The following is a 144,179-nucleotide window of genomic DNA, read 5'->3' as shown; positions in this document are numbered from 1 at the left end:
CAGAGGTGGGATATATGGTGTTAGTTAGATCACAGATCAGCCCTGATCTCATTGAATGCTGGAACAGGGTTGAGGGGTTAAATTGCCTCCTCCTCTTCCTATGTCCGATGTTAAACATCCTTGTTTCTCTCTCAGACACTCTGTCTGTCTGTGTCTCCCTGTTTCTCTCTCTCTCTTTCTATCTCTCTCTCTGTCGGTTTCGGACAGTGTCGAGTGAGATTCTCTCTGTATCCACCCCATGATGTTCCTGCCCTGGTACTGTTGGATGGGACAGTGTAGAAGGAGCATTACTCTGTATCTAATCCATGCTGTACCTGTCTGGGGAATTTTGATGGGAGAGTGGAAACAGAGAGGTCTGGGACCAGGGTCCTCATGGGGAGGACTTAATGGTGCCTCCTAATTGACCAGTTAGCAATATTGGTGCTCCATGGATGAAAGAGGCAGTGGCTGACTGGATACGTCATTGGCTGAGAGAGTGGACAATGGTTGTTTCAGACTGGAGGGAGGTATACAGTGGAGGTTTATATTAGGACCACTGCTCTTTTTGATATATACTAATGACTTGGACTTGGGTTTACAGGGCATAACTTCAATGTTTGCCAGTGTTTGTGACATCTGCAACGTAATAAACAGGGAAGGGACTAGTAGCAGACTTCAGGAGGATAGAGGCAGTCTGGTGAAATGGAACACACAAGAACACATGAATTAGGAGCAGGAGTAGGCCATTCGGCCGCTCGACCTGCTGTGCCATTCAATGGCTGATCTGATTGTGAACTCAACTCCACTTTCGTGTCTGCTTCCCATAACCCTAGACTCCCTGGTTGATAATAAATTATCTAACTCAGCCTTGAATATATTCAATGATCCAGCCTCCACTGCTCTCTGGGGAAGAGAATTCCACAGACTAACCACCCTCTGAGAGAAAAACATTTCTCCTCATCTCAGTCTTAAATGGGAGAGCCCTCATTTTAAGCTGTGTCCCCTCGTTCTAGTCTCCCCAACAAGGGAAACACCCTCTCAGCATCCACCCTGTCCAGTCCCCTCAGGACCTGAGATGTTTCAATAAGATCACCTCTCATTCTTCTAAACTCCAGTGGGTATCGGCCTGACCTGTTCAACCTTTCCTCATAAGATAACCCCTTCATCCCAGGAATCAGTCAAGTGAACCTTCTCTGAACTGCTTCTAATGCAGTTATATCCTTGATTAAGTAAGGAGACCAAAACAGTCCACATTACTCCAGATGTGCTCTAACTAAGGTCCTGTACAGCTGTAGCTGCACTTCCCTACTTTTATATATTCTATTCCCCTTGTAATAAACAACACTGTTCCATTTGCCTTCTAATCACTCGCTGTACCTGCATAGTAACATTTAGTGATTCATGTACCAGGACCCCCAGATCCCTCTGTCCCATAGAGTTCTGCAGTCTCTCTCCATTTCAATAATATACTGCTATTTATTCTTCCTGACACATTCTACTCCATCTGCCAAATGTTTGTCCACTCTCTTAACCTATGGAAATCTCTTTGTAGACTCTTTATGTCCTCTTGACAGATTACTTTGCAACCTATCATTGGACAGACACAGGGCAGGTTAACTTCAATGCTGAGAAATGTGAAGTGATGGATTTTGGAAGGAAGACTGTGGGATAGGCAATCTAAACTAAATGGTACAATGTTAAAATGGGTGCAGGAACAGAGAACCCTTACACATACAGGAGCTGACAGTGTCTCTCTCTCTCTCTTCCCCCCCCCCCCCGCCCCCACCACCACCCTTTTTGCTGTTTCTCTTTCTCTTTCAGTACCAATCCTGACTTTTCTCGGAATCCATCTTGGTTGAATAGTACCCTGAAATGTTTCAGTCTCACTGTTACAAGGAACAAGTCACATTTCTGTGGTATTTTCTATATCTTAATGATTCAATTTGGAGCTTGGATTGTGTCAGGTAAATGTGGTTTCTCATTCAGACACTCCTGCATTGTGGAACTGTCAGTTATCTGTGCAGGGACAGGATATCGGGGTGTTTGAATGGAGTTGAAGATTTTGGTTGATTGAATAGGGTGTGAATTAGATTGTGGATTGTGTCCCTGAAGGTCTTTAAACCGATGTCCTGAGAGAATGAAGTGGTTTACCAATGTCTGAATAACATCAAAGTCTTTAGACACATGAAAGAACAAGATTGGGGACAATATACAAAAGCTGAGACAGTCAGGCAACAACAGGAGGAAGGTGAATGTCTTTTACAGTTTGTAATCTGAAAGCCTGAGCTAATGACTGAAAAAGCAGGAGTTCAAATCCCACATTGGGCTCTTGTGTATTTGAATTTCTCTGAAAATAAAAAATAACTCTGGAATAATAAATCCTCCAGGATGAAATGATTCCCTCTCACTGCTCTGACACTGATTTACCTTCAAGTAGTTTTCTCCAGTCCACTTTTTCTAAATCGCCTTCCACTGGCCCAGCTTCATTCCCTAAAACTAAGTGTCAAACTGACCCATCTCTTGTTGACCTTGCTATGTACTGGCCTAAAAAAGTTCCCCTGAATGTATATTTAGAATTCTGCATCCTCGATATATTTTACACTAGTCTCAGTTTTCAATATACTGGTTAGGTCTGCACTAGACCCCGTCTCTGTTTATATTACACATGGCCCTGTCTCTGCTATAAAAATGGCTTCAAAAGTGGAGAGAAAACCCTCCATGTTATACAGGAGATCATAAGAATTAGGAGCAGGAGTAGGCCATTCAGCCCATCGAGCCTGCTCAACCATTCAATACTATCATGACTGATCTGATAGTGACCATAACACCACTTTCCTGTCTGCCCCCCCATAACTCTTGACTCCCTTGTCGATCATAAATCTGTCCAACTCAGCCTTGAATATATTCAATGACCCAACCTCCACTGCTCTCTGGGGAAGAGAATTCCAAAGTCTAGCCAACCACTGAGAGAAAAAATATTCCTCCTCATCTTTGTCATAAATGGGAGAGCCTTTATTTTTAAACTGTGCCCCCTCGTTCTAGAGTCCCCCACAAGGGGAACATCCTCCCAGCATCCGCCCTGTAAAGTCCCCTCAGAATCTTGTATGTTTCAGTTCCATTAGACATGAATCCATGAGTCGTTCCAAGGCTGGCGGGAGGGTTTAGGGGAGACCAGAGAGAACCCCCGATCTGGTCGTCTCTTTTCAAACAGGAAACCATCAGTACATTGGCAGTGATATTCCTGAAGCCCTGAGGAAGACAGGAGGAGGCCATTCGGCCCCTCGAGCCTGTCCTGCCCATTCACTCAGGTCATGGCTGATTTGCTCCTTATCCACATCGAGCTGTCTCGGCTCCGTAAACATTAATACCCTTTCCTAACAAATCTCTACCGATAATCAGGAATTAATGTCACTGCCTGTTAACACTGGGGAATTCCTTCTCTCAACCTCTCCGTCTCTCTATCTCTCATTCCTGCTAAAGCCATTCCTTAAAACTAACCTCTTTGACCAAGCTTTTGGTCATCAGCCTTAATCTCAACTTCTGTGGGTTTGGGGTCAGATTTTATTTTATAATGCATCCTGTGTAGCACCTTTGGGACTTTTTATTCCTCATCTTCTCCCTTACCCTGTCTCTCTCTCTCTCTCCCCCTTACCCCATCTCTATCTCTCCTCCTCACCTCGAAGACAAGTATATCCTTCCTTCAGTACCGAGACAAGGACTGTACACAGTACTCCAGGTGTGGGCTCACCAAACCCTGTACCATTACAGCAAGACTTCCTCACTCTTGTACTCTAACCCCCTTGCAATAAAGGCCAACACTCCATTTGCTGTACCTGCATGTTAACTTTCTGTGATTTGTGTACAAGGATACCCAAATCCCTCTGAACACCAACATTTAATAGTTTCTCACCAATTTAAAAATGTTCTGTGTTTCTATTCTTCCTGCCAAAGTGAAGAACCTCACATCTCTCCACATGATATTCCAGCTGCCACTTTCTTGCCCACTCACTTAACCTGTCAATCTCCCTTTGCAGTCTCTTTGTGCCCTCCTCACAGCTCACAGTACCACCTAACTTTGTATCATCAGCCCATATTAACCTAAAATAGGCCGTGTTTGAGAGAGGCACTTTTGTCCTGACAAGTATTAAGATACAACTGCTTGATATTTTGTGGAGGATATTTCTGTATATTCGTCAGAGTTGTTAAGTTAGAAGATCTTTAATAAGAGATTAGAGAGTGTCCTTCTGTGTCCTCTCCCACCCTCACATCCAGAATTGAAAACACAAACACAGAGAGACACAAACCCACACACAGACACAAAGACAGCCACGTAAACACAGACAGACTAACACGTCCAGATAAACACACACACACGCACACATAGAAATCCACACCCAGGCACATCCATTCCCACTGACTGAGAGAGAGAAAGAGAAAGCCACACAGAGACACATATATTCACATTGACCAACTTAGACAGATAAACACAAACACTTCCCTCTGTGTAAATAATGTTTTTACAAACATCAAAATCTCTCTTTTCTCCTTTTATATTTCACTCTCGGGGTTTAAATTTATTGTGAATCTGATTTCACAGGGACCAGGAGAATTTTTGCTTTACTTTTCTTGTCTTTGGGGGACAGTGGGTCATGGGTCAATCCCAGTGTCTGTGCAGTCTGTGACCCCTGACCCAGTACTGTGACCCCGAGGGAGGTGAGGGTGGGGGAGAGGGGAGAGGGTCAGTCCCAACCTCTTAAAGGGATCCCGCACTGTTAGAACTGCTCCTTCGGTTTAAACCTTCGAGTGAGTCAGTAGGAATTTGAACAAGGATGGGAACAAAGTGACATTGAATCTTCCAATATTTATTTATTCAATGATGTTAATAAACGGCAAATTATCTGTCAACCCAAATTCACACAAGTAATTTTGTGAATTCGGATTCATAATTTTAAAGGAAAACCTGTTGTTATTAATTCCATTTCATTTGCAAAAAATTATCATCACGATCTTGTTTATTTCAGGATGGAATATTAATAAAGCCCTTAGGAAGACAGGAGGAGGCCGTTTGGCCCCTCGAGCCCGTCCTACCTCTTTGAGACATTTTCTTCCTCACCCTCTCCCTTACGGTGCCTCTCTCTCTCTCTCTCTTCCTCAGCCAGACTCTCTCTCTCCTCCTTACCCGTCTCTCTCCCTCCCTCACCCTGTCTTTACCTATCTCTCTCTCACCGCATCTCTCTCTCTCTTCCTCACCCCATCTCTGTATCTTTCATTCTCTCTCTCTCCCTCATCCATCTCTCTCTCTCTCTCTCTCTCTCTCTGCCTCTCACCCCATTTCTCTCCCTCCCTCAGCCCATCCGTCTCTCTCTCCCTCTCACCCCATCTCTGTATCTTTCTCTCTCTCTCTCTCCCTCAGCCCATCTCTCTCTCTCTCCCTCACCCCATCTCTCTCTTTCTCTCTCAGAAGAGGATCATCGAATCAAAGAGTACTATAACACATTAGGAGGTGATAGGATCAGTAATCTAAAAGGAGAAACTATTGTTCATTAATTCCATTTTATTTTCTCAAAATTATCATCACGACTTTGTTTATTTCGGTGTGTAATATTTATAAAGCCCTCAGGAAGACAGGAGGAGGCCGATCAGCTCGTCGAGCCTGTTCCTTGGCTTGGCAGCATTTGAAGGGACAGTTTAGACAGAGCTTTACTCTGTATCCCTGGAATTTCGAAGGGTAAGGGGTGAATTGATCAAAGTTTACAAGACAATACTGGAAACTGATGGGATAGATAGAGAGAAACTCTTCTCACTAGTTGGAGGAGTCTTGGACGAGGGGCAAAGTTGAAAAATCGAACCTTAGTCGAAGACCCTTTCAAGGCTGAAATTTATTAACACTTCTACAGACAAAGGATGGTGGAATTTTGGAATTGTCTTCCACAATTGACCCCTCCCTATCTCTGCAATCTTCTCCAGCTCCACAATCCACCGATATCTGCGATCCTCTAATTATGGCCTCTTGAACATCCCCAATTTGAATCGTTCCACCATTGGTGGCCGTGCCTTCAAGCTGCCAAGTCCCTAACTCTGGAATTCCTTTCCTAAACTTCTCCATCTCACTAACTCTCTTTCCTCTTTGAAGATTCTCCCTCAAACCAAACTCTGAGCAAGTTTTTTGTCATCTGGTCTAATATCTCCTGAAGTGACTCGGTGTCAATTTTTTATTTTCTTGATTCATTTGTTGGATGTGTGCGTTAGTGGCCAGGGCAGCATTTATTGCCCATTCATAATTGCCCTTGAGAAGGTGGTGTTGAACCTCCTTCTTGAAAAGCTGCAGTCCATGTGGGGTAGGTACACCCACAGTGCTGTTAGGAAGGGAGATCCAGGATTTTGACCCAGTCACAGTGAAGGAGCAGCGATATAGTTCCAAGTCAGGATGGTGTGTGACTTAAGGGAAACTTGCAGGTGGTGGTGTTCCCTTACGTGTTTCCTGTTTGTTTGCTCTCTCTCCCCCTCCTTCTTTCTAGACTTCCCTGTCCTCCTGTCCCTCTCTGTCATGAGAACCTAAGAACAGAAGGAAGTGGGTGCAGGAACAGAGAGACCTGGGGATGTCTGTGCACAAATTGAAGGTGGCAGGGCTAGTTGAGAAAGTGGTTAAAAGGCATATGGGATCCCAGGCTTTGTAAATAGAGGCTTAGAGTATAAAAGCAAGGAGGTTATGATGAAGTTTTATAAAACACTGCTTCATCCTCAACTAGTATTATGTCCAATTCTGGACACCGTACTTTCGGAAGGATGTGGGGGCAATAGAGAGGATGCAGAATAGATTCACGAGCAAGGTTCCAGGGATGAGGGACTTCAGTTACGTGAATAGATTGGAGAAACTGGGGTTGTTCTCCATAAAGAAGAGAAACTTGAGATTAGATTTGATAGAGGTGTTCAAAATCATGAGGGGTCCTGACAGAGTAGATGTAGGAGTAGGAATGCAGCACGTAGGACATTCCAGACCCATTTCTGTTGAGTGTTTACTTAAACAAGTGAATTGACCATTTAATATTTTTAACTTACTTAACCCTTGTGTTCCCACAAAGATCAAGCTAGCAAATTCAACAGTGTCCACTTTGACTTCATCCCATCATGTCTTCTGTACATTCTCACAGGATAGCAGGTATAACTGTAGTCATAAAATTCAGCTGAAAATTGATCAGTTACATTGTTATTTCAGTCCATATTTACAGTACACACGGTACCTTACTGTTGTAATAAAGTCAAATAGTATCTATTCATCCCACTGGGGCAAAGTTTCACCAAATACTAAAGCATTCCACAATGCAAGACTCACAAATTCAACACAAGTTTCCTTTTCTGAGTCTCACTGGTCTGTTCTGATTCTCTGAGGGATTACTGATGCTTATCCTCCATATGAGCAGTCGTCCTAATCCCGTGTGCCTGTCCTGCTCCCAAACCCAGCATCCACTTATATTAAGGCAAGTGATCCAGGAGCGTCTCAGTGACTGAGGCAGGTGAGTCTTGAGGCTGAGCCGGGCACAGTGAGTGACCCGGGTTAATCCGACACTCCAGGGACAGTTTAAACGGAGCTTTACTCTGTATCTAAGCCATGCTGTACCTTCTCTGAGAGTGTTCGATGGGGCAGTGCAGACGAGGAGAGCTATTCCTTACCCATTTTAAACATGGAGAAGTGAATATCCAAGAGATTGTTTGAAATGTGATGGGGGTTTCTGCCTCTACCACCCTTTCAGGCAGTGAGTTCCAGACACCCACCAGCCACTGGGTGAAGAAACTATTGATGTGTTTCGTTCAGTTAAATTTGATGTCAATGTTTCCCCAGGATTTTGATGCTGGGGGATTCAGCGATGGGATAATTTTTTGGTTTCTCTCTTGTTGCAGATAGTCATTGCCTGGCACTTGTGTGACGTGAATGTTACTTGCCACTGGTCGGCCCAAGCCTGAATGTTGTCCGGGTCTTGGTGCATGTGGCTCTGGATTGCTTCATTATCTGAGGCAAAATACTGTGGATACTGGAAATCTGGAAAGCATCGAGCTGAATCACTAACTCTGTTTTTCTCTCCACAGATGCTGCTTGACCTGCTCAGTATTTCCAGTATTTACTCCTGGGATCTCAGCTGAAGATGGTTGAGCCTCGGACACTACCCTGAGGAACTCCGACAGTGATGTCCTGGGACTGAGATGATTGACCTCCAACAACCACAACCATCTGCCTTTGTGCTCAGTATGACTCCAACCAGCGGATTCCCACTGACTTCAGTTTCACTCTGGCCCCTCGATGTCACACTCGGTCAAAGGCTCCCTTGATGTTAAGGTCAGTCACTCTTCCTAGTAGCAGACAGGAGTGAATCGTTCCCTTTGACCCGTTGTTCACTGAACAAGCTGTGCTTCTTCACAGCCTGATACAGGACTGTACACGGCCGATTAATGTAGCCCATCAAACATTCCCAGAGCAGGTTCAGCACAGCTTAGGAACAGAGTCTAGTTCCTTCAACATTCTCTCTCTGTCTTCCGCTCTCTGTCTCTCCCTTTTGCTATCTCTGACACGAGAAGAGAGATAGAGGGAGAGAGGGTTAGATATGCAGACAGAGAGAGTGCTGTAGAGAGGGACAAGGTTGGAGAGAGAGAGATTTTGGGGTCGATTGAAAGGGAGAATGTAAGAAATTAATTTGATGTAATCCTTCACTGCTGTGTGCACAAACATTTAAGAGATAGGTATGGAGACAGAAACATCGGGAGAGATCTCTGTTTCTCTCTCTGTCTCTCCATCTGTCTTTCCCTCTCTGTCTCTCCCTCTCTCTCCTTCTATCTGTCTCTCCATCTGTCTTTCCCTCTCTGTCTCTCCTTCTATCTCTGTCTCTCTCTCTCTGTCTCTCCATCTGCCTTTCCCTCTCTGCCTCTTCCTCTCTCTACTTCTCTTTCTGTCTCTGCCTCTCTCTCTATCTCTCTCTCTATCCCTCCATCTGTCCTTCCCTCCCTGTCACTCCATCTCTCTCCTTCTCTCTCTGTCCCTCACTTTGTCCCTCCATCTGTCTTTCCCTTCCTGACACTCCCTCTCTCTGCTTCTCTCTCTGTCTGTCTCTCTGTCTTTCCATCTGTCTTTCCCTCCCTGTCACTCCCTCTCCTTCCCTCGCCTCCTCTCCTTCCCTCGCCCCCTCTCTCTCTGCCTCGCCCCCTCTCTCTCTGCCTCGCCCCCCCTCTCTCTGCCTCGCCCCCTCTCTCTCTCCCTCGCCCCCTCTCTCTCTCCCTCGCCCCCTCTCTCTCTCCCTCTCCCCCCCTATCTCTCTCCCTCTCCCCCCCTATCTCTCTCCCACTCCCCCCTATCTCTCTCCCTCTCCCCCTCTATCTATCTCCCTCTCCCCCTCTATCTATCTCTCTCTCTCCCCCTCTATCTATCTCTCTCTCTCCCCTCTATCTATCTCTCTCTCTCCCCTCTATCTATCTCTCTCTCTCCCCTCTATCTATCTTTCTCTCTCCTTCTATCTCTGTCTCGCTCTCTGTTCCTCCATTTCTCCTTCCCTCTCTGTCACTCCCCCTCTCTCCTTCTATCTCTGTCTCTGCCACTCTCTCTATCTCTCTCTCTGTCCCTCCATCCATCTTTCCCTCTCTGTCTCTCCGTCCCTCTCCTTCTATCTCTGTCTCTGCCTCTCTCTATGTCTCTCGCTCTCTGTCCCTCCACCTGTCTCTCCCTCTCTGTCACTCCCCCACTCCCCTTCTATCTCTGCCTCTCTCTCTGTCTCTCTCTCTGTCCCTCCATCTGTCTTTCCCTGTCTGTTTCTCCCTCTCTCTCCTTCCATCTCTGTCTCTCTCTCTCTCTGTCCCTCCATCTGTCTTTCCCTCTCGGTTTCTCCTTCTCTCTGTGTCTCTCTCTCTGTCTTTCAATCTGTTGTTCCCTCTCTGTCTCTCCCTCTCTCTCCTTCTCTCTCTGTCTCTCTCTCTCTGTCTCTGCATCTATCTTCCCCACCCCCGTCACTCCCTCTCTCTCCTTCTATCTCTGTCTCTGCCACTCTCTCTGTCTATCTCTCTGTCCCTCCATCTGTCTTTCCCTCTCTGTCACTCCATCTCTCTCCTCTCTCTGTCTCTCACTTTGGCCCTCCATCTGTCTTTCCCTTCCTGACACTCCCTCTCTCTGCTTCTCTCTCTGTCTGTCTCTGTCTTTCCATCTGTCTTTCCCTCCCTGTCACTCCCTCTCCTTCCCTCGCCTCCTCTCCTTCCCTCGCCTCCTCTCCTTCCCTCGTCCCCTCTCTCTCTCCCTCGCCCCCTCTCTCTCTCCCTCGCCCCCTCTCTCTCTCCCTCGCCCCCTCTCTCCCTCCCACGCCCCCTCTCTCTCTCCCACGCCCCCTCCCTCTATCTCTCTCCCTCTCCCCCTCTATCTCTCTCTCTCACCCCCCTCTATCTCTCTCTCTCACCCCCCTCTATCTCTCTCTCTCACCCCCCTCTATCTCTCTCTCTCACCCCCCTCTATCTCTCTCTCTCACCCCCCTCTATCTCTCTCTCTCTCCCCCTCTATCTCTCTCTCTCTCCCCCTCTCTCTCTCTCTCCCCCCTCTATCTCTCTCTCTCTCTCCCCCCTCTATCTCTCTCTCTCTCTCTCTCCCCCTCTATCTCTCTCTCTCTCCCCCTGTATCTTTCCCTCCCACCTCTCGCTCTCTCTTTCTTTCCCCCCGACAACTCTCTCTCCCCCATCTCACTCTCTCGTTGTGTTTCTCTATCACTGTCTCTGTCTCTCTCTCTCACTGCCACTCCCTCTCTCTCTGTTTCCCTCTCTGTGTCTCTATCTCTCTATTTCTGCCTCTTCCTCTCTGTCTCTCTCACTGTCCCTCCATCTGTCTTTCCCTCCGTCACTCCATCTCTCTCCTTCTCTCAGTCCCTCCATCTGTCTTTCCCTCTCTTTCACTCCCTCTCTCTGCTTCTATCTCTGTCTCTCCCTCTCTTTCTTTGTCTCTGTCCATAACTCTGTCTGTGTCTCTATGACACCATTTCTCCCTTTCTCTTTCCCCCACTCTCTTTCTTTTCATCTCACCCTTCCTCCCTCGATCCCAGGACAACAATGGCTTCAAACATTTCTCCTTCTTTCTTTATCCCTCCCTCTCTGTCCCACTCTCTCCTTCTATCTCAGTCTCTGCCTCTCTCTCTGTCTCTCTCTGTCCCTCCACCTGTCGTTCCCTCTCTGTAACTCCCTCTCCCTCCTTCAATCTCTGTCTCTCTCTCTATCCCTCCATCTGTCTTTCCCTCCCTGTCACTCCCTCTCTCTCCTATCTCTGTCTCTCTCTCTGTCCGTCCATCTATCTTTCCCTCCCTGTCACTCCCTCTCTCTCCTTCTATCTCAGCCTCTCTCTCGCTCTCTGTCCCTCCGTCTGTCTTTCCCTCCCTGACACTCACTCTCTCTCCTTCCATCTCTGACTCCCTCTCTCTCTGTCTCTCCATCTGTCTTTCTGTCTCTGTCTCTCCCACTCTCTCCTTCTCTCTCTGTCTTTCTCTCTCTGTCTCTCCGTCAGTCTCCACCCCCCCCAACCCCCGTCACTCCCTCTCTCTCTTTCTGGCTCTGTCGCTCTCTCTCTATCCCTCCATCTGTTCTTCCCTCCCGGTCACTCCATCTCTCACTCTGCCCATCCATCTGTCTTTCCCTCTCTGTCACACCCTCTCCCTCCTTCTCTCTCTGTCTCTCACTCTGTCCCTCCATCTGTCTTTCCCTCTCTGTCACACTCTCTCTCTCCTTCTCTCTCTGTCTCTACCTCTCTGTCCGTCCATCTGTCTTTCCCTCTCTGTCACACCCTCTCCCTCCTTCTCTCTCTGTCTCTCACTCTGTCCCTCCATCTGTCTTTCCCTCTCTGTCACACTCTCTCTCTCCTTCTCTCTCTGTCTCTACCTCTCTGTCCGTCCATCTGTCTTTCCCTCCCTGACACTCCCTCTCTCTCCCTCTATCTCTGCCTCTCTCGCTGTCTCTCCATCTGTCTTTCCCTCCCTGTCACTCCCTCGCTCCCCTTCTATCTCTGCCTCTCTCTCTGTCTCTCTCTCTCTCTCTGTCTCTCTCTCCGTCCCTCCATCTGTCTTTCCCTCTCTGTCTCTCCGTCTTTCTCCTTCTATCTCTGTCTCTTCATCTGTCGTTCCCTCTCTGTCTCTCGCTCTCTCTCTGCCTCTCTCTCTCTGTCCCTCTCTCTGTCCCTCCATCTGTCTTTCCATCTCTGTCTCTCCGTCTTTCTCCTTCTATCTCTGTCTCTCCATCTGTCGCTCTCTCTCTGTCTCTGGCTCTCTCTCTGTCTCTCGCTCTCTCTCTAAATCTGCCTCTCTCTCTGTCCCTCCATCTGTCTTTCCCTCTCTGTCTCTCCCTCTCTCTCCTTCTATCTCTGTCTCTCTCTCTCTCTGTCCCTCCATCTGTCTTTCCATCTCTGTCTCTCCGTCTTTCTCCTTCTATCTCTGTCTCTCCATCTGTCGCTCTCTCTCTGTCTCTGGCTCTCTCTCTGTCTCTGACTCTCTCTCTGTCTCTGGCTCTCTCTCTGTCTCTGGCTCTCTCTCTGTCTCTCGCTCTCTCTCTAAATCTGCCTCTCTCTGACTCTGCCTCTCTCTCTGTCCCTCCATCTGTCTTTCCCTCTCTGTCTCTCCCTCTCTCTCCTTCTATCTCTGTCTCTCTCTCTCTTTGTCCCTCCATCTGTCTTTCTCTCTCTTTCACTCCCTCTCTCTCCTTCTATCTCTGTCTCTGCCACTCTCTCTATCTATCTCTCTGTCCCTCCATCTGTCTTTCCCTCTCTGCCACTTCCTCTCTCTCCTTCTATCTCTGTCTCTCTCTCTGTTCCTCCATCTGTCTTTCCCTCTCTGTCACTCCCGCTCTCTCCTTCTATCTCTGTCTCTCCATCAGTCGTTCCCTCTCTGTCTCTCGCTCTCTCTCTGCCTCTCTCTCTCTGTCCCTCTCTCTGTCCCTCTCTCTGTCCCTCTCTCTGTCCCTCTCTCTGTCCCTCCATCTGTCTTTCCATCTCTGTCTCTCCGTCTTTCTCCTTCTATCTCTGTCTCTCCATCTGTCGCTCTCTCTCTGTCTCTGGCTCTCTCTCTGTCTCTGACTCTCTCTCTGTCTCTGACTCTCTCTCTGTCTCTGGCTCTCTCTCTGTCTCTCGCTCTCTCTCTAAATCTGCCTCTCTCTGACTCTGCCTCTCTCTCTGTCCCTCCATCTGTCTTTCCCTCTCTGTCTCTCCCTCTCTCTCCTTCTATCTCTGTCTCTCTCTCTCTCTGTCCCTTCATCTGTCTTTCTCTCTCTTTCACTCCCTCTCTCTCCTTCTTTCTCTGTCTCTGCCACTCTCTCTATCTATCTCTCTGTCCCTCCATCTGTCTTTCCCTCTCTGCCACTTCCTCTCTCTCCTTCTATCTCTGTCTCTCTCTCTGTTCCTCCATCTGTCTTTCCCTCTCTGTCACTCCCGCTCTCTCCTTCTATCTCGGTCTCTCCATCTGTCTCTCCCTGTCTCTCTGTCTCTCCCTCTCTCTCTGTCTCTCCCTCTCTCTCTGTCTCTCCCTCTCTCTGAATCTGCCTCTCTCTCTGTCCCTCCATCTGTCATTCCCTCTCTGGCACTTCCGCTCTCTCCTTCTATCTCTGTCTCTCTCTCTGTTCCTCCATCTGTCTTTCCCTCTCTGTCACTCCCGCTCTCTCCTTCTATCTCGGTCTCTCTCTCTCTGTCCCTCCATCTGTCTTCCCCACCGTGACTCCCTCTCGCTCCTTCTATCTGTCTCTCCTTCTCCCTCTGCCTCTCTCTCTGTCCCTCCACCTGTCATTCCCTCTCTGGCACTTCCTCTCTCTCCTTCTATCTCTGTCTCTCTCTCTGTTCCTCCATCTGTCTTTCCCTCTCTGTCACTCCCGCTCTCTCCTTCTATCTCGGTCTCTCTCTCTCTGTCCCTCCATCTGTCTTCCCCACCGTGACTCCCTCTCGCTCCTTCTATCTGTCTCTCCTTCTCCCTCTGTCTCTCTCTCTGTCCCTCCATCTGTCTTTCCCTCTCTGTGTCTCCCTCTCTCTCCTTCTATCTCTGTCTCTCTCTCTCTGTCCCTCCATCTGTCTTTCCCTCTCTGTCACTCCCTCTCTCTCCTTCTATCTCTGTCTCTCTCTCGGTTCTTCCATTTTTCCTTCCCTCCCTGTCACTCCCTCTCTCTCCTTCTATCTCTGTCTCTGCCTCTCTCTCTGTCCCTCCATCTGTCTTTCCATCTCTGTCTCTCTGTCTTTCTCCTTCTGTCTCTGTCTCTGACTCTCTCTCTGTCTCTCTCTCTGTCCCTCCATCCGTCTTTCCCTCTCTGTCTCTCCCTCTCTCTTCTTCTATCTCTGTCTCTCTCTCTCTGTCCCTCCATCTCTTTCCCTCTCTGTCACTCCCTCTCTCTCCTTCTATCTCTGTCTCTGCCACTCTCTCTGTCCCTCTCTCTGTCCCTCCATCTGTCTTTCCCTCTCTGTCTCTCCCTCTCTTCTTCTCTCTCTGTCTCTCTCTCTCTGTCCCTCCATCTGTCTTTCCCTCTCTATCTCTCCGTCGCTCTCCTTCTATCTCTGTCTTTCTCCCTGTCTCTCCATCTGCCTTTCCATCCCTATCATTCTCTCTCTCTCTCCTTCCATCTCTGCCTCACTCTCTCTGTCTCTCCATCTGTCTTTCCCTCTCTGTGTCTCCCTCTCTCTCCTTCTATCTCTGTCTCTCTCTCTCTGTCCCTCCATCTGTCTTTCCCTCTCTGTCACTCCCTCTCTCTCCTTCTATCTCTGTCTCTCTCTCTCTCTGTCTCTCCATCTGTCTTTCCCTCTCTGTCTCTCCATCTCTCTCCTTCTATCTCTGTCTCTCTCTCTCTGTCTCTCCCTTTCTCTCCTTCTATCTCTGTCTCTGCCTCTCTCTCAGTCTCTCCCTCTGTCCCTCCATCTGTCTTTCCCTCTCTGTCACTCCCTCTCTCTCTTTCTATCTCTGTCTCTCTCTATCCCTCCATCGGTCCTTCCCTCCCTGTTACTCCATTTCTCTCCTTCTATCTCTGTCTCTCTCTCTCTCTCTGTCCCTCCACCTGTCTTTCCCTCTCTGTCTCTCCCTCTCTCTTCTTCCATCTCTGTCTTTCTCCCTGTCTCTCCATCTGTCTTTCCATCCCTATCATTCTCTCTCTCTCTCCTTCCTCCCTCTCTCTGTCTCTCCATCTGTCTTTCCCTCTCTGTCTCCCTCTCTCTACGTCTCTCACTCTCTGTCTCTCCATCTGTCTTGCCCCGCCGCCCTCACCCCCCGTCACTCCCTATCTCTCCTTCTATCTCTGTCTCTGCCTCTCTCTCAGTCTCTCCCTCTCTCCCTCCATCTGTCTTTCCCTCTCTGTCTCTCCCTGTCTCTCCTTCTATCTCTGTCTCTCTCTCTCTCTGTCTCTCCATCTGTCTTTCCCTCTCTGTCTCTCCATCTCTCCTTCTATCTCTGTCTCTCTCTCTCTCTGTCTCTCCATCTGTCTTTCCCTCTCTGTCTCTCCATCTCTCTCCTTCTATCTCTGTCTCTCTCTCTCTGTGTCTCCCTTTCTCTCCTTCTATCTCTGTCTCTCTTTCTGTCTTGCCCCGCCCCCCGTCACTCCCTATCTCTCCTTCTATCTCTGTCTCTGCCTCTCTCTCAGTCTCTCCCTCTGTCCCTCCATCTGTCTTTCCCTCTCTGTCACTCCCTCTCTCTCTTTCTATCTCTGTCTCTCTCTATCCCTCCATCGGTCCTTCCCTCCCTGTTACTCCATCTCTCTCCTTCTATCTCTGTCTCTCTCTCTGCTATCACTGACACTAGGAGAGCGACAGAGGGAGGCTGGGTTCGATATGAAGTCATAGAGAGGGCTGTAGAGAGGGACAAAGTTGGAGAGAGAGATTGTTGAGGTGGATGAAGAGGAGAACATAAGATATATTAATTTGATGTAATCCTTCACTGCTGTGTACACAAACATATAAGAGATAGGGATGGAGAGAAAAAAAACATTGGGAGATGGGGAAATGTAGATGAGGTTGGGGCCCAGGCGGACACTTTTCATGATCCAGAAGGAATAGCCTCCATTTTAAATATTCAGCAAGCTATTCCACTGTGGGAGCCATCACGCCCTCACGATATTGGTTGTGGAAATTTCATGCTGGCATATTGGTTAATTTCTAATCCTGTGATTGATAGATTCTTGTTTACCAAAGGTATTAAGAGATAAGGGGCAAAGGCAGGATATATGGTGGAAGTTACATCACAGATCAGCCAAGATCTCATTTGATGCTGGAACAGAGTTGTGGGGTGAAATTGCATCCTCCTCTTCCAACATCCCCTGTTAAATATCATTCTTTCTCTTTCAGTCACCCTGTCAGTCTGTGTCTCTCTGTTTCTCTCTTTCTGTCTCTCTCACTGTGTCTGTTTCGGACAGTGTAGAGTGAGATTCACTCTGTATCCACCCCATGATGTTCCTGTCCTGGGAGTGTTGGATGGGACAGTGTAGAAGGAGCATTACTCTGTATCTAATCCATGCTGTACCTGTCTGGGGAATGTTAATGGGAGAGTGGAAACAGAGAGGTCTGGGACCAGGGTCCTCATGGGGAGGACTTAATGTTGCCTCATAATTGACCAGTTCGCAATATCGGTGCTCCATGGATGAAAGGGGCAGTGGCTGAGTGGATACGACATTGGCTGAGAGAGTGGACAATGGTTGTTTCAGACTGGAGGGAGGTATACAGTGGAGGTTTATATTAGGACCACTGCTCTTTTTGATATATACTAATGACTTGGACTTGTGTTTACAGGGCATAACTTCAATGTTTGCCAATGTTTGTGACATCTGCAATGTAATAAACAGGGAAGGGACTAGTAGCAGACTTCAGGAGGAGAGGCGCAATCTGGTGAAATGGAACACACAAGAACACATGAATTAGGAGCAGGTGTAGGCCATTCGGCCCCTCGAGCCGGCTCTGCCATTCAATGGCTGATCTGATTGTGAACTCAATTCCACTTTCCTGTCTGCGTCCCATAGCCCTTGACTCCCTAATTGATCAAAAATCTATCTAACTCAGCCTTGAATATATTCAATGATCCAGCCTCCACTGGTCTCTGTGGAAGAGAATTCCACAGAATGACCCGCCTCTGAGAGAAACACATTTCTCCTCAGCTCAGTTTTAAATGGAACGTCCCTAATTTTTAAACTGTGTCCCCTAGTTCTAGTCTCCCCAACAAGTGGAAACATCCTCTCAGCATCCACCCTGTCCAGTCCCCTCGGGACCTGAGATGTTTCACTCAGATCACCTCTCATTCTTCTAAACTCCAGTGGGTATAGACCCAACCTGTTCAACCTTTCCTCATAAGATCACCCCTTCATCCCCGGAATCAGCCCAGTGAACCTTCTCTGAACTACTTCGAATGCAATGATATAATTTCTTCAGTAAGGAGACCAAAAGTGTCCACAATCCTGCAGACGTCGTCTAACTTATGCCATGTACAGCTGTAGCTACACTTCCCTACTTTTATATTCTATTCACCTTGCAATAAACAACAACATTCCATTTGCCTTCCTAATCACTCGCTGTAGCTGCATGGTAACATTTTGTGATTCATGTACCAGGACACCCAGATCCCTCTGTACTGCACAGTTCTGCAGCCTCTCTCCATTTCAATAATATACTGATTTTTATTCTTCCTGCGAAAGTGGACAAGCTCACATTTTCCCACATTGTACTCCATCTCCCAATGTTTTCCTCACTCACTTAACCTTTGGAAATCTCTTTGTAGACACTTTATGGCCTCTTGACAGCCTACTATCCAACCTATTATTGGACAGACACAGGGCAGTTTAACTTCAATGCTGAGAAATGTGAAGTGATGCATTTTGGAAGGAAGACTGAGTGATATAAACTAAATGGTACAATGTTAGAATGGGTGACAGGACAGAGAGATCTGGGATTTCATCAATGTTAACTGTTCTACCCAAAAGCTCAATTTGGGGCTTGGAATCTGTGAGTTGAATTTAGCTTCATCCTGAAAAGTGTCAGCAAACGTGTTGGGAAATGTGTCAAAAGCTGTTTCCATTCAGACATTCCTGCATGGTGGAAGTGTGAGCTATCTTTGCAGAGACAGGAAATAGAGGTGATTGAATGGACCTGCAGGTTTTAGTTGAAGCAAAAAGGTGAGAATTTGAATTGTGTCCCTTCCAGATACACAGAATTGAAGGTATTTACAGAACACCACATGAAGTAGTTTACCAATGTCTGACAAACTTCAAAGACTTCAAACACATGGAAGAAGAGGAGAAGGGAACAATATACAAAACCTCAGTCAGTCAGACAACAGCAGTAGGAAAATGAATCTCTTTTTCTGGGTTTTAATTTGAAGGCCTGAGCTGATGATTGAAAAAGTAGGAGTTCAAATCCCACACTGGGCTGTTGTGAATTTGAATTTTGTTTTTTCTAACAATAAACATAAATCTGGAATTAAAAAACCTCTAGGATGGAATGATTGACTCCTGTCTACTAGTGCAAAGCCCGTGTGTTTCTCAGTTTTGCTGTATTTATCAACGATTTAAGATGATGTGGTAGAATGCAACATACCCAAGTTTACCAATGACACAAACATAGGCAGCATTGTAAGCAGTGTAGCTGGAAGCATAACATTGCAAAGAGATATCGGAAGTGAATGGGCAAAACTGTGGTAGATAGATTTCAATGTCACCAAAAGAAGACCAGAACAGAGAACTGTATAAATGGTGAAAAGATAGAAACACTGGAGGTTCAAAGAGACTTGAGGGGTTTGTGTCCATTTGAGTGCAGTGTAGATTTACCAGAATGATAACTGGACTCCAAGGGTTAAATTACAAGGAGCTATTACACAACCTAGGGATTTATTCCCTGGAATTTAGGTGGATCAAGGTGATTTCATCAAAGTTGTTGAGATATTAAGGGGAACTGATGGGGTAGTTTGGGAGAAACTATTTCGGCAGCTTTGGAATATAGGAACAGGAGTAGGCCATTCAGCCCATCGAGCCTGCTCCGCCATTCAATACTATCATGGCTGATCATCCACTTCAAAGTGTTTTTCCCAGACTATCCTCATACCCTTTATGTCATTGGTATTTAGAAATCTGTCAATCTCTGCTTTAAACATACTCAATGACTGAGCTTCCACAGCCCTCTGGGGTAGAGAATTCCTAAGATTCACAACCCTCTGAGTAATGAAATTTCTCCTCATCTCTGTCCGAAGTGGCTTCCGCCTTATTTTGAAATTGTGTCCCCTGGTTCCAGACTCCCCAACCAGGAGAAACATCTTACCTACATCTACCCTGTCTATCTGTAATGTTACCCCAGGGTCCCCACACAGCCTGTCTTCCCGTCCCCCTGCTTCTAAAGTGTCTCAGGGTCTCCTGGCACTTTCTATCTCTCTGTTCTCTCTCCATTTCTATCTCTCCCTATCTCTCTGTTACTCTACCTCTGTTCCTCTCTCTCTGTCTATCACTCTCTCCCACCATGTTGGTTATCATTGGGGGTCGAGTTAAATCACAGACAAAATAAACACTTCACTTGTCTGCCCCGAAATAAACAGCAAAATTTGTGGCTATTTTATGTCTGTATTCAGACAAGATAGACAGGAGTGTATATTATATGATGGGATGCTGCAAATCGATTTACACTCGTATTGTCGGAAAAACAATTTAAAAAGAATTATTCACGAGTCTAGTCCAACTTAACGACAGATTTGACCCGATAAGGTAATAAATGCCAAAAGTCTTGAGTTTGTTGGAGTACGTTAAGCTTTACTCTGTCTGGCTTTCAGAAATTAAACATTACACATGCACTGCTAGATTAAAGATTATACATAGGTTAGGTTACATAGAATTTTGGAAGGACTAACAAGGCTAGGGAATATCCAATGAATGGTAGGACCAAAGGAAGTACAGAGTGTCACAGGGAACTTGGTGTACTTATCCGTAGATCACTGAAGGCTGCAGTGCAGGTAGATAAGGTGATTAGGAAGGTATATAGGATACTTGCCTTTATTAGTTGAGGCATAGAATATAAGAGCAGGGAGGTTATGATGGAGCTGTATAAAACACTGGTTAGGCCACAGCTGGAGTACTGTGTATAGTTCTGGGCACCACACTATAGGAAGGATGTGATTGCACTGGAGAGGATGCAGAGGAGATTCACCAGGATGTTGCCTGGGCTGGAGCATTTCAGCTATGAAGAGAGACTGAAAAGGCTGGAGTTGTTTTCCTTGGAGCAGAGAAGGCTGAGGGGGGACCTGATTGAGGTATACAAAATTATGAGGGGCATTGATAGGTTAGAAAGGAAGAAACTTTTTCCCTTAGCGGAGGGGTCAATAACCAGGGGGCATTGATTGAAGGTAAGGGGCAGGAGGTTTAGAGGGGATTTGAGGAAAAGATTTTTCACCCAGAGGGTGGTTGGAATCTGGAACGCTCTGCCTGAAGAGGTGGAAGAGGCAGGAACCCTCACAACATTTAAGAAGTATTTAGAGGAGCACTTGAAATGCCGTAGCATACAAGGCTACGGGCCAAGTGCTGGAAAATGGGACTAGAATAGGGAGGTGCTTGATGGTGGGCACAGACAAGATGGGCCGAAGGGCCTGTTTCTGTGCTGTATTACTCTATGACTCTAACTGTCGTCATAGAATTCAGCTGAAAATTGATCACTTACATTCTCATTTCAGTCATTTCAGTCCATATTTACAGTACTCAGGGTACCTTACTGTTGTAATAAAGTCATAGAGGATCTATTCATCCCACTAGGGCAACATTTCACTGGCTCAACATTCTCAACAAATACTAAAGCATTCCACAATACAAGCCTCTCAATTTCAACACAAGTTTCCTTTTCTGAGTCTCACTGGTCTGTTCTGATTCTCTGAGGGATTACTGATGCTTATCCTCCATATGAGCAGTCGTCCTCATCCCGTGTGCCTGTCCCGCTCCCAAACCCGGCATCCGCTTACATTAAGGCAAGTGATGCAGGAGTGTCTCAGTGACTGAGGCAGGTGAGTCTTGAGGCTGAGCCGGGCACAGTGAGTGACCCGGGTTAATCCGACACTCCAGCGACAGTTTAAACGGAGCTTTACTCTGTATCTAACCCGTGCTGTACCTTCTCTGAGAGTGTTCGATGGGGCAGTGCAGACGAGGAGAGTTATTCCTTACCCATTTTAAATATGGAGAAGTGAATATCCAAGAGATTGTTTTAAATGTGGTGAGGGTTTCTGCCTCTCCCATCCTTGAGAGTCATACAGAGATACAGCACTTATACAGGCCCTTCGGCCCGCCCAGTCTGTGCCAGCCATCAAGCACCCATTTTATACTAATCCTTTCAGGCAGTGAGTTCCAGACACCCACCAGCCACTGGGTGAAGAAACTATTGATGTGTTTCGTTCAGTTAAGTTTGATGTCAATGTTTCCCCAGGATGTTGATGCTGGGGGATTCAGCGATGGGATAATGCTTTGAATGCCAAGGGGAGGTGGTTGGATTCTCTCTTGTTGCAGATGGTCATTGCCTGGCACTAGTGTGACGTGAATGTTACTTGCCACTGGTCGGCCCAAACCTGAATGTTGTCTGGGTCTTGGTGCATGTGGCTCTGGATTGCTTCATTATCTGAGGCAAAATACTGTGGATACTGGAAATCTGGAAAGCATCGAGCTGAATCACTAACTCTGTTTTTCTCTCCGCAGATGCTGCTTGACCTGCTCAGTATTTCCAGTATTTTCTCCTGGGATCTCAGCTGAAGATGGTTGAGCCTCGGACACTACCCTGAGGAACTCCTGCAGTGATGTCCTGGGACTGAGATGATTGACCTCCAACAACCACAACCATCTTCCTTTGTGCTCAGTATGACTCCAACCAGCGGATTCCCACTGACTTCAGTTTCACTCTGGCCCCTCGATGTCACACTCGGTCAAAAGCTCCCTTGATGTTAAGGTCAGTCACTCTTCCTAGTAGCAGACAGGAGTGAATCGTTCCCTTTGACCCCGTTGTTCACTGAACAAGCTGTGCTTCTTCACAGCCTGATACAGGACTGTACACGACCGATTAATGTAGCCCATCAAACATTCCCAGAGCAGGTTCAGCACAGCTTAGGAATAGAGTCTAGTTCCTTCAACATTCTCTCTCTGTCTTCCGCTCTCTGTCTCTCCCTTTTGCTATCTCTGACACGAGGAGAGAGACAGAGGGAGAGCGGGTTAGATATGCAGACAGAGAGAGTGCTGTAGAGAGGGACAAGGTTGGAGAGAGAGAGATTGTGGGTTCGATTGAAAGGGAGAATGTAAGAAATTAATTGGATGTAATCCTTCACTGCTGTGTGCACAAACATTTAAGAGATAGGTATGGAGACAGAAACATCGGGAGAGATCTCTGTCTCTCTCTCTCTGTCTCTCCATCTGTCTTTCCCTCTCTGTCTCTCCCTCTCTCTTCTTCTCTTATCTGTCTCTCTCTCTCTGTCCCTCCATCTGTCTTTCCCTCCCTGACACTCCCTCTCTCTCCTTCTATCTCTGTCTCTCTCTCTGTCCCTCCATCTGTCTTTCCCTCCCTGTCACTCCCTCTCTCTCCTTCCATATCTGCCTCTCTCTCTCTCTGTCCCTCCATCTGTCCTTCCCTGTCTGTTTCTCCCTCTCTCTCCTTCCATCTCTGCCTCTCTCTCTCTCTCTCCATCTGTCTATCCCTCTCTGTCACTCCCTCTCTCTTCTTCTCTCTCTGTCTCTCTCTCTCTGTCCCTCCATCTGTCTTTCCCTCCCTGACACTCCCTCTCTCTCCTTCTATCTCTGTCTCTCTCTCTGTCCCTCCTTCTGTCTTTCCCTCCCTGTCACTCCCTCTTTCTCCTTCCATCTGTGCCTCTCTCTCTCTCTCCATCTGTCTTTCCCTCTCTGCCTCTCCCTCTCTCTCCTTCTCTCTCTGTCTGTCTCTCTCTGTCTTTCCATCTCTGTCCCTCCCTCTCTCTCCTTTTCTCTCTGTCTCTCCATCTATCTTCCCCACCCCCTGTCACTCCCTCTCTCTTCTTCTATCTCTGCCTCTCTCTCTGTCCCTCCATCTGTCTTTCCCTCTCTGTCTCTCCCTCTCTTTCCTTCTATCTCTGTCTCTCTCTCTGTCCCTCCTCCTGTCTTTCCCTCCCTGTCGCTCGGTCTCTCTCCTTCCAAAACTGCCTCTCTCTCTCTGTCCCTCCATCTGTCTTTCCCTCCCTGACACACCCTCTCTCTCCTTCTATCTCTGTCTCTCTCTCTGTCCCTCCATCTGTCTTTCCCTCCCAGTCACTTCCTCTCTCTCTTCTATCTCTGTCTCCCTCTCTCTGTCCCTCCATCTGTCTTTCCCTCCCTGTCACTCCATCTCTGTCCTTCCATCTCTGCCTCTCTCTCTCTGTCTCTCCATCAGTCTCTCTCCAAACCCCCCGCCCCCGTCACTCCCTCTCTCTCCTTCTATCTCTGTCTCTCTCTCTATCCTTCCATCTGTCCTTCCTTCCCTGTCACTCCCTCTATCGACTTCTATCTCTGTCTCCCACTCTGTCCCTCCATCTGTCTTTCCCTCTCTGTCAAAACCTCTCTCTCCTTCTCTCTCTGTCTCTCCATCTATCTTCCCCACCCCCTGTCACTCCCTCTCTCTCCTTCTATCTCTGTCTGTGCTTCTCTCTCTGTCACTCTCTCTGTCCCTGCATTTGTCTTTCTCTCCCTGTCACTCCCTCTCTATCCTTCCAACTCTCCGTCTCGCTCTCCGTCTCACCATTTGTCTTTCGCTCTCTGTCTCTCCATCTCTCTCCTTCTCTCTCTCTCTGTCCTCCATCTGTCTTCCCCCCCGCCTCACTCCCTCTCCCTCCTTCTATCTCTGTCTCTCTCTCTCTATCCCTCCATCAGTCCTTCCCTCCCTGTCACTCCATCTCTCTCCTTCTATCTCTGTCTCTCTCTCTCTATTCCTCCATCTGTCGTTCCCTCTCTGTCTCTCCCTCTCTCTCCTTCTATCTGTGTCTCTCCATCTGTCTCTCCCTCTCTCTCTGTCTCTGCTACTCTCTCTCTCTCTGCCTCTCTCTCTCTGCCTCTCTCTCTGTCTCTCCATCTGTCTTTCTCTCCCTCTCTCTCCCTCTCTCTCCCTCTCTCTCCCTCTCTCCCCCTCTCTCTCCCTCTCTCTCCCTCTCTCTCCCTCTCTCTCTCCCTCTCTCTCTCCCTCTCTCTCCCTCTCTCTCTCCCTCTCTCTCTCCCTCTCTCTCTCCCTCTCTCTCTCCCCGTCTCTCTCCCCGTCTCTCTCCCCGTCTCTCACTCTGTCTCTCTCTCTGTTCCTCCATCTGTCTTTCCCTCTCTGTCACTCCCTCTCTCTCCTTCTATCTCTGTCTCCCTCTCTGTTCCTCCATCTGTCTTTCCCTCTCTGTCACTCCAGCTCTCTCCTTCTATCTCGGTCTCTCTCTCTCTCTCCGTCCCTCCATCTCTCTCCTTCTGTCTCTGTCTCTCCTTCTCCCTCTGTTTCTCACTGTGTCCCTCCATCTGTCTTTCCTTTCCTGACACTCCCTGTCTCTGCTTCTATCTCTGTATCTCTCTCTGTCTCTCTCTGTCTCTCTCTCTGTCTCTCTCTCTGTCTCACCATCTGTCTTTCCCTCCCAGTCTCTCCCTCTCTCTCCTTCTCTCTCCCTCTCTCTCCTTCTCTCTCTCTCCGTCTCTCTCCGTCTCTCTCTCCGTCTCTCTCTCCGTCTCTCTCTCTCCGTCTCTCTCTCTGTCTCACCATCTGTCTTTCCCTCCCAGTCTCTCCCTCTCTCTCCTTCTCTCTCTGTCTCTGCCTCTCTCTCTGACCCTCCATCTGTCTTTCCCTTTCTGTCACTCCCTGCCTCTCCTTCTATCTCTGTATCTCTCTCTGTCCCTCCATCTGTCTTTCCCTCTCTGTCTCTCCCTCTCTCTCCTTCTATATCTGTCTCTCTCTCTGTCTCTCCATCTGTCTTTCCCTCCCTGTCTCTCCCTCTCTCTCCTTCTCTCTCTGTCTCTGCCTCTCTCTCTGACCCTCCATCTGTCTTTCCATCTCTGTCACTCCCTGCCTCTCCTATCTCTGCTATCACTGACACTGGGAGAGAGACAGAGGGACGGAGGGTTAGATATGAAGGCATAGAGAGGGCTGTAGAGAGGGACAAACTTGGAGAGAGAGAGAGAGATTGTTGAGTTGGATGAAGAGGATAATGTAAGATATATTAATTTGATTCAATCCTTCACTGCTGTGTGCACAAACATATTTGTGATAGGTATGGAGAGAAAAAAAACATCGGGAGAGGGAGGAATGTAGATGAAGTTGGGGCCCAGGCGGACACTTTTGATGATCCAGAAGGAATTGCCTCCACTTTAAATATTCCGCCAGCTATTCCACTGTGGGAACCATCACAACCTCATGATATTGTTTGTGGAAATTTCATGCTGGCTTATTGGTTAATTTTTAAACCTGTGATTGATAGATTCTTGTGAACCAAAGGTATTAAGAGATAAGGGGCAAAGGCAGGATATATGGTGTAAGTTTGATCACAGATCAGCCATGATCTCATTGAATGCAGGAACAGAGTTGTGGGGTTAAATTGCATCCTCCTCTTCCAATATCCCCTGTTAAATATCCTTCTTTCTCTGTCAGTCACCCTGTCAGTCTATGTCTCTCTGTTTCTCTCTTTCTGTCTGTCTGTCTGTCTCTGTTTCGGACAGTGTCTCGTGCGATTCACTCTGTACCCACCCCATGATGTTCCTGCCCTCGGAATGTGTGATGTGACAGCATCAAGGGAAATTTACTCTGTGTCAAACCCAACATTGTGCTTGTCTTGGAAATGTTTAATGGGACAGTGTAGCTGGAGCTTTACTGTGTATCCCTGGAATTTAGAAGGTTATGGGGTGATTTGATGAAGGTTTACAAAATAATAAGGGAAACTGAGAGGGTGGACGTGGAGTAAATATTCCCACTGGCTGCGGAGTCAGGAACTTGGGGCATAGTCTAAAAATATAAACAGTGGCCACATTGACTTCATCCCATCGTGTCGTATGTACATTCTGACATATAGCAGGTATAGCAGCACATATATAACAGGATAGCAGGTATAACTGTAGTCATAGTATTCAGCTGCAATTTTTTACCATTCAAGTAATAATCCTTTTTACTGTTACTCCTACCAAAATGAATGACTTCACATTTATTTCCATTGTCTTCCATCTGCCAGACCTTTGCCCACTCACTCAATGTATCTATGTTCCTCTGCAAAGTTTCAGTCATCTGCACACTTTGCTCTGCCACTCATCTTAGTGTCATCTGCAAACTTTGACACCCGACAAGTGGTCCCCAACTCCAAATCATCTATATAAATTGTAAATAATTGCGGTCCCAACACCGATCCCTGAGGCACACCACTAGTGACTGATTGCCAACCAGAATAGCATTCATTTATCCCCACTCTCTGCTTCCTGTTCGTCTGTGTGCGTGTGTGTGTCTCTGTGTGCGTGTGTGTGTCTCTGTGTGCGTGTGTGTTTCTGTGTGCGTGTGTGTGTCTGTGTGCGTGTGTGTGTCTCTGTGTGCGTGTGTGTGTCTGTGTGCGTGTGTGTTTCTCTGTGTGTGGTTGTGTGTCTGGCTGTCTGTGTCTATGCCTGTTTCTCGCTCCTCTCTCAGAACCTCAGTAAAACTCCACATACATCCAATTTGCTATTTTAATTTGGCTGCTTTTGGTGATACCACAACTGCAGAGGGTGCACTTCCTTCTGCAGGCTGGTAGGAAACCCATATCCCGCTCTTTAACGGCATATTCTGTCTGCTTTGTATACTAAATTGATTAATCCCTAATAATTGATCAAATCTGACATTGATTACTGTTTGAAAGTCTCAAGGTTTACTTTCCTCCCAGGGCTGATTAAAAGTTAGAGTTTACCTCAGTGTTTTGGAAATATCAAACCCTGATCCGAAACCCAGCAAAGTATTTTATATGATGGGACGTTGCAAATGTTGTTCTACTCAGTACGCACGGTACCTTCATGTTGTAATAAGATGTTATAATCTCTATTCAGATAACTCTCATGCCACAGGGGCAAAATTTCACTGGGTCAACATTCTGACCAAACACTAAAACATTACAGAAAGCGAGGCTCACAAATTCAACACACGTTTCCTATTCTGAGTCTCGCTGGTCTGTTCTGATTTTCTGTTGGGTGACATCAGCCTAGATTTTGTGTTCAGACCTGAACCCACAAACATATAACTCAGAGGCAGGATTATTACCCACTGAGCTACAGCTTGCTCCAATGTTCCCAGAAAATTTAGTTGTTGTGCACGGCAAGTTTATTTTGTCCCATGTGCAGTCCCTTTAAATTTTTAAGAATCTTGGAAGACGTGTGTTATTTATCACGGAACAGGACCTGCGTGGCACCTTCCAGGCTGCTGCACACAGCTTTGCAGGAACACTGACCGACACTCTCCATCCCAATCTCTTCTTCTCTGGTAATCTCTCCCCATTGCTATCCTTCCCTCTCCCTGTTCTTCCCTCTCTATATCTATCCCTGTCTTTCTCACTGTTACTCTCTCCATCTGGATGGAGGAGGAGAAAGAGAGGCATATATAGAGGCAGCTTTACTCGGTATCTAACCCCACACTGTACCTGTCCTGCGAGTGTTTTATAGAACAGAGAGGACAGAGATTTGCTCTGTAGATAACTCCATTCTGTACTTGGCTTGGCAGCATTTGAAGGGACAGTTTAGATGGAGCTTTACTCTGTATCCCTGGAATTTTGAAGCGTAAGGGGTGTTTAGTTTAGTTTAGAGATACAGCACTGAAACAGGCCCTTCGACCCACCAAGTCTGTGCCGACCATCAACCACCCATTTATACTATTCCTGCACTAATTCCATATTCCTACCACATCCCCACCTGTCCCCATATTTCCCTACCACCTACCTATACTAGGGGCAATTGCTAATGGCCAATTTACCTATCAACCTGCAAGTCTTTGGCATGTGGGACGAAACCGGAACACCCGGAGGAAACCCACGCAGACACAGGGAGAACTTGCAAACTCCACACAGGCAGTACCCAGAATTGAACCCGGGTCACTGGAGTTGTGAGGTTGCAGTGCTAACCACTGCACCACTGTGCCGGGTGAATTGATCAAAGTTTACAAGATAATACTGGAAACTGATGGGGTGGATAGAGAGAAACTCTTCTCACTGGTTGGAGCAGTCTCGGATGAGGGGCACAGTTGAAAAATCGAACATTAGTCCAAGACCCTTTCAAGGGTGAAATTTATTGACACTTGTACACACAAAGGATGGTAGAATTTTGGAATTGTCTTCCACAAATGACCCCTTCCTATCTCTGCAATCTCCTCCAGCTCCACAATCCACCAATATCTGCGATCCTCTAATTATGGCCTCTTGAACATCCCCAATTTGAATCGTTCCACCATTGGTGGCCGTGCCTTCAAGCTGCCAAGGCCCTAACTCTGGAATTCCTTTCCCAAACTTCTCCATCTCACTAACTCTCTTTCCTCTTTGAAGATTCTCCCTCAAACCAACCTCTGAGCAAGTTTTTGGTCATCTGGTCTAATATCTCCTGAAGTGACTCGGTGTCAAATTTTTATTTTCTTGATTCATTTGTTGGATGTGTGCGTTAGTGGCCAGGAAAGCATTTATTGCCCATTCATAATTGCCCTTGAGAAGGTGGTGTTGAACCTCCTTCTTGAACCGCTGCAGTCCATGTGGGGTAGGTACACCCACAGTGCTGTTGGGAAGGGAGATCCAGGATTTTGACCCAGTCACAGTGAAGGAGCAGCGATATAGTTCCAAGTCAGGATGGTGTGTGACTTAAGGGAAACTTGCAGGTGGTGGTGTTTCCATACGTGTTTCCTGTTTCTTTGCTCTCTCTCCCCCTCCTTCTTTCTAGACCTCCCTGTCCTCCTGTCCCTCTGTGTTATGAGAACCTAAGAACAGAAGGAAGTGGGTGCAGGAACAGAGAGACCTGGGGATGTCTGTGCACAAATTGAAGGTGGCAGAGCTAGTTGAGAAAGTGGAAATTTCATGCTGGCTTATCGGTTAATTTTTAAATCTGGGATTGATATAGTCTTGTTAACCAAAGGTTTAAAGAGATAAGGGGCAAAGGCAGGGTATATGGTGTAAGTTAGATCACAGATCAGCCATGATCTCATTGAATGCTGGAACAGGGTTGAGGGGTTAAATTGCCTCCTCCTCTTCCTATGTCCGATGTTAAATATCCTTATTTCTTTCACTCTCAGTCACTCTGTCTGTCTGTGTCTCCCTGTTTCTCTCTCTCTCTTTCTATCTCTCTCTCTGTCGGTTTCGGACAGTGTCGAGTGAGATTCTCTCTGTATCCACCCCATGATGTTTCTGACTGTTGGATGGGACAGTGTAGAAGGAGCATTACTCCGTATCTAATCCATGCTGTACCTGTCTGGGGAATTTTGATGGGAGAGTGCAAACAGAGAGGTCTGGGACCAGGGTCCTCATGGGGAGGACTTAATGGTGCCTCCTAATTGACCAGTTAGCAATATTGGTGCTCCATGGATGAAAGGGGCAGTGGCTGAGTGGATACGACATTGGCTGAGAGAGTGGACAATGGTTGTTTGAGACTGGAGGGAGGTATACAGTGGAGGATCATATTAGGACCACTGCTCTTTTAGATATATACTGATGACTTGGACTTGTGTTTACAGGGCATTACTTCAATGTTTGCCAATGTTTGTGACATCTGCAAAGTAATAAACAGGGAAGGGACTAGTAGCAGACTTCAGGAGGAGAGGCGCAATCTGGTGAAATGGAACACACAAGAATACGAAACCCCCAACACCGGATTGGACAGAACATGGGAATATTTTATGAAGGGTCTGTTGGTTGATTTTTACTGATGTGTAGATTGTGCAGTCTCTGTGTGTCGGTTTGTGTGTGTATCAGTGTCTGTATCTGTGTGTGTGTCTCTGCTTCTGCTGCGTTTCACCCGGTCTCAGTTTGTACTGCACAAGACCACTTCTCTGTTTATATACAATAGGCCCTGTCTTTACTCTGTATCTAACGCCATGCTGCGCCTGCCCTGGGAGTGTGTGATGGGACAGTGCAGAGGGAAATTTACTCTGTGTCTAACCGCACACTGTTCTTGGCTTGAGATTGTTTAATGGGACAGTGTAGATGGAGCTTTACTCTGTATCCCTGGAATTTAGAAGATTAAGGGGTGATTTGATGATAATTTTCAGAAAAATAAGGGAAACTGATCGGGTAGACAGAGAGAAACGATTCCCACTGGCCGCGGAGTCTAGAACTTGTGGACATAGTCTAAAAATCTAAACATAGTCTAAAACCATTCAGGAGTGAAATGAAGAAACACCTCAACACACCATGTGTGGTATCAGTTTGGAACTCTCTTCCACAAAGAGCAATTGATGCTGAGACACTTGTTAATTTTTAAATCTGAGTTTGATAGATTTTTACTAACAAAAGGTATTAAGTGATATGGGGCAAAGACGGGTATATGGAGTTAGATCACAGAAATGTGAAGTGATTAATTTTGGTAGGAAGAACATGGAGAGACAACATAGAATAGAGGTTGCAATTCAAAAGGGGGTGCAGGAGCAGAGAGACCTGGGTGTATATGTGCATAAGTCATTGAAGATGGCAGGACAGGTTGAGAGAGTGGTTCATAAAGTATACAGTATCCTGGGCTTTATTAATAGGGGCATAGATTACAAGAGCAAGGAAGTTATGTTGAACTTGTATGAGACACTAGTTTGGATTGTAACCAGAGAGGATTGGAAAATGATGGTCAGAGCCTCCTCTATTTCCTCCCTTACACCTCTTAACAATCTGGTGAAATCTCAGCTTTCAAAGATGTTAAACCCCTTAATATTTCCTCTCAATATGTTTATCCCATTCAATATTTCAAACTCCTCCTCCTTGACTACAATGTCTATATCGTCCCCTCTTTTGTGAAGACAGATGCAATGTATTCATTCTGTACCATGCCCACATCTTCCACATCCACAGACAGGAAGGAGGAGGAGAGGCAATTTAAACTAAAGAATACAATTCTAACAGGGGCTGCAGAACAGACAGATGGAGAGACAGAGAGAGAGACAGAGAGAGAGACAGATCTGGGGGGCATTTGTGAACCAATCACTGAAGGTGGCAGGGCAGGTTGAGAAAGTGGTTAAAAGGCAAAAGGGGTCAGTCCTGGGATTTCTAAATAGAGACATAGAATACAAATCAAGGAAGATATGATGGACCTTTGTAAAACACTGGTTTTACTTCAACTGGAGTATTGTCCAATTCTGGACACTACACTTCAGGAAGGATGTGGGGGCATGAGAGAGGGTGCAGAAAAGATTCACGAGCAAGGTTCCAGGGATGAGGGACTTCAGTTACGTGGATAGATTGGAGAAGCTGGGGTTGTTGTCTGTGTCTCTCTCTGTCCTCTAGACTTGCAGGCAGAGAGAGGGCTGTAGAGAGAGACAAGGTTGGAGAGAGAGAGATTGTTGTGGTGGATTGAAAGGGTGAATGTAAGATATAGTAATTTGATGTAATCCTTCTCTGCTGTGTGCACAAACATATAAGAGATAGACATGGAGAGAGAAAGATGGGGAGAGATCCAGAGGGTATATTGTCCATTTTGAACATCCAGCAAGCTATTCCACTGTGGGAGCCATCACACCATCATGATATTGGTTGTGGAAATTTTGAAATCGAAATCCCCGCTTATGAACCTCTGTGCTAAGGGAAATAGGTCCTTCCTATCCACTCTTCGAGGCCCCTCATAATTTTATACACCTCAACTCAATCTCCCCTCAGCCTCCTCTGTTCCAAAGAAAACAACCCCAGCCTGTCCAATCATTCCTTTGGATTTCTTTGTAATTTTGGAACTCTCGTCTGCAAACAGGAATTCATGCTGGTTTAATTGTTAATTTTTAAATCTGGGATTGATAGATTCTTGTTAACCAAAGCTTTTAAGAGATAAGGGTCAGAGGTGGGATATATGGTGTTAGTTAGATCACAGATCAGCCCTGATCTCATTGAATGCTGGAACAGGGTTGAGGGGTTAAATTGCCTCCTCCTCTTCCTATGTCCGATGTTAAACATCCTTGTTTCTCTCTCAGACACTCTGTCTGTCTGTGTCTCCCTGTTTCTCTCTCTCTCTTTCTATCTCTCTCTCTGTCGGTTTCGGACAGTGTCGAGTGAGATTCACTCTGTATCTACCCCATGATGTTCCTGCCCTGGTACTGTTGGATGGGACAGTGTAGAAGGAGCATTACTCTGTATCTAATCCATGCTGTACCTGTCTGGGGAATTTTGATGGGAGAGTGGAAACAGAGAGGTCTGGGACCAGGGTCCTCATGGGGAGGACTTAATGGTGCCTCCTAATTGACCAGTTAGCAATATTGGTGTTCCATGGATGAAAGAGGCAGTGGCTGACTGGATACGTCATTGGCTGAGAGAGTGGACGATGGTTGTTTCAGACTGGAGGGAGGTATACAGTGGAGGTTTATATTAGGACCACTGCTCTTTTTGATATATACTAATGACTTGGACTTGGGTTTACAGGGCATAACTTCAATGTTTGCCAGTGTTTGTGACATCTGCAACGTAATAAACAGGGAAGGGACTAGTAGCAGACTTCAGGAGGATAGAGGCAGTCTGGTGAAATGGAACACACAAGAACACATGAATTAGGAGCAGGAGTAGGCCATTCGGCCGCTCGACCTGCTGTGCCATTCAATGGCTGATCTGATTGTGAACTCAACTCCACTTTCGTGTCTGCTTCCCAGAACCCTAGACTCCCTGGTTGATAATAAATTATCCAACTCAGCCTTGAATATATTCAATGATCCAGCCTCCACTGCTTTCTGGGGAAGAGAATTCCACAGACTAACCACCCTCTGAGAGAAAAACATTTCTCCTCATCTCAGTCTTAAATGGGAGAGCCCTCATTTTAAGCTGTGTCCCCTCGTTCTAGAATCCCCAACAAGGGAAACACCCTCTCAGCATCCACCCTGTCCAGTCCCCTCAGGACCTGAGATGTTTCAATAAGATCACCTCTCATTCTTCTAAACTCCAGTGGGTATCGGCCTGACCTGTTCAACCTTTCCTCATAAGATAACCCCTTCATCCCAGGAATCAGTCAAGTGAACCTTCTCTGAACTGCTTCTAATGCAGTTATATCCTTGATTAAGTAAGGAGACCAAAACAGTCCACATTACTCCAGATGTGCTCTAACTAAGGTCCTGTACAGCTGTAGCTACACTTCCCTACTTTTATATATTCTATTCCCCTTGTAATAAACAACACTGTTCCATTTGCCTTCTAATCACTCGCTGTACCTGCATAGTAACATTTAGTGATTCATGTACCAGGACCCCCAGATCCCTCTGTCCCATAGAGTTCTGCAGTCTCTCTCCATTTCAATAATATACTGCTATTTATTCTTCCTGACACATTCTACTCCATCTGCCAAATGTTTGTCCACTCTCTTAACCTATGGAAATCTCTTTGTAGACTCTTTATGTCCTCTTGACAGATTACTTTGCAACCTATCATTGGACAGACACAGGGCAGGTTAACTTCAATGCTGAGAAATGTGAAGTGATGGATTTTGGAAGGAAGACTGTGGGATAGGCAATCTAAACTAAATGGTACAATGTTAAAATGGGTGCAGGAACAGAGAACCCTTACACATACAGGAGCTGACAGTGTCTCTCTCTCTCTCTTCCCCCCCCCCGCCCCCACCACCGCCCTTTTTGCTGTTTCTCTTTCTCTTTCAATACCAATCCTGACTTTTCTCGGAATCCATCTTGGTTGAATAGTACCCTGAAATGTTTCAGTCTCACTGTTACAAGGAACAAGTCACATTTCTGTGGTATTTTCTATATCTTAATGATTCAATTTGGAGCTTGGATTGTGTCAGGTAAATGTGGTTTCTCATTCAGACATTCCTGCATTGTGGAACTGTCAGTTATCTGTGCAGGGACAGGATATCGGGGTGTTTGAATGGAGTTGAAGATTTTGGTTGATTGAATAGGGTGTGAATTAGATTGTGGATTGTGTCCCTGAAGGTCTTTAAACCGATGTCCTGAGAGAATGAAGTGGTTTACCAATGTCTGAATAACATCAAAGTCTTTAGACACATGAAAGAACAAGATTGGGGACAATATACAAAAGCTGAGACAGTCAGGCAACAACAGGAGGAAGGTGAATGTCTTTTACAGTTTGTAATCTGAAAGCCTGAGCTAATGACTGAAAAAGCAGGAGTTCAAATCCCACATTGGGCTCTTGTGTATTTGAATTTCTCTGAAAATAAAAAATAACTCTGGAAAAATAAATCCTCCAGGATGAAATGATTCCCTCTCACTGCTCTGACACTGATTTACCTTCAAGTAGTTTTCTCCAGTCCACTTTTTCTAAATCGCCTTCCACTGGCCCAGCTTCATTCCCTAAAACTAAGTGTCAAACTGACCCATCTCTTGTTGACCTTGCTATGTACTGGCCTAAAAAAGTTCCCCTGAATGTATATTTAGAATTCTGCATCCTCGATATATTTTACACTAGTCTCAGTTTTCAATATACTGGTTAGGTCTGCACTAGACCCCGTCTCTGTTTATATTACACATGGCCCTGTCTCTGCTATAAAAATGGCTTCAAAAGTGGAGAGAAAACCCTCCATGTTATACAGGAGATCATAAGAATTAGGAGCAGGAGTAGGCCATTCAGCCCATCGAGCCTGCTCAACCATTCAATACTATCATGACTGATCTGACAGTGACCATAACACCACTTTCCTGTCTGCCCCCCCATAACTCTTGACTCCCTTGTCGATCATAAATCTGTCCAACTCAGCCTTGAATATATTCAATGACCCAACCTCCACTGCTCTCTGGGGAAGAGAATTCCAAAGTCTAGCCAACCACTGAGAGAAAAAAAATTCCTCCTCATCTTTGTCATAAATGGGAGAGCCTTTATTTTTAAACTGTGCCCCCTCGTTCTAGAGTCCCCCACAAGGGGAACATCCTCCCAGCATCCGCCCTGTAAAGTCCCCTCAGAATCTTGTATGTTTCAGTTCCATTAGACATGAATCCATGAGTCGTTCCAAGGCTGGCGGGAGGGTTTAGGGGAGACCAGAGAGAACCCCCGATCTGGTCGTCTCTTTTCAAACAGGAAACCATCAGTACATTGGCAGTGATATTCCTGAAGCCCTGAGGAAGACAGGAGGAGGCCATTCGGCCCCTCGAGCCTGTCCTGCCCATTCACTCAGGTCATGGCTGATTTGCTCCTTATCCACATCGAGCTGTCTCGGCTCCGTAAACATTAATACCCTTTCCTAACAAATCTCTACCGATAATCAGGAATTAATGTCACTGCCTGTTAACACTGGGGAATTCCTTCTCTCAACCTCTCCGTCTCTCTATCTCTCATTCCTGCTAAAGCCATTCCTTAAAACTAACCTCTTTGACCAAGCTTTTGGTCATCAGCCTTAATCTCAACTTCTGTGGGTTTGGGGTCAGATTTTATTTTATAATGCATCCTGTGTAGCACCTTTGGGACTTTTTATTCCTCATCTTCTCCCTTACCCTGTCTCTCTCTCTCTCTCCCCCTTACCCCATCTCTATCTCTCCTCCTCACCTCGAAGACAAGTATATCCTTCCTTCAGTACCGAGACAAGGACTGTACACAGTACTCCAGGTGTGGGCTCACCAAACCCTGTACCATTACAGCAAGACTTCCTCACTCTTGTACTCTAACCCCCTTGCAATAAAGGCCAACACTCCATTTGCTGTACCTGCATGTTAACTTTCTGTGATTTGTGTACAAGGATACCCAAATCCCTCTGAACACCAACATTTAATAGTTTCTCACCAATTTAAAAATGTTCTGTGTTTCTATTCTTCCTGCCAAAGTGAAGAACCTCACATCTCTCCACATGATATTCCAGCTACCACTTTCTTGCCCACTCACTTAACCTGTCAATCTCCCTTTGCAGTCTCTTTGTGCCCTCCTCACAGCTCACAGTACCACCTAACTTTGTATCATCAGCCCATATTAACCTAAAATAGGCCGTGTTTGAGAGAGGCACTTTTGTCCTGACAAGTATTATGATACAACTGCTTGATATTTTGTGGAGGATATTTCTGTATATTCGTCAGAGTTGTTAAGATGGAAGATCTTTAATAAGAGATTCGAGAGTGTCCTTCTGTGTCCTCTCCCACCCTCACATCCAGAATTGAAAACACAAACACAGAGAGACACAAACCCACACACAGACACAAAGACAGCCACGTAAACACAGACAGACTAACACGTCCAGATAAACACACACACACGCACACATAGAAATCCACACCCAGGCACATCCATTCCCACTGACTGAGAGAGAGAAAGAGAAAGCCACACAGAGACACATATATTCACATTGACCAACTTAGACAGATAAACACAAACACTTCCCTCTGTGTAAATAATGTTTTTACAAACATCAAAATCTCTCTTTTCTCCTTTTATATTTCACTCTCGGGGTTTAAATTTATTGTGAATCTGATTTCACAGGGACCAGGAGAATTTTTGCTTTACTTTTCTTGTCTTTGGGGGTCAGTGGGTCATGGGTCAATCCCAGTGTCTGTGCAGTCTGTGACCCCTGACCCAGTACTGTGACCCCGAGGGAGGTGAGGGTGGGGGAGAGGGTCAGTCCCAACCTCTTAAAGGGATCCCGCACTGTTAGAACTGCTCCTTCGGTTTAAACCTTCGAGTGAGTCAGTAGGAATTTGAACAAGGATGGGAACAAAGTGACATTGAATCTTCCAATATTTATTTATTCAATGATGTTAATAAACGGCAAATTATCTGTCAACCCAAATTCACACAAGTAATTTTGTGAATTCGGATTAATAATTTTAAAGGAAAACCTGTTGTTATTAATTCCATTTCATTTGCAAAAAATTATCATCACGATCTTGTTTATTTCAGGATGGAATATTAATAAAGCCCTTAGGAAGACAGGAGGAGGCCGTTTGGCCCCTCGAGCCCGTCCTACCTCTTTGAGACATTTTCTTCCTCACCCTCTCCCTTACGGTGCCTCTCTCTCTCTCTCTCTTCCTCAGCCAGACTCTCTCTCTCCTCCTTACCCGTCTCTCTCCCTCCCTCACCCTGTCTTTACCTATCTCTCTCTCACCGCATCTCTCTCTCTCTTCCTCACCCCATCTCTGTATCTTTCATTCTCTCTCTCTCCCTCATCCATCTCTCTCTCTCTCTCTCTCTCTCTCTGCCTCTCACCCCATTTCTCTCCCTCCCTCAGCCCATCCGTCTCTCTCTCCCTCTCACCCCATCTCTGTATCTTTCTCTCTCTCTCTCTCCCTCAGCCCATCTCTCTCTCTCTCCCTCACCCCATCTCTCTCTTTCTCTCTCAGAAGAGGATCATCGAATCAAAGAGTACTATAACACATTAGGAGGTGATAGGATCAGTAATCTAAAAGGAGAAACTATTGTTCATTAATTCCATTTTATTTTCTCAAAATTATCATCACGACTTTGTTTATTTCGGTGTGTAATATTTATAAAGCCCTCAGGAAGACAGGAGGAGGCCGATCAGCTCGTCGAGCCTGTTCCTTGGCTTGGCAGCATTTGAAGGGACAGTTTAGACAGAGCTTTACTCTGTATCCCTGGAATTTCGAAGGGTAAGGGGTGAATTGATCAAAGTTTACAAGACAATACTGGAAACTGATGGGATAGATAGAGAGAAACTCTTCTCACTAGTTGGAGGAGTCTTGGACGAGGGGCAAAGTTGAAAAATCGAACCTTAGTCGAAGACCCTTTCAAGGCTGAAATTTATTAACACTTCTACAGACAAAGGATGGTGGAATTTTGGAATTGTCTTCCACAATTGACCCCTCCCTATCTCTGCAATCTTCTCCAGCTCCACAATCCACCGATATCTGCGATCCTCTAATTATGGCCTCTTGAACATCCCCAATTTGAATCGTTCCACCATTGGTGGCCGTGCCTTCAAGCTGCCAAGTCCCTAACTCTGGAATTCCTTTCCTAAACTTCTCCATCTCACTAACTCTCTTTCCTCTTTGAAGATTCTCCCTCAAACCAAACTCTGAGCAAGTTTTTTGTCATCTGGTCTAATATCTCCTGAAGTGACTCGGTGTCAAATTTTTATTTTCTTGATTCATTTGTTGGATGTGTGCGTTAGTGGCCAGGGCAGCATTTATTGCCCATTCATAATTGCCCTTGAGAAGGTGGTGTTGAACCTCCTTCTTGAAACGCTGCAGTCCATGTGGGGTAGGTACACCCACAGTGCTGTTGGGAAGGGAGATCCAGGATTTTGACCCAGTCACAGTGAAGGAGCAGCGATATAGTTCCAAGTCAGGATGGTGTGTGACTTAAGGGAAACTTGCAGGTGGTGGTGTTCCCTTACGTGTTTCCTGTTTGTTTGCTCTCTCTCCCCCTCCTTCTTTCTAGACTTCCCTGTCCTCCTGTCCCTCTCTGTCATGAGAACCTAAGAACAGAAGGAAGTGGGTGCAGGAACAGAGAGACCTGGGGATGTCTGTGCACAAATTGAAGGTGGCAGGGCTAGTTGAGAAAGTGGTTAAAAGGCATATGGGATCCCAGGCTTTGTAAATAGAGGCTTAGAGTATAAAAGCAAGGAGGTTATGATAAAGCTTTATAAAACACTGCTTCATCCTCAACTAGCATTATGTCCAATTCTGGACACCGTACTTTCGGAAGGATGTGGGGGCAATAGAGAGGATGCAGAAAAGATTCACGAGCAAGGTTCCAGGGATGAGGGACTTCAGTTACGTGAATAGATTGGAGAAACTGGGGTTGTTCTCCATAAAGAAGAGAAACTTGAGATTAGATTTGATAGAGGTGTTCAAAATCATGAGGGGTCCTGACAGAGTAGATGTAGGAGTAGGAATGCAGCACGTAGGACATTCCAGACCCATTTCTGTTGAGTGTTTACTTAAACAAGTGAATTGACCATTTAATATTTTTAACTTACTTAACCCTTGTGTTCCCACAAAGATCAAGCTAGCAAATTCAACAGTGTCCACTTTGACTTGATCCCATCGTGTCTTCTGTACATTCTCACAGGATAGCAGGTATAACTGTAGTCATAAAATTCAGCTGAAAATTGATCAGTTACATTGTTATTTCAGTCCATATTTACAGTACACACGGTACCTTACTGTTGTAATAAAGTCAAATAGTATCTATTCATCCCACTGGGGCAAAGTTTCACCAAATACTAAAGCATTCCACAATGCAAGACTCACAAATTCAACACAAGTTTCCTTTTCTGAGTCTCACTGGTCTGTTCTGATTCTCTGAGGGATTACTGATGCTTATCCTCCATATGAGCAGTTGTCCTAATCCCGTGTGCCTGTCCTGCTCCCAAACCCAGCATCCACTTATGTTAAGGCAAGTGATCCAGGAGCGTCTCAGTGACTGAGGCAGGTGAGTCTTGAGGCTGAGCCGGGCACAGTGAGTGACCCGGGTTAATCCGACACTCCAGGGACAGTTTAAACGGAGCTTTACTCTGTATCTAAGCCATGCTGTACCTTCTCTGAGAGTGTTCGATGGGGCAGTGCAGACGAGGAGAGTTATTCCTTACCCATTTTAAACATGGAGAAGTGAATATCCAAGAGATTGTTTGAAATGTGATGGGGGTTTCTGCCTCTACCACCCTTTCAGGCAGTGAGTTCCAGACACCCACCAGCCACTGGGTGAAGAAACTATTGATGTGATTTGTTCAGTTAAATTTGATGTCAATGTTTCCCCAGGATTTTGATGCTGGGGGATTCAGCGATGGGATAATTTTTTGGTTTCTCTCTTGTTGCAGATAGTCATTGCCTGGCACTAGTGTGACGTGAATGTTACTTGCCACTGGTCGGCCCAAGCCTGAATGTTGTCTGGGTCTTGGTGCATGTGGCTCTGGATTGCTTCATTATCTGAGGCAAAATACTGTGGATACTGGAAATCTGGAAAGCATCGAGCTGAATCACTAACTCTGTTTTTCTCTCTCCGCAGATGCTGCTTGACCTGCTCAGTATTTCCAGTATTTTCTCCTGGGATCTCAGCTGAAGATGGTTGAGCCTCGGATACTACCCTGAGGAACTCCGACAGTGATGTCCTGGGACTGAGATGATTGACCTCCAACAACCACAACCATCTTCCTTTGTGCTCAGTATGACTCCAACCAGCGGATTCCCACTGACTTCAGTTTCACTCTGGCCCCTCGATGTCACACACGGTCAAAAGCTCCCTTGATGTTAAGGTCAGTCACTCTTCCTAGTAGCAGACAGGAGTGAATCGTTCCCTTTGACCCCGTTGTTCACTGAACAAGCTGTGCTTCTTCACAGCCTGATACAGGACTGTACACGGCCGATTAATGTAGCCCATCAAACACTCCCAGAGCAGGTTCAGCACAGCTTAGGAATAGAGTCTAGTTCCTTCAACATTCTCTCTCTGTCTTCCGCTCTCTGTCTCTCCCTTTTGCTATCTCTGACACGAGAAGAGAGATAGAGGGAGAGAGGGTTAGATATGCAGACAGAGAGAGTGCTGTAGAGAGGGACAAGGTTGGAGAGAGAGAGATTTTGGGGTCGATTGAAAGGGAGAATGTAAGAGAAATTAATTTGATGTAATCCTTCACTGCTGTGTGCACAAACATTTAAGAGATAGGTATGGAGACAGAAACATCGGGAGAGATCTCTGTTTCTCTCTCTGTCTCTCCATCTGTCTTTCCCTCTCTGTCTCTCCCTCTCTCTCCTTCTATCTGTCTCTCCATCTGTCTTTCCCTCTCTGTCTCTCCCTCTCACTCTGTCTCTTCCTCTCTCTGAATCTGCCTCTCTCTCTGTCCCTCCATCTGTCATTCCCTCTCTGTCACTTACTCTCTCCTTCTATCTGTCTCTCTCTCTGTTCCTCCATCTGTCTTTCACTCCCTGTCACTGCATCTCTCTCCTTCTCTCACTGTCTCTCACTTTGTCCCTCCATCTGTCTTTCCCTTCCTGACACTCCCTCTCTCTCCTTCTATCTCTGTCTGCCACTCTCTCTGTCTCTCTCTCTGTCCCTCCACCTGTCTCTCCCTCTCTGTCACTCCCTCTCTCTCCTTCTATCTCTGTCTGTCTCTCTCCATCCCTCCATCTGTCCTTCCCTCCGTGACACTCCCTCTCTCTCCTTTTCTGTCTTTCCCTCCTTGACACTCCCTCTCTCTCCTTCCATCTCTGTCTCTGCCACTCTCTCTGTCTTTCTCTCTGTCCCTCCATCTGTCTTTCCCTCTCTGTCTCTCCGTCTCTCTCCTTCTATCTCTCTCTCTGCCTCTCTCTCTGTCCCTCCATCTGTCGTTCCCCCTCTGTCTCTCCCTCTCTCTCCTTCTATCTCTGTCTCTCCATCTGTCTTTCCATCTCTGTCTCTCCCTCTCTCTCCTTCTATCTCTGTCCCTCCATCTGTCTTTCCCTCACTGTCACTTCCTCTCTCTCCTTCTATCTCTGTCTCTCTCTCTGTTCCTCCATCTGTCTTTCCCTCTCTGTCACACCCGCGCTCTCTTTCTATCTCGGTCTCTCTCTCTCTATCCCTCCATCTGTCCTTCCCTCCCTGACACTCCCTCTCTCTCCTTCTCTCTCTGTCTCTCCCTTTGTCCCTCCATCTGTCTTTCCCTCTCTGTCTCTCCGTCTCTCTCCTTCTATCTCTCTCTCTGCCTCTCTCTCTGCCTCTCTCTCTGTCCCTCCATCTGTCTTTCCCTCTCTGTCTCTCCCTCTCTCTCCTTCTATCTCTTTCTCTCTCTGTCTCCCGCTCTCTCTCTGTCTCCCGCTCTCTCTCTGTCTCCCGCTCTCTCTCTGTCTCTCGCTCTCTCTCTGTCTCTCGCTTTCTCTCTGTCTCTCGCTCTCTCTCTGAATCTGCCTTTCTTTGCATCTGCCGCTCTCTGCATCTGCCTCTCTCGATGCCTCTCTCTCTGTTCCTCTATCTGTCTTTCCCTCTCTGTCACTCCCGCTCTCTCCTTCTATCTCGGTCTCTCACTCTCTGTCCCTCCATCTGTCTTTCCCTCTCTGTCTCTCGCTCTCTCTCTGTCTCTCGCTCTCTCTCTGTCTCTCGCTCTCTCTCTGAATCTGCCTCTCTCTGAATCTGCCTCTCTCTATGCCTCTCTCTCTGTCCCTCCATCTGTCTTCCCCTCATTGTCACTTCCTCTCTCTCCTTCTCCCTCTGTCTCTCACTCTGTCCCTCCAACTGTCTTTCCTTTCCTGACACTCCCTCTCTCTCCTTCTATCTCTGTCTCTGCCACTCTCTCTGTCCCTCTTTCTGTCCCTCCATCTGTCTTTCCATCTCTGTCTCTCCGTCTTTCTCCTTCTATCACTGTCTCTGCCTCTCTCTCTCTCTGTCTCTCTCTCTGTCTCTCGCTCTCTCTCTGAATCTGCCTCTCTCTCTGTCTCTCTCTCTGTCCCTCCATCTGTCTTTCCCTCTCTTTCACTCCCTCTCTCTCCTTCTATCTCTGTCTCTCTCTCTGTTCCTCCATTTCTTCTTCCCTCCCTGTCACTCCCTCTCTCTCCTTCTATCTCTGTCTCTGCCACTCTCTCTATCCATTTCTCTGTCCCTCCATCTGTCTTTCCCTCTGTCTCTCCTTCTCTCTCTCCTTCTATCTCTCTCTCTGCCTCTCTCTCTGCTTCTCTCTCTGTCCCTCCATCTGTCTTTCCCTCTCTGTCTCTCCCTCTCTCTCCTTCTATCTCTGTCTCTCCATCTGTCTTTCCCTCTCTGTCTCTCCCTCTCTCTCTGTCTCTTCCTCTCTCTCTGTCTCTCCTTCTCTCTCTGTCTCTTGCTCTCTCCCTGTCTCTGCCTCTCTCTGAATCTGCCTCTCTCTGAATCTGCCTCTCTCTGAATCTGCCTCTCTCTATGCCTCTCTCTCTGTCCCTCCATCTGTCATTCCTTCTCTGTCACTTCCTCTCTCTCCTTCTATCTCTGTCTCTCTCTCTGTTCCTCCATCTGTCTTTCCCTCTCTGTCACTCCCGCTCTCTCCTTCTAGCTCTGTCTCTCTCTCTCTCTGTCCCTCCATCTGTCTTCCCCACCGTCACTCCCTTTCTCTCCTTCTATCTGTCTCTCCTTATATCTCTGTCTCTGCCTCTCTCTCTGTCTCTCTCTCTGTCCCTCCATCCGTCTTTCCCTCTCTGTCTCTATCTCTCTCTTCTTCTATCTCTGTCTCTCTCTCTGTCCCTCCATCTGTCTTTCCATCCCTATCACTCTCTCACTCTCCTTCCATCTCTGCCTCACTCTCTCTGTCTCTCCATCTGTCTTTCCCTCTCTGTCTCTCCCTCACTCTACTTCTCTCACTCTCTGTCTCTTCATCTGTCTTGCCCCCCCCCCCGCCCCCGTCACTCCCTATCTCTCCTTCTATCTCTGTCTCTGCCTCTCTCTCAGTCTCTCCCTCTGTCCCTCCATCTGTCTTTCCCTCTCTTTCACTCCCTCTCTCTCTTTCTATCTCTCTCTCTCTCTATCCCTCCATCGGTCCTTCCCTCCCTGTTACTCCATTTCTCTCCTTCCATCTCTGTCTCTCTCTCTCTCTGTCTCTCCATCTGTTTTGCCCGCCCTGTCACTCCCTCTCTCTCCCCCATCTCTGTCTCTCTCTCTCTCTCTCCCTTTCTCTCCTTCTATCTCTGTCTCTCTCTCTGCTATCACTGACACTAGGAGAGCGACAGAGGGAGGCTGGGTTCGATATGAAGTCATAGAGAGGGCTGTAGAGAGGGACAAAGTTGGAGAGAGAGATTGTTGAGGTGGATGAAGAGGAGAACATAAGATCTATTAATTTGATGTAATCCTTCACTGCTGTGTACACAAACATATAAGAGAAAGGTATGGAGAGAAAAAAAACATTGGGAGAGGGGGAAATGTAGATGAAGTTGGGGCCCAGGCGGACACTTTTCATGATCCAGAAGGAATAGCCTCCATTTTAAATATTCAGCAAGCTATTCCACTGTGGGAGCCATCACGCCCTCACGATATTGGTTGTGGAAATTTCATGCTGGCATATTGGTTAATTTCTAATCCTGTGATTGTTAGATTCTTGTTTACCAAAGGTATTAAGAGATAAGGGGCAAAGGCAGGATATATGGTGGAAGTTACATCACAGATCAGCCAAGATCTCATTTGATGCCGGAACAGAGTTGTGGGGTTAAATTGCATCCTCCTCTTCCAACATCCCCTGTTAAATATCATTCTTTCTCTTTCAGTCACCCTGTCTGTCTGTGTCTCTCTGTTTCTCTCTTTCTGTCTCTCACTCTGTGTCGGTTTCGGACAGTGTAGAGTGAGATTCACTCTGTATCCACCCCATGATGTTCCTGTCCTGGGAGTGTTGGATGGGACAGTGTAGAAGGAGCATTACTCTGTATCTAATCCATGCTGTACCTGTCTGGGGAATGTTAATGGGAGAGTGGAAACAGAGAGGTCTGGGACCAGGGTCCTCATGGGGAGGACATAATGGTGCCTCATAATTGACCAGTTCGCAATATCGGTGCTCCATGGATGAAAGGGGCAGTGGCTGAGTGGATACGACATTGGCTGAGAGAGTGGACAATGGTTGTTTCAGACTGGAGGGAGGTATACAGTGGAGGTTTATATTAGGACCACTGCTCTTTTTGATATATACTAATGACTTGGACTTGTGTTTACAGGGCATAACTTCAATGTTTGCCAATGTTTGTGACATCTGCAATGTAATAAACAGGGAAGGGACTAGTAGCAGACTTCAGGAGGAGAGGCGCAATCTGGTGAAATGGAACACACAAGAACAAATGAATTAGGAGCAGGTGTAGGCCATTCGGCCCCTCGAGCCGGCTCTGCCATTCAATGGCTGATCTGATTGTGAACTCAATTCCACTTTCCTGTCTGCGTCCCATAGCCCTTGACTCCCTAATTGATCAAAAATCTATCTAACTCAGCCTTGAATATATTCAATGATCCAGCCTCCACTGGTCTCTGTGGAAGAGAATTCCACAGAATGACCCGCCTCTGAGAGAAACACATTTCTCCTCAGCTCAGTTTTAAATGGAACGTCCCTAATTTTTAAACTGTGTCCCCTAGTTCTAGTCTCCCCAACAAGTGGAAACATCCTCTCAGCATCCACCCTGTCCAGTCCCCTCGGGACCTGAGATGTTTCACTCAGATCACCTCTCATTCTTCTAAACTCCAGTGGGTATAGACCCAACCTGTTCAACCTTTCCTCATAAGATCACCCCTTCATCCCCGGAATCAGCCCAGTGAACCTTCTCTGAACTACTTCGAATGCAATGATATAATTTCTTCAGTAAGGAGACCAAAAGTGTCCACAATCCTGCAGACGTCGTCTAACTTATGCCATGTACAGCTGTAGCTACACTTCCCTACTTTTATATTCTATTCACCTTGCAATAAACAACAACATTCCATTTGCCTTCCTAATCACTCGCTGTAGCTGCATGGTAACATTTTGTGATTCATGTACCAGGACACCCAGATCCCTCTGTACTGCACAGTTCTGCAGCCTCTCTCCATTTCAATAATATACTGATTTTTATTCTTCCTGCGAAAGTGGACAAGCTCACATTTTCCCACATTGTACTCCATCTCCCAATGTTTTCCTCACTCACTTAACCTTTGGAAATCTCTTTGTAGACACTTTATGGCCTCTTGACAGCTTACTATCCAACCTATTATTGGACAGACACAGGGCAGTTTAACTTCAATGCTGAGAAATGTGAAGTGATGCATTTTGGAAGGAAGACTGAGTGATATAAACTAAATGGTACAATGTTAGAATGGGTGACAGGACAGAGAGATCTGGGATTTCATCAATGTTAACTGTTCTACCCAAAAGCTCAATTTGGGGCTTGGAATCTGTGAGTTGAATTTAGCTTCATCCTGAAAAGTGTCAGCAAACGTGTTGGGAAATGTGTCAAAAGCTGTTTCCATTCAGACATTCCTGCATGGTGGAAGTGCGAGCTATCTTTGCAGAGACAGGAAATAGAGGTGATTGAATGGACCTGCAGGTTTTAGTTGAAGCAAAAAGGTGAGAATTTGAATTGTGTCCCTTCCAGATACACAGAATTGAAGGTATTTACACAACACCACATGAAGTAGTTTACCAATGTCTGACAAACTTCAAAGACTTCAAACACATGGAAGAAGAGGAGAAGGGAACAATATACAAAACCTCAGTCAGTCAGACAACAGCAGTAGGAAAATGAATCTCTTTTTCTGGGTTTTAATTTGAAGGCCTGAGCTGATGATTGAAAAAGTAGGAGTTCAAATCCCACACTGGGCTGTTGTGAATTTGAATTTTGTTTTTTCTAACAATAAACATAAATCTGGAATTAAAAAACCTCTAGGATGGAATGATTGACTCCTGTCTACTAGTGCAAAGCCCGTGTGTTTCTCAGTTTTGCTGTATTTATCAATGATTTAAGATGATGTGGTAGAATGCAACATACCCAAGTTTACCAATGACACAAACATAGGCAGCATTGTAAGCAGTGTAGCTGGAAGCATAACATTGCAAAGAGATATCGGAAGTGAATGGGCAAAACTGTGGTAGATAGATTTCAATGTCACTAAAAGAAGACCAGAACAGAGTACTGTATAAATGGTGAAAAGATAGAAACACTGGAGGTTCAAAGAGACTTGAGGGGTTTGTGTCCATTTGAGTGCAGTGTAGATTTACCAGAATGATAACTGGACTCCAAGGGTTAAATTACGAGGAGATATTACACAAACTAGGGATTTATTCCCTGGAATTTAGGTGGATCAAGGTGATTTGATCAAAGTTGTTGAGATATTAAGGGGAACTGATGGGGTAGTTTGGGAGAAACTATTTCGGCAGCTTTGGAATATAGGAACAGGAGTAGGCCATTCAGCCCATCGAGCCTGCTCCGCCATTCAATACTATCATGGCTGATCATCCACTTCAAAGTGTTTTTCCCAGACTATCCTCATACCCTTTATGTCATTGGTATTTAGAAATCTGTCAATCTCTGCTTTAAACATACTCAATGACTGAGCTTCCACAGCCCTCTGGGGTAGAGAATTCCTAAGATTCACAACCCTCTGAGTAATGAAATTTCTCCTCATCTCTGTCCGAAGTGGCTTCCGCCTTATTTTGAAATTGTGTCCCCTGGTTCCAGACTCCCCAACCAGGAGAAACATCTTACCTACATCTACCCTGTCTATCTGTAATGTTACCCCAGGGTCCCCACACAGCCTGTCTTCCCGTCCCCCTGCTTCTAAAGTGTCTCAGGGTCTCCTGGCACTTTCTATCTCTCTGTTCTCTCTCCATTTCTATCTCTCCCTATCTCTCTGTTACTCTACCTCTGTTCCTCTCTCTCTGTCTATCACTCTCTCCCACCATGTTGGTTATCATTGGGGGTCGAGTTAAATCACAGACAAAATAAACACTTCACTTGTCTGCCCCGAAATAAACAGCAAAATTTGTGGCTATTTTATGTCTGTATTCAGACAAGATAGACAGGAGTGTATATTATATGATGGGATGCTGCAAATCGATTTACACTCGTATTGTCGGAAAAACAATTTAAAAAGAATTATTCACAAGTCTAGTCCAACTTAACGACAGATTTGACCCGATAAGGTAATAAATGCCAAAAGTCTTGAGTTTGTTGGAGTACGTTAAGCTTTACTCTGTCTGGCTTTCAGAAATTAAACATTACACATGCACTGCTAGATTAAAGATTATACATAGGTTAGGTTACATAGAATTTTGGAAGGACTAACAAGGCTAGGGAATATCCAATGAATGGTAGGACCAAAGGAAGTACAGAGTGTCACAGGGAACTTGGTGTACTTATCCGTAGATCACTGAAGGCTGCAGTGCAGGTAGATAAGGTGATTAGGAAGGTATATAGGATACTTGCCTTTATTAGTTGAGGCATAGAATATAAGAGCAGGGAGGTTATGATGGAGCTGTATAAAACACTGGTTAGGCCACAGCTGGAGTACTGTGTATAGTTCTGGGCACCACACTATAGGAAGGATGTGATTGCACTGGAGAGGATGCAGAGGAGATTCACCAGGATGTTGCCTGGGCTGGAGCATTTCAGCTATGAGGAGAGACTGAAAAGGCTGGAGTTGTTTTCCTTGGAGCAGAGAAGGCTGAGGGGGGACCTGATTGAGGTATACAAAATTATGAGGGGCATTGATAGGTTAGAAAGGAAGAAACTTTTTCCCTTAGCGGAGGGGTCAATAACCAGGGGGCATTGATTGAAGGTAAGGGGCAGGAGGTTTAGAGGGGATTTGAGGAAAAGATTTTTCACCCAGAGGGTGGTTGGAATCTGGAACGCTCTGCCTGAAGAGGTGGTAGAGGCAGGAACCCTCACAACATTTAAGAAGTATTTAGATGAGCACTTGAAATGCCGTAGCATACAAGGCTACGGGCCAAGTGCTGGAAAATGGGACTAGAATAGGGAGGTGCTTGATGGTGGGCACAGACAAGATGGGCCGAAGGGCCTGTTTCTGTGCTGTATTACTCTATGACTCTAACTGTCGTCATAGAATTCAGCTGAAAATTGATCACTTACATTCTTATTTCAGTCATTTCAGTCCATATTTACAGTACTCAGGGTACCTTACTGTTGTAATAAAGTCATAGAGGATCTATTCATCCCACTAGGGCAACATTTCACTGGCTCAACATTCTCAACAAATACTAAAGCATTCCACAATACAAGACTCTCAATTTCAACACAAGTTTCCTTTTCTGAGTCTCACTGGTCTGTTCTGATTCTCTGAGGGATTACTGATGCTTATCCTCCATATGAGCAGTCGTCCTCATCCCGTGTGCCTGTCCCGCTCCCAAACCCGGCATCCGCTTACATTAAGGCAAGTGATGCAGGAGTGTCTCAGTGACTGAGGCAGGTGAGTCTTGAGGCTGAGCCGGGCACAGTGAGTGACCCGGGTTAATCCGACACTCCAGCGACAGTTTAAACGGAGCTTTACTCTGTATCTAACCCGTGCTGTACCTTCTCTGAGAGTGTTCGATGGGGCAGTGCAGACGAGGAGAGTTATTCCTTACCCATTTTAAATATGGAGAAGTGAATATCCAAGAGATTGTTTTAAATGTGGTGAGGGTTTCTGCCTCTCCCATCCTTTAGAGTCATACAGAGATACAGCACTTATACAGGCCCTTCGGCCCGCCCAGTCTGTGCCAGCCATCAAGCACCCATTTTATACTAATCCTTTCAGGCAGTGAGTTCCAGACACCCACTAGCCACTGGGTGAAGAAACTATTGATGTGTTTCGTTCAGTTAAGTTTGATGTCAATGTTTCCCCAGGATGTTGACGCTGGGGGATTCAGCGATGGGATAATGCTTTGAATGCCAAGGGGAGGTGGTTGGATTCTCTCTTGTTGCAGATGGTCATTGCCTGGCACTTGTGTGACGTGAATGTTACTTGCCACTGGTCGGCCCAAGCCTGAATGTTGTCTGGGTCTTGGTGCATGTGGCTCTGGATTGCTTCATTATCTGAGGCAAAATACTGTGGATACTGGAAATCTGGAAAGCATCGAGCTGAATCACTAACTCTGTTTTTCTCTCCGCAGATGCTGCTTGACCTGCTCAGTATTTCCAGTATTTTCTCCTGGGATCTCAGCTGAAGATGGTTGAGCCTCGGACACTACCCTGAGGAACTCCTGCAGTGATGTCCTGGGACTGAGATGATTGACCTCCAACAACCACAACCATCTTCCTTTGTGCTCAGTATGACTCCAACCAGCGGATTCCCACTGACTTCAGTTTTACTCTGGCCCCTCGATGTCACACACGGTCAAAGGCTCCCTTGATGTTAAGGTCAGTCACTCTTCCTAGTAGCAGACAGGAGTGAATCGTTCCCTTTGACCCCGTTGTTCACTGAACAAGCTGTGCTTCTTCACAGCCTGATACAGGACTGTACACGGCCGATTAATGTAGCCCATCAAACACTCCCAGAGCAGGTTCAGCACAGCTTAGGAATAGAGTCTAGTTCCTTCAACATTCTCTCTCTGTCTTCCGCTCTCTGTCTCTCCCTTTTGCTATCTCTGACACGAGGAGAGAGACAGAGGGAGAGCGGGTTAAATATGCAGACAGAGAGAGTGCTGTAGAGAGGGACAAGGTTGGAGAGAGAGAGATTGTGGGTTCGATTGAAAGGGAGAATGTAAGAAATTAATTGGATGTAATCCTTCACTGCTGTGTGCACAAACATTTAAGAGATAGGTATGGAGACAGAAACATCGGGAGAGATCTCTGTCTCTCTCTCTCTGTCTCTCCATCTGTCTTTCCCTCTCTGTCTCTCCCTCTCTCTTCTTCTCTTATCTGTCTCTCTCTCTCTGTCCCTCCATCTGTCTTTCCCTCCCTGACACTCCCTCTCTCTCCTTCTATCTCTGTCTCTCTCTCTGTCCCTCCATCTGTCTTTCCCTCCCTGTCACTCCCTCTCTCTCCTTCCATATCTGCCTCTCTCTCTCTCTGTCCCTCCATCTGTCCTTCCCTGTCTGTTTCTCCCTCTCTCTCCTTCCATCTCTGCCTCTCTCTCTCTCTCCATCTGTCTATCCCTCTCTGTCACTCCCTCTCTCTTCTTCTCTCTCTGTCTCTCTCTCTCTGTCCCTCCATCTGTCTTTCCCTCCCTGACACACCCTCTCTCTCCTTCTATCTCTGTCTCTCTCTCTGTCCCTCCTTCTGTCTTTCCCTCCCTGTCACTCCCTCTTTCTCCTTCCATCTCTGCCTCTCTCTCTCTCTCTCCATCTGTCTTTCCCTCTCTGCCTCTCCCTCTCTCTCCTTCTCTCTCTGTCTGTCTCTCTCTGTCTTTCCATCTCTGTCCCTCCCTCTCTCTCCTTTTCTCTCTGTCTCTCCATCTATCTTCCCCACCCCCTGTCACTCCCTCTCTCTTCTTCTATCTCTGCCTCTCTCTCTGTCCCTCCATCTGTCTTTCCCTCTCTGTCTCTCCCTCTCTTTCCTTCTATCTCTGTCTCTCTCTCTGTCCCTCCATCTGTCTTTCCCTCCCTGTCGCTCCCTCTCTCTCCTTCCATAACTGCCTCTCTCTCTCTCTCTGTCCCTCCTCCTGTCTTTCCCTCCCTGACACACCCTCTCTCTCCTTCTATCTCTGTCTCTCTCTCTGTCCCTCCATCTGTCTTTCCCTCCCAGTCACTCCCTCTCTCTCCTTCTATCTCTGTCTCCCTCTCTCTGTCCCTCCATCTGTCTTTCCCTCCCTGTCACTCCATCTCTGTCCTTCCATCTCTGCCTCTCTCTCTCTGTCTCTCCATCAGTCTCTCTCCAAACCCCCCGCCCCCGTCACTCCCTCTCTCTCCTTCTATCTCTGTCTCTCTCTCTATCCTTCCATCTGTCCTTCCTTCCCTGTCACTCCCTCTATCTTCTTCTATCTCTGTCTCCCACTCTGTCCCTCCATCTGTCTTTCCCTCTCTGTCAAAACCTCTCTCTCCTTCTCTCTCTGTCTCTCCATCTATCTTCCCCACCCCCTGTCACTCCCTCTCTCTCCTTCTATCTCTGTCTGTGCTTCTCTCTCTGTCACTCTCTCTGTCCCTGCATTTGTCTTTCTCTCCCTGTCACTCCCTCTCTCTCCTTCCAACTCTCCCTCTCGCTCTCCGTCTCACCATTTGTCTTTCGCTCTCTGTCTCTCCATCTCTCTCCTTCTCTCTCTCTCTGTCCTCCCTCTGTCTTCCCCCCCGCCTCACTCCCTCTCCCTCCTTCTATCTCTGTCTCTCTCTCTCTATCCCTCCATCAGTCCTTCCCTCCCTGTCACTCCATCTCTCTCCTTCTATCTCTGTCTCTCTCTCTCTATTCCTCCATCTGTCGTTCCCTCTCTGTCTCTCCCTCTCTCTCCTTCTATCTGTGTCTCTCCATCTGTCTCTCCCTCTCTCTCTGTCTCTGCTACTCTCTCTCTCTCTGCCTCTCTCTCTCTGCCTCTCTCTCTGTCTCTCCATCTGTCCTTCTCTCCCTCTCTCTCCCTCTCTCTCCCTCTCTCTCCCTCTCTCTCTCCCTCTCTCTCCCTCTCTCTCTCCCTCTCTCTCTCCCTCTCTCTCCCTCTCTCTCCCTCTCTCTCCCTCTCTCTCCCTCTCTCTCTCCCTCTCTCTCTCCCTCTCTCTCCCCGTCTCTCTCCCCGTCTCTCTCCCCGTCTCTCACTCTGTCTCTCTCTCTGTTCCTCCATCTGTCTTTCCCTCTCTGTCACTCCCTCTCTCTCCTTCTATCTCTGTCTCCCTCTCTGTTCCTCCATCTGTCTTTCCCTCTCTGTCACTCCAGCTCTCTCCTTCTATCTCGGTCTCTCTCTCTCTCTCCGTCCCTCCATCTCTCTCCTTCTGTCTCTGTCTCTCCTTCTCCCTCTGTTTCTCACTCTGTCCCTCCATCTGTCTTTCCTTTCCTGACACTCCCTGTCTCTGCTTCTATCTCTGTATCTCTCTCTGTCTCTCTCTCTGTCTCTCTCTCTGTCTCTCTCTCTGTCTCTCTCTCTGTCTCACCATCTGTCTTTCCCTCCCAGTCTCTCCCTCTCTCTCCTTCTCTCTCCCTCTCTCTCCTTCTCTCTCTCTCCGTCTCTCTCTCCGTCTCTCTCTCCGTCTCTCTCTCCGTCTCTCTCTCTGTCTCACCATCTGTCTTTCCCTCCCAGTCTCTCCCTCTCTCTCCTTCTCTCTCTGTCTCTCTCCTTCTCTCTCTCTCCGTCTCTCTCCGTCTCTCTCCGTCTCTCTCTCCGTCTCTCTCTCCGTCTCTCTCTCTGACCCTCCATCTGTCTTTCCCTCTCTGTCTCTCCCTCTCTCTCCTTCTATATCTGTCTCTCTCTCTGTCTCTCTCTCTGTCTCTCCATCTGTCTTTCCCTCCCTGTCTCTCCCTCTCTCTCCTTCTCTCTCTGTCTCTGCCTCTCTCTCTGACCCTCCATCTGTCTTTCCATCTCTGTCACTCCCTGCCTCTCCTATCTCTGCTATCACTGACACTAGGAGAGAGACAGAGGGACGGAGGGTTAGATATGAAGGCATAGAGAGGGCTGTAGAGAGGGACAAACTTGGAGAGAGAGAGAGAGATTGTTGAGTTGGATGAAGAGGATAATGTAAGATATATTAATTTGATTCAATCCTTCACTGCTGTGTGCACAAACATATTTGTGATAGGTATGGAGAGAAAAAAAACATCGGGAGAGGGAGGAATGTAGATGAAGTTGGGGCCCAGGCGGACACTTTTGATGATCCAGAAGGAATTGCCTCCATTTGAAATATTCCGCCAGCTATTCCACTGTGGGAACCATCACACCCTCATGATATTGTTTGTGGAAATTTCATGCTGGCTTATTGGTTAATTTTTAAACCTGTGATTGATAGATTCTTGTGAACCAAAGGTATTAAGAGATAAGGGGCAAAGGCAGGATATATGGTGTAAGTTTGATCACAGATCAGCCATGATCTCATTGAATGCAGGAACAGAGTTGTGGGGTTAAATTGCATCCTCCTCTTCCAATATCCCCTGTTAAATATCCTTCTTTCTCTGTCAGTCACCCTGTCAGTCTATGTCTCTCTGTTTCTCTCTTTCTGTCTGTCTGTCTGTCTCTGTTTTGGACAGTGTCTCGTGAGATTCACTCTGTACCCACCCCATGATGTTCCTGCCCTCAGAATGTGTGATGTGACAGCATCAAGGGAAATTTACTCTGTGTCAAACCCAACATTGTGCTTGGCTTGGAAATGTTTAATGGGACAGTGTAGCTGGAGCTTTACTGTGTATCCCTGGAATTTAGAAGGTTATGGGGTGATTTGATGAAGGTTTACAAAATAATAAGGGAAACTGAGAGGGTGGACGTGGAGTAAATATTCCCACTGGCTGCGGAGTCAGGAACTTGGGGCATAGTCTAAAAATATAAACAGTGGCCACATTGACTTCATCCCATCGTGTCGTATGTACATTCTGACATATAGCAGGTATAGCAGCACATATATAACAGGATAGCAGGTATAACTGTAGTCATAGTATTCAGCTGCAATTTTTTACCATTCAAGTAATAATCCTTTTTACTGTTACTCCTACCAAAATGAATGACTTCACATTTATTTCCATTGTCTTCCATCTGCCAGACCTTTGCCCACTCACTCAATGTATCTATGTTCCTCTGCAAAGTTTCAGTCATCTGCACACTTTGCTCTGCCACTCATCTTAGTGTCATCTGCAAACTTTGACACCCGACAAGTGGTCCCCAACTCCAAATCATCTATATAAATTGTAAATAATTGCGGTCCCAACACCGATCCCTGAGGCACACCACTAGTGACTGATTGCCAACCAGAATAGCACTCATTTATCCCCACTCTCTGCTTCCTGTTAGTCTCTGTGTGCGTGTGTGTGTCTCTGTGTGCGTGTGTGTGTCTCTGTGTGCGTGTGTGTGTCTGTGTGCGTGTGTGTTTCTCTGTGTGTGGTTGTGTGTCTGGCTGTCTGTGTCTATGCCTGTTTCTCGCTCCTCTCTCAGAACCTCAGTAAAACTCCACATACATCCAATTTGCTATTTTAATTTGGCTGCTTTTGGTGATACCACAACTGCAGAGGGTGCACTTCCTTCTGCAGGCTGGTAGGAAACCCATATCCCGCTCTTTAACGGCATATTCTGTCTGCTTTGTATACTAAATTGATTAATCCCTAATAATTGATCAAATCTGACATTGATTACTGTTTGAAAGTCTCAAGGTTTACTTTCCTCCCAGGGCTGATTAAAAGTTAGAGTTTACCTCAGTGTTTTGGAAATATCAAACCCTGATCCGAAACCCAGTAAAGTATTTTATATGATGGGACGTTGCAAATGTTGTTCTACTCAGTACGCACGGTACCTTCATGTTGTAATAAGATGTTATAATCTCTATTCAGATAACTCTCATGCCACAGGGGCAAAATTTCACTGGGTCAACATTCTGACCAAACACTAAAACATTACAGAAAGCGAGGCTCACAAATTCAACACAAGTTTCCTATTCTGAGTCTCGCTGGTCTGTTCTGATTTTCTGTTGGGTGACATCAGCCTAGATTTTGTGTTCAGACCTGAACCCACAAACATATAACTCAGAGGCAGGATTATTACCCACTGAGCTACAGCTTGCTCCAATGTTCCCAGAAAATTTAGTTGTTGTGCACGGCAAGTTTTTTTAGTCCCATGTGCAGTCCCTTTAAATTTTTAAGAATCTTCGAAGACGTGTGTTATTTATCACGGAACAGGACCTGCGTGGCACCTTCCAGGCTGCTGCACACAGCTTTGCAGGAACACTGACCGACACTCTCCATCCCAATCTCTTCCTCTCTGGTAATCTCTCCCCATTGCTATCCTTCCCTCTCCCTGTTCTTCCCTCTCTATATCTATCCCTGTCTTTCTCACTGTTACTCTCTCCATCTGGATGGAGGAGGAGAAAGAGAGGCATATATAGAGGCAGCTTTACTCGGTATCTAACCCCACACTGTACCTGTCCTGCGAGTGTTTTATAGAACAGAGAGGACAGAGATTTGCTCTGTAGATAACTCCATTCTGTACTTGGCTTGGCAGCATTTGAAGGGACAGTTTAGATGGAGCTTTACTCTGTATCCCTGGAATTTTGAAGCGTAAGGGGTGTTTAGTTTAGTTTAGAGATACAGCACTGAAACAGACCCTTCGACCCACCGAGTCTGTGCCGACCATCAACCACCCATTTATGCTAATCCTGCACTAATTCCATATTCCTACCACATCCCCACCTGTCCCCATATTTCCCTACCACCTACCTATACTAGGGGCAATTGCTAATGGCCAATTTACCTATCAACCTGCAAGTCTTTGGCATGTGGGAGGAAACCGGAGCACCCGGAGGAAACCCACGCAGACACAGGGAGAACTTGCAAACTCCACACAGGTAGTACCCAGAATTGAACCCGGGTCGCTGGAGTTGTGAGACTGCGGTGCTAACCACTGCACCACTGTGCCGGGTGAATTGATCAAAGTTTACAAGACAATACTGGAAACTGATGGGGTGGATAGAGAGAAACTCTTCTCACTGGTTGGAGCAGTCTCGGATGAGGGGAACAGTTGAAAAATCGAACATTAGTCCAAGACCCTTTCAAGGGTGAAATTTATTGACACTTGTACACACAAAGGACGGTAGAATTTTGGAATTGTCTTCCACAAATGACCCCTTCCTATCTCTGCAATCTCCTCCAGCTCCACAATCCACCAATATCTGCGATCCTCTAATTATGGCCTCTTGAACATCCCCAATTTGAATTGTTCCACCATTGGTGGCCGTGCCTTCAAGCTGCCAAGTCCCTAACTCTGGAATTCCTTTCCTAAACTTCTCCATCTCACTAACTCTCTTTCCTCTTTGAAGATTCTCCCTCAAACCAAACTCTGAGCAAGTTTTTTGTCATCTGGTCTAATATCTCCTGAAGTGACTCGGTGTCAAATTTTTATTTTCTTGATTCATTTGTTGGATGTGTGCGTTAGTGGCCAGGAAAGCATTTATTGCCCATTCATAATTGCCCTTGAGAAGGTGGTGTTGAACCTCCTTCTTGAACCGCTGCAGTCCATGTGGGGTAGGTACACCCACAGTGCTGTTAGGAAGGGAGATCCAGGATTTTGACCCAGTCACAGTGAAGGAGCAGCGATATAGTTCCAAGTCAGGATGGTGTGTGACTTAAGGGAAACTTGCAGGTGGTGGTGTTTCCATACGTGTTTCCTGTTTCTTTGCTCTCTCTCCCCCTCCTTCTTTCTAGACCTCCCTGTCCTCCTGTCCCTCTGTGTTATGAGAACCTAAGAACAGAAGGAAGTGGGTGCAGGAACAGAGAGACCTGGGGATGTCTGTGCACAAATTGAAGGTGGCAGAGCTAGTTGAGAAAGTGGAAATTTCATGCTGGCTTATCGGTTAATTTTTAAATCTGGGATTGATATAGTCTTGTTAACCAAAGGTTTAAAGAGATAAGGGGCAAAGGCAGGGTATATGGTGTAAGTTAGATCACAGATCAGCCATGATCTCATTGAATGCTGGAACAGGGTTGAGGGGTTAAATTGCCTCCTCCTCTTCCTATGTCCGATGTTAAATATCCTTATTTCTTTCACTCTCAGTCACTCTGTCTGTCTGTGTCTCCCTGTTTCTCTCTCTCTCTTTCTATCTCTCTCTCTGTCGGTTTCGGACAGTGTCGAGTGAGATTCTCTCTGTATCCACCCCATGATGTTCCTGACTGTTGGATGGGACAGTGTAGAAGGAGCATTACTCTGTATCTAATCCATGCTGTACCTGTCTGGGGAATTTTGATGGGAGAGTGCAAACAGAGAGGTCTGGGACCAGGGTCCTCATGGGGAGGACTTAATGGTGCCTCCTAATTGACCAGTTAGCAATATTGGTGCTCCATGGATGAAAGGGGCAGTGGCTGAGTGGATACGACATTGGCTGAGAGAGTGGACAATGGTTGTTTGAGACTGGAGGGAGGTATACAGTGGAGGTTCATATTAGGACCACTGCTCTTTTAGATATATACTGATGACTTGGACTTGTGTTTACAGGGCATTACTTCAATGTTTGCCAATGTTTGTGACATCTGCAAAGTAATAAACAGGGAAGGGACTAGTAGCAGACTTCAGGAGGAGAGGCGCAATCTGGTGAAATGGAACACACAAGAATACGAAACCCCCAACACCGGATTGGACAGAACATGGGAATATTTTATGAAGGGTCTGTTGGTTGATTTTTACTGATGTGTAGATTGTGCAGTCTCTGTGTGTCGGTTTGTGTGTGTATCAGTGTCTGTATCTGTGTTTGTGTCTCTGCTTCTGCTGCGTTTCACCCGGTCTCAGTTTGTACTGCACAAGACCACTTCTCTGTTTATATACAATAGGCCCTGTCTTTACTCTGTATCTAACGCCATGCTGCGCCTGCCCTGGGAGTGTGTGATGGGACAGTGCAGAGGGAAATTTACTCTGTGTCTAACCGCACACTGTTCTTGGCTTGAGATTGTTTAATGGGACAGTGTAGATGGAGCTTTACTCTGTATCCCTGGAATTTAGAAGATTAAGGGGTGATTTGATGATAATTTTCAGAAAAATAAGGGAAACTGATCGGGTAGACAGAGAGAAACGATTCCCACTGGCCGCGGCGTCTAGAACTTGTGGACATAGTCTAAAAATCTAAACATAGTCTAAAACCATTCAGGAGTGAAATGAAGAAACACCTCAACACACCATGTGTGGTATCAGTTTGGAACTCTCTTCCACAAAGAGCAATTGATGCTGAGACACTTGTTAATTTTTAAATCTGAGTTTGATAGATTTTTACTAACAAAAGGTATTAAGTGATATGGGGCAAAGACGGGTATATGGAGTTAGATCACAGAAATGTGAAGTGATTAATTTTGGTAGGAAGAACATGGAGAGACAACATAGAATAGAGGTTGCAATTCAAAAGGGGGTGCAGGAGCAGAGAGACCTGGGTGTATATGTGCATATGTAATTGAAGATGGCAGGACAGGTTGAGAGAGTGGTTCATAAAGTATACAGTATCCTGGGCTTTATTAATAGGGGCATAGATTACAAGAGCAAGGAAGTTATGTTGAACTTGTATGAGACACTAGTTTGGATTGTAACCAGAGAGGATTGGAAAATGATGGTCAGAGCCTCCTCTATTTCCTCCCTTACACCTCTTAACAATCTGGTGAAATCTCAGCTTTCAAAGATGTTAAACCCCTTAATATTTCCTCTCAATATGTTTATCCCATTCAATATTTCAAACTCCTCCTCCTTGACTACAATGTCTATATCGTCCCCTCTTTTGTGAAGACAGATGCAATGTATTCATTCTGTACCATGCCCACATCTTCCACATCCACAGACAGGAAGGAGGAGGAGAGGCAATTTAAACTAAAGAATACAATTCTAACAGGGGCTGCAGAACAGACAGATGGAGAGACAGAGAGAGAGACAGAGAGAGAGACAGATCTGGGGGGCATTTGTGAACCAATCACTGAAGGTGGCAGGGCAGGTTGAGAAAGTGGTTAAAAGGCAAAAGGGGTCAGTCCTGGGATTTCTAAATAGAGACATAGAATACAAATCAAGGAAGATATGATGGACCTTTGTAAAACACTGGTTTCACTTCAACTGGAGTATTGTCCAATTCTGGACACTACACTTCAGGAAGGATGTGGGGGCATGAGAGAGGGTGCAGAAAAGATTCACGAGCAAGGTTCCAGGGATGAGGGACTTCAGTTACGTGGATAGATTGGAGAAGCTGGGGTTGTTGTCTGTGTCTCTCTCTGTCCTCTAGACTTGCAGGCAGAGAGAGGGCTGTAGAGAGAGACAAGGTTGGAGAGAGAGAGATTGTTGTGGTGGATTGAAAGGGTGAATGTAAGATATAGTATTTGATGTAATCCTTCTCTGCTGTGTGCACAAACATATAAGAGATAGACATGGAGAGAGAAAGATGGGGAGAGATCCAGAGGGTATATCGTCCATTTTGAACATCCAGCAAGCTATTCCACTGTGGGAGCCATCACACCATCATGATATTGGTTGTGGAAATTTTGAAATCGAAATCCCTGCTTATGAACCTCTGTGCTAAGGGAAATAGGTCCTTCCTATCCACTCTTCGAGGCCCCTCATAATTTTATACACCTCAACTCAATCTCCCCTCAGCCTCCTCTGTTCCAAAGAAAACAACCCCAGCCTGTCCAATCATTCCTTTGGATTTCTTTGTAATTTTGGAACTCTCGTCTGCAAACAGGAATTCATGCTGGTTTAATTGTTAATTTTTAAATCTGGGATTGATAGATTCTTGTTAACCAAAGCTTTTAAGAGATAAGGGTCAGAGGTGGGATATATGGTGTTAGTTAGATCACAGATCAGCCCTGATCTCATTGAATGCTGGAACAGGGTTGAGGGGTTAAATTGCCTCCTCCTCTTCCTATGTCCGATGTTAAACATCCTTGTTTCTCTCTCAGACACTCTGTCTGTCTGTGTCTCCCTGTTTCTCTCTCTCTCTTTCTATCTCTCTCTCTGTCGGTTTCGGACAGTGTCGAGTGAGATTCACTCTGTATCCACCCCATGATGTTCCTGCCCTGGGAGTGTTGGCTGGGACAGTGTAGAAGGAGCATTACTCTGTATCTAATCCATGCTGTACCTGTCTGGGGAATTTTGATGGGAGAGTGGAAACAGAGAGGTCTGGGACCAGGGTCCTCATGGGGAGGACTTAATGGTGCCTCCTAATTGACCAGTTAGCAATATTGGTGCTCCATGGATGAAAGAGGCAGTGGCTGACTGGATACGTCATTGGCTGAGAGAGTGGACAATGGTTGTTTCAGACTGGAGGGAGGTATACAGTGGAGGTTTATATTAGGACCACTGCTCTTTTTGATATATACTAATGACTTGGACTTGGGTTTACAGGGCATAACTTCAATGTTTGCCAGTGTTTGTGACATCTGCAACGTAATAAACAGGGAAGGGACTAGTAGCAGACTTCAGGAGGATAGAGGCAGTCTGGTGAAATGGAACACACAAGAACACATGAATTAGGAGCAGGAGTAGGCCATTCGGCCGCTCGACCTGCTGTGCCATTCAATGGCTGATCTGATTGTGAACTCAACTCCACTTTCGTGTCTGCTTCCCATAACCCTAGACTCCCTGGTTGATCATAAATTATCTAACTCAGCCTTGAATATATTCAATGATCCAGCCTCCACTGCTCTCTGGGGAAGAGAATTCCACAGACTAACCACCCTCTGAGAGAAAAACATTTCTCCTCATCTCAGTCTTAAATGGGAGAGCCCTCATTTTAAGCTGTGTCCCCTCGTTCTAGTCTCCCCAACAAGGGAAACACCCTCTCAGCATCCACCCTGTCCAGTCCCCTCAGGACCTGAGATGTTTCAATAAGATCACCTCTCATTCTTCTAAACTCCAGTGGGTATCGGCCTGACCTGTTCAACCTTTCCTCATAAGATAACCCCTTCATCCCAGGAATCAGTCAAGTGAACCTTCTCTGAACTGCTTCTAATGCAGTTATATCCTTGATTAAGTAAGGAGACCAAAACAGTCCACATTACTCCAGATGTGCTCTAACTAAGGTCCTGTACAGCTGTAGCTGCACTTCCCTACTTTTATATATTCTATTCCCCTTGTAATAAACAACACTGTTCCATTTGCCTTCTAATCACTCGCTGTACCTGCATAGTAACATTTAGTGATTCATGTACCAGGACCCCCAGATCCCTCTGTCCCATAGAGTTCTGCAGTCTCTCTCCATTTCAATAATATACTGCTATTTATTCTTCCTGACACATTCTACTCCATCTGCCAAATGTTTGTCCACTCTCTTAACCTATGGAAATCTCTTTGTAGACTCTTTATGTCCTCTTGACAGATTACTTTGCAACCTATCATTGGACAGACACAGGGCAGGTTAACTTCAATGCTGAGAAATGTGAAGTGATGGATTTTGGAAGGAAGACTGTGGGATAGGCAATCTAAACTAAATGGTACAATGTTAAAATGGGTGCAGGAACAGAGAACCCTTACACATACAGGAGCTGACAGTGTCTCTCTCTCTCTCTCTCCCCCCCCCCCCCCCCCCGCCCCCACCACCGCCCTTTTTGCTGTTTCTCTTTCTCTTTCAATACCAATCCTGACTTTTCTCGGAATCCATCTTGGTTGAATAGTACCCTGAAATGTTTCAGTCTCACTGTTACAAGGAACAAGTCACATTTCTGTGGTATTTTCTATATCTTAATGATTCAATTTGGAGCTTGGATTGTGTCAGGTAAATGTGGTTTCTCATTCAGACACTCCTGCATTGTGGAACTGTCAGTTATCTGTGCAGGGACAGGATATCGGGGTGTTTGAATGGAGTTGAAGATTTTGGTTGATTGAATAGGGTGTGAATTAGATTGTGGATTGTGTCCCTGAAGGTCTTTAAACCGATGTCCTGAGAGAATGAAGTGGTTTACCAATGTCTGAATAACATCAAAGTCTTTAGACACATGAAAGAACAAGATTGGGGACAATATACAAAAGCTGAGACAGTCAGGCAACAACAGGAGGAAGGTGAATGTCTTTTACAGTTTGTAATCTGAAAGCCTGAGCTAATGACTGAAAAAGCAGGAGTTCAAATCCCACATTGGGCTCTTGTGTATTTGAATTTCTCTGAAAATAAAAAATAACTCTGGAAAAATAAATCCTCCAGGATGAAATGATTCCCTCTCACTGCTCTGACACTGATTTACCTTCAAGTAGTTTTCTCCAGTCCACTTTTTCTAAATCGCCTTCCACTGGCCCAGCTTCATTCCCTAAAACTAAGTGTCAAACTGACCCATCTCTTGTTGACCTTGCTATGTACTGGCCTAAAAAAGTTCCCCTGAATATATATTTAGAATTCTGCATCCTCGATATATTTTACACTAGTCTCAGTTTTCAATATACTGGTTAGGTCTGCACTAGACCCCGTCTCTGTTTATATTACACATGGCCCTGTCTCTGCTATAAAAATGGCTTCAAAAGTGGAGAGAAAACCCTCCATGTTATACAGGAGATCATAAGAATTAGGAGCAGGAGTAGGCCATTCAGCCCATCGAGCCTGCTCAACCATTCAATACTATCATGACTGATCTGACAGTGACCATAACACCACTTTCCTGTCTGCCCCCCCATAACTCTTGACTCCCTTGTCGATCATAAATCTGTCCAACTCAGCCTTGAATATATTCAATGACCCAACCTCCACTGCTCTCTGGGGAAGAGAATTCCAAAGTCTAGCCAACCACTGAGAGAAAAAAAATTCCTCCTCATCTTTGTCATAAATGGGAGAGCCTTTATTTTTAAACTGTGCCCCCTCGTTCTAGAGTCCCCCACAAGGGGAACATCCTCCCAGCATCCGCCCTGTAAAGTCCCCTCAGAATCTTGTATGTTTCAGTTCCATTAGACATGAATCCATGAGTCGTTCCAAGGCTGGCGGGAGGGTTTAGGGGAGACCAGAGAGAACCCCCGATCTGGTCGTCTCTTTTCAAACAGGAAACCATCAGTACATTGGCAGTGATATTCCTGAAGCCCTGAGGAAGACAGGAGGAGGCCATTCGGCCCCTCGAGCCTGTCCTGCCCATTCACTCAGGTCATGGCTGATTTGCTCCTTATCCACATCGAGCTGTCTCGGCTCCGTAAACATTAATACCCTTTCCTAACAAATCTCTACCGATAATCAGGAATTAATGTCACTGCCTGTTAACACTGGGGAATTCCTTCTCTCAACCTCTCCGTCTCTCTATCTCTCATTCCTGCTAAAGCCATTCCTTAAAACTAACCTCTTTGACCAAGCTTTTGGTCATCAGCCTTAATCTCAACTTCTGTGGGTTTGGGGTCAGATTTTATTTTATAATGCATCCTGTGTAGCACCTTTGGGACTTTTTATTCCTCATCTTCTCCCTTACCCTGTCTCTCTCTCTCTCTCCCCCTTACCCCATCTCTATCTCTCCTCCTCACCTCGAAGACAAGTATATCCTTCCTTCAGTACCGAGACAAGGACTGTACACAGTACTCCAGGTGTGGGCTCACCAAACCCTGTACCATTACAGCAAGACTTCCTCACTCTTGTACTCTAACCCCCTTGCAATAAAGGCCAACACTCCATTTGCTGTACCTGCATGTTAACTTTCTGTGATTTGTGTACAAGGATACCCAAATCCCTCTGAACACCAACATTTAATAGTTTCTCACCAATTTAAAAATGTTCTGTGTTTCTATTCTTCCTGCCAAAGTGAAGAACCTCACATCTCTCCACATGATATTCCAGCTACCACTTTCTTGCCCACTCACTTAACCTGTCAATCTCCCTTTGCAGTCTCTTTGTGCCCTCCTCACAGCTCACAGTACCACCTAACTTTATATCATCAGCCCATATTAACCTAAAATAGGCCGTGTTTGAGAGAGGCACTTTTGTCCTGACAAGTATTAAGATACAACTGCTTGATATTTTGTGGAGGATATTTCTGTATATTCGTCAGAGTTGTTAAGTTAGAAGATCTTTAATAAGAGATTAGAGAGTGTCCTTCTGTGTCCTCTCCCACCCTCACATCCAGAATTGAAAACACAAACACAGAGAGACACAAACCCACACACAGACACAAAGACAGCCACGTAAACACAGACAGACTAACACGTCCAGATAAACACACACACACGCACACATAGAAATCCACACCCAGGCACATCCATTCCCACTGACTGAGAGAGAGAAAGAGAAAGCCACACAGAGACACATATATTCACATTGACCAACTTAGACAGATAAACACAAACACTTCCCTCTGTGTAAATAATGTTTTTACAAACATCAAAATCTCTCTTTTCTCCTTTTATATTTCACTCTCGGGGTTTAAATTTATTGTGAATCTGATTTCACAGGGACCAGGAGAATTTTTGCTTTACTTTTCTTGTCTTTGGGGGTCAGTGGGTCATGGGTCAATCCCAGTGTCTGTGCAGTCTGTGACCCCTGACCCAGTACTGTGACCCCGAGGGAGGTGAGGGTGGGGGAGAGGGTCAGTCCCAACCTCTTAAAGGGATCCCGCACTGTTAGAACTGCTCCTTCGGTTTAAACCTTCGAGTGAGTCAGTAGGAATTTGAACAAGGATGGGAACAAAGTGACATTGAATCTTCCAATATTTATTTATTCAATGATGTTAATAAACGGCAAATTATCTGTCAACCCAAATTCACACAAGTAATTTTGTGAATTCGGATTAATAATTTTAAAGGAAAACCTGTTGTTATTAATTCCATTTCATTTGCAAAAAATTATCATCACGATCTTGTTTATTTCAGGATGGAATATTAATAAAGCCCTTAGGAAGACAGGAGGAGGCCGTTTGGCCCCTCGAGCCCGTCCTACCTCTTTGAGACATTTTCTTCCTCACCCTCTCCCTTACGGTGCCTCTCTCTCTCTCTTCCTCAGCCAGACTCTCTCTCTCCTCCTTACCCGTCTCTCTCCCTCCCTCACCCTGTCTTTACCTATCTCTCTCTCACCGCATCTCTCTCTCTCTTCCTCACCCCATCTCTGTATCTTTCATTCTCTCTCTCTCCCTCATCCATCTCTCTCTCTCTCTCTCTCTCTCTCTGCCTCTCACCCCATTTCTCTCCCTCCCTCAGCCCATCCGTCTCTCTCTCCCTCTCACCCCATCTCTGTATCTTTCTCTCTCTCTCTCTCCCTCAGCCCATCTCTCTCTCTCTCCCTCACCCCATCTCTCTCTTTCTCTCTCAGAAGAGGATCATCGAATCAAAGAGTACTATAACACATTAGGAGGTGATAGGATCAGTAATCTAAAAGGAGAAACTATTGTTCATTAATTCCATTTTATTTTCTCAAAATTATCATCACGACTTTGTTTATTTCGGTGTGTAATATTTATAAAGCCCTCAGGAAGACAGGAGGAGGCCGATCAGCTCATCGAGCCTGTTCCTTGGCTTGGCAGCATTTGAAGGGACAGTTTAGACAGAGCTTTACTCTGTATCCCTGGAATTTCGAAGGGTAAGGGGTGAATTGATCAAAGTTTACAAGACAATACTGGAAACTGATGGGATAGATAGAGAGAAACTCTTCTCACTAGTTGGAGGAGTCTTGGACGAGGGGCAAAGTTGAAAAATCGAACCTTAGTCGAAGACCCTTTCAAGGCTGAAATTTATTAACACTTCTACAGACAAAGGATGGTGGAATTTTGGAATTGTCTTCCACAATTGACCCCTCCCTATCTCTGCAATCTTCTCCAGCTCCACAATCCACCGATATCTGCGATCCTCTAATTATGGCCTCTTGAACATCCCCAATTTGAATCGTTCCACCATTGGTGGCCGTGCCTTCAAGCTGCCAAGTCCCTAACTCTGGAATTCCTTTCCTAAACTTCTCCATCTCACTAACTCTCTTTCCTCTTTGAAGATTCTCCCTCAAACCAAACTCTGAGCAAGTTTTTTGTCATCTGGTCTAATATCTCCTGAAGTGACTCGGTGTCAAATTTTTATTTTCTTGATTCATTTGTTGGATGTGTGCGTTCGTGGCCAGGGCAGCATTTATTGCCCATTCATAATTGCCCTTGAGAAGGTGGTGTTGAACCTCCTTCTTGAAACGCTGCAGTCCATGTGGGGTAGGTACACCCACAGTGCTGTTGGGAAGGGAGATCCAGGATTTTGACCCAGTCACAGTGAAGGAGCAGCGATATAGTTCCAAGTCAGGATGGTGTGTGACTTAAGGGAAACTTGCAGGTGGTGGTGTTCCCTTACGTGTTTCCTGTTTGTTTGCTCTCTCTCCCCCTCCTTCTTTCTAGACTTCCCTGTCCTCCTGTCCCTCTCTGTCATGAGAACCTAAGAACAGAAGGAAGTGGGTGCAGGAACAGAGAGACCTGGGGATGTCTGTGCACAAATTGAAGGTGGCAGGGCTAGTTGAGAAAGTGGTTAAAAGGCATATGGGATCCCAGGCTTTGTAAATAGAGGCTTAGAGTATAAAAGCAAGGAGGTTATGATGAAGTTTTATAAAACACTGCTTCATCCTCAACTAGTATTATGTCCAATTCTGGACACCGTACTTTCGGAAGGATGTGGGGGCAATAGAGAGGATGCAGAAAAGATTCACGAGCAAGGTTCCAGGGATGAGGGACTTCAGTTACGTGAATAGATTGGAGAAACTGGGGTTGTTCTCCATAAAGAAGAGAAACTTGAGATGAGATTTGATAGAGGTGTTCAAAATCATGAGGGGTCCTGACAGAGTAGATGTAGGAGTAGGAATGCAGCACGTAGGACATTCCAGACCCATTTCTGTTGAGTGTTTACTTAAACAAGTGAATTGACCATTTAATATTTTTAACTTACTTAACCCTTGTGTTCCCACAAAGATCAAGCTAGCAAATTCAACAGTGTCCACTTTGACTTGATCCCATCGTGTCTTCTGTACATTCTCACAGGATAGCAGGTATAACTGTAGTCATAAAATTCAGCTGAAAATTGATCAGTTACATTGTTATTTCAGTCCATATTTACAGTACACACGGTACCTTACTGTTGTAATAAAGTCAAATAGTATCTATTCATCCCACTGGGGCAAAGTTTCACCAAATACTAAAGCATTCCACAATGCAAGACTCACAAATTCAACACAAGTTTCCTTTTCTGAGTCTCACTGGTCTGTTCTGATTCTCTGAGGGATTACTGATGCTTATCCTCCATATGAGCAGTCGTCCTAATCCCGTGTGCCTGTCCTGCTCCCAAACCCAGCATCCACTTATGTTAAGGCAAGTGATCCAGGAGCGTCTCAGTGACTGAGGCAGGTGAGTCTTGAGGCTGAGCCGGGCACAGTGAGTGACCCGGGTTAATCCGACACTCCAGGGACAGTTTAAACGGAGCTTTACTCTGTATCTAAGCCATGCTGTACCTTCTCTGAGAGTGTTCGATGGGGCAGTGCAGACGAGGAGAGCTATTCCTTACCCATTTTAAACATGGAGAAGTGAATATCCAAGAGATTGTTTGAAATGTGATGGGGGTTTCTGCCTCTACCACCCTTTCAGGCAGTGAGTTCCAGACACCCACCAGCCACTGGGTGAAGAAACTATTGATGTGTTTCGTTCAGTTAAATTTGATGTCAATGTTTCCCCAGGATTTTGATGCTGGGGGATTCAGCGATGGGATAATTTTTTGGTTTCTCTCTTGTTGCAGATAGTCATTGCCTGGCACTAGTGTGACGTGAATGTTACTTGCCACTGGTCGGCCCAAGCCTGAATGTTGTCCGGGTCTTGGTGCATGTGGCTCTGGATTGCTTCATTATCTGAGGCAAAATACTGTGGATACTGGAAATCTGGAAAGCATCGAGCTGAATCACTAACTCTGTTTTTCTCTCTCCGCAGATGCTGCTTGACCTGCTCAGTATTTCCAGTATTTTCTCCTGGGATCTCAGCTGAAGATGGTTGAGCCTCGGACACTACCCTGAGGAACTCCTGCAGTGATGTCCTGGGACTGAGATGATTGACCTCCAACAACCACAACCATCTGCCTTTGTGCTCAGTATGACTCCAACCAGCGGATTCCCACTGACTTCAGTTTCACTCTGGCCCCTCGATGTCACACTCTGTCAAAGGCTCCCTTGATGTTAAGGTCAGTCACTCTTCCTAGTAGCAGACAGGAGTGAATCGTTCCCTTTGACCCGTTGTTCACTGAACAAGCTGTGCTTCTTCACAGCCTGATACAGGACTGTACACGGCCGATTAATGTAGCCCATCAAACACTCCCAGAGCAGGTTCAGCACAGCTTAGGAATAGAGTCTAGTTCCTTCAACATTCTCTCTCTGTCTTCCGCTCTCTGTCTCTCCCTTTTGCTATCTCTGACACGAGAAGAGAGACAGAGGGAGAGAGGGTTAGATATGCAGACAGAGAGAGTGCTGTAGAGAGGGACAAGGTTGGAGAGAGAGAGATTTTGGGGTCGATTGAAAGGGAGAATGTAAGAGAAATTAATTTGATGTAATCCTTCACTGCTGTGTGCACAAACATTTAAGAGATAGGTATGGAGACAGAAACATCGGGAGAGATCTCTGTTTCTCTCTCTGTCTCTCCATCTGTCTTTCCCTCTCTGTCTCTCCCTCTCTCTCCTTCTATCTGTCTCTCCATCTGTCTTTCCCTCTCTGTCTCTCCCTCTCACTCTGTCTCTTCCTCTCTCTGAATCTGCCTCTCTCTCTGCCTCTCTCTCTGTCCCTCCATCTGTCATTCCCTCTCTGTCACTTACTCTCTCCTTCTATCTGTCTCTCTCTCTGTTCCTCCATCTGTCTTTCACTCCCTGTCACTGCATCTCTCTCCTTCTCTCACTGTCTCTCACTTTGTCCCTCCATCTGTCTTTCCCTTCCTGACACACCCTCTCTCTCCTTCTATCTCTGTCTGCCACTCTCTCTGTCTCTCTCTCTGTCCCTCCACCTGTCTCTCCCTCTCTGTCACTCCCTCTCTCTCCTTCTATCTCTGTCTGTCTCTCTCCATCCCTCCATCTGTCCTTCCCTCCGTGACACTCCCTCTCTCTCCTTTTCTGTCTTTCCCTCCTTGACACTCCCTCTCTCTCCTTCCATCTCTGTCTCTGCCACTCTCTCTGTCTTTCTCTCTGTCCCTCCATCTGTCTTTCCCTCTCTGTCTCTCCGTCTCTCTCCTTCTATCTCTCTCTCTGCCTCTCTCTCTGTCCCTCCATCTGTCTTTCCCCCTCTGTCTCTCCCTCTCTCTCCTTCTATCTCTGTCTCTCCATCTGTCTTTCCATCTCTGTCTCTCCCTCTCTCTCCTTCTATCTCTGTCCCTCCATCTGTCTTTCCCTCACTGTCACTTCCTCTCTCTCCTTCTATCTCTGTCTCTCTCTCTGTTCCTCCATCTGTCTTTCCCTCTCTGTCACACCCGCGCTCTCTTTCTATCTCGGTCTCTCTCTCTCTATCCCTCCATCTGTCCTTCCCTCCCTGACACTCCCTCTCTCTCCTTCTCTCTCTGTCTCTCCCTTTGTCCCTCCATCTGTCTTTCCCTCTCTGTCTCTCCGTCTCTCTCCTTCTATCTCTCTCTCTGCCTCTCTCTCTGCCTCTCTCTCTGTCCCTCTATCTGTCTTTCTCTCTCTGTCTCCCGCTCTCTCTCTGTCTCCCGCTCTCTCTCTGTCTCCCGCTCTCTCTCTGTCTCTCGCTTTCTCTCTGTCTCTCGCTCTCTCTCTGAATCTGCCTTTCTTTGCATCTGCCGCTCTCTGCATCTGCCTCTCTCGATGCCTCTCTCTCTGTTCCTCCATCTGTCTTTCCCTCTCTGTCTCTCGCTCTCTCTCTGTCTCTCGCTCTCTCTCTGAATCTGCCTCTCTCTGAATCTGCCTCTCTCTATGCCTCTCTCTCTGTCCCTCCATCTGTCTTCCCCTCATTGTCACTTCCTCTCTCTCCTTCTCCCTCTGTCTCTCACTCTGTCCCTCCAACTGTCTTTCCTTTCCTGACACTCCCTCTCTCTCCTTCTATCTCTGTCTCTGCCACTCTCTCTGTCCCTCTTTCTGTCCCTCCATCTGTCTTTCCATCTCTGTCTCTCCGTCTTTCTCCTTCTATCACTGTCTCTGCCTCTCTCTCTCTCTGTCTCTCTCTCTGTCTCTCGCTCTCTCTCTGAATCTGCCTCTCTCTCTGTCTCTCTCTCTGTCCCTCCATCTGTCTTTCCCTCTCTGTCTCTCCCTCTCGCTCCTTCTATCTCTGTCTCTCTCTCTCTCTGTCCCTCCATCTGTCTTTCCCTCTCTTTCACTCCCTCTCTCTCCTTCTATCTCTGTCTCTCTCTCTGTTCCTCCATTTCTTCTTCCCTCCCTGTCACTCCCTCTCTCTCCTTCTATCTCTGTCTCTGCCACTCTCTCTATCCATCTCTCTGTCCCTCCATCTGTCTTTCCCTCTCTGTCTCTCCCTCTCTCTCCTTCTATCTCTGTCTCTCCATCTGTCTTTCCCTCTCTGTCTCTCCCTCTCTCTCTGTCTCTCCCTCTCTCTCTGTCTCTCCTTCTCTCTCTGTCTCTTGCTCTCTCTCTGAATCTGCCTCTCTCTGAATCTGCCTCTCTCTGAATCTGCCTCTCTCTATGCCTCTCTCTCTGTCCCTCCATCTGTCATTCCTTCTCTGTCACTTCCTCTCTCTCCTTCTATCTCTGTCTCTCTCTCTGTTCCTCCATCTGTCTTTCCCTCTCTGTCACTCCCGCTCTCTCCTTCGAGCTCTGTCTCTCTCTCTCTGTCCCTCCATCTGTCTTCCCCACCGTCACTCCCTTTCTCTCCTTCTATCTGTCTCTCCTTATATCTCTGTCTCTGCCTCTCTCTCTGTCTCTCTCTCTGTCCCTCCATCCGTCTTTCCCTCTCTGTCTCTATCTCTCTCTTCTTCTATCTCTGTCTCTCTCTCTGTCCCTCCATCTGTCTTTCCATCCCTATCACTCTCTCACTCTCCTTCCATCTCTGCCTCACTCTCTCTGTCTCTCCATCTGTCTTTCCCTCTCTGTCTCTCCCTCACTCTACTTCTCTCACTCTCTGTCTCTCCATCTGTCTTGCCCCCCCCGCCCCCATCACTCCCTATCTCTCCTTCTATCTCTCTCTCTCCCACCTCTCTCTTTCTCTCTCTCCCCCCTCTCTCTATCTCTCTCTCCCCCCTCTATCTATCTCTCTCTCCCCCCCTATCTATCTCTCTCTCTCCCCCCTCTATCTATCTCTCTCTCCCCCCTCTATCTATCTCTCTCTCCCCCTCTATCTATCTCTCTCTCCCCCCTCTATCTCCCTCTCCCCCTCTATCTATCTCCCTCTCCCTCCTCTCTCTCTCTCTCTCTCTCTCCCCCTCTAACTCTCTCTCTCTCCCCTTGTATCTTTCCCTCCCCCCTCTATCTCTCTTTCTCTCCCCCATCTCTCTCTCGTTGTGTTTCTCTATCACTGTCTCTGTCTCTCTCTTTCACTGCCACTCCCTCTCTCTCTGTTTCCCTCTCTGTGTCTCTATCTCTCTTGTTCTGTCTGTCTCTCTCTCTCTCTCTGTTACTCTCTCTCTCTGTTACTCTCTCTCTCTGTCTCTCCATCTGTCTTTCCCTCTCTGTCTCTCCCACTCTCTCCTTCTCTCTGTCTTTCTCTCTCTGTCTCTCCGTCAGTCTAGCCCCCCCCCCACCCCCCATCACTCCCCCTCTCTCTTTCTGTCTCTCCCTCTCTGTCCCTCCATCTGTCTTTCCCCCCATCGTTCCCTCTCTCTCATTCTATCTCTGTCTCTGCCCCTTTCTCTGTCTCTCTCTCCGTCCCTCCATCTGTCCTTCCCACCCTGTCACTCCATCTCTCTCCTTCTCTCTCTGTCTCTCACTTTGTCCCTCCATCTGTCTTTCCCTCCCTGACACTCCCTCTCTCCTTCTATCTCTGTCTCGCTCTCTGTTCCTCCATTTCTCCTTCCCTCTCTGTCACTCCCCCTCTCTCCTTCTATCTCTGTCTCTCCCACTCTCTCCTTCTCTCTCTGTCTTTCTCTCTCTGTCTCTCCGTCAGTCTCCACACCCCCCCCCCCCAACCCCCGTCACTCCCTCTCTCTCTTTCTGGCTCTGTCGCTCTCTCTCTATCCCTCCATCTGTTCTTCCCTCCCTGTCACTCCATCTCTCACTCTGCCCATCCATCTGTCTTTCCCTCTCTGTCACACCCTCTCTCTCCTTCTCTCTCTGTCTCTCACTCTGTCCCTCCATCTGTCTTTCCCTCTCTGTCACACTCTCTCTCTCCTTCTCTCTCTGTCTCTACCTCTCTGTCCGTCCATCTGTCTTTCCCTCCCTGACACTCCCTCTCTCTCCCTCTATCTCTGCCTCTCTCGCTGTCTCTCCATCTGTCTTTCCCTCCCTGTCACTCCCTCTGTCTCCTATCTCTGCCTCTGTCTCTCTCTGACTCTCACTCTGTCCCTCCATCTGTCTTTCCCTCTCTGTCACACTCTCTCTCTCTCCTTCTCTCTCTGTCTCTCTCTCTCTGTCTCTCCATCTGTCTTTCCCTCCCTGTCACTCCCTCGCTCCCCTTCTATCTCTGCCTCTCTCTCTGTCTCTCTCTCTCTCTCTGTCTCTCTCTCCGTCCCTCCATCTGTCTTTCCCTCTCTGTCTCTTCGTCTTTCTCCTTCTATCTCTGTCTCTCCATCTGTCGTTCCCTCTCTGTCTCTCGCTCTCTCTCTGCCTCTCTCTCTCTGTCCCTCTCTCTGTCCCTCTCTCTGTCCCTCCATCTGTCTTTCCATCTCTGTCTCTCCGTCTTTCTCCTTCTATCTCTGTCTCTCCATCTGTCGCTCTCTCTCTGTCTCTGGCTCTCTCTCTGTCTCTGACTCTCTCTCTGTCTCTGGCTCTCTCTCTGTCTCTCGCTCTCTCTCTAAATCTGCCTCTCTCTGACTCTGCCTCTCTCTCTGTCCCTCCATCTGTCTTTCCCTCTCTGTCTCTCCCTCGCTCTCCTTCTATCTCTGTCTCTCTCTCTCTCTGTCCCTCCATCTGTCTTTCTCTCTCTTTCACTCCCTCTCTCTCCTTCTATCTCTGTCTCTGCCACTCTCTCTATCTATCTCTCTGTCCCTCCATCTGTCTTTCCCTCTCTGCCACTTCCTCTCTCTCCTTCTATCTCTGTCTCTCTCTCTCTGTTCCTCCATCTGTCTTTCCCTCTCTGTCGCTCCCGCTCTCTCCTTCTATCTCTGTCTCTCCATCTGTCATTCCCTCTCTGTCTCTCGCTCTCTCTCTGCCTCTCTCTCTCTGTCCCTCTCTCTGTCCCTCTCTCTGTCCCTCCATCTGTCTTTCCATCTCTGTCTCTCCGTCTTTCTCCTTCTATCTCTGTCTCTCCATCTGTCGCTCTCTCTCTGTCTCTGACTCTCTCTCTGTCTCTGGCTCTCTCTCTGTCTCTGACTCTCTCTCTGTCTCTGGCTCTCTCTCTGTCTCTCGCTCTCTCTCTAAATCTGCCTCTCTCTGACTCTGCCTCTCTCTCTATCCCTCCATCTGTCTTTCCCTCTCTGTCTCTCCCTCTCTCTCCTTCTATCTCTGTCTCTCTCTCTCTGTCCCTCCATCTGTCTTTCTCTCTCTTTCACTCCCTCTCTCTCCTTCTATCTCTGTCTCTGCCACTCTCTCTATCTATCTCTCTGTCCCTCCATCTGTCTTTCCCTCTCTGCCACTTCCTCTCTCTCCTTCTATCTCTGTCTCTCTCTCTGTTCCTCCATCTGTCTTTCCCTCTCTGTCACTCCCGCTCTCTCCTTCTATCTCGGTCTCTCCATCTGTCTCTCCCTCTCTCTCTGTCTCTCCCTCTCTTCTTCTCTCTCTGTCTCTCTCTCTCTGTCCCTCCATCTGTCTTTCCCTCTCTATCTCTCCGTCGCTCTCCTTCTATCTCTGTCTTTCTCCCTGTCTCTCCATCTGCCTTTCCATCCCTATCATTCTCTCTCTCTCTCCTTCCATCTCTGCCTCACTCTCTCTGTCTCTCCATCTGTCTTTCCCTCTCTGTGTCTCCCTCTCTCTCCTTCTATCTCTGTCTGTCTCTCTCTGTCCCTCCATCTGTCTTTCCCTCTCTGTCACTCCCTCTCTCTCCTTCTATCTCTGTCTCTCACTCTCTCTGTCTCTCCATCTGTCTTTCCCTCTCTGTCTCTCCATCTCTCTCCTTCTATCTCTGTCTCTCTCTCTCTGTCTCTCCCTTTCTCTCCTTCTATCTCTGTCTCTGCCTCTCTCTCAGTCTCTCCCTCTGTCCCTCCATCTGTCTTTCCCTCTCTGTCACTCCCTCTCTCTCTTTCTATCTCTGTCTCTCTCTATCCCTCCATCGGTCCTTCCCTCCCTGTTACTCCATTTCTCTCCTTCTATCTCTGTCTCTCTCTCTCTCTCTGTCCCTCCACCTGTCTTTCCCTCTCTGTCTCTCCCTCTCTCTTCTTCCATCTCTGTCTTTCTCCCTGTCTCTCCATCTGTCTTTCCATCCCTATCATTCTCTCTCTCTCTCCTTCCATCTCTGCCTCCCTCTCTCTGTCTCTCCATCTGTCTTTCCATCTCTGTCTCCCTCTCTCTACGTCTCTCACTCTCTGTCTCTCCATCTGTCTTGCCCCGCCGCCCTCACCCCCCGTCACTCCCTATCTCTCCTTCTATCTCTGTCTCTGCCTCTCTCTCTCTCTCAGTCTCTCCCTCTCTCCCTCCATCTGTCTTTCCCTCTCTGTCTCTCCCTGTCTCTCCTTCTATCTCTGTCTCTCTCTCTCTCTGTCTCTCCATCTGTCTTTCCCTCTCTGTCTCTCCATCTCTCCTTCTATCTCTGTCTCTCTCTCTCTCTGTCTCTCCATCTGTCTTTCCCTCTCTGTCTCTCCATCTCTCTCCTTCTATCTCTGTCTCTCTCTCTCTGTGTCTCCCTTTCTCTCCTTCTATCTCTGTCTCTCTTTCTGTCTTGCCCCGCCCCCCGTCACTCCCTATCTCTCCTTCTATCTCTGTCTCTGCCTCTCTCTCAGTCTCTCCCTCTGTCCCTCCATCTGTCTTTCCCTCTCTGTCACTCCCTCTCTCTCTTTCTATCTCTGTCTCTCTCTATCCCTCCATTGGTCCTTCCCTCCCTGTTACTCCATCTCTCTCCTTCTATCTCTGTCTCTCTCTCTCTGTCTCTCCATCTGTTTTGCCCGCCCTGTCACTCCCTCTCTCTCCCTCTATCTCTGTCTCTCTCTCTCTCTCTCTCCCTTTCTCTCCTTCTATCTCTGTCTCTCTCTCTGCTATCACTGACACTAGGAGAGCGACAGAGGGAGGCTGGGTTCGATATGAAGTCATAGAGAGGACTGTAGAGAGGGACAAAGTTGGAGAGAGAGATTGTTGAGGTGGATGAAGAGGAGAACATAAGATATATTAATTTGATGTAATCCTTCACTGCTGTGTACACAAACATATAAGAGATAGGGATGGAGAGAAAAAAAACATTGGGAGATGGGGAAATGTAGATGAGGTTGGGGCCCAGGCGGACACTTTTCATGATCCAGAAGGAATAGCCTCCATTTTAAATATTCAGCAAGCTATTCCACTGTGGGAGCCATCACGCCCTCACGATATTGGTTGTGGAAATTTCATGCTGGCATATTGGTTAATTTCTAATCCTGTGATTGTTAGATTCTTGTTTACCAAAGGTATTAAGAGATAAGGGGCAAAGGCAGGATATATGGTGGAAGTTACATCACAGATCAGCCAAGATCTCATTTGATGCTGGAACAGAGTTGTGGGGTTAAATTGCATCCTCCTCTTCCAACATCCCCTGTTAAATATCATTCTTTCTCTTTCAGTCACCCTGTCAGTCTGTGTCTCTCTGTTTCTCTCTTTCTGTCTCTCTCACTGTGTCTGTTTCGGACAGTGTAGAGTGAGATTCACTCTGTATCCACCCCATGATGTTCCTGTCCTGGGAGTGTTGGATGGGACAGTGTAGAAGGAGCATTACTCTGTATCTAATCCATGCTGTACCTGTCTGGGGAATGTTAATGGGAGAGTGGAAACAGAGAGGTCTGGGACCAGGGTCCTCATGGGGAGGACTTAATGTTGCCTCATAATTGACCAGTTCGCAATATCGGTGCTCCATGGATGAAAGGGGCAGTGGCTGAGTGGATACGACATTGGCTGAGAGAGTGGACAATGGTTGTTTCAGACTGGAGGGAGGTATACAGTGGAGGTTTATATTAGGACCACTGCTCTTTTTGATATATACTAATGACTTGGACTTGTGTTTACAGGGCATAACTTCAATGTTTGCCAATGTTTGTGACATCTGCAATGTAATAAACAGGGAAGGGACTAGTAGCAGACTTCAGGAGGAGAGGCGCAATCTGGTGAAATGGAACACACAAGAACAAATGAATTAGGAGCAGGTGTAGGCCATTCGGCCCCTCGAGCCGGCTCTGCCATTCAATGGCTGATCTGATTGTGAACTCAATTCCACTTTCCTGTCTGCGTCCCATAGCCCTTGACTCCCTAATTGATCAAAAATCTATCTAACTCAGCCTTGAATATATTCAATGATCCAGCCTCCACTGGTCTCTGTGGAAGAGAATTCCACAGAATGACCCGCCTCTGAGAGAAACACATTTCTCCTCAGCTCAGTTTTAAATGGAACGTCCCTAATTTTTAAACTGTGTCCCCTAGTTCTAGTCTCCCCAACAAGGGGAAACATCCTCTCAGCATCCACCCTGTCCAGTCCCCTCGGGACCTGAGATGTTTCACTCAGATCACCTCTCATTCTTCTAAACTCCATTGGGTATAGACCCAACCTGTTCAACCTTTCCTCATAAGATCACCCCTTCATCCCAGGAATCAGCCCTGTGAACCTTCTATGAACTACTTCGAATGCAATTATATAATTTCTTCAGTAAGGAGACCAAAAGTGTCCACAATCCTGCAGACGTCGTCTAACTTATGCCATGTACAGCTGTAGCTACACTTCCCTACTTTTATATTCTATTCACCTTGCAATAAACAACAACATTCCATTTGCCTTCCTAATCACTCGCTGTAGCTGCATGGTAACATTTTGTGATTCATGTACCAGGACACCCAGATCCCTCTGTACTGCACAGTTCTGCAGCCTCTCTCCATTTCAATAATATACTGATTTTTATTCTTCCTGCTAAAGTGGACAAGCTCACATTTTCCCACATTGTACTCCATCTCCCAATGTTTTCCTCACTCACTTAACCTTTGGAAATCTCTTTGTAGACACTTTATGGCCTCTTGACAGCTTCCTATCCAACCTATCATTGGACAGACACAGGGCAGGTTAACTTCAATGCTGAGAAATGTGAAGTGATGCATTTTGGAAGGAAGACTGAGTGATATAAACTAAATGGTCCAATGTTAGAATGGGTGACAGGACAGAGAGATCTGGGATTTCATCAATGTTAACTGTTCTACCCAAAAGCTCAATTTGGGGCTTGGAATCTGTGAGTTGAATTTAGCTTCATCCTGAAAAGTGTCAGCAAACGTGTTGGGAAATGTGTCAAAAGCTGTTTCCATTCAGACATTCCTGCATGGTGGAAGTGCGAGCTATCTTTGCAGAGACAGGAAATAGAGGTGATTGAATGGACCTGCAGGTTTTAGTTGAAGCAAAAAGGTGAGAATTTGAATTGTGTCCCTTCCAGATACACAGAATTGAAGGTATTTACACAACACCACATGAAGTAGTTTACCAATGTCTGACAAACTTCAAAGACTTCAAACACATGGAAGAAGAGGAGAAGGGAACAATATACAAAACCTCAGTCAGTCAGACAACAGCAGTAGGAAAATGAATCTCTTTTTCTGGGTTTTAATTTCAAGGCCTGAGCTGATGATTGAAAAAGTAGGAGTTCAAATCCCACACTGGGCTGTTGTGAATTTGAATTTTGTTTTTTCTAACAATAAACATAAATCTGGAATTAAAAAACCTCTAGGATGGAATGATTGACTCCTGTCTACTAGTGCAAAGCCCGTGTGTTTCTCAGTTTTGCTGTATTTATCAACGATTTAAGATGATGTGGTAGAATGCAACATACCCAAGTTTACCAATGACACAAACATCGGCAGCATTGTAAGCAGTGTAGCTGGAAGCATAACATTGCAAAGAGATATCGGAAGTGAATGGGCAAAACTGTGGTAGATAGATTTCAATGTCACCAAAAGAAGACCAGAACAGAGTACTGTATAAATGGTGAAAAGATAGAAACACTGGAGGTTCAAAGAGACTTGAGGGGTTTGTGTCCATTTGAGTGCAGTGTAGATTTACCAGAATGATAACTGGACTCCAAGGGTTAAATTACAAGGAGCTATTACACAACCTAGGGATTTATTCCCTGGAATCTAGGTGGTTCAAGGTGATTTGATCAAAGTTGTTGAGATATTAAGGGGAACTGATGGGGTAGTTTGGGAGAAACTATTTCAGCAGCTTTGGAATATAGGAACAGGAGTAGGCCATTCAGCCCATCGAGCCTGCTCCGCCATTCAATACTATCATGGCTGATCATCCACTTCAAAGTGTTTTTCCCAGACTATCCTCATACCCTTTATGTCATTGGTATTTAGAAATCTGTCAATCTCTGCTTTCAACATACTCAATGACTGAGCTTCCACAGCCCTCGGGTAGAGAATTCCTAAGATTCACAACCCTCTGAGTAATGAAATTTCTCCTCATCTCTGTCCGAAGTGGCTTCCGCCTTATTTTGAAATTGTGTCCCCTGGTTCCAGACTCCCCAACCAGGAGAAACATCTTACCTACATCTACCCTGTCTATCTGTAATGTTACCCCAGGGTCCCCACACAGCCTGTCTTCCCGTCCCCCTGCTTCTAAAGTGTCTCAGGGTCTCCTGGCACTTTCTATCTCTCTGTTCTCTCTCCATTTCTATCTCTCCCTATCTCTCTGTTACTCTACCTCTGTTCCTCTCTCTCTGTCTATCACTCTCTCCCACCATGTTGGTTATCATTGGGGGTCGAGTTAAATCACAGACAAAATAAACACTTCACTTGTCTGCCCCGAAATAAACAGCAAAATTTGTGGCTATTTTATGTCTGTATTCAGACAAGATAGACAGGAGTGTATATTATATGATGGGATGCTGCAAATCGATTTACACTCGTATTGTCGGAAAAACAATTTAAAAAGAATTATTCACAAGTCTAGTCCAACTTAACGACAGATTTGACCCGATAAGGTAATAAATGCCAAAAGTCTTGAGTTTGTTGGAGTTACTCTGTCTGGCTTTCAGAAATTAAACATTACACATGCACTGCTAGATTAAAGATTATACATAGGTTAGGTTACATAGAATTTTGGAAGGACTAACAAGGCTAGGGAATATCCAATGAATGGTAGGACCAAAGGAAGTACAGAGTGTCACAGGGAACTTGGTGTACTTATCCGTAGATCACTGAAGGCTGCAGTGCAGGTAGATAAGGTGATTAGGAAGGTATATAGGATACTTGCCTTTATTAGTTGAGGCATAGAATATAAGAGCAGGGAGGTTATGATGGAGCTGTATAAAACACTGGTTAGGCCACAGCTGGAGTACTGTGTATAGTTCTGGGCACCACACTATAGGAAGGATGTGATTGCACTGGAGAGGATGCAGAGGAGATTCACCAGGATGTTGCCTGGGCTGGAGCATTTCAGCTATGAAGAGAGACTGAAAAGGCTGGAGTTGTTTTCCTTGGAGCAGAGAAGGCTGAGGGGGGACCTGATTGAGGTATACAAAATTATGAGGGGCATTGATAGGTTAGAAAGGAAGAAACTTTTTCCCTTAGCGGAGGGGTCAATAACCAGGGGGCATTGATTGAAGGTAAGGGGCAGGAGGTTTAGAGGGGATTTGAGGAAAAGATTTTTCACCCAGAGGGTGGTTGGAATCTGGAACGCTCTGCCTGAAGAGGTGGTAGAGGCAGGAACCCTCACAACATTTAAGAAGTATTTAGATGAGCACTTGAAATGCCGTAGCATACAAGGCTACGGGCCAAGTGCTGGAAAATGGGACTAGAATAGGGAGGTGCTTGATGGTGGGCACAGACAAGATGGGCCGAAGGGCCTGTTTCTGTGCTGTATTACTCTATGACTCTAACTGTCGTCATAGAATTCAGCTGAAAATTGATCACTTACATTCTTATTTCAGTCATTTCAGTCCATATTTACAGTACTCAGGGTACCTTACTGTTGTAATAAAGTCATAGAGGATCTATTCATCCCACTAGGGCAACATTTCACTGGCTCAACATTCTCAACAAATACTAAAGCATTCCACAATACAAGACTCTCAATTTCAACACAAGTTTCCTTTTCTGAGTCTCACTGGTCTGTTCTGATTCTCTGAGGGATTACTGATGCTTATCCTCCATATGAGCAGTCGTCCTCATCCCGTGTGCCTGTCCCGCTCCCAAACCCGGCATCCGCTTACATTAAGGCAAGTGATGCAGGAGTGTCTCAGTGACTGAGGCAGGTGAGTCTTGAGGCTGAGCTGGGCACAGTGAGTGACCCGGGTTAATCCGACACTCCAGGGACAGTTGAAACGGAGCTTTACTCTGTATCTAACCCGTGCTGTACCTTCTCTGAGAGTGTTCGATGGGGCAGTGCAGACGAGGAGAGTTATTCCTTACCCATTTTAAATATGGAGAAGTGAATATCCAAGAGATTGTTTTAAATGTGGTGAGGGTTTCTGCCTCTCCCATCCTTGAGAGTCATACAGAGATACAGCACTTATACAGGCCCTTCGGCCCGCCCAGTCTGTGCCAGCCATCAAGCACCCATTTTATACTAATCCTTTCAGGCAGTGAGTTCCAGACACCCACCAGCCACTGGGTGAAGAAACTATTGATGTGTTTCGTTCAGTTAAGTTTGATGTCAATGTTTCCCCAGGATGTTGACGCTGGGGGATTCAGCGATGGGATAATGCTTTGAATGCCAAGGGGAGGTGGTTGGATTCTCTCTTGTTGCAGATGGTCATTGCCTGGCACTTGTGTGACGTGAATGTTACTTGCCACTGGTCGGCCCAAACCTGAATGTTGTCTGGGTCTTGGTGCATGTGGCTCTGGATTGCTTCATTATCTGAGGCAAAATACTGTGGATACTGGAAATCTGGAAAGCATCGAGCTGAATCACTAACTCTGTTTTTCTGTCCGCAGATGCTGCTTGACCTGCTCAGTATTTCCAGTATTTTCTCCTGGGATCTCAGCTGAAGATGGTTGAGCCTCGGACACTACCCTGAGGAACTCCTGCAGTGATGTCCTGGGACTGAGATGATTGACCTCCAACAACCACAACCATCTTCCTTTGTGCTCAGTATGACTCCAACCAGCGGATTCCCACTGACTTCAGTTTTACTCTGGCCCCTCGATGTCACACACGGTCAAAGGCTCCCTTGATGTTAAGGTCAGTCACTCTTCCTAGTAGCAGACAGGAGTGAATCGTTCCCTTTGACCCCGTTGTTCACTGAACAAGCTGTGCTTCTTCACAGCCTGATACAGGACTGTACACGGCCGATTAATGTAGCCCATCAAACACTCCCAGAGCAGGTTCAGCACAGCTTAGGAATAGAGTCTAGTTCCTTCAACATTCTCTCTCTGTCTTTCGCTCTCTGTCTCTCCCTTTTGCTATCTCTGACACGAGGAGAGAGACAGAGGGAGAGAGGGTTAGATATGCAGACAGAGAGAGTGCTGTAGAGAGGGACAAGGTTGGAGAGAGAGAGATTGTGGGTTCGATTGAAAGGGAGAATGTAAGAAATTAATTGGATGTAATCCTTCACTGCTGTGTGCACAAACATTTAAGAGATAGGTATGGAGACAGAAACATCGGGTGAGATCTCTGTCTCTCTCTCTCTGTCTCTCCATCTGTCTTTCCCTCTCTGTCTCTCCCTCTCTCTTCTTCTCTTATCTGTCTCTCTCTCTCTGTCCCTCCATCTGTCTTTCCCTCCCTGACACTCCCTCTCTCTCCTTCTATCTCTGTCTCTCTCTCTGTCCCTCCATCTGTCTTTCCCTCCCTGTCACTCCCTCTCTCTCCTTCCATATATGCCTCTCTCTCTCTCTGTCCCTCCATCTGTCCTTCCCTGTCTGTTTCTCCCTCTCTCTCCTTCCATCTCTGCCTCTCTCTCTCTCTCTCCATCTGTCTATCCCTCTCTGTCACTCCCTCTCTCTTCTTCTCTCTCTGTCTCTCTCTCTCTGTCCCTCCATCTGTCTTTCCCTCCCTGACACTCCCTCTCTCTCCTTCTATCTCTGTCTCTCTCTCTGTCCCTCCTTCTGTCTTTCCCTCCCTGTCACTCCCTCTTTCTCCTTCCATCTCTGCCTCTCTCTCTCTCTCTCCATCTGTCTTTCCCTCTCTGCCTCTCCCTCTCTCTCCTTCTCTCTCTGTCTGTCTCTCTCTGTCTTTCCATCTCTGTCCCTCCCTCTCTCTCCTTTTCTCTCTGTCTCTCCATCTATCTTCCCCACCCCCTGTCACTCCCTCTCTCTTCTTCTATCTCTGCCTCTCTCTCTGTCCCTCCATCTGTCTTTCCCTCTCTGTCTCTCCCTCTCTTTCCTTCTATCTCTGTCTCTCTCTCTGTCCCTCCTCCTGTCTTTCCCTCCCTGTCGCTCGGTCTCTCTCCTTCCAAAACTGCCTCTCTCTCTCTGTCCCTCCATCTGTCTTTCCCTCCCTGACACACCCTCTCTCTCCTTCTATCTCTGTCTCTCTCTCTGTCCCTCCATCTGTCTTTCCCTCCCAGTCACTCCCTCTCTCTCCTTCTATCTCTGTCTCCCTCTCTCTGTCCCTCCATCTGTCTTTCCCTCCCTGTCACTCCATCTCTGTCCTTCCATCTCTGCCTCTCTCTCTCTGTCTCTCCATCAGTCTCTCTCCAAACCCCCCGCCCCCGTCACTCCCTCTCTTTCCTTCTATCTCTGTCTCTCTCTCTATCCTTCCATCTGTCCTTCCTTCCCTGTCACTCCCTCTATCTTCTTCTATCTCTGTCTCCCACTCTGTCCCTCCATCTGTCTTTCCCTCTCTGTCAAAACCTCTCTCTCCTTCTCTCTCTGTCTCTCCATCTATCTTCCCCACCCCCTGTCACTCCCTCTCTCTCCTTCTATCTCTGTCTGTGCTTCTCTCTCTGTCACTCTCTCTGTCCCTGCATTTGTCTTTCTCTCCCTGTCACTCCCTCTCTCTCCTTCCAACTCTCCCTCTCGCTCTCCGTCTCACCATTTGTCTTTCGCTCTCTGTCTCTCCATCTCTCTCCTTCTCTCTCTCTCTGTCCTCCCTCTGTCTTCCCCCCCGCCTCACTCCCTCTCCCTCCTTCTATCTCTGTCTCTCTCTCTCTATCCCTCCATCAGTCCTTCCCTCCCTGTCACTCCATCTCTCTCCTTCTATCTCTGTCTCTCTCTCTCTATTCCTCCATCTGTCGTTCCCTCTCTGTCTCTCCCTCTCTCTCCTTCTATCTGTGTCTCTCCATCTGTCTCTCCCTCTCTCTCTGTCTCTGCTACTCTCTCTCTCTCTGCCTCTCTCTCTCTGCCTCTCTCTCTGTCTCTCCATCTGTCTTTCTCTCCCTCTCTCTCCCTCTCTCTCCCTCTCTCCCCCTCTCTCTCCCCCTCTCTCTCCCTCTCTCTCTCCCTCTCTCTCCCTCTCTCTCCCTCTCTCTCCCTCTCTCTCCCTCTCTCTCTCCCTCTCTCTCTCCCTCTCTCTCTCCCTCTCTCTCTCCCCGTCTCTCTCCCCGTCTCTCACTCTGTCTCTCTCTCTGTTCCTCCATCTGTCTTTCCCTCTCTGTCACTCCCTCTCTCTCCTTCTATCTCTGTCTCCCTCTCTGTTCCTCCATCTGTCTTTCCCTCTCTGTCACTCCAGCTCTCTCCTTCTATCTCGGTCTCTCTCTCTCTCTCTCCGTCCCTCCATCTCTCTCCTTCTGTCTCTGTCTCTCCTTCTCCCTCTGTTTCTCACTCTGTCCCTCCATCTGTCTTTCCTTTCCTGACACTCCCTGTCTCTGCTTCTATCTCTGTATCTCTCTCTGTCTCTCTCTCTGTCTCTCTCTCTGTCTCTCTCTCTGTCTCACCATCTGTCTTTCCCTCCCAGTCTCTCCCTCTCTCTCCTTCTCTCTCCCTCTCTCTCTCTCCGTCTCTCTCCGTCTCTCTCTCCGTCTCTCTCTCCGTCTCTCTCTCTGTCTCACCATCTGTCTTTCCCTCCCAGTCTCTCCCTCTCTCTCCTTCTCTCTCTGTCTCTCTCCTTCTCTCTCTCTCCGTCTCTCTCCGTCTCTCTCCGTCTCTCTCTCCGTCTCTCTCTCCGTCTCTCTCTCCGTCTCTCTCTCCGTCTCTCTCTCTGACCCTCCATCTGTCTTTCCCTTTCTGTCACTCCCTGCCTCTCCTTCTATCTCTGTATCTCTCTCTGTCCCTCCATCTGTCTTTCCCTCTCTGTCTCTCCCTCTCTCTCCTTCTATATCTGTCTCTCTCTCTGTCTCTCTCTCTGTCTCTCCATCTGTCTTTCCCTCCCTGTCTCTCCCTCTCTCTCCTTCTCTCTCTGTCTCTGCCTCTCTCTCTGACCCTCCATCTGTCTTTCCATCTCTGTCTCTCCCTGCCTCTCCTATCTCTGCTATCACTGACACTAGGAGAGAGAAAGAGGGACGGAGGGTTAGATATGAAGGCATAGAGAGGGCTGTAGAGAGGGACAAACTTGGAGAGAGAGAGAGAGATTGTTGAGTTGGATGAAGAGGATAATGTAAGATATATTAATTTGATTCAATCCTTCACTGCTGTGTGCACAAACATATTTGTGATAGGTATGGAGAGAAAAAAAACATCGGGAGAGGGAGGAATGTAGATGAAGTTGGGGCCCAGGCGGACACTTTTGATGATCCAGAAGGAATTGCCTCCATTTTAAATATTCCGCCAGCTATTCCACTGTGGGAACCATCACAACCTCATGATATTGTTTGTGGAAATTTCATGCTGGCTTATTGGTTAATTTTTAAACCTGTGATTGATAGATTCTTGTGAACCAAAGGTATTAAGAGATAAGGGGCAAAGGCAGGATATATGGTGTAAGTTTGATCACAGATCAGCCATGATCTCATTGAATGCAGGAACAGAGTTGTGGGGTTAAATTGCATCCTCCTCTTCCAATATCCCCTGTTAAATATCCTTCTTTCTCTGTCAGTCACCCTGTCAGTCTATGTCTCTCTGTTTCTCTCTTTCTGTCTGTCTGTCTGTCTCTGTTTCGGACAGTGTCTCGTGAGATTCACTCTGTACCCACCCCATGATGTTCCTGCCCTCAGAATGTGTGATGTGACAGCATCAAGGGAAATTTACTCTGTGTCAAACCCAACATTGTGCTTGGCTTGGAAATGTTTAATGGGACAGTGTAGCTGGAGCTTTACTGTGTATCCCTGGAATTTAGAAGGTTATGGGGTGATTTGATGAAGGTTTACAAAATAATAAGGGAAACTGAGAGGGTGGACGTGGAGTAAATATTCCCACTGGCTGCGGAGTCAGGAACTTGGGGCATAGTCTAAAAATATAAACAGTGGCCACATTGACTTCATCCCATCGTGTCGTATGTACATTCTGACATATAGCAGGTATAGCAGCACATATATAACAGGATAGCAGGTATAACTGTAGTCATAGTATTCAGCTGCAATTTTTTACCATTCAAGTAATAATCCTTTTTACTGTTACTCCTACCAAAATGAATGACTTCACATTTATTTACATTGTCTTCCATCTGCCAGACCTTTGCCCACTCACTCAATGTATCTATGTTCCTCTGCAAAGTTTCAGTCATCTGCACACTTTGCTCTGCCACTCATCTTAGTGTCATCTGCAAACTTTGACACCCGACAAGTGGTCCCCAACTCCAAATCATCTATATAAATTGTAAATAATTGCGGTCCCAACACCGATCCCTGAGGCACACCACTAGTGACTGATTGCCAACCAGAATAGCACTCATTTATCCCCACTCTCTGCTTCCTGTTAGTCTCTGTGTGCGTGTGTGTGTCTCTGTGTGCGTGTGTGTGTCTCTGTGTGCGTGTGTGTGTCTGTGTGCGTGTGTGTTTCTCTGTGTGTGGTTGTGCGTCTGGCTGTCTGTGTCTATGCCTGTTTCTCGCTCCTCTCTCAGAACCTCAGTAAAACTCCACATACATCCAATTTGCTATTTTAATTTGGCTGCTTTTGGTGATACCACAACTGCAGAGGGTGCACTTCCTTCTGCAGGCTGGTAGGAAACCCATATCCCGCTCTTTAACGGCATATTCTGTCTGCTTTGTATACTAAATTGATTAATCCCTAATAATTGATCAAATCTGACATTGATTACTGTTTGAAAGTCTCAAGGTTTACTTTCCTCCCAGGGCTGATTAAAAGTTAGAGTTTACCTCAGTGTTTTGGAAATATCAAACCCTGATCCGAAACCCAGTAAAGTATTTTATATGATGGGACGTTGCAAATGTTGTTCTACTCAGTACGCACGGTACCTTCATGTTGTAATAAGATGTTATAATCTCTATTCAGATAACTCTCATGCCACAGGGGCAAAATTTCACTGGGTCAACATTCTGACCAAACACTAAAACATTACAGAAAGCGAGGCTCACAAATTCAACACAAGTTTCCTATTCTGAGTCTCGCTGGTCTGTTCTGATTTTCTGTTGGGTGACATCAGCCTAGATTTTGTGTTCAGACCTGAACCCACAAACATATAACTCAGAGGCAGGATTATTACCCACTGAGCTACAGCTTGCTCCAATGTTCCCAGAAAATTTAGTTGTTGTGCACGGCAAGTTTTTTTAGTCCCATGTGCAGTCCCTTTAAATTTTTAAGAATCTTCGAAGACGTGTGTTATTTATCACGGAACAGGACCTGCGTGGCACCTTCCAGGCTGCTGCACACAGCTTTGCAGGAACACTGACCGACACTCTCCATCCCAATCTCTTCCTCTCTGGTAATCTCTCCCCATTGCTATCCTTCCCTCTCCCTGTTCTTCCCTCTCTATATCTATCCCTGTCTTTCTCACTGTTACTCTCTCCATCTGGATGGAGGAGGAGAAAGAGAGGCATATATAGAGGCAGCTTTACTCGGTATCTAACCCCACACTGTACCTGTCCTGCGAGTGTTTTATAGAACAGAGAGGACAGAGATTTGCTCTGTAGATAACTCCATTCTGTACTTGGCTTGGCAGCATTTGAAGGGACAGTTTAGATGGAGCTTTACTCTGTATCCCTGGAATTTTGAAGCGTAAGGGGTGTTTAGTTTAGTTTAGAGATACAGCACTGAAACAGACCCTTCGACCCACCGAGTCTGTGCCGACCATCAACCACCCATTTATGCTAATCCTGCACTAATTCCATATTCCTACCACATCCCCACCTGTCCCCATATTTCCCTACCACCTACCTATACTAGGGGCAATTGCTAATGGCCAATTTACCTATCAACCTGCAAGTCTTTGGCATGTGGGAGGAAACCGGAGCACCCGGAGGAAACCCACGCAGACACAGGGAGAACTTGCAAACTCCACACAGGTAGTACCCAGAATTGAACCCGGGTCGCTGGAGTTGTGAGACTGCGGTGCTAACCACTACGCCACTGTGCCGGGTGAATTGATCAAAGTTTACAAGACAATACTGGAAACTGATGGGGTGGATAGAGAGAAACTCTTCTCACTGGTTGGAGCAGTCTCGGATGAGGGGAACAGTTGAAAAATCGAACATTAGTCCAAGACCCTTTCAAGGGTGAAATTTATTGACACTTGTACACACAAAGGATGGTAGAATTTTGGAATTGTCTTCCACAAATGACCCCTTCCTATCTCTGCAATCTCCTCCAGCTCCACAATCCACCAATATCTGCGATCCTCTAATTATGGCCTCTTGAACATCCCCAATTTGAATCGTTCCACCATTGGTGGCCGTGCCTTCAAGCTGCCAAGGCCCTAACTCTGGAATTCCTTTCCCAAACCTCTCCATCTCACTAACTCTCTTTCCTCTTTGAAGATTCTCCCTCAAACCAACCTCTGAGCAAGTTTTTTGTCATCTGGTCTAATATCTCCTGAAGTGACTCGGTGTCAAATTTTTATTTTCTTGATTCATTTGTTGGATGTGTGCGTTAGTGGCCAGGAAAGCATTTATTGCCCATTCATAATTGCCCTTGAGAAGGTGGTGTTGAACCTCCTTCTTGAACCGCTGCAGTCCATGTGGGGTAGGTACACCCACAGTGCTGTTAGGAAGGGAGATCCAGGATTTTGACCCAGTCACAGTGAAGGAGCAGCGATATAGTTCCAAGTCAGGATGGTGTGTGACTTAAGGGAAACTTGCAGGTGGTGGTGTTTCCATACGTGTTTCCTGTTTGTTTGCTCTCTCTCCCCCTCCTTCTTTCTAGACCTCCCTGTCCTCCTGTCCCTCTGTGTTATGAGAACCTAAGAACAGAAGGAAGTGGGTGCAGGAACAGAGAGACCTGGGGATGTCTGTGCACAAATTGAAGGTGGCAGAGCTAGTTGAGAAAGTGGAAATTTCATGCTGGCTTATCGGTTAATTTTTAAATCTGGGATTGATATAGTCTTGTTAACCAAAGGTTTAAAGAGATAAGGGGCAAAGGCAGGGTATATGGTGTAAGTTAGATCACAGATCAGCCATGATCTCATTGAATGCTGGAACAGGGTTGAGGGGTTAAATTGCCTCCTCCTCTTCCTATGTCCGATGTTAAATATCCTTATTTCTTTCACTCTCAGTCACTCTGTCTGTCTGTGTCTCCCTGTTTCTCTCTCTCTCTTTCTATCTCTCTCTCTGTCGGTTTCGGACAGTGTCGAGTGAGATTCTCTCTGTATCCACCCCATGATGTTCCTGACTGTTGGATGGGACAGTGTAGAAGGAGCATTACTCTGTATCTAATCCATGCTGTACCTGTCTGGGGAATTTTGATGGGAGAGTGCAAACAGAGAGGTCTGGGACCAGGGTCCTCATGGGGAGGACTTAATGGTGCCTCCTAATTGACCAGTTAGCAATATTGGTGCTCCATGGATGAAAGGGGCAGTGGCTGAGTGGATACGACATTGGCTGAGAGAGTGGACAATGGTTGTTTGAGACTGGAGGGAGGTATACAGTGGAGGATCATATTAGGACCACTGCTCTTTTAGATATATACTGATGACTTGGACTTGTGTTTACAGGGCATTACTTCAATGTTTGCCAATGTTTGTGACATCTGCAAAGTAATAAACAGGGAAGGGACTAGTAGCAGACTTCAGGAGGAGAGGCGCAATCTGGTGAAATGGAACACACAAGAATACGAAACCCCCAACACCGGATTGGACAGAACATGGGAATATTTTATGAAGGGTCTGTTGGTTGATTTTTACTGATGTGTAGATTGTGCAGTCTCTGTGTGTCGGTTTGTGTGTGTATCAGTGTCTGTATCTGTGTGTGTGTCTCTGCTTCTGCTGCGTTTCACCCGGTCTCAGTTTGTACTGCACAAGACCACTTCTCTGTTTATATACAATAGGCCCTGTCTTTACTCTGTATCTAACGCCATGCTGCGCCTGCCCTGGGAGTGTGTGATGGGACAGTGCAGAGGGAAATTTACTCTGTGTCTAACCGCACACTGTTCTTGGCTTGAGATTGTTTAATGGGACAGTGTAGATGGAGCTTTACTCTGTATCCCTGGAATTTAGAAGATTAAGGGGTGATTTGATGATAATTTTCAGAAAAATAAGGGAAACTGATCGGGTAGACAGAGAGAAACGATTCCCACTGGCCGCGGAGTCTAGAACTTGTGGACATAGTCTAAAAATCTAAACATAGTCTAAAACCATTCAGGAGTGAAATGAAGAAACACCTCAACACACCATGTGTGGTATCAGTTTGGAACTCTCTTCCACAAAGAGCAATTGATGCTGAGACACTTGTTAATTTTTAAATCTGAGTTTGATAGATTTTTACTAACAAAAGGTATTAAGTGATATGGGGCAAAGACGGGTATATGGAGTTAGATCACAGAAATGTGAAGTGATTAATTTTGGTAGGAAGAACATGGAGAGACAACATAGAATAGAGGTTGCAATTCAAAAGGGGGTGCAGGAGCAGAGAGACCTGGGTGTATATGTGCATAAGTCATTGAAGATGGCAGGACAGGTTGAGAGAGTGGTTCATAAAGTATACAGTATCCTGGGCTTTATTAATAGGGGCATAGATTACAAGAGCAAGGAAGTTATGTTGAACTTGTATGAGACACTAGTTTGGATTGTAACCAGAGAGGATTGGAAAATGATGGTCAGAGCCTCCTCTATTTCCTCCCTTACACCTCTTAACAATCTGGTGAAATCTCAGCTTTCAAAGATGTTAAACCCCTTAATATTTCCTCTCAATATGTTTATCCCATTCAATATTTCAAACTCCTCCTCCTTGACTACAATGTCTATATCGTCCCCTCTTTTGTGAAGACAGATGCAATGTATTCATTCTGTACCATGCCCACATCTTCCACATCCACAGACAGGAAGGAGGAGGAGAGGCAATTTAAACTAAAGAATACAATTCTAACAGGGGCTGCAGAACAGACAGATGGAGAGACAGAGAAAGAGACAGAGAGAGAGACAGATCTGGGGGGCATTTGTGAACCAATCACTGAAGGTGGCAGGGCAGGTTGAGAAAGTGGTTAAAAGGCAAAAGGGGTCAGTCCTGGGATTTCTAAATAGAGACATAGAATACAAATCAAGGAAGATATGATGGACCTTTGTAAAACACTGGTTTCACCTCAACTGGAGTATTGTCCAATTCTGGACACTACACTTCAGGAAGGATGTGGGGGCATGAGAGAGGGTGCAGAAAAGATTCACGAGCAAGGTTCCAGGGATGAGGGACTTCAGTTACGTGGATAGATTGGAGAAGCTGGGGTTGTTGTCTGTGTCTCTCTCTGTCCTCTAGACTTGCAGGCAGAGAGAGGGCTGTAGAGAGAGACAAGGTTGGAGAGAGAGAGATTGTTGTGGTGGATTGAAAGGGTGAATGTAAGATATAGTAATTTGATGTAATCCTTCTCTGCTGTGTGCACAAACATATAAGAGATAGACATGGAGAGAGAAAGATGGGGAGAGATCCAGAGGGTATATCGTCCATTTTGAACATCCAGCAAGCTATTCCACTGTGGGAGCCATCACACCATCATGATATTGGTTGTGGAAATTTTGAAATCGAAATCCCCGCTTATGAACCTCTGTGCTAAGGGAAATAGGTCCTTCCTATCCACTCTTCGAGGCCCCTCATAATTTTATACACCTCAACTCAATCTCCCCTCAGCCTCCTCTGTTCCAAAGAAAACAACCCCAGCCTGTCCAATCATTCCTTTGGATTTCTTTGTAATTTTGGAACTCTCGTCTGCAAACAGGAATTCATGCTGGTTTAATTGTTAATTTTTAAATCTGGGATTGATAGATTCTTGTTAACCAAAGCTTTTAAGAGATAAGGGTCAGAGGTGGGATATATGGTGTTAGTTAGATCACAGATCAGCCCTGATCTCATTGAATGCTGGAACAGGGTTGCGGGGTTAAATTGCCTCCTCCTCTTCCTATGTCCGATGTTAAACATCCTTATTTCTCTCTCAGACACTCTGTCTGTGTCTCCCTGTTTCTCTCTCTCTCTTTCTATCTCTCTCTCTGTCGGTTTCGGACAGTGTCGAGTGAGATTCACTCTGTATCCACCCCATGATGTTCCTGCCCTGGTACTGTTGGATGGGACAGTGTAGAAGGAGCATTACTCTGTATCTAATCCATGCTGTACCTGTCTGGGGAATTTTGATGGGAGATTGGAAACAGAGAGGTCTGGGACCAGGGTCCTCATGGGGAGAACTTAATGGTGCCTCCTAATTGACCAGTTAGCAATATTCGTGCTCCATGGATGAAAGGGGCAGTGGCTGATTGGATACGACATTGGCTGAGAGAGTGGACAATGGTTGTTTCAGACTGGAGGGAGGTATACAGTGGAGGTTTATATTAGGACCACTGCTCTTTTTGATATATACTAATGACTTGGACTTGGGTTTACAGGGCATAACTTCAATGTTTGCCAGTGTTTGTGACATCTGCAACGTAATAAACAGGGAAGGGACTAGTAGCAGACTTCAGGAGGATAGAGGCAGTCTGGTGAAATGGAACACACAAGAACACATGAATTAGGAGCAGGAGTAGGCCATTCGGCCGCTCGACCTGCTGTGCCATTCAATGGCTGATCTGATTGTGAACTCAACTCCACATTCGTGTCTGCTTCCCAGAACCCTAGACTCCCTGGTTGATAATAAATTATCTAACTCAGCCTTGAATATATTCAATGATCCAGCCTCCACTGCTCTCTGGGGAAGAGAATTCCACAGACTAACCACCCTCTGAGAGAAAAACATTTCTCCTCATCTCAGTCTTAAATGGGAGAGCCCTCATTTTAAGCTGTGTCCCCTCGTTCTAGACTCCCCAACAAGGGAAACACCCTCTCAGCATCCACCCTGTCCAGTCCCCTCAGGACCTGAGATGTTTCAATAAGATCACCTCTCATTCTTCTAAACTCCAGTGGGTATCGGCCTGACCTGTTCAACCTTTCCTCATAAGATAACCCCTTCATCCCAGGAATCAGTCAAGTGAACCTTCTCTGAACTGCTTCTAATGCAGTTATATCCTTGATTAAGTAAGGAGACCAAAACAGTCCACATTACTCCAGATGTGCTCTAACTAAGGTCCTGTACAGCTGTAGCTGCACTTCCCTACTTTTATATATTCTATTCCCCTTGTAATAAACAACACTGTTCCATTTGCCTTCTAATCACTCGCTGTACCTGCATAGTAACATTTAGTGATTCATGTACCAGGACCCCCAGATCCCTCTGTCCCATAGAGTTCTGCAGTCTCTCTCCATTTCAATAATATACTGCTATTTATTCTTCCTGACACATTCTACTCCATCTGCCAAATGTTTGTCCACTCTCTTAACCTATGGAAATCTCTTTGTAGACTCTTTATGTCCTCTTGACAGATTACTTTGCAACCTATCATTGGACAGACACAGGGCAGGTTAACTTCAATGCTGAGAAATGTGAAGTGATGGATTTTGGAAGGAAGACTGTGGGATAGGCAATCTAAACTAAATGGTACAATGTTAAAATGGGTGCAGGAACAGAGAACCCTTACACATACAGGAGCTGACAGTGTCTCTCTCTCTCTCTCTTCCCCCCCCCCCCCGCCCCCACCACCGCCCTTTTTGCTGTTTCTCTTTCTCTTTCAGTACCAATCCTGACTTTTCTCGGAATCCATCTTGGTTGAATAGTACCCTGAAATGTTTCAGTCTCACTGTTACAAGGAACAAGTCACATTTCTGTGGTATTTTCTATATCTTAATGATTCAATTTGGAGCTTGGATTGTGTCAGGTAAATGTGGTTTCTCATTCAGACACTCCTGCATTGTGGAACTGTCAGTTATCTGTGCAGGGACAGGATATCGGGGTGTTTGAATGGAGTTGAAGATTTTGGTTGATTGAATAGGGTGTGAATTAGATTGTGGATTGTGTCCCTGAAGGTCTTTAAACCGATGTCCTGAGAGAATGAAGTAGTTTACCAATGTCTGAATAACATCAAAGTCTTTAGACACATGAAAGAACAAGATTGGGGACAATATACAAAAGCTGAGACAGTCAGGCAACAACAGGAGGAAGGTGAATGTCTTTCACAGTTTGTAATCTGAAAGCCTGAGCGAATGACTGAAAAAGCAGGAGTTCAAATCCCACATTGGGCTCTTGTGTATTTGAATTTCTCTGAAAATAAAAAATAACTCTGGAAAAATAAATCCTCCAGGATGAAATGATTCCCTCTCACTGCTCTGACACTGATTTACCTTCAAGTAGTTTTCTCCAGTCCACTTTTTCTAAATCGCCTTCCACTGGCCCAGCTTCATTCCCTAAAACTAAGTGTCAAACTGACCCATCTCTTGTTGACCTTGCTATGTACTGGCCTAAAAAAGTTCCCCTGAATGTATATTTAGAATTCTGCATCCTCGATATATTTTACACTAGTCTCAGTTTTCAATATACTGGTTAGGTCTGCACTGGACCCCGTCTCTGTTTATATTACACATGGCCCTGTCTCTGCTATAAAAATGGCTTCAAAAGTGGAGAGAAAACCCTCCATGTTATACAGGAGATCATAAGAATTAGGAGCAGGAGTAGGCCATTCAGCCCATCGAGCCTGCTCAACCATTCAATACTATCATGACTGATCTGACAGTGACCATAACACCACTTTCCTGTCTGCCCCCCCATAACTCTTGACTCCCTTGTCGATCATAAATCTGTCCAACTCAGCCTTGAATATATTCAATGATCCAACCTCCACTGCTCTCTGGGGAAGAGAATTCCAAAGTCTAGCCAACCACTGAGAGAAAAAAAATTCCTCCTCATCTTTGTCATAAATGGGAGAGCCTTTATTTTTAAACTGTGCCCCCTCGTTCTAGAGTCCCCCACAAGGGGAACATCCTCCCAGCATCCGCCCTGTAAAGTCCCCTCAGAATCTTGTATGTTTCAGTTCCATTAGACATGAATCCATGAGTCGTTCCAAGGCTGGCGGGAGGGTTTAGGGGAGACCAGAGAGAACCCCCGATCTGGTCGTCTCTTTTCAAACAGGAAACCATCAGTACATTGGCAGTGATATTCCTGAAGCCCTGAGGAAGACAGGAGGAGGCCATTCGGCCCCTCGAGCCTGTCCTGCCCATTCACTCAGGTCATGGCTGATTTGCTCCTTATCCACATCGAGCTGTCTCGGCTCCTTAAACATTAATACCCTTTCCTAACAAATCTCTACCGATAATCAGGAATTAATGTCACTGCCTGTTAACACTGGGGAATTCCTTCTCTCAACCTCTCCGTCTCTCTATCTCTCATTCCTGCTAAAGCCATTCCTTAAAACTAACCTCTTTGACCAAGCTTTTGGTCATCAGCCTTAATCTCAACTTCTGTGGGTTTGGGGTCAGATTTTATTTTATAATGCATCCTGTGTAGCACCTTTGGGACTTTTTATTCCTCATCTTCTCCCTTACCCTGTCTCTCTCTCTCTCTCCCCCTTACCCCATCTCTATCTCTCCTCCTCACCTCGAAGACAAGTATATCCTTCCTTCAGTACCGAGACAAGGACTGTACACAGTACTCCAGGTGTGGGCTCACCAAACCCTGTACCATTACAGCAAGACTTCCTCACTCTTGTACTCTAACCCCCTTGCAATAAAGGCCAACACTCCATTTGCTGTACCTGCATGTTAACTTTCTGTGATTTGTGTACAAGGATACCCAAATCCCTCTGAACACCAACATTTAATAGTTTCTCACCAATTTAAAAATGTTCTGTGTTTCTATTCTTCCTGCCAAAGTGAAGAACCTCACATCTCTCCACATGATATTCCAGCTACCACTTTCTTGCCCACTCACTTAACCTGTCAATCTCCCTTTGCAGTCTCTTTGTGCCCTCCTCACAGCTCACAGTACCACCTAACTTTGTATCATCAGCCCATATTAACCTAAAATAGGCCGTGTTTGAGAGAGGCACTTTTGTCCTGACAAGTATTAAGATACAACTGCTTGATATTTTGTGGAGGATATTTCTGTATATTCGTCAGAGTTGTTAAGTTAGAAGATCTTTAATAAGAGATTAGAGAGTGTCCTTCTGTGTCCTCTCCCACCCTCACATCCAGAATTGAAAACACAAACACAGAGAGACACAAACCCACACACAGACACAAAGACAGCCACGTAAACACAGACAGACTAACACGTCCAGATAAACACACACACACGCACACATAGAAATCCACACCCAGGCACATCCATTCCCACTGACTGAGAGAGAGAAAGAGAAAGCCACACAGAGACACATATATTCACATTGACCAACTTAGACAGATAAACACAAACACTTCCCTCTGTGTAAATAATGTTTTTACAAACATCAAAATCTCTCTTTTCTCCTTTTATATTTCACTCTCGGGGTTTAAATTTATTGTGAATCTGATTTCACAGGGACCAGGAGAATTTTTGCTTTACTTTTCTTGTCTTTGGGGGTCAGTGGGTCATGGGTCAATCCCAGTGTCTGTGCAGTCTGTGACCCCTGACCCAGTACTGTGACCCCGAGGGAGGTGAGGGTGGGGGAGAGGGGAGAGGGTCAGTCCCAACCTCTTAAAGGGATCCCGCACTGTTAGAACTGCTTCTTCGGTTTAAACCTTCGAGTGAGTCAGTAGGAATTTGAACAAGGATGGGAACAAAGTGACATTGAATCTTCCAATATTTATTTATTCAGTGATGTTAATAAACGGCAAATTATCTGTCAACCCAAATTCACACAAGTAATTTTGTGAATTCGGATTAATAATTTTAAAGGAAAACCTGTTGTTATTAATTCCATTTCATTTGCAAAAAATTATCATCACGATCTTGTTTATTTCAGGATGGAATATTAATAAAGCCCTTAGGAAGACAGGAGGAGGCTGTTTGGCCCCTCGAGCCCGTCCTACCTCTTTGAGACATTTTCTTCCTCACCCTCTCCCTTACGGTGCCTCTCTCTCTCTCTCTCTTCCTCAGCCAGACTCTCTCTCTCCTCCTTACCCGTCTCTCTCCCTCCCTCACCCTGTCTTTACCTATCTCTCTCTCACCGCATCTCTCTCTCTCTTCCTCACCCCATCTCTGTATCTTTCATTCTCTCTCTCTCCCTCATCCATCTCTCTCTCTCTCTCTCTCTCTCTCTGCCTCTCACCCCATTTCTCTCCCTCCCTCAGCCCATCCGTCTCTCTCTCCCTCTCACCCCATCTCTGTATCTTTCTCTCTCTCTCTCTCCCTCAGCCCATCTCTCTCTCTCTCCCTCACCCCATCTCTCTCTTTCTCTCTCAGAAGAGGATCATCGAATCAAAGAGTACTATAACACATTAGGAGGTGATAGGATCAGTAATCTAAAAGGAGAAACTATTGTTCATTAATTCCATTTTATTTTCTCAAAGTTATCATCACGACTTTGTTTATTTCGGTGTGTAATATTTATAAAGCCCTCAGGAAGACAGGAGGAGGCCGATCAGCTCGTCGAGCCTGTTCCTTGGCTTGGCAGCATTTGAAGGGACAGTTTAGACAGAGCTTTACTCTGTATCCCTGGAATTTCGAAGGGTAAGGGTTGAATTGATCAAAGTTTACAAGACAATACTGGAAACTGATGGGATAGATAGAGAGAAACTCTTCTCACTAGTTGGAGGAGTCTTGGACGAGGGGCAAAGTTGAAAAATCGAACCTTAGTCGAAGACCCTTTCAAGGCTGAAATTTATTAACACTTCTACAGACAAAGGATGGTGGAATTTTGGAATTGTCTTCCACAATTGACCCCTCCCTATCTCTGCAATCTTCTCCAGCTCCACAATCCACCGATATCTGCGATCCTCTAATTATGGCCTCTTGAACATCCCCAATTTGAATCGTTCCACCATTGGTGGCCGTGCCTTCAAGCTGCCAAGTCCCTAACTCTGGAATTCCTTTCCTAAACTTCTCCATCTCACTAACTCTCTTTCCTCTTTGAAGATTCTCCCTCAAACCAAACTCTGAGCAAGTTTTTTGTCATCTGGTCTAATATCTCCTGAAGTGACTCGGTGTCAAATTTTTATTTTCTTGATTCATTTGTTGGATGTGTGCGTTAGTGGCCAGGGCAGCATTTATTGCCCATTCATAATTGCCCTTGAGAAGGTGGTGTTGAACCTCCTTCTTGAAACGCTGCAGTCCATGTGGGGTAGGTACACCCACAGTGCTGTTGGGAAGGGAGATCCAGGATTTTGACCCAGTCACAGTGAAGGAGCAGCGATATAGTTCCAAGTCAGGATGGTGTGTGACTTAAGGGAAACTTGCAGGTGGTGGTGTTCCCTTACGTGTTTCCTGTTTGTTTGCTCTCTCTCCCCCTCCTTCTTTCTAGACTTCCCTGTCCTCCTGTCCCTCTCTGTCATGAGAACCTAAGAACAGAAGGAAGTGGGTGCAGGAACAGAGAGACCTGGGGATGTCTGTGCACAAATTGAAGGTGGCAGGGCTAGTTGAGAAAGTGGTTAAAAGGCATATGGGATCCCAGGCTTTGTAAATAGAGGCTTAGAGTATAAAAGCAAGGAGGTTATGATGAAGTTTTATAAAACACTGCTTCATCCTCAACTAGTATTATGTCCAATTCTGGACACCGTACTTTCGGAAGGATGTGGGGGCAATAGAGAGGATGCAGAAAAGATTCACGAGCAAGGTTCCAGGGATGAGGGACTTCAGTTACGTGAATAGATTGGAGAAACTGGGGTTGTTCTCCATAAAGAAGAGAAACTTGAGATGAGATTTGATAGAGGTGTTCAAAATCATGAGGGGTCCTGACAGAGTAGATGTAGGAGTAGGAATGCAGCACGTAGGACATTCCAGACCCATTTCTGTTGAGTGTTTACTTAAACAAGTGAATTGACCATTTAATATTTTTAACTTACTTAACCCTTGTGTTCCCACAAAGATCAAGCTAGCAAATTCAACAGTGTCCACTTTGACTTGATCCCATCGTGTCTTCTGTACATTCTCACAGGATAGCAGGTATAACTGTAGTCATAAAATTCAGCTGAAAATTGATCAGTTACATTGTTATTTCAGTCCATATTTACAGTACACACGGTACCTTACTGTTGTAATAAAGTCAAATAGTATCTATTCATCCCACTGGGGCAAAGTTTCACCAAATACTAAAGCATTCCACAATGCAAGACTCACAAATTCAACACAAGTTTCCTTTTCTGAGTCTCACTGGTCTGTTCTGATTCTCTGAGGGATTACTGATGCTTATCCTCCATATGAGCAGTCGTCCTAATCCCGTGTGCCTGTCCTGCTCCCAAACCCAGCATCCACTTATGTTAAGGCAAGTGATCCAGGAGCGTCTCAGTGACTGAGGCAGGTGAGTCTTGAGGCTGAGCCGGGCACAGTGAGTGACCCGGGTTAATCCGACACTCCAGGGACAGTTTAAACGGAGCTTTACTCTGTATCTAAGCCATGCTGTACCTTCTCTGAGAGTGTTCGATGGGGCAGTGCAGACGAGGAGAGCTATTCCTTACCCATTTTAAACATGGAGAAGTGAATATCCAAGAGATTGTTTGAAATGTGATGGGGGTTTCTGCCTCTACCACCCTTTCAGGCAGTGAGTTCCAGACACCCACCAGCCACTGGGTGAAGAAACTATTGATGTGTTTCGTTCAGTTAAATTTGATGTCAATGTTTCCCCAGGATTTTGATGCTGGGGGATTCAGCGATGGGATAATTTTTTGGTTTCTCTCTTGTTGCAGATAGTCATTGCCTGGCACTAGTGTGACGTGAATGTTACTTGCCACTGGTCGGCCCAAGCCTGAATGTTGTCCGGGTCTTGGTGCATGTGGCTCTGGATTGCTTCATTATCTGAGGCAAAATACTGTGGATACTGGAAATCTGGAAAGCATCGAGCTGAATCACTAACTCTGTTTTTCTCTCTCCGCAGATGCTGCTTGACCTGCTCAGTATTTCCAGTATTTTCTCCTGGGATCTCAGCTGAAGATGGTTGAGCCTCAGACACTACCCTGAGGAACTCCTGCAGTGATGTCCTGGGACTGAGATGATTGACCTCCAACAACCACAACCATCTGCCTTTGTGCTCAGTATGACTCCAACCAGCGGATTCCCACTGACTTCAGTTTCACTCTGGCCCCTCGATGTCACACTCGGTCAAAGGCTCCCTTGATGTTAAGGTCAGTCACTCTTCCTAGTAGCAGACAGGAGTGAATCGTTCCCTTTGACCCGTTGTTCACTGAACAAGCTGTGCTTCTTCACAGCCTGATACAGGACTGTACACGGCCGATTAATGTAGCCCATCAAACACTCCCAGAGCAGGTTCAGCACAGCTTAGGAATAGAGTCTAGTTCCTTCAACATTCTCTCTCTGTCTTCCGCTCTCTGTCTCTCCCTTTTGCTATCTCTGACACGAGAAGAGAGACAGAGGGAGAGAGGGTTAGATATGCAGACAGAGAGAGTGCTGTAGAGAGGGACAAGGTTGGAGAGAGAGAGATTTTGGGGTCGATTGAAAGGGAGAATGTAAGAGAAATTAATTTGATGTAATCCTTCACTGCTGTGTGCACAAACATTTAAGAGATAGGTATGGAGACAGAAACATCGGGAGAGATCTCTGTTTCTCTCTCTGTCTCTCCATCTGTCTTTCCCTCTCTGTCTCTCCCTCTCTCTCCTTCTATCTGTCTCTCCATCTGTCTTTCCCTCTCTGTCTCTCCCTCTCACTCTGTCTCTTCCTCTCTCTGAATCTGCCTCTCTCTCTGCCTCTCTCTCTGTCCCTCCATCTGTCATTCCCTCTCTGTCACTTACTCTCTCCTTCTATCTGTCTCTCTCTCTGTTCCTCCATCTGTCTTTCACTCCCTGTCACTGCATCTCTCTCCTTCTCTCACTGTCTCTCACTTTGTCCCTCCATCTGTCTTTCCCTTCCTGACACACCCTCTCTCTCCTTCTATCTCTGTCTGCCACTCTCTCTGTCTCTCTCTCTGTCCCTCCACCTGTCTCTCCCTCTCTGTCACTCCCTCTCTCTCCTTCTATCTCTGTCTGTCTCTCTCCATCCCTCCATCTGTCCTTCCCTCCGTGACACTCCCTCTCTCTCCTTTTCTGTCTTTCCCTCCTTGACACTCCCTCTCTCTCCTTCCATCTCTGTCTCTGCCACTCTCTCTGTCTTTCTCTCTGTCCCTCCATCTGTCTTTCCCTCTCTGTCTCTCCGTCTCTCTCCTTCTATCTCTCTCTCTGCCTCTCTCTCTGTCCCTCCATCTGTCTTTCCCCCTCTGTCTCTCCCTCTCTCTCCTTCTATCTCTGTCTCTCCATCTGTCTTTCCATCTCTGTCTCTCCCTCTCTCTCCTTCTATCTCTGTCCCTCCATCTGTCTTTCCCTCACTGTCACTTCCTCTCTCTCCTTCTATCTCTGTCTCTCTCTCTGTTCCTCCATCTGTCTTTCCCTCTCTGTCACACCCGCGCTCTCTTTCTATCTCGGTCTCTCTCTCTCTATCCCTCCATCTGTCCTTCCCTCCCTGACACTCCCTCTCTCTCCTTCTCTCTCTGTCTCTCCCTTTGTCCCTCCATCTGTCTTTCCCTCTCTGTCTCTCCGTCTCTCTCCTTCTATCTCTCTCTCTGCCTCTCTCTCTGCCTCTCTCTCTGTCCCTCCATCTGTCTTTCCCTCTCTGTCTATCCCTCTCTCTCCTTCTATCTCTTTCTCTCTCTGTCTCCCGCTCTCTCTCTGTCTCCCGCTCTCTCTCTGTCTCCCGCTCTCTCTCTGTCTCCCGCTCTCTCTCTGTCTCTCGCTCTCTCTCTGTCTCTCGCTCTCTCTCTGAATCTGCCTTTCTTTGCATCTGCCGCTCTCTGCATCTGCCTCTCTCGATGCCTCTCTCTCTGTTCCTTTATCTGTCTTTCCCTCTCTGTCACTCCCGCTCTCTCCTTCTATCTCGGTCTCTCTCTCTCTGTCCCTCCATCTGTCTTTCCCTCTCTGTCTCTCGCTCTCTCTCTGTCTCTCGCTCTCTCTCTGAATCTGCCTCTCTCTGAATCTGCCTCTCTCTATGCCTCTCTCTCTGTCCCTCCATCTGTCTTCCCCTCATTGTCACTTCCTCTCTCTCCTTCTCCCTCTGTCTCTCACTCTGTCCCTCCAACTGTCTTTCCTTTCCTGACACTCCCTCTCTCTCCTTCTATCTCTGTCTCTGCCACTCTCTCTGTCCCTCTTTCTGTCCCTCCATCTGTCTTTCCATCTCTGTCTCTCCGTCTTTCTCCTTCTATCACTGTCTCTGCCTCTCTCTCTCTCTGTCTCTCTCTCTGTCTCTCGCTCTCTCTCTGAATCTGCCTCTCTCTCTCTGTCTCTCTCTCTGTCCCTCCATCTGTCTTTCCCTCTCTTTCACTCCCTCTCTCTCCTTCTATCTCTGTCTCTCTCTCTGTTCCTCCATTTCTTCTTCCCTCCCTGTCACTCCCTCTCTCTCCTTCTATCTCTGTCTCTGCCACTCTCTCTATCCATCTCTCTGTCCCTCCATCTGTCTTTCCCTCTGTCTCTCCTTCTCTCTCTCCTTCTATCTCTCTCTCTGCCTCTCTCTCTGCTTCTCTCTCTGTCCCTCCATCTGTCTTTCCCTCTCTGTCTCTCCCTCTCTCTCCTTCTATCTCTGTCTCTCCATCTGTCTTTCCCTCTCTGTCTCTCCCTCTCTCTCCTTCTATCTCTTTCTCTCTCTGTCTCCCGCTCTCTCTCTGTCTCCCGCTCTCTCTCTGTCTCCCGCTCTCTCTCTGTCTCTCGCTCTCTCTCTGTCTCTCGCTTTCTCTCTGTCTCTCGCTCTCTCTCTGAATCTGCCTTTCTTTGCATCTGCCGCTCTCTGCATCTGCCTCTCTCGATGCCTCTCTCTCTGTTCCTCTATCTGTCTTTCCCTCTCTGTCACTCCCGCTCTCTCCTTCTATCTCGGTCTCTCTCTCTCTGTCCCTCCATCTGTCTTTCCCTCTCTGTCTCTCGCTCTCTCTCTGTCTCTCGCTCTCTCTCTGAATCTGCCTCTCTCTGAATCTGCCTCTCTCTATGCCTCTCTCTCTGTCCCTCCATCTGTCTTCCCCTCATTGTCACTTCCTCTCTCTCCTTCTCCCTCTGTCTCTCACTCTGTCCCTCCATCTGTCTTTCCATCTCTGTCTCTCCGTCTTTCTCCTTCTATCACTGTCTCTGCCTCTCTCTCTCTCTGTCTCTCTCTCTGTCTCTCGCTCTCTCTCTGAATCTGCCTCTCTCTCTGTCTCTCTCTCTGTCCCTCCATCTGTCTTTCCCTCTCTTTCACTCCCTCTCTCTCCTTCTATCTCTGTCTCTCTCTCTGTTCCTCCATTTCTTCTTCCCTCCCTGTCACTCCCTCTCTCTCCTTCTATCTCTGTCTCTGCCACTCTCTCTATCCATCTCTCTGTCCCTCCATCTGTCTTTCCCTCTGTCTCTCCTTCTCTCTCTCCTTCTATCTCTCTCTCTGCCTCTCTCTCTGCTTCTCTCTCTGTCCCTCCATCTGTCTTTCCCTCTCTGTCTCTCCCTCTCTCTCCTTCTATCTCTGTCTCTCCATCTGTCTTTCCCTCTCTGTCTCTCCCTCTCTCTCTGTCTCTTCCTCTCTCTCTGTCTCTCCTTCTCTCTCTGTCTCTTGCTCTCTCCCTGTCTCTGCCTCTCTCTGAATCTGCCTCTCTCTGAATCTGCCTCTCTCTATGCCTCTCTCTCTGTCCCTCCATCTGTCATTCCTTCTCTGTCACTTCCTCTCTCTCCTTCTATCTCTGTCTCTCTCTCTGTTCCTCCATCTGTCTTTCCCTCTCTGTCACTCCCGCTCTCTCCTTCTAGCTCTGTCTCTCTCTCTCTCTGTCCCTCCATCTGTCTTCCCCACCGTCACTCCCTTTCTCTCCTTCTATCTGTCTCTCCTTATATCTCTGTCTCTGCCTCTCTCTCTGTCTCTCTCTCTGTCCCTCCATCCGTCTTTCCCTCTCTGTCTCTATCTCTCTCTTCTTCTATCTCTGTCTCTCTCTCTGTTCCTCCATCTGTCTTTCCATCCCTATCACTCTCTCACTCTCCTTCCATCTCTGCCTCACTCTCTCTGTCTCTCCATCTGTCTTTCCCTCTCTGTCTCTCCCTCACTCTACTTCTCTCCCTCACTCTTCTTCTCTCACTCTCTGTCTCTCCATCTGTCTTGCCCCCCCCCCACCCCGCCCCCGTCACTCCCTATCTCTCCTTCTATCTCTGTCTCTGCCTCTCTCTCAGTCTCTCCCTCTGTCCCTCCATCTGTCTTTCCCTCTCTGTCACTCCCTCTCTCTCTTTCTATCTCTGTCTCTCTCTATCCCTCCATCGGTCCTTCCCTCCCTGTTACTCCATTTCTCTCCTTCCATCTCTGTCTCTCTCTCTCTCTCTGTCTCTCCATCTGTTTTGCCCGCCCTGTCACTCCCTCTCTCTCCCCCATCTCTGTCTCTCTCTCTCTCTCTCCCTTTCTCTCCTTCTATCTCTGTCTCTCTCTCTGCTATCACTGACACTAGGAGAGCGACAGAGGGAGGCTGGGTTCGATATGAAGTCATAGAGAGGGCTGTAGAGAGGGACAAAGTTGGAGAGAGAGATTGTTGAGGTGGATGAAGAGGAGAACATAAGATCTATTAATTTGATGTAATCCTTCACTGCTGTGTACACAAACATATCAGAGATAGGGATGGAGAGAAAAAAAACATTGGGAGATGGGGAAATGTAGATGAGGTTGGGGCCCAGGCGGACACTTTTCATGATCCAGAAGGAATAGCTTCCATTTTAAATATTCAGCAAGCTATTCCACTGTGGGAGCCATCACGCCCTCACGATATTGGTTGTGGAAATTTCATGCTGGCATATTGGTTAATTTCTAATCCTGTGATTGATAGATTCTTGTTTACCAAAGGTATTAAGAGATAAGGGGCAAAGGCAGGATATATGGTGGAAGTTACATCACAGATCAGCCAAGATCTCATTTGATGCCAGAACAGAGTTGTGGGGTTAAATTGCATCCTCCTCTTCCAACATCCCCTGTTAAATACCATTCTTTCTCTTTCAGTCACCCTGTCAGTCTGTGTCTCTCTGTTTCTCTCTTTCTGTCTCTCTCACTGTGTCTGTTTCGGACAGTGTAGAGTGAGATTCACTCTGTATCCACCCCATGATGTTCCTGTCCTGGGAGTGTTGGATGGGACAGTGTAGAAGGAGCATTACTCTGTATCTAATCCATGCTGTACCTGTCTGGGGAATGTTAATGGGAGAGTGGAAACAGAGAGGTCTGGGACCAGGGTCCTCATGGGGAGGACTTAATGTTGCCTCATAATTGACCAGTTCGCAATATCGGTGCTCCATGGATGAAAGGGGCAGTGGCTGAGTGGATACGACATTGGCTGAGAGAGTGGACAATGGTTGTTTCAGACTGGAGGGAGGTATACAGTGGAGGTTTATATTAGGACCACTGCTCTTTTTGATATATACTAATGACTTGGACTTGTGTTTACAGGGCATAACTTCAATGTTTGCCAATGTTTGTGACATCTGCAATGTAATAAACAGGGAAGGGACTAGTAGCAGACTTCAGGAGGAGAGGCGCAATCTGGTGAAATGGAACACACAAGAACAAATGAATTAGGAGCAGGTGTAGGCCATTCGTCCCCTCGAGCCTGCTCTGCCATTCAATGGCTGATCTGATTGTGAACTCAACTCCACTTTCCTGTCTGCGTCCCATAGCCCTTGACTCCCTAATTGATCAAAAATCTATCTAACTCAGCCTTGAATATATTCAATGATCCAGCCTCCACTGGTCTCTGGGGAAGAGAATTCCACAGACTGACCCGCCTCTGAGAGAAACACATTTCTCCTCAGCTCAGTTTTAAATGGAACGTCCCTAATTTTTAAACTGTGTCCCCTAGTTCTAGTCTCCCCAACAAGGGGAAACATCCTCTCAGCATCCACCCTGTCCAGTCCCCTCGGGACCTGAGATGTTTCACTCAGATCACCTCTCATTCTTCTAAACTCCATTGGGTAGAGACCCAACCTGTTCAACCTTTCCTCATAAGATCACCCCTTCATCCCAGGAATCAGCCCTGTGAACCTTCAATGAACTACTTCGAATGCAATTATATAATTTCTTCAGTAAGGAGACCAAAAGTGTCCACAATCCTGCAGACGTCGTCTAACTTATGCCATGTACAGCTGTAGCTACACTTCCCTACTTTTATATTCTATTCACCTTGCAATAAACAACAACATTCCATTTGCCTTCCTAATCACTCGCTGTAGCTGCATGGTAACATTTTGTGATTCATGTACCAGGACACCCAGATCCCTCTGTACTGCACAGTTCTGCAGCCTCTCTCCATTTCAATAATATACTGATTTTTATTCTTCCTGCTAAAGTGGACAAGCTCACATTTTCCCACATTGTACTCCATCTCCCAATGTTTTCCTCACTCACTTAACCTTTGGAAATCTCTTTGTAGACACTTTATGGCCTCTTGACAGCTTCCTATCCAACCTATCATTGGACAGACACAGGGCAGGTTAACTTCAATGCTGAGAAATGTGAAGTGATGCATTTTGGAAGGAAGACTGAGTGATATAAACTAAATGGTACAATGTTAGAATGGGTGACAGGACAGAGAGATCTGGGATTTCATCAATGTTAACTGTTCTACCCAAAAGCTCAATTTGGGGCTTGGAATCTGTGAGTTGAATTTAGCTTCATCCTGAAAAGTGTCAGCAAACGTGTTGGGAAATGTGTCAAAAGCTGTTTCCATTCAGACATTCCTGCATGGTGGAAGTGCGAGCTATCTTTGCAGAGACAGGAAATAGAGGTGATTGAATGGACCTGCAGGTTTTAGTTGAAGCAAAAAGGTGAGAATTTGAATTGTGTCCCTTCCAGATACACAGAATTGAAGGTATTTACAGAACACCACATGAAGTAGTTTACCAATGTCTGACAAACTTCAAAGACTTCAAACACATGGAAGAAGAGGAGAAGGGAACAATATACAAAACCTCAGTCAGTCAGACAACAGCAGTAGGAAAATGAATCTCTTTTTCTGGGTTTTAATTTGAAGGCCTGAGCTGATGATTGAAAAAGTAGGAGTTCAAATCCCACACTGGGCTGTTGTGAATTTGAATTTTGTTTTTTCTAACAATAAACATAAATCTGGAATTAAAAAACCTCTAGGATGGAATGATTCACTCCTGTCTTCTCGTGCAAAGCCCGTGTGTTTCTCGGTTTTGCTGTATTTATCAATGATTTAAGATGATGTGGTAGAATGCAACATACCCAAGTTTACCAATGACACAAACATAGGCAGCATTGTAAGCAGTGTAGCTGGAAGCATAACATTGCAAAGAGATATCGGAAGTGAATGGGCAAAACTGTGGTAGATAGATTTCAATGTCACCAAAAGAAGACCAGAACAGAGTACTGTATAAATGGTGAAAAGATAGAAACACTGGAGGTTCAAAGAGACTTGAGGGGTTTGTGTCCATTTGAGTGCAGTGTAGATTTACCAGAATGATAACTGGACTCCAAGGGTTAAATTACAAGGAGCTATTACACAACCTAGGGATTTATTCCCTGGAATCTAGGTGGTTCAAGGTGATTTGATCAAAGTTGTTGAGATATTAAGGGGAACTGATGGGGTAGTTTGGGAGAAACTATTTCAGCAGCTTTGGAATATAGGAACAGGAGTAGGCCATTCAGCCCATCGAGCCTGCTCCGCCATTCAATACTATCATGGCTGATCATCCACTTCAAAGTGTTTTTCCCAGACTATCCTCATACCCTTTATGTCATTGGTATTTAGAAATCTGTCAATCTCTGCTTTCAACATACTCAATGACTGAGCTTCCACAGCCCTCTGGGGTAGAGAATTCCTAAGATTCACAACCCTCTGAGTAATGAAATTTCTCCTCATCTCTGTCCCAAGTGGCTTCCCCCTTATTTTGAAATTGTGTCCCCTGGTTCCAGACTCCCCAACCAGGAGAAACATCTTACCTACATCTACCCTGTCTATCTGTAATGTTACCCCAGGGTCCCCACACAGCCTGTCTTCCCGTCCCCCTGCTTCTAAAGTGTCTCAGGGTCTCCTGGCACTTTCTATCTCTCTGTTCTCTCTCCATTTCTATCTCTCCCTATCTCTCTGTTACTCTACCTCTGTTCCTCTCTCTCTGTCTATCACTCTCTCCCACCATGTTGGTTATCATTGGGGGTCGAGTTAAATCACAGACAAAATAAACACTTCACTTGTCTGCCCCGAAATAAACAGCAAAATTTGTGGCTATTTTATGTCTGTATTCAGACAAGATAGACAGGAGTGTATATTATATGATGGGATGCTGCAAATCGATTTACACTCGTATTGTCGGAAAAACAATTTAAAAAGAATTATTCACAAGTCTAGTCCAACTTAACGACAGATTTGACCCGATAAGGTAATAAATGCCAAAAGTCTTGAGTTTGTTGGAGTACGTTAAGCTTTACTCTGTCTGGCTTTCAGAAATTAAACATTACACATGCACTGCTAGATGAAAGATTATACATAGGTTAGGTTACATAGAATTTTGGAAGGACTAACAAGGCTAGGGAATATCCAATGAATGGTAGGACCAAAGGAAGTACAGAGTGTCACAGGGAACTTGGTGTACTTATCCGTAGATCACTGAAGGCTGCAGTGCAGGTAGATAAGGTGATTAGGAAGGTATATAGGATACTTGCCTTTATTAGTTGAGGCATAGAATATAAGAGCAGGGAGGTTATGATGGAGCTGTATAAAACACTGGTTAGGCCACAGCTGGAGTACTGTGTATAGTTCTGGGCACCACACTATAGGAAGGATGTGATTGCACTGGAGAGGATGCAGAGGAGATTCACCAGGATGTTGCCTGGGCTGGAGCATTTCAGCTATGAAGAGAGACTGAAAAGGCTGGAGTTGTTTTCCTTGGAGCAGAGAAGGCTGAGGGGGGACCTGATTGAGGTATACAAAATTATGAGGGGCATTGATAGGTTAGAAAGGAAGAAACTTTTTCCCTTAGCGGAGGGGTCAATAACCAGGGGGCATTGATTGAAGGTAAAGGGCAGGAGGTTTAGAGGGGATTTGAGGAAAAGATTTTTCACCCAGAGGGTGGTTGGAATCTGGAACGCTCTGCCTGAAGAGGTGGTAGAGGCAGGAACCCTCACAACATTTAAGAAGTATTTAGATGAGCACTTGAAATGCCGTAGCATACAAGGCTACGGGCCAAGTGCTGGAAAATGGGACTAGAATAGGGAGGTGCTTGATGGTGGGCACAGACAAGATGGGCCGAAGGGCCTGTTTCTGTGCTGTATTACTCTATGACTCTAACTGTCGTCATAGAATTCAGCTGAAAATTGATCACTTACATTCTTATTTCAGTCATTTCAGTCCATATTTACAGTACTCAGGGTACCTTACTGTTGTAATAAAGTCATAGAGGATCTATTCATCCCACTAGGGCAACATTTCACTGGCTCAACATTCTCAACAAATACTAAAGCATTCCACAATACAAGACTCTCAATTTCAACACAAGTTTCCTTTTCTGAGTCTCGCTGGTCTGTTCTGATTCTCTGAGGGATTACTGATGCTTATCCTCCATATGAGCAGTCGTCCTCATCCCGTGTGCCTGTCCCGCTCCCAAACCCGGCATCCGCTTACATTAAGGCAAGTGATGCAGGAGTGTCTCAGTGACTGAGGCAGGTGAGTCTTGAGGCTGAGCTGGGCACAGTGAGTGACCCGGGTTAATCCGACACTCCAGCGACAGTTTAAACGGAACTTTACTCTGTATCTAACCCGTGCTGTACCTTCTCTGAGAATGTTCGATGGGGCAGTGCAGACGAGGAGAGTTATTCCTTACCCATTTTAAATATGGAGAAGTGAATATCCAAGAGATTGTTTTAAATGTGATGAGGGTTTCTGCCTGGGACAGTGTAGAAGGAGCATTACTCTGTATCTAATCCATGCTGTACCTGTCTGGGGAATTTTGATGGGAGATTGGAAACAGAGAGGTCTGGGACCAGGGTCCTCATGGGGAGGACTTAATGGTGCCTCCTAATTGACCAGTTAGCAATATTCGTGCTCCATGGATGAAAGGGGCTGTGGCTGATTGGATACGTCATTGGCTGAGAGAGTGGACAATGGTTGTTTCAGACTGGAGGGAGGTATACAGTGGAGGTTTATATTAGGACCACTGCTCTTTTTGATATATACTAATGACTTGGACTTGGGTTTACAGGGCATAACTTCAATGTTTGCCAGTGTTTGTGACATCTGCAACGTAATAAACAGGGAAGGGACTAGTAGCAGACTTCAGGAGGATAGAGGCAGTCTGGTGAAATGGAACACACAAGAACACATGAATTAGGAGCAGGTGTAGGCCATTCGGCCGCTCGACCTGCTGTGCCATTCAATGGCTGATCTGATTGTGAACTCAACTCCACTTTCGTGTCTGCTTCCCATAACCCTAGACTCCCTGGTTGACAATAAATTATCTAACTCAGCCTTGAATATATTCAATGATCCAGCCTCCACTGCTCTCTGGGGAAGAGAATTCCACAGACTAACCACCCTCTGAGAGAAAAACATTTCTCCTCATCTCAGTCTTAAATGGGAGAGCCCTCATTTTAAGCTGTGTCCCCTCGTTCTAGTCTCCCCAACAAGGGAAACACCCTCTCAGCATCCACCCTGTCCAGTCCCCTCAGGACCTGAGATGTTTCAATAAGATCACCTCTCATTCTTCTAAACTCCAGTGGGTATCGGCCTGACCTGTTCAACCTTTCCTCATAAGATAACCCCTTCATCCCAGGAATCAGTCAAGTGAACCTTCTCTGAACTGCTTCTAATGCAGTTATATCCTTGATTAAGTAAGGAGACCAAAACAGTCCACATTACTCCAGATGTGCTCTAACTAAGGTCCTGTACAGCTGTAGCTGCACTTCCCTACTTTTATATATTCTATTCCCCTTGTAATAAACAACACTGTTCCATTTGCCTTCTAATCACTCGCTGTACCTGCATAGTAACATTTAGTGATTCATGTACCAGGACCCCCAGATCCCTCTGTCCCATAGAGTTCTGCAGTCTCTCTCCATTTCAATAATATACTGCTATTTATTCTTCCTGACACATTCTACTCCATCTGCCAAATGTTTGTCCACTCTCTTAACCTATGGAAATCTCTTTGTAGACTCTTTATGTCCTCTTGACAGATTACTTTGCAACCTATCATTGGACAGACACAGGGCAGGTTAACTTCAATGCTGAGAAATGTGAAGTGATGGATTTTGGAAGGAAGACTGTGGGATAGGCAATCTAAACTAAATGGTACAATGTTAAAATGGGTGCAGGAACAGAGAACCCTTACACATACAGGAGCTGACAGTGTCTCTCTCTCTCTCTTCCCCCCCCCCACCCCCCCCCGCCCCCACCACCACCCTTTTTGCTGTTTCTCTTTCTCTTTCAGTACCAATCCTGACTTTTCTCGGAATCCATCTTGGTTGAATAGTACCCTGAAATGTTTCAGTCTCACTGTTACAAGGAACAAGTCACATTTCTGTGGTATTTTCTATATCTTAATGATTCAATTTGGAGCTTGGATTGTGTCAGGTAAATGTGGTTTCTCATTCAGACACTCCTGCATTGTGGAACTGTCAGTTATCTGTGCAGGGACAGGATATCGGGGTGTTTGAATGGAGTTGAAGATTTTGGTTGATTGAATAGGGTGTGAATTAGATTGTGGATTGTGTCCCTGAAGGTCTTTAAACCGATGTCCTGAGAGAATGAAGTGGTTTACCAATGTCTGAATAACATCAAAGTCTTTAGACACATGAAAGAACAAGATTGGGGACAATATACAAAAGCTGAGACAGTCAGGCAACAACAGGAGGAAGGTGAATGTCTTTTACAGTTTGTAATCTGAAAGCCTGAGCTAATGACTGAAAAAGCAGGAGTTCAAATCCCACATTGGGCTCTTGTGTATTTGAATTTCTCTGAAAATAAAAAATAACTCTGGAAAAATAAATCCTCCAGGATGAAATGATTCCCTCTCACTGCTCTGACACTCATTTACCTTCAAGTAGTTTTCTCCAGTCCACTTTTTCTAAATCGCCTTCCACTGGCCCAGCTTCATTCCCTAAAACTAAGTGTCAAACTGACCCATCTCTTGTTGACCTTGCTATGTACTGGCCTAAAAAAGTTCCCCTGAATGTATATTTAGAATTCTGCATCCTCGATATATTTTACACTAGTCTCAGTTTTCAATATACTGGTTAGGTCTGCACTAGACCCCGTCTCTGTTTATATTACACATGGCCCTGTCTCTGCTATAAAAATGGCTTCAAAAGTGGAGAGAAAACCCTCCATGTTATACAGGAGATCATAAGAATTAGGAGCAGGAGTAGGCCATTCAGCCCATCGAGCCTGCTCAACCATTCAATACTATCATGACTGATCTGACAGTGACCATAACACCACTTTCCTGTCTGCCCCCCCATAACTCTTGACTCCCTTGTCGATCATAAATCTGTCCAACTCAGCCTTGAATATATTCAATGACCCAACCTCCACTGCTCTCTGGGGAAGAGAATTCCAAAGTCTAGCCAACCACTGAGAGAAAAAAAATTCCTCCTCATCTTTGTCATAAATGGGAGAGCCTTTATTTTTAAACTGTGCCCCCTCGTTCTAGAGTCCCCCACAAGGGGAACATCCTCCCAGCATCCGCCCTGTAAAGTCCCCTCAGAATCTTGTATGTTTCAGTTCCATTAGACATGAATCCATGAGTCGTTCCAAGGCTGGCGGGAGGGTTTAGGGGAGACCAGAGAGAACCCCCGATCTGGTCGTCTCTTTTCAAACAGGAAACCATCAGTACATTGGCAGTGATATTCCTGAAGCCCTGAGGAAGACAGGAGGAGGCCATTCGGCCCCTCGAGCCTGTCCTGCCCATTCACTCAGGTCATGGCTGATTTGCTCCTTATCCACATCGAGCTCTCTCGGCTCCGTAAACATTAATACCCTTTCCTAACAAATCTCTACCGATAATCAGGAATTAATGTCACTGCCTGTTAACACTGGGGAATTCCTTCTCTCAACCTCTCCGTCTCTCTATCTCTCATTCCTGCTAAAGCCATTCCTTAAAACTAACCTCTTTGACCAAGCTTTTGGTCATCAGCCTTAATCTCAACTTCTGTGGGTTTGGGGTCAGATTTTATTTTATAATGCATCCTGTGTAGCACCTTTGGGACTTTTTATTCCTCATCTTCTCCCTTACCCTGTCTCTCTCTCTCTCTCCCCCTTACCCCATCTCTATCTCTCCTCCTCACCTCGAAGACAAGTATATCCTTCCTTCAGTACCGAGACAAGGACTGTACACAGTACTCCAGGTGTGGGCTCACCAAACCCTGTACCATTACAGCAAGACTTCCTCACTCTTGTACTCTAACCCCCTTGCAATAAAGGCCAACACTCCATTTGCTGTACCTGCATGTTAACTTTCTGTGATTTGTGTACAAGGATACCCAAATCCCTCTGAACACCAACATTTAATAGTTTCTCACCAATTTAAAAATGTTCTGTGTTTCTATTCTTCCTGCCAAAGTGAAGAACCTCACATCTCTCCACATGATATTCCAGCTACCACTTTCTTGCCCACTCACTTAACCTGTCAATCTCCCTTTGCAGTCTCTTTGTGCCCTCCTCACAGCTCACAGTACCACCTAACTTTATATCATCAGCCCATATTAACCTAAAATAGGCCGTGTTTGAGAGAGGCACTTTTGTCCTGACAAGTATTAAGATACAACTGCTTGATATTTTGTGGAGGATATTTCTGTATATTCGTCAGAGTTGTTAAGTTAGAAGATCTTTAATAAGAGATTAGAGAGTGTCCTTCTGTGTCCTCTCCCACCCTCACATCCAGAATTGAAAACACAAACACAGAGAGACACAAACCCACACACAGACACAAAGACAGCCACGTAAACACAGACAGACTAACACGTCCAGATAAACACACACACACGCACACATAGAAATCCACACCCAGGCACATCCATTCCCACTGACTGAGAGAGAGAAAGAGAAAGCCACACAGAGACACATATATTCACATTGACCAACTTAGACAGATAAACACAAACACTTCCCTCTGTGTAAATAATGTTTTTACAAACATCAAAATCTCTCTTTTCTCCTTTTATATTTCACTCTCGGGGTTTAAATTTATTGTGAATCTGATTTCACAGGGACCAGGAGAATTTTTGCTTTACTTTTCTTGTCTTTGGGGGTCAGTGGGTCATGGGTCAATCCCAGTGTCTGTGCAGTCTGTGACCCCTGACCCAGTACTGTGACCCCGAGGGAGGTGAGGGTGGGGGAGAGGGTCAGTCCCAACCTCTTAAAGGGATCCCGCACTGTTAGAACTGCTCCTTCGGTTTAAACCTTCGAGTGAGTCAGTAGGAATTTGAACAAGGATGGGAACAAAGTGACATTGAATCTTCCAATATTTATTTATTCAATGATGTTAATAAACGGCAAATTATCTGTCAACCCAAATTCACACAAGTAATTTTGTGAATTCGGATTAATAATTTTAAAGGAAAACCTGTTGTTATTAATTCCATTTCATTTGCAAAAAATTATCATCACGATCTTGTTTATTTCAGGATGGAATATTAATAAAGCCCTTAGGAAGACAGGAGGAGGCCGTTTGGCCCCTCGAGCCCGTCCTACCTCTTTGAGACATTTTCTTCCTCACCCTCTCCCTTACGGTGCCTCTCTCTCTCTCTCTCTTCCTCAGCCAGACTCTCTCTCTCCTCCTTACCCGTCTCTCTCCCTCCCTCACCCTGTCTTTACCTATCTCTCTCTCACCGCATCTCTCTCTCTCTTCCTCACCCCATCTCTGTATCTTTCATTCTCTCTCTCTCCCTCATCCATCTCTCTCTCTCTCTCTCTCTCTCTCTGCCTCTCACCCCATTTCTCTCCCTCCCTCAGCCCATCCGTCTCTCTCTCCCTCTCACCCCATCTCTGTATCTTTCTCTCTCTCTCTCTCCCTCAGCCCATCTCTCTCTCTCTCCCTCACCCCATCTCTCTCTTTCTCTCTCAGAAGAGGATCATGGAATCAAAGAGTACTATAACACATTAGGAGGTGATAGGATCAGTAATCTAAAAGGAGAAACTATTGTTCATTAATTCCATTTTATTTTCTCAAAATTATCATCACGACTTTGTTTATTTCGGTGTGTAATATTTATAAAGCCCTCAGGAAGACAGGAGGAGGCCGATCAGCTCGTCGAGCCTGTTCCTTGGCTTGGCAGCATTTGAAGGGACAGTTTAGACAGAGCTTTACTCTGTATCCCTGGAATTTCGAAGGGTAAGGGGTGAATTGATCAAAGTTTACAAGACAATACTGGAAACTGATGGGATAGATAGAGAGAAACTCTTCTCACTAGTTGGAGGAGTCTTGGACGAGGGGCAAAGTTGAAAAATCGAACCTTAGTCGAAGACCCTTTCAAGGGTGAAATTTATTAACACTTCTACAGACAAAGGATGGTGGAATTTTGGAATTGTCTTCCACAATTGACCCCTCCCTATCTCTGCAATCTTCTCCAGCTCCACAATCCACCGATATCTGCGATCCTCTAATTATGGCCTCTTGAACATCCCCAATTTGAATCGTTCCACCATTGGTGGCCGTGCCTTCAAGCTGCCAAGTCCCTAACTCTGGAATTCCTTTCCTAAACTTCTCCATCTCACTAACTCTCTTTCCTCTTTGAAGATTCTCCCTCAAACCAAACTCTGAGCAAGTTTTTTGTCATCTGGTCTAATATCTCCTGAAGTGACTCGGTGTCAAATTTTTATTTTCTTGATTCATTTGTTGGATGTGTGCGTTAGTGGCCAGGGCAGCATTTATTGCCCATTCATAATTGCCCTTGAGAAGGTGGTGTTGAACCTCCTTCTTGAAACGCTGCAGTCCATGTGGGGTAGGTACACCCACAGTGCTGTTGGGAAGGGAGATCCAGGATTTTGACCCAGTCACAGTGAAGGAGCAGCGATATAGTTCCAAGTCAGGATGGTGTGTGACTTAAGGGAAACTTGCAGGTGGTGGTGTTCCCTTACGTGTTTCCTGTTTGTTTGCTCTCTCTCCCCCTCCTTCTTTCTAGACTTCCCTGTCCTCCTGTCCCTCTCTGTCATGAGAACCTAAGAACAGAAGGAAGTGGGTGCAGGAACAGAGAGACCTGGGGATGTCTGTGCACAAATTGAAGGTGGCAGGGCTAGTTGAGAAAGTGGTTAAAAGGCATATGGGATCCCAGGCTTTGTAAATAGAGGCTTAGAGTATAAAAGCAAGGAGGTTATGATGAAGTTTTATAAAACACTGCTTCATCCTCAACTAGTATTATGTCCAATTCTGGACACCGTACTTTCGGAAGGATGTGGGGGCAATAGAGAGGATGCAGAAAAGATTCACGAGCAAGGTTCCAGGGATGAGGGACTTCAGTTACGTGAATAGATTGGAGAAACTGGGGTTGTTCTCCATAAAGAAGAGAAACTTGAGATTAGATTTGATAGAGGTGTTCAAAATCATGAGGGGTCCTGACAGAGTAGATGTAGGAGTAGGAATGCAGCACGTAGGACATTCCAGACCCATTTCTGTTGAGTGTTTACTTAAACAAGTGAATTGACCATTTAATATTTTTAACTTACTTAACCCTTGTGTTCCCACAAAGATCAAGCTAGCAAATTCAACAGTGTCAACTTTGACTTGATCCCATCGTGTCTTCTGTACATTCTCACAGGATAGCAGGTATAACTGTAGTCATAAAATTCAGCTGAAAATTGATCAGTTACATTGTTATTTCAGTCCATATTTACAGTACACACGGTACCTTACTGTTGTAATAAAGTCAAATAGTATCTATTCATCCCACTGGGGCAAAGTTTCACCAAATACTAAAGCATTCCACAATGCAAGACTCACAAATTCAACACAAGTTTCCTTTTCTGAGTCTCACTGGTCTGTTCTGATTCTCTGAGGGATTACTGATGCTTATCCTCCATATGAGCAGTCGTCCTAATCCCGTGTGCCTGTCCTGCTCCCAAACCCAGCATCCACTTATGTTAAGGCAAGTGATCCAGGAGCGTCTCAGTGACTGAGGCAGGTGAGTCTTGAGGCTGAGCCGGGCACAGTGAGTGACCCGGGTTAATCCGACACTCCAGGGACAGTTTAAACGGAGCTTTACTCTGTATCTAAGCCATGCTGTACCTTCTCTGAGAGTGTTCGATGGGGCAGTGCAGACGAGGAGAGCTATTCCTTACCCATTTTAAACATGGAGAAGTGAATATCCAAGAGATTGTTTGAAATGTGATGGGGGTTTCTGCCTCTACCACCCTTTCAGGCAGTGAGTTCCAGACACCCACCAGCCACTGGGTGAAGAAACTATTGATGTGTTTCGTTCAGTTAAATTTGATGTCAATGTTTCCCTAGGATTTTGATGCTGGGGGATTCAGCGATGGGATAATTTTTTGGTTTCTCTCTTGTTGCAGATAGTCATTGCCTGGCACTAGTGTGACGTGAATGTTACTTGCCACTGGTCGGCCCAAGCCTGAATGTTGTCCGGGTCTTGGTGCATGTGGCTCTGGATTGCTTCATTATCTGAGGCAAAATACTGTGGATACTGGAAATCTGGAAAGCATCGAGCTGAATCACTAACTCTGTTTTTCTCTCTCCGCAGATGCTGCTTGACCTGCTCAGTATTTCCAGTATTTTCTCCTGGGATCTCAGCTGAAGATGGTTGAGCCTCGGATACTACCCTGAGGAACTCCGACAGTGATGTCCTGGGACTGAGATGATTGACCTCCAACAACCACAACCATCTGCCTTTGTGCTCGGTATGACTCCAACCAGCGGATTCCCACTGACTTCAGTTTCACTCTGGCCCCTCGATGTCACACTCGGTCAAAAGCTCCCTTGATGTTAAGGTCAGTCACTCTTCCTAGCAGCAGACAGGAGTGAATCGTTCCCTTTGACCCGTTGTTCACTGAACAAGCTGTGCTTCTTCACAGCCTGATACAGGACTGTACACGGCCGATTAATGTAGCCCATCAAACACTCCCAGAGCAGGTTCAGCACAGCTTAGGAACAGAGTCTAGTTCCTTCAACATTCTCTCTCTCTGTCTTCCGCTCTCTGTCTCTCCCTTTTGCTATCTCTGACACGAGAAGAGAGATAGAGGGAGAGCGGGTTAGATATGCAGACAGAGAGAGTGCTGTAGAGAGGGACAAGGTTGGAGAGAGAGAGATTTTGGGGTCGATTGAAAGGGAGAATGTAAGAGAAATTAATTTGATGTAATCCTTCACTGCTGTGTGCACAAACATTTAAGAGATAGGTATGGAGACAGAAACATCGGGAGAGATCTCTGTTTCTCTCTCTGTCTCTCCATCTGTCTTTCCCTCTCTGTCTCTCCCTCTCTCTCCTTCTATCTGTCTCTCCATCTGTCTTTCCCTCTCTGTCTCTCCCTCTCACTCTGTCTCTTCCTCTCTCTGAATCTGCCTCTCTCTCTGCCTCTCTCTCTGTCCCTCCATCTGTCATTCCCTCTCTGTCACTTACTCTCTCCTTCTATCTCTGTCTCTCTCTCTGTTCCTCCATCTGTCTTTCACTCCCTGTTACTGCATCTCTCTCCTTCTCTCACTGTCTCTCACTTTGTCCCTCCATCTGTCTTTCCCTTCCTGACACTCCCTCTCTCTCCTTCTATCTCTGTCTGCCACTCTCTCTGTCTCTCTCTCTGTCCCTCCACCTGTCTCTCCCTCTCTGTCACTCCCTCTCTCTCCTTCTATCTCTGTCTGTCTCTCTCCATCCCTCCATCGGTCCTTCCCTCCGTGACACTCCCTCTCTCTCCTTTTCTGTCTTTCCCTCCTTGACACTCCCTCTCTCTCCTTCCATCTCTGTCTCTGCCACTCTCTCTGTCTTTCTCTCTGTCCCTCCATCTGTCTTTCCCTCTCTGTCTCTCCGTCTCTCTCCTTCTATCTCTCTCTCTGCCTCTCTCTCTGTCCCTCCATCTGTCTTTCCCCCTCTGTCTCTCCCTCTCTCTCCTTCTATCTCTGTCTCTCCATCTGTCTTTCCATCTCTGTCTCTCCCTCTCTCTCCTTCTATCTCTGTCCCTCCATCTGTCTTTCCCTCACTGTCACTTCCTCTCTCTCCTTCTATCTCTGTCTCTCTCTCTGTTCCTCCATCTGTCCTTCCCTCCCTGACACTCCCTCTCTCTCCTTCTCTCTCTGTCTCTCCCTTTGTCCCTCCATCTGTCTTTCCCTCTCTGTCTCTCCGTCTCTCTCCTTCTATCTCTCTCTCTGCCTCTCTCTCTGCCTCTCTCTCTGTCCCTCCATCTGTCTTTCCCTCTCTGTCTCTCCCTCTCTCTCCTTCTATCTCTTTCTCTCTCTGTCTCCCGCTCTCTCTCTGTCTCCCGCTCTCTCTCTGTCTCCCGCTCTCTCTCTTTCTCTCGCTCTCTCTCTGTCTCTCACTTTCTCTCTGTCTCTCGCTCTCTCTCTGAATCTGCCTTTCTTTGCATCTGCCGCTCTCTGCATCTGCCTCTCTCGATGCCTCTCTCTCTGTTCCTCTATCTGTCTTTCCCTCTCTGTCACTCCCGCTCTCTCCTTCTCCCTCTGTCTCTCACTCTGTCCCTCCAACTGTCTTTCCCTCTCTGTCTCTCGCTCTCTCTCTGTCTCTCGCTCTCTCTCTGAATCTGCCTCTCTCTGAATCTGCCTCTCTCTATGCCTCTCTCTCTGTCCCTCCATCTGTCTTCCCCTCATTGTCACTTCCTCTCTCTCCTTCTCCCTCTGTCTCTCACTCTGTCCCTCCAACTGTCTTTCCTTTCCTGACACTCCCTCTCTCTCCTTCTATCTCTGTCTCTGCCACTCTCTCTGTCCCTCTTTCTGTCCCTCCATCTGTCTTTCCATCTCTGTCTCTCCGTCTTTCTCCTTCTATCACTGTCTCTGCCTCTCTCTCTCTGTCTCTCTCTCTGTCTCTCGCTCTCTCTCTGAATCTGCCTCTCTCTCTGTCTCTCTCTCTGTCCCTCCATCTGTCTTTCCCTCTCTTTCACTCCCTCTCTCTCCTTCTATCTCTGTCTCTCTCTCTGTTCCTCCATTTCTTCTTCCCTCCCTGTCACTCCCTCTCTCTCCTTCTATCTCTGTCTCTGCCACTCTCTCTATCCATCTCTCTGTCCCTCCATCTGTCTTTCCCTCTGTCTCTCCTTCTCTCTCTCCTTCTATCTCTCTCTCTGCCTCTCTCTCTGCTTCTCTCTCTGTCCCTCCATCTGTCTTTCCCTCTCTGTCTCTCCCTCTCTCTCCTTCTATCTCTGTCTCTCCATCTGTCTTTCCCTCTCTGTCTCTCCCTCTCTCTCTGTCTCTTCCTCTCTCTCTGTCTCTCCTTCTCTCTCTGTCTCTTGCTCTCTCCCTGTCTCTGCCTCTCTCTGAATCTGCCTCTCTCTGAATCTGCCTCTCTCTATGCCTCTCTCGCTGTCCCTCCATCTGTCATTCCTTCTCTGTCACTTCCTCTCTCTCCTTCTATCTCTGTCTCTCTCTCTGTTCCTCCATCTGTCTTTCCCTCTCTGTCACTCCCGCTCTCTCCTTCTAGCTCTGTCTCTCTCTCTCTCTGTCCCTCCATCTGTCTTCCCCACCGTCACTCCCTTTCTCTCCTTCTATCTGTCTCTCCTTATATCTCTGTCTCTGCCTCTCTCTCTGTCTCTCTCTCTGTCCCTCCATCCGTCTTTCCCTCTCTGTCTCTATCTCTCTCTTCTTCTATCTCTGTCTCTCTCTCTGTCCCTCCATCTGTCTTTCCATCCCTATCACTCTCTCACTCTCCTTCCATCTCTGCCTTACTCTCTCTGTCTCTCCATCTGTCTTTCCCTCTCTGTCTCTCCCTCACTCTACTTCTCTCACTCTCTGTCTCTCCATCTGTCTTGCCCCCCCCCCGCCCCCGTCACTCCCTATCTCTCCTTCTATCTCTGTCTCTGCCTCTCTCTCAGTCTCTCCCTCTGTCCCTCCATCTGTCTTTCCCTCTCTGTCACTCCCTCTCTCTCTTTCTATCTCTGTCTCTCTCTATCCCTCCATCGGTCCTTCCCTCCCTGTTACTCCATTTCTCTCCTTCCATCTCTGTCTCTCTCTCTCTCTGTCTCTCCATCTGTTTTGCCCGCCCTGTCACTCCCTCTCTCTCCCCCATCTCTGTCTCTCTCTCTCTCTCTCCCTTTCTCTCCTTCTATCTCTGTCTCTCTCTCTGCTATCACTGACACTAGGAGAGCGACAGAGGGAGGGTGGGTTCGATATGAAGGCATTGAGAGGGCTGTAGAGAGGGACAAAGTTGGAGAGAGAGATTGTTGAGGTGGATGAAGAGGAGAATATAAGATCTATTAATTTGATGTAATCCTTCACTGCTGTGTACACAAACATATAAGAGATAGGTATGGAGAGAAAAAAAACATTGGGAGACGGGGAAATGTAGATGAAGTTGGGGCCCAGGCGGACACTTTTGATGATCCAGAAGGAATAGCCTCCATTTTAAATATTCAGCAAGCTATTCCACTGTGGGAGCCATCACAACCTCACGATATTGGTTGTGGAAATTTCATGCTGGCATATTGGTTAATTTCTAATCCTGTGATTGATAGATTCTTGTTTACCAAAGATATTAAGAGATAAGGGGCAAAGGCAGGATATATGGTGTAAGTTACATCACAGATCAGCCAAGATCTCATTTGATGCCGGAACAGAGTTGTGGGGTTAAATTGCATCCTCCTCTTCCAACATCCCCTGTTAAATATCATTCTTTCTCTTTCAGTCACCCTGTCAGTCTGTGTCTCTCTGTTTCTCTCTTTCTGTCTCTCTCACTGTGTCTGTTCCGGACAGTGTAGAGTGAGATTCACTCTGTGTCCACCCCATGATGTTCCTGTCCTGGGAGTGTTGGATGGGACAGTGTAGAAGGAGCATTACTCTGTATCTAATCCATGCTGTACCTGTCTGGGGAATGTTAATGGGAGAGTGGAAACAGAGGTCTGGGACCAGGGTCCTCATGGGGAGGACTTAATGTTGCCTCATAATTGACCAGTTCGCAATATTCGTGCTCCATGGATGAAAGGGGCAGTGGCTGAGTGGATACGACATTGGCTGAGAGAGTGGACAATGGTTGTTTCAGACTGGAGGGAGGTATACATTGGAGGTTTATATTAGGACCACTGCTCTTTTTGATATATACTAATGACTTGGACTTGTGTTTACAGGGCATAACTTCAATGTTTGCCAATGTTTGTGACATCTGCAATGTAATAAACAGGGAAGGGACTAGTAGCAGACTTCAGGAGGAGAGGCGCAATCTGGTGAAATGGAACACACAAGAACAAATGAATTAGGAGCAGGTGTAGGCCATTCGGCCCCTCGAGCCGGCTCTGCCATTCAATGGCTGATCTGATTGTGAACTCAATTCCACTTTCCTGTCTGCGTCCCATAGCCCTTGACTCCCTAATTGATCAAAAATCTATCTAACTCAGCCTTGAATATATTCAATGATCCAGCCTCCACTGGTCTCTGGGGAAGAGAATTCCACAGACTGACCCGCCTCTGAGAGAAACACATTTCTCCTCAGCTCAGTTTTAAATGGAACGTCCCTAATTTTTAAACTGTGTCCCCTAGTTCTAGTCTCCCCAACAAGGGGAAACATCCTCTCAGCATCCACCCTGTCCAGTCCCCTCGGGACCTGAGATGTTTCACTCAGATCACCTCTCATTCTTCTAAACTCCATTGGGTAGAGACCCAACCTGTTCAACCTTTCCTCATAAGATCACCCCTTCATCCCAGGAATCAGCCCTGTGAACCTTCTATGAACTACTTCGAATGCAATTATATAATTTCTTCAGTAAGGAGACCAAAAGTGTCCACAATCCTGCAGACGTCGTCTAACTTATGCCATGTACAGCTGTAGCTACACTTCCCTACTTTTATATTCTATTCACCTTGCAATAAACAACAACATTCCATTTGCCTTCCTAATCACTCGCTGTAGCTGCATGGTAACATTTTGTGATTCATGTACCAGGACACCCAGATCCCTCTGTACCGTACTGTTCTGTAGCCTCTCTCCATTTCAATAATATACTGATTTTTATTCTTCCTGCGAAAGTGGACAAGCTCACATTTTCCCACATTGTACTCCATCTCCCAATGTTTTCCTCACTCACTTAACCTTTGGAAATCTCTTTGTAGACACTTTATGGCCTCTTGACAGCTTCCTATCCAACCTATCATTGGACAGACACAGGGCAGGTTAACTTCAATGCTGAGAAATGTGAAGTGATGCATTTTGGAAGGAAGACTGAGTGATATAAACTAAATGGTACAATGTTAGAATGGGTGACAGGACAGAGAGATCTGGGATTTCATCAATGTTAACTGTTCTACCCAAAAGCTCAATTTGGGGCTTGGAATCTGTGAGTTGAATTTAGCTTCATCCTGAAAAGTGTCAGCAAACGTGTTGGGAAATGTGTCAAAAGCTGTTTCCATTCAGACATTCCTGCATGGTGGAAGTGTGAGCTATCTTTGCAGAGACAGGAAATAGAGGTGATTGAATGGACCTGCAGGTTTTAGTTGAAGCAAAAAGGTGAGAATTTGAATTGTGTCCCTTCCAGATACACAGAATTGAAGGTATTTACAGAACACCACATGAAGTACTTTACCAATGTCTGACAAACTTCAAAGACTTCAAACACATGGAAGAAGAGGAGAAGGGAACAATATACAAAACCTCAGTCAGTCAGACAACAGCAGTAGGAAAATGAATCTCTTTTTCTGGGTTTTAATTTGAAGGCCTGAGCTGATGATTGAAAAAGTAGGAGTTCAAATCCCACACTGGGCTGTTGTGAATTTGAATTTTGTTTTTTCTAACAATAAACATAAATCTGGAATTAAAAAACCTCTAGGATGGAATGATTGACTCCTGTCTACTAGTGCAAAGCCCGTGTGTTTCTCAGTTTTGCTGTATTTATCAATGATTTAAGATGATGTGGTAGAATGCAACATACCCAAGTTTACCAATGACACAAACATAGGCAGCATTGTAAGCAGTGCAGCTGGAAGCATAACATTGCAAAGAGATATCGGAAGTGAATGGGCAAAACTGTGGTAGATAGATTTCAATGTCACTAAAAGAAGGCCAGAACAGAGTACTGTATAAATGGTGAAAAGATAGAAACACTGGAGGTTCAAAGAGACTTGAGGGGTTTGTGTCCATTTGAGTGCAGTGTAGATTTACCAGAATGATAACTGGACTCCAAGGGTTAAATTACAAGGAGATATTACACAAACTAGGGATTTATTCCCTGGAATTTAGGTGGATCAAGGTGATTTGATCAAAGTTGTTGAGATATTAAGGGGAACTGATGGGGTAGTTTGGGAGAAACTATTTCGGCAGCTTTGGAATATAGGAACAGGAGTAGGCCATTCAGCCCATCGAGCCTGCTCCGCCATTCAATACTATCATGGCTGATCATCCACTTCAAAGTGTTTTTCCCAGACTATCCTCATACCCTTTATGTCATTGGTATTTAGAAATCTGTCAATCTCTGCTTTAAACATACTCAATGACTGAGCTTCCACAGCCCTCTGGGGTAGAGAATTCCTAAGATTCACAACCCTCTGAGTAATGAAATTTCTCCTCATCTCTGTCCCAAGTGGCTTCCGCCTTATTTTGAAATTGTGTCCCCTGGTTCCAGACTCCCCAACCAGGAGAAACATCTTACCTACATCTACCCTGTCTATCTGTAATGTTACCCCAGGGTCCCCACACAGCCTGTCTTCCCGTCCCCCTGCTTCTAAAGTGTCTCAGGGTCTCCTGGCACTTTCTATCTCTCTGTTCTCTCTCCATTTCTATCTCTCCCTATCTCTCTGTTACTCTACCTCTGTTCCTCTCTCTCTGTCTATCACTCTCTTCCACCATGTTGGTTATCATTGGGGGTCGAGTTAAATCACAGACAAAATAAACACTTCACTTGTCTGCCCCGAAATAAACAGCAAAATTTGTGGCTATTTTATGTCTGTATTCAGACAAGATAGACAGGAGTGTATATTATATGATGGGATGCTGCAAATCGATTTACACTCGTATTGTCGGAAAAACAATTTAAAAAGAATTATTCACAAGTCTAGTCCAACTTAACGACAGATTTGACCCGATAAGGTAATAAATGCCAAAAGTCTTGAGTTTGTTGGAGTACGTTAAGCTTTACTCTGTCTGGCTTTCAGAAATTAAACATTACACATGCACTGCTAGATGAAAGATTATACATAGGTTAGGTTACATAGAATTTTGGAAGGACTAACAAGGCTAGGGAATATCCAATGAATGGTAGGACCAAAGGAAGTACAGAGTGTCACAGGGAACTTGGTGTACTTATCCGTAGATCACTGAAGGCTGCAGTGCAGGTAGATAAGGTGATTAGGAAGGTATATAGGATACTTGCCTTTATTAGTTGAGGCATAGAATATAAGAGCAGGGAGGTTATGATGGAGCTGTATAAAACACTGGTTAGGCCACAGCTGGAGTACTGTGTATAGTTCTGGGCACCACACTATAGGAAGGATGTGATTGCACTGGAGAGGATGCAGAGGAGATTCACCAGGATGTTGCCTGGGCTGGAGCATTTCAGCTATGAAGAGAGACTGAAAAGGCTGGAGTTGTTTTCCTTGGAGCAGAGAAGGCTGAGGGGGGACCTGATTGAGGTATACAAAATTATGAGGGGCATTGATAGGTTAGAAAGGAAGAAACTTTTTCCCTTAGCGGAGGGGTCAATAACCAGGGGGCATTGATTGAAGGTAAGGGGCAGGAGGTTTAGAGGGGATTTGAGGAAAAGATTTTTCACCCAGAGGGTGGTTGGAATCTGGAACGCTCTGCCTGAAGAGGTGGTAGAGGCAGGAACCCTCACAACATTTAAGAAGTATTTAGATGAGCACTTGAAATGCCGTAGCATACAAGGCTACGGGCCAAGTGCTGGAAAATGGGACTAGAATAGGGAGGTGCTTGATGGTGGGCACAGACAAGATGGGCCGAAGGGCCTGTTTCTGTGCTGTATTACTCTATGACTCTAACTGTCGTCATAGAATTCAGCTGAAAATTGATCACTTACATTCTTATTTCAGTCATTTCAGTCCATATTTACAGTACTCAGGGTACCTTACTGTTGTAATAAAGTCATAGAGGATCTATTCATCCCACTAGGGCAACATTTCACTGGCTCAACATTCTCAACAAATACTAAAGCATTCCACAATACAAGACTCTCAATTTCAACACAAGTTTCCTTTTCTGAGTCTCACTGGTCTGTTCTGATTCTCTGAGGGATTACTGATGCTTATCCTCCATATGAGCAGTCGTCCTCATCCCGTGTGCCTGTCCCGCTCCCAAACCCGGCATCCGCTTACATTAAGGCAAGTGATGCAGGAGTGTCTCAGTGACTGAGGCAGGTGAGTCTTGAGGCTGAGCCGGGCACAGTGAGTGACCCGGGTTAATCCGACACTCCAGGGACAGTTGAAACGGAGCTTTACTCTGTATCTAACCCGTGCTGTACCTTCTCTGAGAGTGTTCGATGGGGCAGTGCAGACGAGGAGAGTTATTCCTTACCCATTTTAAATATGGAGAAGTGAATATCCAAGAGATTGTTTTAAATGTGGTGAGGGTTTCTGCCTCTCCCATCCTTGAGAGTCATACAGAGATACAGCACTTATACAGGCCCTTCGGCCCGCCCAGTCTGTGCCAGCCATCAAGCACCCATTTTATACTAATCCTTTCAGGCAGTGAGTTCCAGACACCCACCAGCCACTGGGTGAAGAAACTATTGATGTGTTTCGTTCAGTTAAGTTTGATGTCAATGTTTCCCCAGGATGTTGATGCTGGGGGATTCAGCGATGGGATAATGCTTTGAATGCCAAGGGGAGGTGGTTGGATTCTCTCTTGTTGCAGATGGTCATTGCCTGGCACTTGTGTGACGTGAATGTTACTTGCCACTGGTCGGCCCAAACCTGAATGTTGTCTGGGTCTTGGTGCATGTGGCTCTGGATTGCTTCATTATCTGAGGCAAAATACTGTGGATACTGGAAATCTGGAAAGCATCGAGCTGAATCACTAACTCTGTTTTTCTGTCCGCAGATGCTGCTTGACCTGCTCAGTATTTCCAGTATTTTCTCCTGGGATCTCAGCTGAAGATGGTTGAGCCTCGGACACTACCCTGAGGAACTCCTGCAGTGATGTCCTGGGACTGAGATGATTGACCTCCAACAACCACAACCATCTTCCTTTGTGCTCAGTATGACTCCAACCAGCGGATTCCCACTGACTTCAGTTTTACTCTGGCCCCTCGATGTCACACACGGTCAAAAGCTCCCTTGATGTTAAGGTCAGTCACTCTTCCTAGTAGCAGACAGGAGTGAATCGTTCCCTTTGACCCGTTGTACACTGAACAAGCCGTGCTTCTTCACAGCCTGATACAGGACTGTACACGGCCGATTAATGTAGCCCATCAAACATTCCCAGAGCAGGTTCTGCACAGCTTAGGAATAGAGTCTAGTTCCTTCAACATTCTCTCTCTGTCTTCCGCTCTCTGTCTCTCCCTTTTGCTATCTCTGACACGAGGAGAGAGACAGAGGGAGAGCGGGTTAGATATGCAGACAGAGAGAGTGCTGTAGAGAGGGACAAGGTTGGAGAGAGAGAGATTGTGGGTTCGATTGAAAGGGAGAATGTAAGAAATTAATTGGATGTAATCCTTCACTGCTGTGTGCACAAACATTTAAGAGATAGGTATGGAGACAGAAACATCGGGAGAGATCTCTGTCTCTCTCTCTCTGTCTCTCCATCTGTCTTTCCCTCTCTGTCTCTCCCTCTCTCTTCTTCTCTTATCTGTCTCTCTCTCTCTGTCCCTCCATCTGTCTTTCCCTCCCTGACACTCCCTCTCTCTCCTTCTATCTCTGTCTCTCTCTCTGTCCCTCCATCTGTCTTTCCCTCCCTGTCACTCCCTCTCTCTCCTTCCATATATGCCTCTCTCTCTCTCTGTCCCTCCATCTGTCCTTCCCTGTCTGTTTCTCCCTCTCTCTCCTTCCATCTCTGCCTCTCTCTCTCTCTCTCCATCTGTCTATCCCTCTCTGTCACTCCCTCTCTCTTCTTCTCTCTCTGTCTCTCTCTCTCTGTCCCTCCATCTGTCTTTCCCTCCCTGACACTCCCTCTCTCTCCTTCTATCTCTGTCTCTCTCTCTGTCCCTCCTTCTGTCTTTCCCTCCCTGTCACTCCCTCTTTCTCCTTCCATCTCTGCCTCTCTCTCTCTCTCCATCTGTCTTTCCCTCTCTGCCTCTCCCTCTCTCTCCTTCTCTCTCTGTCTGTCTCTCTCTGTCTTTCCATCTCTGTCCCTCCCTCTCTCTCCTTTTCTCTCTGTCTCTCCATCTATCTTCCCCACCCCCTGTCACTCCCTCTCTCTTCTTCTATCTCTGCCTCTCTCTCTGTCCCTCCATCTGTCTTTCCCTCTCTGTCTCTCCCTCTCTTTCCTTCTATCTCTGTCTCTCTCTCTGTCCCTCCTCCTGTCTTTCCCTCCCTGTCGCTCGGTCTCTCTCCTTCCAAAACTGCCTCTCTCTCTCTGTCCCTCCATCTGTCTTTCCCTCCCTGACACACCCTCTCTCTCCTTCTATCTCTGTCTCTCTCTCTGTCCCTCCATCTGTCTTTCCCTCCCAGTCACTTCCTCTCTCTCTTCTATCTCTGTCTCCCTCTCTCTGTCCCTCCATCTGTCTTTCCCTCCCTGTCACTCCATCTCTGTCCTTCCATCTCTGCCTCTCTCTCTCTGTCTCTCCATCAGTCTCTCTCCAAACCCCCCGCCCCCGTCACTCCCTCTCTCTCCTTCTATCTCTGTCTCTCTCTCTATCCTTCCATCTGTCCTTCCTTCCCTGTCACTCCCTCTATCTTCTTCTATCTCTGTCTCCCACTCTGTCCCTCCATCTGTCTTTCCCTCTCTGTCAAAACCTCTCTCTCCTTCTCTCTCTGTCTCTCCATCTATCTTCCCCACCCCCTGTCACTCCCTCTCTCTCCTTCTATCTCTGTCTGTGCTTCTCTCTCTGTCACTCTCTCTGTCCCTGCATTTGTCTTTCTCTCCCTGTCACTCCCTCTCTATCCTTCCAACTCTCCGTCTCGCTCTCCGTCTCACCATTTGTCTTTCGCTCTCTGTCTCTCCATCTCTCTCCTTCTCTCTCTCTCTGTCCTCCATCTGTCTTCCCCCCCGCCTCACTCCCTCTCCCTCCTTCTATCTCTGTCTCTCTCTCTCTATCCCTCCATCAGTCCTTCCCTCCCTGTCACTCCATCTCTCTCCTTCTATCTCTGTCTCTCTCTCTCTATTCCTCCATCTGTCGTTCCCTCTCTGTCTCTCCCTCTCTCTCCTTCTATCTGTGTCTCTCCATCTGTCTCTCCCTCTCTCTCTGTCTCTGCTACTCTCTCTCTCTCTGCCTCTCTCTCTCTGCCTCTCTCTCTGTCTCTCCATCTGTCTTTCTCTCCCTCTCTCTCCCTCTCTCTCCCTCTCTCTCCCTCTCTCCCCCTCTCTCTCCCTCTCTCTCCCTCTCTCTCCCTCTCTCTCTCCCTCTCTCTCCCTCTCTCTCTCCCTCTCTCTCTCCCTCTCTCTCTCCCTCTCTCTCTCCCCGTCTCTCTCCCCGTCTCTCTCCCCGTCTCTCACTCTGTCTCTCTCTCTGTTCCTCCATCTGTCTTTCCCTCTCTGTCACTCCCTCTCTCTCCTTCTATCTCTGTCTCCCTCTCTGTTCCTCCATCTGTCTTTCCCTCTCTGTCACTCCAGCTCTCTCCTTCTATCTCGGTCTCTCTCTCTCTCTCCGTCCCTCCATCTCTCTCCTTCTGTCTCTGTCTCTCCTTCTCCCTCTGTTTCTCACTGTGTCCCTCCATCTGTCTTTCCTTTCCTGACACTCCCTGTCTCTGCTTCTATCTCTGTATCTCTCTCTGTCTCTCTCTGTCTCTCTCTCTGTCTCTCTCTCTGTCTCACCATCTGTCTTTCCCTCCCAGTCTCTCCCTCTCTCTCCTTCTCTCTCCCTCTCTCTCCTTCTCTCTCTCTCCGTCTCTCTCCGTCTCTCTCTCCGTCTCTCTCTCCGTCTCTCTCTCTCCGTCTCTCTCTCTGTCTCACCATCTGTCTTTCCCTCCCAGTCTCTCCCTCTCTCTCCTTCTCTCTCTGTCTCTGCCTCTCTCTCTGACCCTCCATCTGTCTTTCCCTTTCTGTCACTCCCTGCCTCTCCTTCTATCTCTGTATCTCTCTCTGTCCCTCCATCTGTCTTTCCCTCTCTGTCTCTCCCTCTCTCTCCTTCTATATCTGTCTCTCTCTCTGTCTCTCCATCTGTCTTTCCCTCCCTGTCTCTCCCTCTCTCTCCTTCTCTCTCTGTCTCTGCCTCTCTCTCTGACCCTCCATCTGTCTTTCCATCTCTGTCACTCCCTGCCTCTCCTATCTCTGCTATCACTGACACTGGGAGAGAGACAGAGGGACGGAGGGTTAGATATGAAGGCATAGAGAGGGCTGTAGAGAGGGACAAACTTGGAGAGAGAGAGAGAGATTGTTGAGTTGGATGAAGAGGATAATGTAAGATATATTAATTTGATTCAATCCTTCACTGCTGTGTGCACAAACATATTTGTGATAGGTATGGAGAGAAAAAAAACATCGGGAGAGGGAGGAATGTAGATGAAGTTGGGGCCCAGGCGGACACTTTTGATGATCCAGAAGGAATTGCCTCCATTTTAAATATTCCGCCAGCTATTCCACTGTGGGAACCATCACAACCTCATGATATTGTTTGTGGAAATTTCATGCTGGCTTATTGGTTAATTTTTAAACCTGTGATTGATAGATTCTTGTGAACCAAAGGTATTAAGAGATAAGGGGCAAAGGCAGGATATATGGTGTAAGTTTGATCACAGATCAGCCATGATCTCATTGAATGCAGGAACAGAGTTGTGGGGTTAAATTGCATCCTCCTCTTCCAATATCCCCTGTTAAATATCCTTCTTTCTCTGTCAGTCACCCTGTCAGTCTATGTCTCTCTGTTTCTCTCTTTCTGTCTGTCTGTCTGTCTCTGTTTCGGACAGTGTCTCGTGCGATTCACTCTGTACCCACCCCATGATGTTCCTGCCCTCAGAATGTGTGATGTGACAGCATCAAGGGAAATTTACTCTGTGTCAAACCCAACATTGTGCTTGGCTTGGAAATGTTTAATGGGACAGTGTAGCTGGAGCTTTACTGTGTATCCCTGGAATTTAGAAGGTTATGGGGTGATTTGATGAAGGTTTACAAAATAATAAGGGAAACTGAGAGGGTGGACGTGGAGTAAATATTCCCACTGGCTGCGGAGTCAGGAACTTGGGGCATAGTCTAAAAATATAAACAGTGGCCACATTGACTTCATCCCATCGTGTCGTATGTACATTCTGACATATAGCAGGTATAGCAGCACATATATAACAGGATAGCAGGTATAACTGTAGTCATAGTATTCAGCTGCAATTTTTTACCATTCAAGTAATAATCCTTTTTACTGTTACTCCTACCAAAATGAATGACTTCACATTTATTTACATTGTCTTCCATCTGCCAGACCTTTGCCCACTCACTCAATGTATCTATGTTCCTCTGCAAAGTTTCAGTCATCTGCACACTTTGCTCTGCCACTCATCTTAGTGTCATCTGCAAACTTTGACACCCGACAAGTGGTCCCCAACTCCAAATCATCTATATAAATTGTAAATAATTGCGGTCCCAACACCGATCCCTGAGGCACACCACTAGTGACTGATTGCCAACCAGAATAGCATTCATTTATCCCCACTCTCTGCTTCCTGTTCGTCTGTGTGCGTGTGTGTGTCTCTGTGTGCGTGTGTGTGTCTCTGTGTGCGTGTGTGTTTCTGTGTGCGTGTGTGTGTCTGTGTGCGTGTGTGTGTCTCTGTGTGCGTGTGTGTGTCTGTGTGCGTGTGTGTTTCTCTGTGTGTGGTTGTGTGTCTGGCTGTCTGTGTCTATGCCTGTTTCTCGCTCCTCTCTCAGAACCTCAGTAAAACTCCACATACATCCAATTTGCTATTTTAATTTGGCTGCTTTTGGTGATACCACAACTGCAGAGGGTGCACTTCCTTCTGCAGGCTGGTAGGAAACCCATATCCCGCTCTTTAACGGCATATTCTGTCTGCTTTGTATACTAAATTGATTAATCCCTAATAATTGATCAAATCTGACATTGATTACTGTTTGAAAGTCTCAAGGTTTACTTTCCTCCCAGGGCTGATTAAAAGTTAGAGTTTACCTCAGTGTTTTGGAAATATCAAACCCTGATCCGAAACCCAGCAAAGTATTTTATATGATGGGACGTTGCAAATGTTGTTCTACTCAGTACGCACGGTACCTTCATGTTGTAATAAGATGTTATAATCTCTATTCAGATAACTCTCATGCCACAGGGGCAAAATTTCACTGGGTCAACATTCTGACCAAACACTAAAACATTACAGAAAGCGAGGCTCACAAATTCAACACACGTTTCCTATTCTGAGTCTCGCTGGTCTGTTGTGATTTTCTGTTGGGTGACATCAGCCCAGATTTTGTGTTCAGACATGAACCCACAAACGTATAACTCAGAGGCAGGATTATTACCCACTGAGCTACAGCTTGCTCCAATGTTCCCAGAAAATTTAGTTGTTGTGCACGGCAAGTTTATTTTGTCCCATGTGCAGTCCCTTTAAATTTTTAAGAATCTTGGAAGACGTGTGTTATTTATCACGGAACAGGACCTGCGTGGCACCTTCCAGGCTGCTGCACACAGCTTTGCAGGAACACTGACCGACACTCTCCATCCCAATCTCTTCTTCTCTGGTAATCTCTCCCCATTGCTATCCTTCCCTCTCCCTGTTCTTCCCTCTCTATATCTATCCCTGTCTTTCTCACTGTTACTCTCTCCATCTGGATGGAGGAGGAGAAAGAGAGGCATATATAGAGGCAGCTTTACTCGGTATCTAACCCCACACTGTACCTGTCCTGCGAGTGTTTTATAGAACAGAGAGGACAGAGATTTGCTCTGTAGATAACTCCATTCTGTACTTGGCTTGGCAGCATTTGAAGGGACAGTTTAGATGGAGCTTTACTCTGTATCCCTGGAATTTTGAAGCGTAAGGGGTGTTTAGTTTAGTTTAGAGATACAGCACTGAAACAGGCCCTTCGACCCACCAAGTCTGTGCCGACCATCAACCACCCATTTATACTATTCCTGCACTAATTCCATATTCCTACCACATCCCCACCTGTCCCCATATTTCCCTACCACCTACCTATACTAGGGGCAATTGCTAATGGCCAATTTACCTATCAACCTGCAAGTCTTTGGCATGTGGGACGAAACCGGAACACCCGGAGGAAACCCACGCAGACACAGGGAGAACTTGCAAACTCCACACAGGCAGTACCCAGAATTGAACCCGGGTCACTGGAGTTGTGAGGTTGCAGTGCTAACCACTGCACCACTGTGCCGGGTGAATTGATCAAAGTTTACAAGATAATACTGGAAACTGATGGGGTGGATAGAGAGAAACTCTTCTCACTGGTTGGAGCAGTCTCGGATGAGGGGCACAGTTGAAAAATCGAACATTAGTCCAAGACCCTTTCAAGGGTGAAATTTATTGACACTTGTACACACAAAGGATGGTAGAATTTTGGAATTGTCTTCCACAAATGACCCCTTCCTATCTCTGCAATCTCCTCCAGCTCCACAATCCACCAATATCTCTGATCCTCTAATTATGGCCTCTTGAACATCCCCAATTTGAATCGTTCCACCATTGGTGGCCGTGCCTTCAAGCTGCCAAGGCCCTAACTCTGGAATTCCTTTCCCAAACCTCTCCATCTCACTAACTCTCTTTCCTCTTTGAAGATTCTCCCTCAAACCAACCTCTGAGCAAGTTTTTGGTCATCTGGTCTAATATCTCCTGAAGTGACTCGGTGTCAAATTTTTATTTTCTTGATTCATTTGTTGGATGTGTGCGTTAGTGGCCTGGAAAGCATTTATTGCCCATTCATAATTGCCCTTGAGAAGGTGGTGTTGAACCTCCTTCTTGAACCGCTGCAGTCCATGTGGGGTAGGTACACCCACAGTGCTGTTAGGAAGGGAGATCCAGGATTTTGACCCAGTCACAGTGAAGGAGCAGCGATATAGTTCCAAGTCAGGATGGTGTGTGACTTAAGGGAAACTTGCAGGTGGTGGTGTTGCCATACGTGTTTCCTGTTTCTTTGCTCTCTCTCCCCCTCCTTCTTTCTAGACCTCCCTGTCCTCCTGTCCCTCTGTGTTATGAGAACCTAAGAACAGAAGGAAGTGGGTGCAGGAACAGAGAGACCTGGGGATGTCTGTGCACAAATTGAAGGTGGCAGAGCTAGTTGAGAAAGTGGAAATTTCATGCTGGCTTATCGGTTAATTTTTAAATCTGGGATTGATATAGTCTTGTTAACCAAAGGTTTAAAGAGATAAGGGGCAAAGGCAGGGTATATGGTGTAAGTTAGATCACAGATCAGCCATGATCTCATTGAATGCTGGAACAGGGTTGAGGGGTTAAATTGCCTCCTCCTCTTCCTATGTCCGATGTTAAATATCCTTATTTCTTTCACTCTCAGTCACTCTGTCTGTCTGTGTCTCCCTGTTTCTCTCTCTCTCTTTCTATCTCTCTCTCTGTCGGTTTCGGACAGTGTCGAGTGAGATTCTCTCTGTATCCACCCCATGATGTTCCTGACTGTTGGATGGGACAGTGTAGAAGGAGCATTACTCTGTATCTAATCCATGCTGTACCTGTCTGGGGAATTTTGATGGGAGAGTGCAAACAGAGAGGTCTGGGACCAGGGTCCTCATGGGGAGGACTTAATGGTGCCTCCTAATTGACCAGTTAGCAATATTGGTGCTCCATGGATGAAAGGGGCAGTGGCTGAGTGGATACGACATTGGCTGAGAGAGTGGACAATGGTTGTTTGAGACTGGAGGGAGGTATACAGTGGAGGATCATATTAGGACCACTGCTCTTTTAGATATATACTGATGACTTGGACTTGTGTTTACAGGGCATTACTTCAATGTTTGCCAATGTTTGTGACATCTGCAAAGTAATAAACAGGGAAGGGACTAGTAGCAGACTTCAGGAGGAGAGGCGCAATCTGGTGAAATGGAACACACAAGAATACGAAACCCCCAACACCGGATTGGACAGAACATGGGAATATTTTATGAAGGGTCTGTTGGTTGATTTTTACTGATGTGTAGATTGTGCAGTCTCTGTGTGTCGGTTTGTGTGTGTATCAGTGTCTGTATCTGTGTGTGTGTCTCTGCTTCTGCTGCGTTTGACCCGGTCTCCGTTTGTACTGCACAAGACCATTTCTCTGTTTATATACAATAGGCCCTGTCTTTACTCTGTATCTAACGCCATGCTGCGCCTGCCCTGGGAGTGTGTGATGGGACAGTGCAGAGGGAAATTTACTCTGTGTCTAACCGCACACTGTTCTTGGCTTGAGATTGTTTAATGGGACAGTGTAGATGGAGCTTTACTCTGTATCCCTGGAATTTAGAAGATTAAGGGGTGATTTGATGATAATTTTCAGAAAAATAAGGGAAACTGATCGGGTAGACAGAGAGAAACGATTCCCACTGGCCGCGGAGTCTAGAACTTGTGGACATAGTCTAAAAATCTAAACATAGTCTAAAACCATTCAGGAGTGAAATGAAGAAACACCTCAACACACCATGTGTGGTATCAGTTTGGAACTCTCTTCCACAAAGAGCAATTGATGCTGAGACACTTGTTAATTTTTAAATCTGAGTTTGATAGATTTTTACTAACAAAAGGTATTAAGTGATATGGGGCAAAGACGGGTATATGGAGTTAGATCACAGAAATGTGAAGTGATTAATTTTGGTAGGAAGAACATGGAGAGACAACATAGAATAGAGGTTGCAATTCAAAAGGGGGTGCAGGAGCAGAGAGACCTGGGTGTATATGTGCATAAGTCATTGAAGATGGCAGGACAGGTTGAGAGAGTGGTTCATAAAGTATACAGTATCCTGGGCTTTATTAATAGGGGCATAGATTACAAGAACAAGGAAGTTATGTTGAACTTGTATGAGACACTAGTTTGGATTGTAACCAGAGAGGATTGGAAAATGATGGTCAGAGCCTCCTCTATTTCCTCCCTTACACCTCTTAACAATCTGGTGAAATCTCAGCTTTCAAAGATGTTAAACCCCTTAATATTTCCTCTCAATATGTTTATCCCATTCAATATTTCAAACTCCTCCTCCTTGACTACAATGTCTATATCGTCCCCTCTTTTGTGAAGACAGATGCAATGTATTCATTCTGTACCATGCCCACATCTTCCACATCCACAGACAGGAAGGAGGAGGAGAGGCAATTTAAACTAAAGAATACAATTCTAACAGGGGCTGCAGAACAGACAGATGGAGAGACAGAGAGAGAGACAGAGAGAGAGACAGATCTGGGGGGCATTTGTGAACCAATCACTGAAGGTGGCAGGGCAGGTTGAGAAAGTGGTTAAAAGGCAAAAGGGGTCAGTCCTGGGATTTCTAAATAGAGACATAGAATACAAATCAAGGAAGATATGATGGACCTTTGTAAAACACTGGTTTCACTTCAACTGGAGTATTGTCCAATTCTGGACACTACACTTCAGGAAGGATGTGGGGGCATGAGAGAGGGTGCAGAAAAGATTCACGAGCAAGGTTCCAGGGATGAGGGACTTCAGTTACGTGGATAGATTGGAGAAGCTGGGGTTGTTGTCTGTGTCTCTCTCTGTCCTCTAGACTTGCAGGCAGAGAGAGGGCTGTAGAGAGAAACAAGGTTGGAGAGAGAGAGATTGTTGTGGTGGATTGAAAGGGTGAATGTAAGATATAGTAATTTGATGTAATCCTTCTCTGCTGTGTGCACAAACATATAAGAGATAGACATGGAGAGAGAAAGATGGGGAGAGATCCAGAGGGTATATCGTCCATTTTGAACATCCAGCAAGCTATTCCACTGTGGGAGCCATCACACCATCATGATATTGGTTGTGGAAATTTTGAAATCGAAATCCCCGCTTATGAACCTCTGTGCTAAGGGAAATAGGTCCTTCCTATCCACTCTTCGAGGCCCCTCATAATTTTATACACCTCAACTCAATCTCCCCTCAGCCTCCTCTGTTCCAAAGAAAACAACCCCAGCCTGTCCAATCATTCCTTTGGATTTCTTTGTAATTTTGGAACTCTCGTCTGCAAACAGGAATTCATGCTGGTTTAATTGTTAATTTTTAAATCTGGGATTGATAGATTCTTGTTAACCAAAGCTTTTAAGAGATAAGGGTCAGAGGTGGGATATATGGTGTTAGTTAGATCACAGATCAGCCCTGATCTCATTGAATGCTGGAACAGGGTTGAGGGGTTAAATTGCCTCCTCCTCTTCCTATGTCCGATGTTAAACATCCTTGTTTCTCTCTCAGACACTCTGTCTGTCTGTGTCTCCCTGTTTCTCTCTCTCTCTTTCTATCTCTCTCTCTGCCGGTTTCGGACAGTGTCGAGTGAGATTCACTCTGTATCCACCCCATGATGTTCCTGCCCTGGTACTGTTGGATGGGACAGTGTAGAAGGAGCATTACTCTGTATCTAATCCATGCTGTACCTGTCTGGGGAATTTTGATGGGAGAGTGGAAACAGAGAGGTCTGGGACCAGGGTCCTCATGGGGAGGACTTAATGGTGCCTCCTAATTGACCAGTTAGCAATATTGGTGCTCCATGGATGAAAGAGGCAGTGGCTGACTGGATACGTCATTGGCTGAGAGAGTGGACAATGGTTGTTTCAGACTGGAGGGAGGTATACAGTGGAGGTTTATATTAGGACCACTGCTCTTTTTGATATATACTAATGACTTGGACTTGGGTTTACAGGGCATAACTTCAATGTTTGCCAGTGTTTGTGACATCTGCAACGTAATAAACAGGGAAGGGACTAGTAGCAGACTTCAGGAGGATAGAGGCAGTCTGGTGAAATGGAACACACAAGAACACATGAATTAGAAGCAGGAGTAGGCCATTCGGCCGCTCGACCTGCTGTGCCATTCAATGGCTGATCTGATTGTGAACTCAACTCCACTTTCGTGTCTGCTTCCCATAACCCTAGACTCCCTGGTTGATCATAAATTATCTAACTCAGCCTTGAATATATTCAATGATCCAGCCTCCACTGCTCTCTGGGGAAGAGAATTCCACAGACTAACCACCCTCTGAGAGAAAAACATTTCTCCTCATCTCAGTCTTAAATGGGAGAGCCCTCATTTTAAGCTGTGTCCCCTCGTTCTAGACTCCCCAACAAGGGAAACACCCTCTCAGCATCCACCCTGTCCAGTCCCCTCAGGACCTGAGATGTTTCAATAAGATCACCTCTCATTCTTCTAAACTCCAGTGGGTATCGGCCTGACCTGTTCAACCTTTCCTCATAAGATAACCCCTTCATCCCAGGAATCAGTCAAGTGAACCTTCTCTGAACTGCTTCTAATGCAGTTATATCCTTGATTAAGTAAGGAGACCAAAACAGTCCACATTACTCCAGATGTGCTCTAACTAAGGTCCTGTACAGCTGTAGCTGCACTTCCCTACTTTTATATATTCTATTCCCCTTGTAATAAACAACACTGTTCCATTTGCCTTCTAATCACTCGCTGTACCTGCATAGTAACATTTAGTGATTCATGTACCAGGACCCCCAGATCCCTCTGTCCCATAGAGTTCTGCAGTCTCTCTCCATTTCAATAATATACTGCTATTTATTCTTCCTGACACATTCTACTCCATCTGCCAAATGTTTGTCCACTCTCTTAACCTATGGAAATCTCTTTGTAGACTCTTTATGTCCTCTTGACAGATTACTTTGCAACCTATCATTGGACAGACACAGGGCAGGTTAACTTCAATGCTGAGAAATGTGAAGTGATGGATTTTGGAAGGAAGACTGTGGGATAGGCAATCTAAACGAAATGGTACAATGTTAAAATGGGTGCAGGAACAGAGAACCCTTACACATACAGGAGCTGACAGTGTCTCTCTCTCTCTCTCTTCCCCCCCCACCTCCCCCGCCCCCACCACCGCCCTTTTTGCTGTTTCTCTTTCTCTTTCAGTACCAATCCTGACTTTTCTCGGAATCCATCTTGGTTGAATAGTACCCTGAAATGTTTCAGTCTCACTGTTACAAGGAACAAGTCACATTTCTGTGGTATTTTCTATATCTTAATGATTCAATTTGGAGCTTGGATTGTGTCAGGTAAATGTGGTTTCTCATTCAGACACTCCTGCATTGTGGAACTGTCAGTTATCTGTGCAGGGACAGGATATCGGGGTGTTTGAATGGAGTTGAAGATTTTGGTTGATTGAATAGGGTGTGAATTAGATTGTGGATTGTGTCCCTGAAGGTCTTTAAACCGATGTCCTGAGAGAATGAAGTGGTTTACCAATGTCTGAATAACATCAAAGTCTTTAGACACATGAAAGAACAAGATTGGGGACAATATACAAAAGCTGAGACAGTCAGGCAACAACAGGAGGAAGGTGAATGTCTTTTACAGTTTGTAATCTGAAAGCCTGAGCTAATGACTGAAAAAGCAGGAGTTCAAATCCCACATTGGGCTCTTGTGTATTTGAATTTCTCTGAAAATAAAAAATAACTCTGGAAAAATAAATCCTCCAGGATGAAATGATTCCCTCTCACTGCTCTGACACTGATTTACCTTCAAGTAGTTTTCTCCAGTCCACTTTTTCTAAATCGCCTTCCACTGGCCCAGCTTCATTCCCTAAAACTAAGTGTCAAACTGACCCATCTCTTGTTGACCTTGCTATGTACTGGCCTAAAAAAGTTCCCCTGAATGTATATTTAGAATTCTGCATCCTCGATATATTTTACACTAGTCTCAGTTTTCAATATACTGGTTAGGTCTGCACTAGACCCCGTCTCTGTTTATATTACACATGGCCCTGTCTCTGCTATAAAAATGGCTTCAAAAGTGGAGAGAAAACCCTCCATGTTATCCAGGAGATCATAAGAATTAGGAGCAGGAGTAGGCCATTCAGCCCATCGAGCCTGCTCAACCATTCAATACTATCATGACTGATCTGATAGTGACCATAACACCACTTTCCTGTCTGCCCCCCCATAACTCTTGACTCCCTTGTCGATCATAAATCTGTCCAACTCAGCCTTGAATATATTCAATGACCCAACCTCCACTGCTCTCTGGGGAAGAGAATTCCAAAGTCTAGCCAACCACTGAGAGAAAAAAAATTCCTCCTCATCTTTGTCATAAATGGGAGAGCCTTTATTTTTAAACTGTGCCCCCTCGTTCTAGAGTCCCCCACAAGGGGAACATCCTCCCAGCATCCGCCCTGTAAAGTCCCCTCAGAATCTTGTATGTTTCAGTTCCATTAGACATGAATCCATGAGTCGTTCCAAGGCTGGCGGGAGGGTTTAGGGGAGACCAGAGAGAACCCCCGATCTGGTCGTCTCTTTTCAAACAGGAAACCATCAGTACATTGGCAGTGATATTCCTGAAGCCCTGAGGAAGACAGGAGGAGGCCATTCGGCCCCTCGAGCCTGTCCTGCCCATTCACTCAGGTAATGGCTGATTTGCTCCTTATCCACATCGAGCTGTCTTGGCTCCGTAAACATTAATACCCTTTCCTAACAAATCTCTACCGATAATCAGGAATTAATGTCACTGCCTGTTAACACTGGGGAATTCCTTCTCTCAACCTCTCCGTCTCTCTATCTCTCATTCCTGCTAAAGCCATTCCTTAAAACTAACCTCTTTGACCAAGCTTTTGGTCATCAGCCTTAATCTCAACTTCTGTGGGTTTGGGGTCAGATTTTATTTTATAATGCATCCTGTGTAGCACCTTTGGGACTTTTTATTCCTCATCTTCTCCCTTACCCTGTCTCTCTCTCTCTCTCCCCCTTACCCCATCTCTATCTCTCCTCCTCACCTCGAAGACAAGTATATCCTTCCTTCAGTACCGAGACAAGGACTGTACACAGTACTCCAGGTGTGGGCTCACCAAACCCTGTACCATTACAGCAAGACTTCCTCACTCTTGTACTCTAACCCCCTTGCAATAAAGGCCAACACTCCATTTGCTGTACCTGCATGTTAACTTTCTGTGATTTGTGTACAAGGATACCCAAATCCCTCTGAACACCAACATTTAATAGTTTCTCACCAATTTAAAAATGTTCTGTGTTTCTATTCTTCCTGCCAAAGTGAAGAACCTCACATCTCTCCACATGATATTCCAGCTACCACTTTCTTGCCCACTCACTTAACCTGTCAATCTCCCTTTGCAGTCTCTTTGTGCCCTCCTCACAGCTCACAGTACCACCTAACTTTGTATCATCAGCCCATATTAACCTAAAATAGGCCGTGTTTGAGAGAGGCACTTTTGTCCTGACAAGTATTAAGATACAACTGCTTGATATTTTGTGGAGGATATTTCTGTACATTCGTCAGAGTTGTTAAGATGGAAGATCTTTAATAAGAGATTAGAGAGTGTCCTTCTGTGTCCTCTCCCACCCTCACATCCAGAATTGAAAACACAAACACAGAGAGACACAAACCTACACACAGACACAAAGACAGCCACGTAAACACAGACAGACTAACACGTCCAGATAAACACACACACACGCACACATAGAAATCCACACCCAGGCACATCCATTCCCACTGACTGAGAGAGAGAAAGAGAAAGCCACACAGAGACACATATATTCACATTGACCAACTTAGACAGATAAACACAAACACTTCCCTCTGTGTAAATAATGTTTTTACAAACATCAAAATCTCTCTTTTCTCCTTTTATATTTCACTCTCGGGGTTTAAATTTATTGTGAATCTGATTTCACAGGGACCAGGAGAATTTTTGCTTTACTTTTCTTGTCTTTGGGGGTCAGTGGGTCATGGGTCAATCCCAGTGTCTGTGCAGTCTGTGACCCCTGACCCAGTACTGTGACCCCGAGGGAGGTGAGGGTGGGGGAGAGGGGAGAGGGTCAGTCCCAACCTCTTAAAGGGATCCCGCACTGTTAGAACTGCTCCTTCGGTTTAAACCTTCGAGTGAGTCAGTACGAATTTGAACAAGGATGGGAACAAAGTGACATTGAATCTTCCAATATTTATTTATTCAGTGATGTTAATAAACGGCAAATTATCTGTCAACCCAAATTCACACAAGTAATTTTGTGAATTCGGATTAATAATTTTAAAGGAAAACCTGTTGTTATTAATTCCATTTCATTTGCAAAAAATTATCATCACGATCTTGTTTATTTCAGGATGGAATATTAATAAAGCCCTTAGGAAGACAGGAGGAGGCCGTTTGGCCCCTCGAGCCCGTCCTACCTCTTTGAGACATTTTCTTCCTCACCCTCTCCCTTACGGTGCCTCTCTCTCTCTCTCTCTTCCTCAGCCAGACTCTCTCTCTCCTCCTTACCCGTCTCTCTCCCTCCCTCACCCTGTCTTTACCTATCTCTCTCTCACCGCATCTCTCTCTCTCTTCCTCACCCCATCTCCGTATCTTTCATTCTCTCTCTCTCCCTCATCCATCTCTCTCTCTCTCTCTCTCTCTCTCTGCCTCTCACCCCATTTCTCTCCCTCCCTCAGCCCATCCGTCTCTCTCTCCCTCTCACCCCATCTCTGTATCTTTCTCTCTCTCTCTCTCCCTCAGCCCATCTCTCTCTCTCTCCCTCACCCCATCTCTCTCTTTCTCTCTCAGAAGAGGATCATCGAATCAAAGAGTACTATAACACATTAGGAGGTGATAGGATCAGTAATCTAAAAGGAGAAACTATTGTTCATTAATTCCATTTTATTTTCTCAAAATTATCATCACGACTTTGTTTATTTCGGTGTGTAATATTTATAAAGCCCTCAGGAAGACAGGAGGAGGCCGATCAGCTCGTCGAGCCTGTTCCTTGGCTTGGCAGCATTTGAAGGGACAGTTTAGACGGAGCTTTACTCTGTATCCCTGGAATTTCGAAGGGTAAGGGTTGAATTGATCAAAGTTTACAAGACAATACTGGAAACTGATGGGATAGATAGAGAGAAACTCTTCTCACTAGTTGGAGGAGTGTTGGACGAGGGGCAAAGTTGAAAAATCGAACCTTAGTCGAAGACCCTTTCAAGGGTGAAATTTATTAACACTTCTACAGACAAAGGATGGTGGAATTTTGGAATTGTCTTCCACAATTGACCCCTCCCTATCTCTGCAATCTTCTCCAGCTCCACAATCCACCGATATCTGCGATCCTCTAATTATGGCCTCTTGAACATCCCCAATTTGAATCGTTCCACCATTGGTGGCCGTGCCTTCAAGCTGCCAAGTCCCTAACTCTGGAATTCCTTTCCTAAACTTCTCCATCTCACTAACTCTCTTTCCTCTTTGAAGATTCTCCCTCAAACCAAACTCTGAGCAAGTTTTTTGTCATCTGGTCTAATATCTCCTGAAGTGACTCGGTGTCAAATTTTTATTTTCTTGATTCATTTGTTGGATGTGTGCGTTCGTGGCCAGGGCAGCATTTATTGCCCATTCGTAATTGCCCTTGAGAAGGTGGTGTTGAACCTCCTTCTTGAAACGCTGCAGTCCATGTGGGGTAGGTACACCCACAGTGCTGTTGGGAAGGGAGATCCAGGATTTTGACCCAGTCACAGTGAAGGAGCAGCGATATAGTTCCAAGTCAGGATGGTGTGTGACTTAAGGGAAACTTGCAGGTGGTGGTGTTCCCTTAAGTGTTTCCTGTTTGTTTGCTCTCTCTCCCCCTCCTTCTTTCTAGACTTCCCTGTCCTCCTGTCCCTCTCTGTCATGAGAACCTAAGAACAGAAGGAAGTGGGTGCAGGAACAGAGAGACCTGGGGATGTCTGTGCACAAATTGAAGGTGGCAGGGCTAGTTGAGAAAGTGGTTAAAAGGCATATGGGATCCCAGGCTTTGTAAATAGAGGCTTAGAGTATAAAAGCAAGGAGGTTATGATGAAGTTTTATAAAACACTGCTTCATCCTCAACTAGTATTATGTCCAATTCTGGACACCGTACTTTCGGAAGGATGTGGGGGCAATAGAGAGGATGCAGAAAAGATTCACGAGCAAGGTTCCAGGGATGAGGGACTTCAGTTACGTAAATAGATTGGAGAAACTGGGGTTGTTCTCCATAAAGAAGAGAAACTTGAGATTAGATTTGATAGAGGTGTTCAAAATCATGAGGGGTCCTGACAGAGTAGATGTAGGAGTAGGAATGCAGCACGTAGGACATTCCAGACCCATTTCTGTTGAGTGTTTACTTAAACAAGTGAATTGACCATTTAATATTTTTAACTTACTTAACCCTTGTGTTCCCACAAAGATCAAGCTAGCAAATTCAACAGTGTCCACTTTGACTTGATCCCATCGTGTCTTCTGTACATTCTCACAGGATAGCAGGTATAACTGTAGTCATAAAATTCAGCTGAAAATTGATCAGTTACATTGTTATTTCAGTCCATATTTACAGTACACACGGTACCTTACTGTTGTAATAAAGTCAAATAGTATCTATTCATCCCACTGGGGCAAAGTTTCACCAAATACTAAAGCATTCCACAATACAAGACTCTCAATTTCAACACAAGTTTCCTTTTCTGAGTCTCACTGGTCTGTTCTGATTCTCTGAGGGATTACTGATACTTATCCTCCATATGAGCAGTCGT

The sequence above is a fragment of the Heterodontus francisci genome, chromosome 28, assembly GCF_036365525.1.
Source record: "Heterodontus francisci isolate sHetFra1 chromosome 28, sHetFra1.hap1, whole genome shotgun sequence".
Classification (NCBI taxonomy): domain Eukaryota; kingdom Metazoa; phylum Chordata; class Chondrichthyes; order Heterodontiformes; family Heterodontidae; genus Heterodontus; species Heterodontus francisci.
Note: the sequence above shows the minus strand (reverse complement) of the source record.